Below are 144,179 nucleotides of genomic sequence, written 5' to 3'. Positions count from 1 at the left end.
GTATGATATGTTCGAAGCACAGTTCCTATGCATGTCTACTCAGAACTAAGGCCCACCAAGTTTTATGGGGCTGACTCCCAGGAGAGTCTAGGATTGCAGCCTTAAAATGATTATGGCACGAGTGAGACAGTTTTCAGATCTGCTTCACATGAGACAGCAAGCCAAACGACAGCTCACTGAGACCACACAACTGTGAGAGCTCCCACAGAGGAGCTGGCACTCATTTTGGTCCTCCTCTGAACCAGAACTCTAGTTAGGTTCTCTGCTCACCAGCTTGCTTTGTTCTTAACTAGAACTGGAGAGCTTAACTACAGCTTAACCTTTGGCCTAGTTCAGCACAGTACTGCTGAGAAGAGGGAGGAACAGAATAGTCATGAGCTCCTCTCTAGGAGTCCACACAGACCACATTCATGTCATATGCATAGCTGTCAACTTTTCCCTTTTCTTGCAAGGAATCCTATTCGGAATAAGGGAATTTCCCTTAAAAAGGGGGAGGGAAAGTTGACAGCTATGGTCATATGTTGAAGGCAGAAAAAGAAGAAGAAGAAGAAGAAGAAGAAACCTCCCTTTATCACAAGATCTCAGGGAGGTTCACAGGGTAAAAATACAAAGTAAAAACACAAGTAAACACAGTAGTTAAAACTAAAACAACAAAACAATAACCCCCCCCCTCCTACAAACACATTTAAAAGGCTGTAGAATATTAATCAGCCAAAGGCCTGGTTGAAGAGGAACGTTTTTGCCTGGTACCTAAAGATATATAATGATGGTGCCAGGTGAACCTTCCTAGGAAGAGCATTCCACAAACAGGGAGCCACTGCAGAAAAAAACTGTTCTCTTATGGCCATCCTTCTGACCTCACTTGAAGGGGACACATGAAGAAGGGCCTCAGAGGATGAATGTAAAGTCCAGGTATATGGGGAGAGGTGGTTCCTTCAGGTACTGTGCCAGTGTGGTGTAGTGGTTAGGAGCAGTAGATTTGTAATGTGGTGAACCTGGTTCGTGTCTCCGCTCCTCCACATGCAGCTGCTGGGTGACCTTGGGCTAGTCACACTTCTCTGAGCCCCACTCACCTCACAGAGTGTTTGTTGTGGGAGAGGAAGGGAGAGGAGAATGTTAGCCACGTTGAGACTCCTTCGGGTAGTGATAAAGCGGGATATCAAATCCAAACTCTTATTCTTCTTCTGCGGTCCTGAGCCATTTACGTTGGCTTCCACCCAGATAACTAATGGTTTCCCCTGGGAGGTGTAGTTAAAGGTGATAGAGAATTGATAGGAGGCCCCTGTTCCCCTCCCAAAGCTACAATTCCCAGAGTTCCCTATAAAGAGGGATTTATGGTTAAAGCACTCTGAGAATTGAAGCTGTGTGAAGGGAATAGGGGTCTCTTCGCAACTTTAAAAAGCTATAGCCCCCAGATTTCTTTGGGGGAAGCCATGACTGTGCTTCTCAAACTCATCATCCCTGACGACTGGTCTTGCTAGCTAGGGATGATGGGAGTTGTAGTCCAACAACAGCTTGGGACCCAAGTTTGAGAAACGCTGCACAGTGCAAATGTGACCACAGTATTGATATGCCAAAGTTTGGCTTACCAGGCTGCCTTTACCAGGCCTAGGTCCAGCAACTACATCTCCAGCTGATCTCCATGGGCTCATTTCTGCCTTTGCTGGTGATAAAACTTGAGGTGAAGAAGATAATTTAGGAGTCGTAAGCCAGCTAACAGGCTCTCTTCCTTCCCCCTCTTCTGAGGGAGGCTCTCTCACCCCACCAACTATCTCTGGCTTTCATTCCTCACCTCTCCCTTTTTGGAGGAGAAGCCTCTCCAGGCAAAGAGGAGGCTTCTAACCACAACCTGTTTGAGCAGTTTTCCACCTGACCTGTGTGCCATGTTTTCCTTTTCCGTTTTTAGCACCTAAAGCCTATTCAGATACAAGTGAAGAGGGAAAGCCCATCCTAGACCTGGCAACTCTTGTACCCATGTGAGGGAGACTTTGTCAATGGAAATCTTCAAGTGTGGTCTAGCACAGGATCCCCCTAGAGGATCGCCTCAGACTGGCTCTTCTACCACAGCCTCCTGAAAAACTATAAACAAAGCAAACGTGCCAAATACACCAGTAGACTCCAGTGTACTCTCATCCAAAGGGAGCTAACCACCCCATGACACTGTCCCTAGAATTTCTCACCACTTGGAAGTGGGGGACATGCATATAGTCCTGGGGAAAGCCCTGTTGGGTCCAACATCCTGTTCTCACAGTGGCCAACCAAATACCTGTGGGAATCCCACAAGCAGGATTCAGGCAGAAGAGCATGCTCCCTTCCAGTGGTTTCCAGCAACTGGTACTCAGAAGTATTACTGGCACCAACTGCGGCGGCCGAGTTTAGACATCAGGGCTGACCCTCCAAGTGTCCCTACTTTCCAGTGACATTCCTGGAGCACCACCTCTGGCAACAGAGACAGAACACAGCCAACATAGCTAGTAGCCTTATCCTCCATGAATTTGTTTACCCCTCTTTTAAATGCCACCCAAGTTGGTGGCCATCACGGCCTCCCGTGAGAGCAAATCCCATAGTTTAACTATAGCACATTGTCTGTCCTGAATCTTCCAAGGTTTAGCTTTCCTGGATGCATCAATACTCAACAGTACATTGGTCCATCTACTGTAGCTCAGGGTTGTCTGCAGCAGAGATGGGGAAATTGTGACCCTTCAGTTGTTGCTAGACTACAACACCCATCGACCCTAGTCAGCGTGACCAGTGGTAAGGGATTATGGGAGTTGTAGTTCAACAACACAGCCCCCTTAGTCTGTGTTGAATTGCGGTAGCTCTATGGGGCTTCAGTCAAGGGTTTTTCCCATCCCTACATGGAGATGCCAGTAACTGAACTTATGACCTTTTGAATGCAAAGTATGTGCTCTACGACTAATCCCTAGGTTTTCCCTTAAGCATTTCATAGCATTTCTATATTATGGGTATTGTTTCGGTCGTGCTGGAGAAGTAAAACTCTGATTCTAAACCTCTGCTGCCTTGAGGCTATACTCATTTGTGAGAAAGGTTTTAGGAGTAAACCCTGGTGAAAAACCTGTACCTGCTGCCTTGTGGGACACCTTTGGGAGAAGAAAAGGCTGAGGAGTAAATCCTATAGAAATCCAGAGTGGAGTCGCTAAGGCGGTTGGATAGCGTCTTGTATAACTCCTTCCAGCAATTGCTGCAGTCGGTGCCAAAACAACCGATTTATGCACGGCCATTTGACATGTGACCATGCAAATGTGCATCGCAGCAACCCAGAACTGTGCTGTCAAGTATCCTGTTTTCCCCGGGATTCTCCCTTATTTCAAGCAGTTTCCTGCTGCTCTCCCTTATTTTTTATTTCCCTTAAATTTCCCGTTTTTAATGGAAGCAGCTCCTCCCCTGCTGGCCAGGGACTGGGTGGGAAGACCTCGCCTACTTGGAGAGAAAAGCCTCAGCCCTCAAAGCAAGGTGGAGCCGTTTCCCGTGCTTACAGGGGGGTGGATTCCTCCCCCTGCATCAGCCCCTATCCATTGCCGCCGAGCCCCTCAGCCGCCCAATAGGGTTAGCAGGCGGATGGAGCCTGGCTGCCTTTGAGCAGCTGCTGCTTCCTGTCCTGTTTTGATGGGATCAGACAAGAAGACAATGGGGCTCCGCTCGGAGTTTACATTGCTGCTCCGCCCACTTTTGCTTCTGGCTCCGCCCACCACTGACATGTGACTGTCCCTGGGATAGGTGAGACTGCTGATCCCTTATTTTCAAATCTGAAACTTGACAGCTATGACCCAGAAGTGGCCGGGAAAGAGGGCAGGGCAGGGATGTAATGGGGTGTAAAGGGACAGGCCGGGCTTATGTGCACTCTGCTGTCGCATACAGTGACCCAAAATGCAACCTCCACTCAAATTGAGGGTTTCCTGTATTGTTCTCCTATCCTTTAGACCACATCAGCGAGGCAGTGAGTCTTCTATAATGTGAACAGCCCAGGACCTCCATACACACTGCCCTGGCTTGCATCCCAGAGAAGTCTCTTTGGTGTGCTAACACAGCAAAAACATGAGAGGCAGCAGTTACTGGTTACTGGTTTCTGCAGCCACAGCAGGTGCTGCAATTCTCCAGTGGTTTGACTTCACTTCCGGAGGCGCACTCCAGTGTCTCTCAAGACAGACAGATGCCAACAACAGAATTTCAGCCATCCTTTCAATGGCCCTGCCTAACTGTAGGTGTAAGTTCAGTTGCTGTAAGGCAACTGGAAAAATTATTATCTAGGGAGATTGTGGAATCTCCTTCCTGGGAGCTTTTCAGACATACACACACACACACACACAAAATTTGGACAGATATATGCTGGCGGTTGGTGGTGCTTTAAGGTTCAAGACACTTGGTGTAGTGGTTAAGAGTGGTAGACTCGTAATCTGGTGAACCGGGTTCGCGTCTCCGCTCCTCCACATGCAGCTGCTGGGTGACCTTGGGCTAGTCACACTTCTTTGAAGTCTCTCAGCCCCACTCACCTCACAGAGTGTTTGTTGTGGGGGAGGAAGGGAAAGGAGAATGTTAGCCGCTTTGAGACTCCTTCGGGTAGTGAAAAGCGGGATATCAAATCCAAAAAAAACCAACGCTTTGTTTCGTGATTGAATCCTTTCCAGTTTTATACAGCCAAAATCTAAGATCCAGGCAGAAGAACCAATGTGAAACCCCAACTGCATTATCCAAAGTGTTGGGGTTATCTTCCAGCCAGCTGAAGTAGCCCCGCCAGAAGGTCCATATTTGATCTATATTGTAGCTTGACGGACAACCACATCTTCCTCTGGACCAAGTCCAGGCCCACAGAAGGGGCGGGGTGGGAAGATGAGTGCCGGGTTTGCCAACTGGCATCCAGTTCAATGTGAGCGGTGGGCAGAGAGATACGGCTGGCAAAGAAGAATATGTGCTGGCAGAGAGCCTTCCTTTCACATCTCAGACAACGAGTGAGGAGGCACATTTCCCGCTGAGGTCGCCGTTCGGTCAGGGGGATACCAGTTTCTATAAACATGCTCACAAATAGCTACGCAGCGACTAAATTAGCCTGCTCATCAGTCAGCAGGCCCAACAGCAGCATATCTGCTTACTGAGGGAGAAAGGAGAGGGAGGGATTGCCTACATTCTTTCAGGGAGGTTCCCCTGACAGAATTGCTGTTTTATAGGGTGGGAGGATTCCCCGCCCCCTGTCTTGAGGGTGCATTCCTGTAGGCATAATCTGTGCTTGGTGGCTGTGAGTGGGGCTGGAGCCAGTGGTGGGCAGGGCCAGAGCCAAATGTAGGCGGGGCTACTTATTTTCTCTCCCTTTCTTTTTCTGCCACCTCTTCTCTCTCTCTCTCTCTCTCTCTCTCTCTCTCTCTCTGACATCACATTTCCGTCTCCTTCTCTCTGACACCCACATCCTTTATCACCTACTCTGTCTCCCTCTTTTCTCCTCACACATCGGGATACCATAGGAAGGAATACGGGTTTGTGAGCAGACACTAAACCGTGAGTGATCAGCAGCACCACACCTCGTTCCATCGCTCTCTCTTTTTGCTCCCTAATGTGGGAGGAGAAGACTAGATTAAAATGTAAGAAGAGCCCTGCTCTCCAGTTACTCTGGGACTGATGCCAATCCACCTATCTGAAGAACATAGGGAGTTCCGTATACTCACTCAGACCATTGGACCGTCTAGCTCAGAATTGTCTACAATGAATGGCAGAGGCTCTCCAGGATTTCAGACAAGGTTCTCCTCCAGTCCTACCTGAGATTGAACCTGGGACCGTCTGTTTGCAAAGCACACTTACCTTATGAGTAACTGGTGGTCCCTTCCAACTGGTGGTTGGAAGGGACCACAGGGGTCATCGAGCCCAATCCCCTGCAGTGCAGGAAACTTTTGCCCAACAGGACCCTGAGATCAAGAGCTTCATGCTCTACCAACTGAGCTATGGAGGGTTGCTCTCAAGCCGGAGAGAAGAGGGTCTAATATGCACAAGATCTAAGCCTCCTTTTTCACCGTCTCCAAAAGTTAAACACTATGGCAGGAAAGTCAATCAGGTGGATTTAACTATTCTATAATTGGCAAACGTTTCAAGCACGGTGGAATGGATTCTGAGACGGAAGAAGATGTGCTGTTATGAAAGGGGGGAGCGGAATAAATTCAGCCAGCTCCAACACTGATATTTCATTTAATAGCTTTCCCCCGAACTGGTCTTTCTTGCCTATAGCAGATAATTTCCACAAAGCCATCTCGATTTACCCCACATCCCGAAGAACCGAGCAAACGGGAGATGAATTGTTCAAGCTACCTTTTTCAAAATGTATTAGAAGTCCATCTAGGTTGCTGAGCCGTGAGAGATGTGTGATAAAATTTAATAGCATGAAAATGGATCACATCTGTACCTCATTTTCCACTGCGGTAAATATTATATCTGCAGGTAGCAATTTAATGGCAATGGACATCTTATTTTTCTGCTCAAGGAAAGTGGGGGAAAGAACATCAAAAACTAGCTGGCACCTGCTGTGGTTAAGATAGCAGAAGGGGTGTGTGAAATTCTCCCATGAATATTATTTACCAGGGCTGCAGGCTTTGAAGTGCTAGCCGATGCATATTTATTCAGAAATGAGTCTTGCTGTGTTCAATTGGACTTGCTCCCAGGTATGTGAGCACAGAGCTGCAACTATGGTTAGTTAATAGTTAGATTAAAATTAAAAACCTTTTGGCTGAGCAAAAAAAAAAAAATGCCCCTGATTGGAATATTAGAATTACAGGGCTGGAAAAGGACTTCAGGGATCATCAGATCCTACCCCCTGCTAATGCAGAACTTCCTCCGCTACAACTTCCTTGATAAGTGGCCACCCAGCTTCCGCTTAGACACCTCTAAGAAAGAGAAATGTTTTGTTCAATGGTACAGAAAGGTGAGGCACAAAGGCAAGGTGGGACTGGTTCCTGGGAAGTTGCTCCAGTAAGAACAAGCTGGACAAGTGGGGAGTGCCCAGCTCTGCCTGGGTATTTTTAGAAACCCCAAAATAGAAGCCCTGCACCCAGCTGAGGGGGCGCAAACTAATAATAAGGGCCGTAATGAAGCCTGCATTTAAAGGGGTACCTACTGTGAAGGGACAGAGAGGGCTCATCAACCTGGGAAGGTAGCCTATCTAGGAGAAGGAAAATTCTGATCCTAAACCTCCACTGGAAAGGGCTAAGGAGTAACCCCCACACAAATCCAGAGTGTTGTCCCTCAGACGGTTGGATGTGCCTTCCGGCAACTCCTGCAGCCAAACTGGTGCCAAACATATTGTTCTGCTTTGGACCACATCAGCAAAGCCGAGTGGGGGGGGGGGCTCTTGTTGTCTGGGCAGCCCAGGACCTTCATATACACTGCTCAAGCCCACATCCCAGGGAGGTCACTCTGGTTCTACTAGCACAGTAGTTTGACTTTGCACCCAGAGGAGCCTCTCAAGAAACACAGGTGCCGACAACGGGTGTGATTTGTGAGTTTGGGCTTGTCACACCATAAATTGGGCAGTCACACCAATGTCATGTTTGGGAACCACCATCTTGATTCAAAATGGTACCTGGTGTCCAAACCTCGGCCAGAGTTTGGCTATGGTATCTCAGGGGTGGCTGAACTGATGCCCTCAAAATGGGTGTCATCCCACCAAAGTCACATCTTGGTCTTCCATCTTGATTCAAGTGCCCAGTGCATTCTGGGAATGTGGCAACATCCTCAGGTGGGTTGGGCACAGGCCTCACAGGTATATCTCAGAGCGCATGCCCTCCCTCTTCCGCTTCAGAGTATTCACCCTCACCACCTGAAGATAAAGAATTCAACTCCAGGGTCATGTCAACGAGTCCAGCATGTTCCAAAGCAGTTAGTTCCACAGTTAATGTCATCATTGTTTTAAAAGGATATTGTCAGGTTAGAACGTGTGCAGAGGAGGGCAACCAAGAGGATAAAGGGCCTGGAAACCAAGCGTTATGAGGAGCAGTTAAGGGAGCTGGGTATATTTAGCTTGGAGAAGAGAAGACTTGAGTGGTGATGTGATAGCCATCTTCAAATATCTGAAGGGCTGTTGCATGGAAGATGAAGCAAGCCTGTTTTCTGCTGCTCCAGAGGGTAGAGTCCATACCAACAGGTTCAAATTACAAGAAAGGAGACTCTGAATTACAAGAAAGGAGACTCTGTCTGATGGTTTGACAGTGGGACGGACTCCCTCAGAAGGTGGTGAACTCTCCTTTACTGGAGGTTTCTTACTGGAGGTTCAGTGGCTATCTGCCAGGGATTTACCTGCGAGTCTTGCATTTCAGTAGATGTGGACTAGGTAACCCATGAAGGTCTATTCCAGGCATAGGCAAACTCAGCCCTCCAGATGTTTTGGGGCTACAACTCCCATCATCCCTGACCGCTGGTCCTGTTAGCTAGGGATGATGGGAGTTGTAGTCCCAAAACATCTGGAGGGCCGAGTTTGCCTATGCCTGGTCTGTTCCAACCCTACAATTCTATGATCTTGGTTTCCAAATAGATCAGATCTGTCTTCTCGCACACTCCACAGCATTCCATCAATTACACAACAGCAGCAACTTAAAGAAAAATCAGGTTTCATTGTTTCTCAACTGAGGTGGAGGGAGGCCAGGCACACAGCAGCTGTAGAAAGTGTGGAGTGATTCGTTAAGCATTTGGTTGGTATCAATAGCCATAGAAAAGGCCGTGAAATTAGTGGGGTTTCCATGGCTCCATAGCCAAGCATCAGAGAAGGTAAAGAGCTTGCCATGTGGCTCAGAACAGCATTTCTTGTGTTTACTTGAAGAATGAACTCTCATCTTGAATGCCATTAATGGCCGTAATCCCTGCAGGCTTCATGGTACATATGAGAGCTTGTGTAGCATAGCAGCGAATAGACCAAGATGCAAATTCAGTGGTTAAGTTCAGCCATGTTTTGCATGTAGACAGTCCCCAGGTTCAATCCCCGGCATGTCCAGGTTTAGCTGAGAGGGACCCCCGTCTGAAATCCTGAAGAACTGCTGCCCCTCGATGTGGATGATACTGAGCTAGTTGCACCAATGGTCTCATCAACACAAGGTAGCTACCAAAAATCGCAATGTAAAAACAAAAGGTCTTACAGCTTCCTAGACTGCTGTACCTGCGCTTCTTGACAAGGTAATTAGCTGTCAATATTATAGCTAATTGGTCTGCCACATTTTCCATTCTATAGTAGCTCAGCATCTCTGTGTGGTAATTAGCACGTGTTGCTTTGATCAAACACACCCATTTCTTGGCCCTGAATGAAACTTACCTGTCCAGAGCAGCTAGATTAAAGCAGCTTCCTCTGTCATTAAGTTCTGCCCATTAATTTAAAGATTACCAGCAACTTGAATTGTCAAGGGACTCTGGTTCTGCAGCAGTGTATGTATTTCTGCAGCCTGCAAATTTCTCCAGCCTTCTTTTCACAACCTGTGAACTGCCTGGCAACAGCCCCCTCTGCCAGGGAAGTTAAAGGCTTGGATCTAACAATGAAGTGAAAATTGTGATTGTGTCATTTAAAAACTTAAGTCCTTTAATTCTTCGGCCACTGAAAAAGTTCATGGAATAGCTGCCTTTTTTCCAGACCACTAAGATGTGTTCCTAATTATAGGCATTTTCCACTGCATTACATATCCAGCTATGGATGGAGGAGAAATTTGATTCAGTTCAGGTTTTAACATGAGTCTTCCTAATTTGCACAATCTGAAACAGTACAAGAACTGAAATGCAGCCCTGCTTTGTGTGGGGTAACCAGCCTCGTATCTCCAACATGCTTAAGTCTAATTAATGCATGAAGGGGTTAAGACCATAGAGTAAGCTGTCCAACCAGGCTTAGCTCACCTTGGGAGGAACTAAGTAATCAAGACTTTGTCCCCCATGCCAGTCTACCTGAGAAGCTCAGTGTGTGAAGAAACTAAGCTAGTTGGTCCAGCTTAGCCACGTGGCTCTCACAAGCCACTCTTGAGCTCCTATACCAATAATTTAGGAACTTTCACCACTTTGCAATGAAGCCAAGTTTTACTGCCTGTGAAATTTTTCTGACTGATGTATGGAAGAGCACATGAAGCTGACCTTTGAAGGGTGTGTAAGTAAACCATTTTAAAACTTACCAAATGTGTGGTCTTTTCCTATGCTGGGGGAAGAGGAGGGTTTGGGAACTCTGAAGGGCATATTTTAAAGGTCTAATAGCCTATGTTTCCATGCTTCACTTTGTTACATGTTTTGTGATTTTAGATCTCTGCTGTGGTTTTCTCACCAAAGACCACTTGTTCCAGCCCAGATCTTGGCATCCAGGGAGTTCTCCTTTTCACACCTATTTTTTTTCCTTAAAGCAATATTTTAAAATCATATTTCTACAAATGTTAAAATGCAGCTTTCCAGCCCAGTAATGTGAACAAAAATGCAAATATTAGGGGAATGCATGCATATATTACTGAAAATAATGCAGAAAGATGCATTACATTACAGAGCACTTCCTTGCAAAAAAAATCTCCATATTAAGCAAAATTACATTAAAAATGTGTATATTAGAAGGAATTTGCACTAAAATGATGCTTACAATCCCTACATACAGGTGAAACTCAAAAAAATTAGAATATCATGGAAAGGTTCATTTCTTTCAGTAATTCAACTTAAAAGGTGAAACTAATTTACGAGATAGACTCACGACATGCGAAGCGAGATATGTCAAGCCTTTATTTGTTATAATTGTGATGATTATGGCGTACAGCTGATGAGAACCCCAAATTAACAATTTCAACTTCGGGGTTTTCATCAGCTGCATGCCATAATCATCACAATGATAACAAGCAAAGGCTTGACATATCTGGCTTTGCATGTCCTGAGTCTATCTCATATATTAAACTCCAGTAGCTAATGAAAACAATTGCTTACATAAATTGGCTTTTCCACAATATTCTAATTTTTTGAGTTTCACACGTATCACCCAGTAGTGGCTAGGAATGGAGGAGGCATTTTATTCTGTTCCCATTTAAGGACAAATCTACCTAAATGGCAGGCAGGGCAGAGCCATCCGTTCAAATCCTCACTTTTCTGGATTTTTGGTGAAGGTCTTCATCTAAGCAATGTGTATGAAAACACATTAGTGAAACATATTAGTGAAAATAAAATACATAGATGCATTGTCTTTGAGGTATTTGCTTTGCAAAAATGTGCGTACTGGGGGAAATTGCCTACAAAAACAAAAAACATTAAAATGTCGTTTCCCATCTTTTCACCTGTCTCCTTCATTAGCAACTTACCTGTTGATTCAGTCATTTAATGCCTGAAAGATACTGCCCATGGCAACCATGAAATGAACACCTGTGGGGATGTGTGGTTTCTTTTAACAGTTTTTAGATGTTCTGAAAACGTTTTTAGACAGTTTAAAAAAAATGTTTTTAAATGTGTTGTTTAAATGATTTTAAATCACACTGTTTTAATAGTTTGCTGTTTGTCACCCTGTGCTCCTTGCTGGGGGGGGGAGGAGGGGGAGGAAGAGTGGGACACAAATTTAAGGAATAAAGGTTACCAAGCATTTGAAAACACGAAACTCAAAAGTGCAGTTCAGGAGCTACGTTTACCATCTTTGGCAGAAAAGGAAAACACAGAGGAGAACAATAGTGAGAGCTTTAAAGGCCAGCGAATGTTGGTAAGATTTCCCCCCCCACACACACAAAAAAACACACAGACCTTGGCCCATTGTGTTTAAACCAGAGTTTTGAATGCAGGATGCTGAGTAAATTACACAGGCCTCCAGAAGGCAGGTCAGATTTGGAAATGAACGGTGCCTTTGGCTCCAGTGCCAGGTGGCTCTGCTCATTTGGCAAATGGGAGCGGTTGCATAACACTTCCTAGAAGACTCAGCATTCAGATTTGGCCTGGGAATTATTATTATTTAAATCAGAAGCTAAAATGAGCTGGGAATAAACAATATCCGTACAATAGAGTTGGGCAAGCGGGAGATTGGGATCTACTGGCAGTTCGTACGATTTGCAACAGATCAACATGGGCTTCCTTTGACTCCCAATTGTTTAGCAAGAGCCTCAACGAGAGCAAAGTCGCTTTCTCCCCCACCCGTCCTAGTTTGTCAGAATCTCTGCTCTGTAGTAGCTCCAATGTACATTTCCGCTTGCATAAGGAAGTGGTCTCAGGTAGGACTCCTTTAATGGTAGTCCATTAGAAAGAGTGGAGCCAGGGAGAAGGAGGGGGCATTGCCCAGCCAACCATAGCCTGTCTGTCCTACGCCAACCCCCACCTGGCTGCCTTCCTCCTTCCAACCAGTCCAAGGGATGGCACTGACTGCCAGCTTCCTCCTTCAAAAATCATAGAATTGTAGAGCTGGAGGGGACACTGAGGGCTATCTAGTTCAACCCCCTGCAATGCAGGAATATGCAGGTGGCTCATGTGGGGATCGAACCCGTGACCTTGATGCTATCAACACCATGCTCTAACCAACTGAGCTAACAGAGTCGTTTGTAGAACTGAACAGGGAGGAGGAGCAGGAGGAGGAGAAAAAGTGTTTGGATTTGATATCATGCTTTATCACCACTCTAAGGAGTCTCCCTGATGGGACGCCACCCTAACGGGACCGGGGGGGGCGCTGTGGGTTAAACCACAGAGCCTAGGGCTTGCTGATCAGAAGGTTGACGGTTCGAATCCCCGCGGCAGGGTGAGCTCCCATTGCTCGGTCCCAGCTCCTGCCCAACTAGCAGTTCGAAAGCACGTCAAAGTGCAAGTAGATAAATAGGTACTGCTCCAGCGGGAAGGTAAATGGCATTTCCGTGCGCTGCTGTGGTTCGCCAGAAGTGGCTTAGTCATGCTGGCCACATGACCCGGAAGCTGTACGCCGGCTCCCTCGGCCAGTAATGCAAGATGAGTGCCGCAACCCCAGAGTTGGACACGACTGGACCTAATGGTGAGGGTCCCTTTACCTTTACCTTTAAGGAGTCTCAAAGTGGCTAACATTCTCCTTTCCCTTTCTCCCCCCACAACAAACACTCTGTGAGGTGAGTGGGGCTGAGAGACTTCAGAGAATGTGACTAGCCCAAGGTCACTCAGCAGCTGCATATGGAGGAGCGGGGACATGAACCCGGTTCACCAGATTACGAGTCTACTGCTCTTAACCACTATACCACACTGGCTCCCAGGAGGAGGAGGATGACAAAGCTGTCCTGGCTCCCATCCCAATGCTTCCACAGAGGCTCATGTGTGTGTAAGTAAACTTTATTCAACGCTTGTGTCACTCCAGGTCAGACTACACGTCTAGATTAATAGGGCATAACTGTAGAGTTCACGAATGACATCAGGGGCCTGAGACAGGTCAAAAGCTTCCAAGGTGTCACGACAACTAGTCACAACCACATCCGCCAGCTGTTAAAGGTGAGACAGGCAGGGGCATAGCAAGGGGGCGTAGGGGGTGGTCCGCCCCAAGTTCCATAATCGAGGGGTGACAAATTATCAAGGAACAATTACTGCCCTACTAGGGTGGTTCATAAAAAAAACTTTTTTAAAAAAAATGCCTGCTTCAAAGGTCTTATCTTACTATACTATGGATTATATAGCTATATATGAAATTTCATGCATATCGGTTAATATCTTGACCCTCCTCCACCAAAATAGCTGTTTACTTGGCTGTTTTCCCATGTCGTGAAGGCTGAAATTTCAGTTCAGTGGAGCACTTACTGTTCCCAACCCTAACCCTGTGGAAAGCCATCTAATTAGACTTTAATTTGATTTTGAGACGTTTTTAGGAGGTAATTTAATTATTGTTTGATTTTATACCAATGTTATGTATGTGATGTTAGCCACCCTGAGCCCGACTTCGGCCGGGGAGGGCGGGATATAAATAAAAGTTTTTTTATTATTATTGTTATTATTGTTATTATTGTTATTATTATTTGTTATTATTCCTTTGTAAGAAAATATGAAATAACGTAAAACCATTTCTGCACTGGGCACTACCTGACCTTCCTACCCCTCTTGGGGAGGGGGTGACAATTTTTTTTTTGCCCCCGGGTACCAATTTACCTTGCTACGCCCCTGGAGACAGGTGTACTCATTTGCAATACTCTCTCTTCCTTCACGACTAGTGTGCTTGGAGACATGCGAGTTCCCAAGGGACTTGTGTCTGTTGCCAACAGTGAAGTTTCCTAGTTTGTAGCGTTTTCGTTTATTGCTCCGCTTTCCATCTTGCTAGCATACTGCTGTTGCTGTCCTGTAGGTGCCCATTATAATTCACATGCAGCACCAGTCTTCCAGTCTACGAATACATTTGCCCTCAAGGGGAAATTGCACTTGAAACCATTGGCTGCAGATGCCATTGTACCGAGAATATTTATCAATGGGTAGAATGAAGCTCGGTGCTCATCTAATTTGAACTCCGGAGGCAAACTGAGCTTTTTCCAATTCTCCCTTATATGGCAAAATGTTAGAAAATGGGGAGTTATTTATATCACACTTTTTGGGTTTTGGAGGGGAGGCTGGAATGTTTGCAGTTCAACCGAAGTATCACGAATGACATGGAAATCTTTAAACAGCAGTCGCTTTAGTCTCATAACGTGGTGAATTGCCATCTCCGTGGTAATTAAAATGTTTGTGGTCGTGGCTCTGAATACTTTAAAAGTACAAATCATAGGCTATATAGTTGGGCAGGGAATATGATTTATCTGCATGCTTTTCAAATTTTATGCTTTCTTCTTTTCTTGTAAGAGAGCCTAGATAGGGACATGTTTTGCAAAGGATTCTTGGTTCCATATAGACGTAATACTGGCTCCCTGTAAACCATGGTTTGCAAATCAGGAGGGAACTCTGAAATATGTTTTAGCAACACATCTGCTCTGATGCAAACCACGGTTAGGGGAAGAAATATAGCTCAGAGGTAGAACATCTGCTTTGCATCCAGAAAGTCCCAGTTCAAAATCCTGGAGAGACACTAGCAGTCAGTGTAGACACTACTGAATGAAATGAACCTTTGGTCTCATTCAGTATAAGGCAGCTTCCTATCTTCTTGTGTTCCAAATGCCAACCAGGGTTTCCTGCCTGACCTGAATTTGAAAAAAGAGGGTTTTAATGAGTTTTCAGAGTCCCCACCATCAGTTTCAAGGGAGCTTAAAATAATTCAGTTGTCTGCCAGTAGGGTCCCCCTGCTCCTGTTTATTACAGCCTTTTTGTGAAATCAGTTTCAGGAATAAACTTTATTTTCAGGGGGTGGGGGAATCTCATGGGTTTTATATTTTATTTTATTTTTATTTTATTTAAAAAACTCATCATATTTACTTGAATAGAAACCAGTGACCTTTTCTTTAATAGCAAGAGATTTATCCAAGCTGACTTTGAGGGCATGGTCTCTGAGGGTTCCAGAAACCGCTGCCCACTTACCCTTTCCAAATGTCAGCGACTTTCTGCTTCATGAGAAAATAACTCTGTAGGGTGAGGGAAATGTATTCTCCATAGAGTTTCTACTCAACCTATAGTTTACATGTTTGTCAGAAAGGGCAAGGTGGAAATACATGTATGAAGTGTTAAGTTGCACCCATTGTCTGTTCTCTTCCTGGCACAATTCAAGGTGTTTTGGGCTTCCAGATGTTCTTGGGCTCCCAATTCCCGTCAGCCCCAATTCCCATAAGCAATGATCAAGCAATGATCTGTCAGGAATGCTTTGATGGTGTTTCCTGCTTGGCAGGGGGTTGGACTGGATGGCCCTTGTGGTCTCTTCCAACTCCATGATTCTATGATTCTAAGCATGATGGGAGTTGAGCCACATCTGGAGGGCCACAAGGATTGCCAGCATGCTGCCCTCCAGATGTAGTTGACTCTCATCAGCCCTAACTGATATATAGCTAGTTTTGAGAGTCCCGAGTGCTTTGAATTCATTTTCCCAGTAAGTAGGAAACCCTGAGATGTTTATACTAGCAACCAACCACCTGGGTGCCAGCTGTAGCTTTGCACAACGAAGATTCCAGGTCCAGTTCCTGACATCTCTCAACAGAGCTGGGAAAGCAGTTCCCCGGAAAACTATGCATTTCTGTATGTTATTTTCACTAATGTTTGCCCTTTTATGGGCACAACCCCCAATATATACCTTTTTGTACTGGGGAATTGTACTGCAAAGTTCAGAGAACTGCTGGTTTTGAATGATGGCTGTGTTTGGGTCCATGCATTGTCTTGGAAAAGGTGGGTTCTGTAGGTTCCCTTTTAAATGTGGAATGAGTCAGAATATGGCCCCCCCCCCCACACACACACAGCTTTTATTGGAAGAGCTGCAAACAAGCAAGAAGCCAAGGTGCAGAGTCTCCTCAGTCCCAAGGTGAGCCCTGTGCACTGCAATATATGGCAACATCCTTGTGTCATTCCTGATTTACACTCAGTTCCTCTTGGCATCACGATTCCTGCATCCTGTTTTCCTTTCCCCACCGCAGCTGTGTGTTAAGGTGAGAGCCCAGTGATTATTTTTCAACCCAAGAATAACTCGTGGAGGCATTTTTGGTGTCAGTGTGTTGCAGTCACTCTCTCTCTCTCTCTCTCTCTATATATATATATCCAGCTGGATTAACAGACAGGAAAGGGAACATATCCTTACCAATGACCCAGTACAAATCTAATTCACTGGACCTCTTCAAAACAGGCTAGGGCATTGGCCTTTTAACAGGTGGGTGGGAACACAACTGGCTCATGATCTGATCTAAGTTGGGTCATGATAGCAGCTCCATACAAATGGATGCGGGGGCAATGGGTCCCCCAATGGATGTTTGGGTAAACAGTCCTGCTAGATCTGAAATAGTGGAAACCAATGCATGGGAATCCAGGGGGCAAGGGGACAGGGGCTCCCCCACTCCCAAATTAAGCATAACCCTCAGATTTCCAGCTTGCTTTTGGTTTAAGTACATTTCCAGCGTTTGTAAAACCTGAGAAGTAAGGTAAAATGTGCAGGCACTTTTTTCCTCCTTTTTGGTGAGAAATTAGCCAAGGTGAAATATGGGGGAATAATGTGGGGTGTAACATAAGCAGTCAAATACAACATTTCCTGTTTGCCCAGAGTGGAAATGCAAGGGGGTGTTGGTCCAGCCAGTTGAACTTCCTGTTACACCTGGTCTGGAGCATCCTTCCTTTGCATGTGACCAGGTAGGTGGGCGTGACCCTTGCAGACCCCACAAAAATGGGCCAGTCACGCAGCCATCTCCCTCTCTTGACTCATGCTCTAGTTTTGCCTTTCGCCCTCCACGCCCCGCATCCTTCTGGTGCAAGTGCCTGCCCATCGGCGGCAAGGGCTGGGGGAGGGCAGAAGGTAAAGGGCGCCCTCTGAACACTCCCAGCCCTCGCTTGACAGGCGCTTGTGGGGCACAGTGGCACAGTGAGGGTCTCTGTGGGGAGCACCTGGTTCAGCCACCATCACCCCTATTTTGCACGCAGGGCCACGGCCCCCCTGCCCCCCCCCCCACACTACACTCCTGATCTGGCACGTTAATTATGGTGTTTCTGTCATATGCTGAAGATGTAGCTCTTTCCCCTGGCTTTTGAAATGTTCTGACAATTTTAATGTTTTTGGACCCACCTGGTTCTTCTGAATGTAATTTGCTTTTAAATTGTTGGGACCTACCCTGGGACCTCAGAGTTGAAGGACAGGTAAATCATCGTTTCATACAGGACTCGGCAAAGGCTAAGTTCCTCACACATTTCTACACACGCAGAATCTTGCCATCCGTTGATCCATCTCTGAGATTGTTATGTACTGAGCCGAATCCTAGAACAATAGGATCCAGAATGCAGCAGCCTGATTGGTCCGAGAACAATAGGATCCAGAATGCAGCAGTCTGATTGGTCCGCAGGAGCCACCCAATCCAGCCCCAGGTGGAAGTGAATCAGCGACCTGATTAGCCTGCAAGAGCAGCCAATCAGGCTCCTGGAGGAAGTGAATCCGCAACCTGATTGGCCTACAGGAGTAGCCCGGAATTAGCCAGTCACATGGGGCCCATTGTGTAAATAATGTATATATAGGGGAAAGAATCATTCCTTGCTACTATGAGCTGAATAAAGAGCATGGAATTCACACTTGACTCCGAGTATATTTCAGAGTTGATGGGATCTTTTCATAAAACGGCATACACTGTTAGTGCATTAGGCATATTGACATAGTTCCATGTTCAGAAGGCCCTGAGATAACTTCTATATCTGATTCAAATCAAACTGAGAAATTCATGGGCCTTCCCTGCCCCTCCGAGCTCCCTTCAAACAACAGTAATAAATAAAGTATGTTGCCAGCTAGTCCTCAGGGATGTCTCCATTTTTCCATGAACATAACCTTTGCCATCTTGGGATACACACTGTTTGCCTTGGCAGCCTGAGAAGTCTGCAATTTCACCATGGTAACCATTATTTTATTTTATTTTTAGCTGGGGTCTGGAGATTTGGATTGTTTTGTTTTGGCTGTCTCGTGGCATTGTGATGAATCCAAGCGCACCTCTTCATCTGCATGGACCAATCGATTCGGAAGAATTGAACTCTGGCCTCAGTCTGTAGCTTGGGCTGTGTACAGTGGTACCTCTGGTTACGAACTTAATTCATTCAGGAGGTCAGTTCTTAAGCTGAAATTGTTCTTATCCTGAAGTGAGCTTTCACTAATGGGGCCTCCTGCTGCACGTGCAATTTCCGTTTGCATCCTGGGGCAAAGTTCGCAACCAGGAGCAGCTACTTCCGGGTTAGTGGAGTTCGTAACCCGAAGAGTTTGTAACCAGAATCGTTCGTAACCAGCAAGAAGCTTTGTAAGTTATAGTATAAAAAAATCATTGTACAGTTGGAATTTTAGTGATAAATCTGGATGTTATAATTTTAAGCAGTGATTAAGTAGAGAAAATATAGAAATTAGTAATGAATGTAAGAAAACCATTAGAAAAGTTTGATGGAAGTCGCGGCTTTAATAAGCCAGTATGTATAAGATAAAAGGAAAAAATGGAATTGAAAATATCATGGAATTATTGTAAAATGAATAAAAATGATTTGGTGTAGAAGAAGAAGAAGAAGAAGAAGAAGAAGAAGAAGAAGAAGAAGAAGAAGAAGAAGAAGCAGCGTTCGTAACCAGAGGTACCACTGTACATTTAAATGATGTTACTCCCCCCCCCCAAAAAAAAACAGATTTTGGTCAAGGGCAACCTCCACAAAAAAATGCTCAACAACTCAGGGCGATCTCCCCCCTTTTAATTTTGGGTTCAAAAAAATAGGAGTCATACATGGGGGCGTCTTATATACAGAAAAATACATGTCTAACACACACACACACACACACACACACACACACACACACACACCACATCTCTCCAGCCCACATGGTTGTGGAATTTTAAGAGTTATACCAATACATTTGATTGAACCAATAGCAAAGTGATTTCGAATCTAGTGCTGGGGTCTCAAGCTTGGAGACCTCCAATGATTTTAACACAGCCTTAAGATCCAACAACCACAGCCCTGGGGCAAAATATACACACGAAAGATTAAAGCGTCTAGGAATTTGTTCTGAGCTCCAGAACTGATTGGGGCTCACAGTCTCTCTACAACACAAATGTAAGCACATACAGAACTCCTAGTAAACACCACCACCCCTTCCGTTGCGGAGGGGGGGGGATTGTTTTTGTTGGTCTTCTTATTTTTTTTTTATAAGATTTTATTATTTTCCAATAAAACAAAGAAAAAACAAGGTACAACATCAACACAAAACATAAGCAACAATAAAAAACAAAATCAACATTGAACATAATCAACAATAAACATAATCAACATTCGAAACAATAACAGCAATAAAAACATAAAGATAACATATACAAACCTTAACCAATATCTATCTTTGTATATTTCTTGTTTCTAACTTCTCTGTTTGGGGACTTCCCCCGTTCCCTCCACTGTCTTCAAAAAAACAAATACTTCTTCAAGGTAGCTTTATATATTGTTCGATTCACATTTACCCAAATTTTAATATACTTAGCTTTTACTTAGTCAAATATCTCAATAACTATGTATCTTATCTTGACGACCTATCTTAACATATTTTGACACATACATCTTTCACATAACAACAATTCCTCTTACCATTTAAATCTGACACATATCTAGCAAAGCCGATGTTCTGTCTAATTCTGCTCAAATATTCAGTTTAACTGATTTAACTAAATAGTCTTTAAATTTTTTCCACTCCTGCGACGCCTTCCCCTCCCTCTGGTCCCGGACTCTGACGGTCAGTGTCGCGGGCCCTTCGCCCTGTACAGCCCACCCCCGGACGTTTTACGGTCTATGAGTGCTGCACCAACGACAAACAGTCCCCAGCTGCAGCTCTTCAGACTACTGGCTGGATCCTGCTTACTTCATTCACCACAGACGAGGATATTGTGAACTAAAAAGATGTTTATTGCGTACAAAGCTTGTGGTTGCTGATAAATAAAAGGTTGTTCAATAAGCTTATAACAGTTGTCCTATACCGGCCTAATACCTCTAATAGTAAACTAAATATCAATAACAACGCGTTTCACAATCTCTTTATCCTCTCTGCTAACATCCACCTAAGACTCTAAACTCCCAGCTCTATCTCTTGACTCACACTGCTCAACTCCAACTCTAACTCCCCGCACTTAACTGCCTCACTGCCCACTGGGAGGGGTGTTTTATACCCAGGCTGAGCCCGCCCCTAAGGGTTCTAACTGTCAGAAAAGTTAACCCCTACCTGGCATTGGGCTAGTTCTCCACATACCTCCCTCCTTTTTAGGTTTGTATCAGAGGAGTTACTAGCCAAAGTATCCCTCTGATACAAACAACATTTTAAACATCGCTATAAACAAACATTTACTATGCTTCCTAACCTTAACTCCACATATCATACTGGCATAATATTTGGGTTTCTTACATTATATACAATAGTTCATGCAGCATTAGGTCTTTATTGCAAGAAAAGCCGTAACTGTCCATTAACCTTTGTCTTTGGGTCTTCATTATAAGGCGTCTGCGATGATGTTTAGGATCCTTTCACGCTCCTTATCGTCCTTAACCGTCGCAAGAAGTATCTTTCTCGGGGCACCAGTCTTTTCTCTGCCAAACGTGATGGGATGTAAGCTGTCTTCCCTGGCCAGATGACACAATCCCATGCCGATCCCTGCACTCGAGGCGTCTGTAACGATTGTGGATCCCAAGCTGGGTAGAGTCCTTGTTTCTCAGGATCAAAAGCTCTCTTAGTTCAACCTCTCCCTCCTTCAGGATCTCTGTTAAATGTTTAAGCTCGCAGACTTGTACACACATCTCCAGGTCATCATAAGCTGCATAAACACTGGTTGTCTGGCTTTTAAATGCACTGGGAACTATTTGCAGAAGTTTGTGGATATCTTCTGTTTTAGTCAGCTTGCTGAAGCTTTCTAGGCAAGCGTGATCTCTTAATGAAAGTAGGCTAACAAGCTCTGATTGCTTATTGCTCATAGCAATCTCGCTTGTTGTCAGTTCATTTTTGGTCTGTAGTGATTTATTAGTTCCCACTTCGAGCAATTTTAAGATTACTTTTGTATGCCTTTGACGTGGTAACCCTGTTAATGCTGTGTAACTACATTCATTTTGGACATTTATTTGTGTTGCTTGAGCAGCAGGGTACCCATCCTCCCACCACACAATCTCTAGTGTAGGAAACACGTTCACTTTCATAGAAAGTCGATGGGACCCCATGCCAGCTATAACTTCTAGCACGTCTTTCTTTCTATCTTTCCAACTGATGAATGGTTTATCATAAATTTGACTAGTTGTTCTAACTGATCTCACAGATAGGTCACTGGTCACATTGCAGGTAGACACTCCTTTACCAATATCACAGGTTTTTTCAACAACGTGACTACTGTAGTCTAGATTGGGTTCATGGTTTAGTGACTGGGTTGGGTTTATCATATTCTTATGCATGACCCGCCTCCCTTCACCATGCTGAATTATATTGTTTATATCATTCATTTTTGAAATGATCTTACAAGGACCTTCCCATGTCAGTTGTAACTTGTCACTGTTTACTGGTCTGATTAATAAAATATCTTGTCCTGGCTCAAAAGATCTCTCATGTGCTTTCGTTTTATCTTGCCCATGTCCTTGTAATTGACAACTATGGCACGTTCGACAAAATAACTTTATTTGCTTGCCCATCCCAGGCCAAAAGAAAATTTGGGACACCCTTTGTTTGGTTCTGGTGATTCCCAAGTGACCTCCAAAGATACTGCCATGTGCATGTTGTATTATCTTGGTTCTGAATTCAGTAGGTACTATCAGTTGTCTGTGGATTTCATTACCCCCTCTATTAGGCTTTAAAAGAATCTCTCTGTATAGCAACCCATTGTTGACTATAAACCGCTCCGGGCTTTCAGGGGTTAATACTGTATTCAAGGCTGTGGCTTGAAAATATTTCTGTAAATCTGTATCTAGTTTCTGCTTGGCTGCAAAACTAGCTGCTTGACTATTTGTAACTGGCATTATACTTGTATCTTGTGTCAGTTCAGCAATTGTATCAGGCCTTTCCTCCTGAGGTAACTGTCGCAGTTTTTGTGCCCTAGTTATTACAAATGCACTCTGTACATGGTCAAGTAAATCCCACCCGATTAACATTGGAGCTGGGATTTCTGGTGAAACTGCTACTTGCCATTTTCCAGACCATTGTTTATATGTCAGATTAACTAATGCGACTGGCAAGATTTCTGGCTGTTTTGATATTCCTTTTAAACCGATTGTTTTGCCTTTAATAAAGTCTTCTGGCTTTAATAAATCAGGATGTACGATACTAATCTGAGACCCTGTGTCTTTTAAGCCTTTATATTGTTTACCATTCACCCAAATTTCTTCTCCTGTTTTGTATAATAACATGTCATCTTGTTGAATTATATAGCACCTCACAACTTGGGCCACTGGTAACTCATCAGCCTCTGACTGGGCCTCGGTTGTCGTGGCAACCATGTTGGCAGTTGGCTCTGTCTCCACAGTTTGGACACAATATGTCTGCTTCTGAGGGATAGTATTTGCACTCCTAGTTCTGATTTCAGTTCTACAGTCCAGTTGTCTATGGCCTTTTTTCCCACATTGCCAACAGATTAATTCAGGCCTTTTACCCTCACTATATTTATTTACTTTTCCCTCAGTCCCCCCCGTTGTCATAGGCGTGTTATGGGGAACATTTGCATTGGCGGGAAAAATTTTCTTGGCAGTTTCTGTGGTAAACTTTGTGGGCTGTTGCATTCTCTTAAACTTATTTGTTTCCCACTGTTTGTCCTTATATTTTGGGGCATCATAAGCGTGTTCTCGGATTTCATTTATTTCATCTGCCAGATTAGCAGCTTCCAGGATGGTTTTAGGGCGTCTTTCTTTAATTAAATACTTCAGATGACTATTAATCGTGTCATAAAATTGTTCTAATGCGATCACCTCTTTTATTTTCGCCACAGAATCAGCACCCTCCTGTTCTAGCCACTTGTTTAAATAATTTGTAGTTTTAGCTCCTAGTTGAGCAAATGTTTCCTCACGCACCTTTTTTATTGTTCTAAACTTTTGTCTCAGTTGCTCTGCAGTAATTCCGAATCTAACATAAACCAACTGTTTAAATGCTTCAAAATCTTTAGATTGATCAGATGGCATTTGAGAATAAATCTCTGTTAATGTTCCACTAATACGCGCTCTCAGTATTTGCATTTTCTCCTCATCTTTTACTTCAAAATCTTCGCAAGCCCTCTCAAAAGAAATGATAAATGCTTCAGGGTCGTCTTTATCTCTGAAGTCAGGGAATCTTTTTAAATCCACCCTGCTAGGATTTTGTGTGGAACTATTGTTGTTGTTTCTATTATCTACAGCTGATAATTCAAGTCTTTTCATTTCTAATAAATATTCTCTTTCCTCCCTTTCTCTTTCTCTCTCAATAGCTAAGGTCATTTCTTTCTCTTTCAGTTCTCTCTCTTTTGCTTCAGCTTGTAACTTTAATTCTCTCTCTTTTGCCTCAGCTTGTAACTTTAAGGTCATTTCTTTCTCTTTCAGTGCCATTGCCTCTCTTTCTCTCTCTCTCTCAATATTTAATTCTCTCTCTTTTGCCTCAGCTTGTAACCTTAATTCTCTCTCTTTCAGTGCCATTGCCTCCCTTTCTCTTTCAATATCTAGCTTTGCTAGTTCGATTTTCAAATTAAATTCCTTCTCAAGTTTCCATTTTTCAAATTCCTCTGAGGCTTTAAAACTCGTCCCCTCAGCAGGATTTTTGTTAACTGTTTCAGTACTGGTTTCCTCAATCTGGGAAACCCCATTTTCTTCTTCAGAGCTTTCTACTTGTGAGTCCCTAAGAGCTGTTTTAGTCTTTCTAGGTGGCATTTTCTATTTATTTGGTGGTATTATTTCTGTACTTAAATCAAGGATGTTTCAGTTAAACTATTTCTTCAGGCTCAGTTTCCACAGTTTAGGTCCAAAGTCACGCCTAAAGTTGCCTCAGTGCACTTTGTCCAGCGTACTTTTCCGACCTCTCACTATAAACCTTTCTGCCTGAAATAGTTTCAAACGCAAAGTATCTTTGTAACTCTCTCACAATCTCTCAGTCTTAGGCGCTATCACACCACACCCTAGGGCCAGGTAATTCCTCTCTGAATTCCCCTTCTCCCTTTCCAGGTGTATGCAATCCCCTTCCTGACTAGATTGTAGAGTCTCACAGAAGTTTGCTTAAATCCTCTTTAAGCCTCACACTTCACACAATGCGTCACCCTTAAATCTTTCTTGTACCTTGGCACTGCTTGCCAACACTTTAGATCTTTGATCTCAATGTGACCACCACTTTATGACAATCTTTCGTCCCGACGCTGCCACCACTTTAATGTCGCGGGCCCTTCGCCCTGTACAGCCCACCCCCGGACGTTTTACGGTCTATGAGTGCTGCACCAACGACAAACAGTCCCCAGCTGCAGCTCTTCAGACTACTGGCTGGATCCTGCTTACTTCATTCACCACAGACGAGGATATTGTGAACTAAAAAGATGTTTATTGCGTACAAAGCTTGTGGTTGCTGATAAATAAAAGGTTGTTCAATAAGCTTATAACAGTTGTCCTATACCGGCCTAATACCTCTAATAGTAAACTAAATATCAATAACAACGCGTTTCACAATCTCTTTATCCTCTCTGCTAACATCCACCTAAGACTCTAAACTCCCAGCTCTATCTCTTGACTCACACTGCTCAACTCCAACTCTAACTCCCCGCACTTAACTGCCTCACTGCCCACTGGGAGGGGTGTTTTATACCCAGGCTGAGCCCGCCCCTAAGGGTTCTAACTGTCAGAAAAGTTAACCCCTACCTGGCATTGGGCTAGTTCTCCACAGTCAGTTCTGCGAGTTCCATGTATTCCATCATCTTCATCTGCCATTCCTCCACCGTTGGTATCTCTTCACCTTTCCATGTTCTTGCCAATAAAATTCTGGCTGCTGTTGTGGCATACATAAAAAACACTCTATCCTGACTGGGTATCTCTTCATTGGTTATGCTCAGAAGAAATGCCTCTGGTTTCTTACAAAAGGTAACTTTCATTACCTTCTTAAGCTCATTGTAAATCTTATCCCAGAAAGCACTTACCGCTGGGCACAACCACCACATATGAAAAAAGGTACCTTTCGCATGTTTACATTTCCAACATACATCTGACATTTTGGTATTCATCTTGGCAATCTTAACTGGTGTCAAATACCATCTATAAACCATTTTCATTATGTTTTCTCTTAAACTATGACAAGCAGTAAATTTGATACCTTTTTGCCACAATCTCTCCCAGTCATCCATCATGATATTATGCCCTACATCTTTTGCCCAATCTATCATTGAGGATTTAACCAATTCATCTTTTGTATGCCACTCTAGCAGAAGATTATACATTTTGGAAAGGTTTTTAAAGTTCGATTCTATCAGTTCTGTTTCCAGTTTTGATTTTTCTACTTGAAAACCAACTTTTTTGTCCATTTTAAATATTTCATAAACCTGATGATAGTGCAGCCAGTCGGGGACCTGACTTTTTACTTGATCATAGCTTTTTAGCTTAAAGGAGTCCCCTTCCTGCTGCAATATGTCCATATATCTTAACCAGTTTGCAGACATATTCGGTCTCTTATATGCCTTGGCCTCCACTGGAGAGATCCATCTAGGAGTCTTTCTCTCAAACAAGTCTTTGTATCTAGTCCAAACCTGATATAGGGATTTTCTAACAATATGAGACTTAAAAGTTCTGTGGATTTTAACCTTGTCATACCAAAGGTATGCATGCCAACCAAACATATTATCATGTCCCTCCAAGTCCAACACATCAACGTTCTCTAGTTTAAACCAATCCTTTAACCAGCAAAAGGCCGCAGCTTCAAAATAAAGCCTTAAATCCGGCAGGGCAAAGCCTCCTCTGTCTTTAGAGTCTGTTAAAATCTTGAATTTTATTCTTGGCTTTTTGCCCTGCCATATAAATTTCGATAGGTCCTTTTGCCATTTCTTAAAACAATCTAGTTTGTCCAAAATTGGTATGGCTTGGAATAAAAACAGCATCCTTGGTAGGACATTCATTTTAACCACTGCTATTCTTCCCATTAACGACAATTTAAGTCTTGTCCAGATCTCCATATCTTTTTTTATCTCCATCCACAATTTTTCATAGTTATCCTTATACAGGTTCAAGTTCTTATTTGTGAGATTGATACCTAGATATTTTACAGATTTAACAAAATTGAGGCCTGTGGCTTCTTGAATTCTTTGGATCTGTTCTGCACTCAAATTTTTACCTAATACTTTGGTTTTCTGCTTATTTAATTTGAAGCCAGCTACAAGTCCAAATTGTTCAATTAATTCCAAGGCTCTGGGGACACTGCCTTCTGGTTCTTGCAGGGATAGCATCAAATCGTCCGCGAAGGCACGTAATTTGTATTCCTTCTCTCCCACTTTAATTCCTTTTGTCTGTTTATCTTTCCGAATCATATTTAGAAGGACTTCCAGGACCGTAATAAAAAGTAAAGGGGAGATAGGGCACCCTTGTCTTGTTCCTTTCTCTACTTCGATCTCCTCCGATATCACACTGTTTACAATGACTTTTGCTCTTTGTTCTGTATAAATGGCCTTAATGCCATTTAAGAATTTTTCTCCAACTCCCATCTTTTCCAAATTCTTTTTCATAAATATCCAGGATACTTTGTCAAAAGCTTTCTCTGCATCAACAAACAATAGTGCTGCATCTGTGTTTATGTCTCTCTCCAGTTTTTCTAGAATGTCCACAATAATTCTCGTATTATTACTTATTTGTCTTCCTGGCAAGAAACCTGCTTGGTCTCTATGTATATAGTCTTTCAACACTCTTTTCAACCTTGTAGCCAAAACATTTGCGAAAATTTTATAATCCACATTCAAAAGGGAAATTGGACGATAATTTTTCATTAAAGTCTTATCTGTATCTGGTTTTAGAATCAGTGTGATAAAGGCTTCTTTCCACGTCTCTGGTGCCCTATCTCCTTCTAGTATTTTGTTGCAAACTTCTCTTAACGGCTGCGATAGCCAGTCTTTCAATATCTTATAGTATTTTGCTGTTAATCCATCCGGTCCTGGAGCCTTCCCCAATTGCATGTTGTTTATTGCATCTTCTATTTCTTGTGTCGTTATTGGGTGGTTGAGAGTTATTAATTTTTCCTCTGGGACTTTTTGCAATCCGTTCTTTTCCAGAAATCGGTCTATCTCTACTTCATCTATCTTCTCCTCCTTGTACAGTTGCTTATAAAATCTCTGAAAGCACCATCTGATTTCCTCCGGTTTCTCTACATTTTTTCCATTTACTACCAATTTACTGATGACATTTGCCTTTTGTCTTTTCTTTAATTGCCAAGCTAGTAGTTTTCCACATTTATTTGCAGATTCAAATGTTCTTTGTTTCATCATTTTCACTTTCCATTCGATATCTTGATTCATGATATTCGCATATTGGGATTGCAAGTATTTAATTTCTTTTTGGATTTTGACACATCTGGGATGTCCTCTTAATTCTTTTTCCTTTCCTTTGATTAATTTCAACAGTCTCTCCATTTCTGCACTTTGTTGTTTCTTCTTTTTTGCCTTTTCACTAATGAGGAATCCTCTCATTACCGCTTTACTTGCATCCCAAGCAATCCTTTTCTCCACTTCTGAGTTCCAATTAATTTGAAAATATTCTTTCATCTTTTTCGCCGCTCTTTCTACTAGCTTGGTATCTCTCATCAATGCATCATCCATTCTCCACCTGAAAGAATCCTTGGAAATCATTTTTAGGTTTACCTGCACCGGATTGTGGTCTGAAAGCGTTTTAGGACCGATTTCTGCTTTTTGTAATTTTGGAGCCAATTCATTCGAGATCCAGATATAATCTATCCTCGACCATGACTGCTGAGATTCGCTGAAATACGTTGCCTCTGTTTCTGTGGGATTTTTTAATCTCCAAGAGTCCACCAAGTTCAAATTGTCCACCATTTCAAAAAAAGTCTTTGGGAGTTTCCCATCATTTGTTAGTTTTGTTCTTTGAGATCTATCCATTAGTGTGGAAACTGCCCCATTAAAGTCTCCAAGGCAAACTACCTTATAGTCCAAATAATCCAGCAGCAAATCATGTATTTTTTTGTAAAAAATCGACTTTCCATCATTTGGTGCATAAAGTCCCAGAATCAAAAATTTTTCGCCTTGTACATTAATTTCAATTGCGATGTATCTCCCTTCTTCATCTTTAAATAGCTGTCTTGGGCTATATTTCTCCTTTGCATAAATCACTACTCCTCTCTTCTTGACCTTGTCCGATGATATGAACTCTTGGCCTAATTTTTTGTTCTGTAGCAATCTTCTGTGACGCCGGACTATGTGGGTTTCCTGTAGACATATTATATCCAAATTCTTCTTTTCTATGCTGTAAAACACTCTGCGTCTCTTTGGTCTCTGATTTAATCCCCGAACATTCCAAGTCATTAACTTGAGCGCCATTTCTTTGTTTATTCCTCTCCTCCAGTTGCCTGTCCTTTCTTATCTTGTTCTGGATCTTGGCTTGGTCCTGGTAGTCCCGGCGGTGGTGGGAATACTTCTGGGAACTTGTAGAGCTGTGCTGGGTCCAGTGGAGTTCCTTTGAAGTGTTCCAGATGCTTGTCCAAAAACTTTTGCTTTTCCGCCAAGGACCTTATTCTTATCTTTTTCCCTTCAAACGTAAATGCCAGGCCTTCTGGGAATTCCCAACTGAAGGAGATTTTTCTTCTTCTTAACTCCGTCACCAGGTCGTTATAAGGAGCTCTTTTATCTAAAAAGAATCTGGGGATATCCTTGTAAAAAATTACTTTATTCTGCTGTACCACCAGGTTGTTTCTGTAGTGTAAGTCCAGAAAGTAGTCTCTGTCGTGTCTATCGTGCAGCACAATCAAACAGTCGCTGACTGTTTTAGTGCTTTTCTTTCCTCTGGAGCCTCTTGGTCCAAATCTGAAGGCCTTCACTATGCGTGCTGAGACGTTTACCTCTTCTAACTCCCAAAAAGTTGAGAATAGTTCCACAATATAGGCTTTCAGGTCTTCCCCCTCCAATTCTGGAAGACCCCTCAAACGGATGTTTCCTTCTCTCTGGTGTAGTTGCAGAAAAGCAAGAGACTCTTCCACAGTCCTCTGTCGTGTTCCAATATTTTCTATCTGCTCCAAATCTAAATTGTCCAATTTTTCCTCCACCTTTTTTATTTTTTCTCTGACCACTTTAATTTCCTCAGAGTCCTTTTTTAACGTAGTCACCTCCTGCCCAATTTTATTAATTTCGTCTCTGTTCTTTCTTACATTTTCCTCAATTTGACCAATCGATTTTTCTAATGTCTGGGTGGAGGCTTTAATATCGGCCTTAATATCCACTTGGAGCTTTTCTATTGCAGAGTTAACTGTTGTATTCACTGATGCACCAATAGCATTCACCGATTCTTGTGTTTGCTTCAACCCTTCGGTGACACTTTTCAAACCTGCTGCAATTTCTGCCACACTTGCAGCCAGTTTCTCCATTTGTTCCTGAAGAGTTAAGGAAACAGAGCCTTTCCTTTTTTCAGAGCCAGTTCCTTTAGATCTAGTTTCCATTCCCTGTGGGCTCTGCAACTGTAATCTCAAGGTCACTCCAGTTGCTATAGTAACTATCTCAGACATTCACAGCAGAAGACCAACAGTCCCAAAAGTAAACACCAGGTGGCCTGCAGCTAGCTTTCTGAGAACAAAGAGGCTGCTGAGCCAGGAGTCCACAACAGTCCATTAATCCAACTTTTAGGCAAAGAGTTCAGATTTTTCAATATTGTAAATTCCTTAAAGCCAAGAAGAGTCTATTTTAAATAGCCCAAGCCGGTAACTGTTTCTCACTTGCAGTGTAACCACCAAGTCTTTAAAATAGCTTGTATCTGGCTGTAAAAGAGTCAAAGTATCTCCACTGGTAAACAGTCACTGTAACACTAGAGTCCCAACAAAGAAAAAATGGCAACAATATATTGCAGCCCGCTACTGACCCGGAATCCTAGTCCAGAGGGGGAGCGGTGTCTTCTTTTGCCATATCAACTATTTTTAAGTCTTTAAACAACCTTTAAACAACTTTTAAGTAACTTTTAAAAAGTTTGGCAGAGTTCGCAAAACTTTCCCGTTAGCCGCGGCTTTGATCTTTTAGCGCTACCAAGCTCGCGCAAACAGTTCAAAGGGAACAGGCTTCCTTTTGAAGTTTCCTCTGCAAGCAGTGCTCTTTAAACTTGTAAAATAATCCAGTATTTTAACTTACAGAGTTTCTTTGGAAGTTTCTATGTAGGAAGTGCCGGGTGCTCAGGTCTGGCGGGATCGCTGCTTTGATCCTCCGCAGGCAGTCGCTTCTTCAGTCCCGTGCTGGGGCTCCGCTCGCCCGATTCTCCCCCTTACGAGGGTAAATCAGGAGCGGAGACAGCACGTCTGGGACCCACGAAGCCGTCGGTCCACGGGACGCTCTTCCCGTGGCTTTAAGGGACCCGTGGCGCAGGCACGGAGCTCCCTATCGCCTAACGGAGGACGGAGCCGTCGGACTCCCGTCCGCCATTGACTCGGCACCTAACCGGAAGTCTGTTTTTGTTGGTCTTCTTAAACTATTGCAAATCAGAAATCTTCCCTGAGCAACTTCAGATCACTCGAAGATCTATCAGTAGATCTCATTCTCCTTCCTCCTGCAAAGGACACTGTTATGTACTGAGTTGAATAGGATCCAGAATGCAGCAGCCTGATTGGTCCTAGAACAATAGGATTCAGAATGCAGCAGTCTGATTGGTCTGCAGGAGTCACCCATTCCAGCTCCAGGTGGAAGTGAATCCACAACCTGATTGGCATACAGGAGTATCCCAGAATTAGCCAATCACGTGGGGCCCATTGTGTAAATAATGTATATAAAGCAGACGTTGGGGGGGGGGAACTTCCATTCCTCGCTACTATGAAATCCATAAAGAGCATGAAATCCACACTTGACTCTGAGTATATTTCAGACACCTTAGCCTTAAGGTGCACAGAACGGTTGATCTGTGCAGGAATCAACAGTTGCCTGCGATAAACAACATTCAACTCATTGCTTTGCTGCTCATTAAGTGCACAGCAAAAAAGCAATTTTGTGAAGTGGCGTTGGGAGCACCATGAAATGAGCACATCTTTCCGCCGCATCGGGTGGACTAATTTAACCACTTGTATTTTTAGAACCACCAGCATGCTGGGTCAGGTTGTGCTTGTGTGTTTTAATTGCCTCGGTTCTACCATCACGAGCACATGATTTGTCTGGGCTGATCTATCTTCCTTCCGTTTCAGATTTGCTGCTCGCCGATAAGCAAGTAAATAAATACAGCTGATAAACAGCAAATGCTCCACGCTGCTGTCTATGCTCCCTTTTGTTTGGGGAACTGCAATCCCCAATCTGCAGGCTTCAAAACATGTTGCCATGGGAATGATGATTGTGCTGGTGTAACTTAAAAAAAAGAAAAGAAAGTATTGCAGGATCATTGGGACTGAAGAGTAAACAAGCAGAGAGATTCGGTGCTGGCACCAGGATGTGGGTATGAAACATGGAAATCTTGGAACAGCCAGGATATGATGAAAGACAAACCCAATGTGTGTTTGCATGTGTGTTTTTATAAGTTATCACCAAGGTCTACTGGAAATAAAGGGAGCAGTGGTGCAGTGTGCATAGCAAAAACAAAAAACAAAGACTCTTTTTTAAAAAATGTGAACACATTTTTAAAAAGTATTTTCCTCTTAGAAATGATGAGATAGATTACAAGAAATGATGTCCTGTCTGTGATAACAACAATATCATTGTTTCAGATACTTAAGCCAGAGTAGCTGGAGACGCCTGCTTCTTGGGAGAAAAGCATTGACAAACCTAGACAGCATCTTAAAAAGCAGAGAGATCACCTTGCCGACAAAGGTCCGTATAGTTAAAGCTATGGTTTTCCCAGTAGTGATGAATGGAAGTGTGAGCTGGACCATAAAGAAGGCTGATCGCTGTAGAATTGATGCTTTTGAATTATGGTGCTGGAGGAGACTCTTGAGAGTCCCATGGACTGCAAGAAGATCAAACCTATCCATTCTGAAGGAAATCAGCCCTGAGTGATCACTGGAAGGACAGATCCTGAAGCTGAGGCTCCAATACTTTGGTCACCTCATGAGAAGAGAAGACTCCCTGATGTTTGGAAAGATGGAGGGCACAAGGAGAAGGGGATGACAGAGGACAAGATGGTTGGACAGTGTTCTCAAAGCTACCAACATGAGTCTGACCAAACTGCGGGAGGCAGTGGAAGACAGGAGTTCCTGGTGTGCTCTGGTCCATGGGGTCACGAAGAGTCGGACACGACTAAACGACTACACAAACAAGCTGAATATAAGCCACTATAGCCTGCGGACAGGCAAATCTTTCGATTTCAGTTTCTCTCAGTTTCTGATTATTCCATTCTTGAATTCAGTGCTCCACATTTCCAATCAGCTTTAAAAAAAAAAAAAAAGTCTTCACGAAAATGAAGGAGCCCAGCACAATTTGCTCAGACAGCCTCCCAGACCTGGAACTGGCACTAGTCGCTGGTTTGGACTTTAGCATCCCTGACACACTTCCAGTGCCTGTCTGCTTTTGAGGTAAGGGCAGGTACATTCATGTTTCCCACCCTGCTGTCTGGAGTGTCAGTTGGTGTCAATCAATCATTCAATCAATCTCTTTATTACAGTCAGTGATCAGTATTTAAAAGAAACTTTGTATGAATACATAAAATAATACGCAATAGATCAAAAGAGGGAACCATACCAGTAAAATTGCAAATAACTGCATTGTACTGTATAAAACCAGGCACAAAAAAACCAAAATGATAGCATTACTAAAATTAGACTGTGGAGAATTGACCCTCGTGGTCCCTTCCAACTCTACGATTCTATGATTTTAATTTTACATGCAGCTGCACGGTATTTTGCTTCCTTAGTGTTTTCTGATCTGGAAGGAGTAAAAAGGTATAAAATGCATCTAATCATCTTGGGAATTTCTGTATTTCACAATAAAAAGAGCAATACGATAATACACAAGTTATCAATTTTACCTTTCCAGATTCACATGGGCAATTCTGTTAACCGTGGGGGATTTTTTGAAACCTCCCGTCCAGAACTGGTGATGGGATAATATTTAAATGCGCCGGAGTAAAGTCTCTGCAATGTTTCTGAACAGAGAGCATGTAAAGATAGTTTATAGAGCTGTTGGGTCAGTTGGTGCCATCACCTCGGTGCCTTGATTGTGAGCGAAGGGATGCAAAAACAAAGCTTCAAAGGTTATCCTAACCAAAATGATAGATGTTGTGGGACATTTCCTGACTTCCTTCCTGGGCCAGTGGCAGAGTTAGGCGGAGATGGACAAGGGAAGCCACAAGCTTACAGCCCGTTGCCAAAAATACTTAGTATATAAATCATCCCAATCAATACCAAACAAATGTTATTTAGGAAGCCGCCTCTCCTGCAACCCATTAGCTGGTCGGATGCTGAAGCAACTGCCCTGACAGATGGGCATCTCACATCTCAAAAGAGCATTTAAAGTAACCACCGCGATTCTGCTCCCCTTCAGGCCTTTTCTAGCTGGTGCTATAAATGGACCCTAAACGTTAGGAAGCTGCTCACTCCTGGTCTGTCATTGCAGCAGGTCAAAGTTCTCAAGAGCAGGGTTTTCGATTCACATTCACGAGAAAGGTGTGTGCCCACGAGATGCCATTTGAGAAGCCGTGAATGAGAAATGAATCAGATGCTCAGGTGTGTTTACAAAAGCACCCCTCGTGCATGAGAGGGGGGAGAAAAGGGAGGGAAGGGAAGGGAAGGGAAGGGGGAAAGGGTGTTGTGCAACTACTGAGAAGAAGGAATTGCTGTTATTTGGCGCTTGGAAGGGCAAACAGACCTCTGTGGGTTTAAACAACCTATGCAAGGATTTTAGCCTGTTGCTAAGGAACCGTAAGGCATCTTGCATTTAGGTGAACACTCCTCTGCCTTTACCAAAGCTGACCAATACGAAAGAGGCAGAGAGAGAAAACAGCATCGCTGTGAACAGAGGAGCCCCTGCCTTGATTTATGTTTGCATTTTTTTAAATGGGAGGCATTTCTACTGAAGTTTCATGACGTAGGTTGACCCCCAAAGCAGTGCTAATACTAGAATGGCATGAAAGCAATTATGAAGAATGGTTTAAAATCAATTTAAAAGCATTTATTGCGGGGGGGGGGGGTAGAAAAGCAGCATCATGTAAAATAATAAGAGGGAAAGAGCCTAACTATTTCACAGATCAAATACTTGCCGGAAGAGGAAGACACTGACGGAGCTGCAAGCAGCCATCAGTGAAGGAGCAAGGTGGGCCTCTTTCAAGACAGAGTTCCCAAACCTGGGTGCAGCCACACATAAGGCCCTGTCCTGTATTTCAGCTCAATGATCACCCAACAGTGGCAGGGCATGGTGGCAGAGTATGGGGAAGCTGGTTCATCTGGGAAGGGGTGGACAGCTTCATCTGGACAGCTTCATCTGAGAAGAAATAGCTGCCAATCTGGGTGGCTTTAAAAAAATGACTAGGCAAATTCATGGAGAATCAGTGGCTGCTAACACTAACGACTGTGGTCTCTCTCCGCTGCCAGAGGCAGTATGCTACAGAATACCAGCTGCTGCAAAGAGTGCTATTGACCATATCTAGAGTGCATGCTTTGTATTCAGAAGTTCCCCTGTTCTGGGGTGTGGGGAGTCTGTGGCCTCTGGATATTGCTGGACTCCAACTCCCATCAGCCCTTGGAGAAAACTGCTAATGGCTTCTAGCTACATGGCAGTCAGAGGCATCGTGCTTCTGAAACCCACTTGAAGAAAAAAAATAGGAGTGGGTCTTGTTTGTGGGCATCCCATAGACATCTGGTTGGCCACTGTGAGAACAAGCTGCTGGACTAGATGGGCCATTGGCCTGATCCACCAGGAAGGGGTAAACAAAGGCGCCGTGACACCCGGGGCAGGTGTTGCTAAGTAGGGTGCATGTGCGGCGTCGCTACGTACAACGCATGCGCTGTACGTAGCGACGCCGCACATGCGCTGTACATACCAGTTTATCAGCAGCGCCACTCCAGCGCCATATGGATAGTGCCGGGATCCTCTGCTTGTGGCTGCAGCCGTGAGCTGAGGATCCTCCACATGCGGCTGCGGCAGCACAATGCTTGGGGCGAACTCCCATGGGGTGCCTTCTTGTCACCCCCCCTAGAAATGGCACCCGGGGCCCACTCCCCCCCCCCCTTGTGACGCCAGTGCCTGCAGGCTTTTCTTACATTCTTACATTCCTAAGCCTTTTAGAATTTTCATATCCAGCACTTTGAATCGGGATGAAAAGCAGACCGGAAGTCAATTATATGTGTACATTAGGAAGAACTATGTAAAATTATGTGTACTGAAATGCTGATAAAAGTTTTAAGAGGACTTTTATTTAAGGAAAAGAAATGGGAAACCAATGTCAAAGTGTAAAGAACTGATCTTTCAACTAGATAAATGAGAAAGTAAGAAAAACCTGAAACTGACAGATTTTCTTATTCACACAGGGGACTGGAGCCAGTTTGGACCTCTGATCAGTTTGGACCTTTGATAAAAAGGGACTTACTTAGAATCATAGAGTTGGAAGAGACCACAAGGGCCATCCAGTCCAACCCCCTGCCAAGCAGGAAACACAATCAAAGCATTCCTGACAGATGGCTGTCAAGCCTCCGCTTAAAGACCTCCAAAGAAGGAGACTCCACCACACTCCTTGGTAGCAAATTCCACTGTCGAACAGCTCTTACTGTCAGGAAGTTCTTCCTAATGTTTAGGTGGAATCTTCTTTCTTGTAGTTTAAATCCATTGTCCCGTGTCCGCTTCTTGTCTGTCCTCCTTCAGGTAAAAAGGGAGGGAGGGTGTAAGAGAGAAGAGGGGGAGAAGGAGGAAATTCTTTTGGCTCTGGCCTCACCCATCACTGGCTTATTTCCCACCCTTTGATATCACATGGCCTATGACATCAAATTGCCACACCCACTTCTGGCTCCCCCCCACTCACAGAAATAAAAGGTGGGCTATCCCAGGATAAAAATTATGAATCTACTAATAGGCTCCAACCTCCTCTGTCCTTGATTAATTTCTCAAAGCACCAAGGCACTGTATTCCCCCCCCCCCGTGCTACAATTACCCACCACCAAGCATTTCCTGCCATGGTGCATTTGAAATGCTCTCCTTGTATGTATTAATAGCTGTTCTCTGCTTCAACATCCTACCCTGCCAACTCTGCTGCCATAAGATTCATGTTTGTTTGACAATCATGTAAATGAATCCCTTTCACTCAAATGAAGCAATTAATATCGTTTGCTACTTGAAAGGGAGGCTTTTTGCATTAAAAAAGAAAGAAGTCTGCAGATGAGTTCATTATTCTGACAAGACGAGGTGGCAGCTTTGTGAAAGCAATCTTTGCTTAGCTCATAGTTCTCCCCCCCCTACCCCACCCCCACCCCCGACAGCGAGCAAACATGAAAGATTAAAAACATTTCATGGATTATAATAATAGAACATCGGTTTGCAGAAGATCTGCTTTTGCCCTTCAAAACACTTAATAAACATTACAGAGCAAATTGAGAATCCGAATTATTGACCTCCTAAGAACTGCCCAGTTTTCTTCAGCTCGAGGAGCAGCTAGAGGAGGAGGAAGAGGAGGTGGAGGAGGAGGAGGAGGAGAGGACTGAGGAGGAAGAAACAGCTGTGAGAGGAGGAGGCCCCTTTTCCCATCCTATGGACCCTCCAGGAAACTCAACAAACATGCTGCACCTGGAACTAGGCCTGGAAAGTATACCTGAATGAGACATTGCTGTGGGCTACCTGAGGAAGTGGGGACATGGGTGGTGCTGTGGTCTAAACCACTGAGCCTAGGACTTACCGATCAGAAGGTCAGCGGTTTGAATCCCCGCAATGGGGTGAGCTGTCGTTGTTCGGTCCCAGCTCCTGCCCACCTAGCAGTTCGAAAGCACGTCAAAGTGCAAGTAGATAAATAGATACTGCTCCAGCGGGAAGGTAAACAGCGTTTCCGTGCGCTGCTCTGGTTTTGGTGTTCCGTTGCGCCAGAAGCAGCTTCGGCATGTTGGCCACATGACCCGGAAGCTGTCTGAGGACAAACGCCGGCTCCCTCGGCTTGTAAAGCGAGATGAGTGCTGCAACCCCAGAGTCGTTCGTGACTGGACTTAAATGTCAGGGGTACCTTTACCTTGACCTGAGGAAGTACTGTTCATCTTGCGCCTGTCTTTAAAAAGCAAGTCTAGAGTGAGAGACTAGGGTGATGTCCACTGACTCCACGAACGCTTCTCATTGTGAGGTATTTGTAGGCGAGCTGAGAATTCGTTTGAACCCTGGACATGTAAGGTGAAAGAATATTGGGAAATGATTCATAATGAGTTGGAAAAAATGTTTACATTTACCTTCCCGAAAATCCAGAGTCCTTTTTGTTGGGAATAACCCAGACAGAAATTCCCTTGTGCCAGAAAAGTTTATTTATGTATGCAACAAGAGCGGCCCGTGTTCTGCTAGTCCCAAAATGGAAAGTAAGCGAGGTCCATTGTAAAGAGGACTGGAAACTTAAGATGTTAGAATCTGCAGAACTTGCAGGTTTAGCCCACAGAATAAGAGAGCAAGAAGAACGTATATTTAAAGAAGAGTGGAAAATATTTATTGAATATATGGGAAATAATTGTACTCGGCTGAAAACGCTGGCAGCATTAAGATAAATTAAACAGAGTAAATAATATTTGACCGATGTAAAATTGGAAAATTGATTTGAATGGCTGTAGTAAAATATGCAGGAAACAATGATGGAAGGGAATTTGTTTGTACCCTGGGTGAGAACCCGGAGGCTGAGAGGGAGGGTGTGTCAGAAGGAAAACAAATTGAATAATTGAGAAAATTTTTGTAATAGATAAAGATATAATGCAGAAGAAAACCCTGTGGAAGTGGGGGGTGGGAGGTCAATTTATGAAGCAATGTAACTATTTGATGGGGAGATTATTGTGAAAATGTTTGAAAAATTTAATAAAAAGGGAAGGAAAACGAATTGGTATTAATAACTTTGTATCCAGGTAACATTTTTATATGTAACTGTACATATAAAAATTGTCTGCTGTTGCTTCAGTTTTTTGCACACTGCTTTGACACATTTTTAATATATTAAGTAGTATAGAAGTTTAATAATCAATCAATACCTTGAGAATGTCCACCAGTCTTGCAAGATGGTTCATATCAGTCCTAGTACTGAGAAGAAGAAAAGCTGAAAGCCTCTTAAAATGAGCTGCTTAAATTATTATTGCCGACTGTGATCAAGAAGAATATGAACTAAGTTTCTCCAGCACGATTCCTAGGAGTTCTGCCAACTGGCAGCAAACTGTTTGATTTTTCCATCCATACATAAACATTTTCACCATAAAAGGCTATAATAAAGATAATGAGATGTGTTTAAAGCACGCTATTAGCTCTCTCTTCCACCACCATGCTAACTGCAGTTCCTATCAATCCACTGGTAAAAGATATGTCTACCAGTCGAAGCAGAATCACACACTCACAGAACAGTCTACTCTCACTTGAACTTGCCAAAATGTTAAGTGTGTCCTTTGAAGTCCTTGTCCTGACCCCTCAACCCTCTGAGACTAGACCAGTTCTCCCCAACCTGGTGTGTTCCATCAGCCAGCCAAGTTATAGGAAGGGCTATGGGAGTATCTGCTTTGCGTGCTGAAGATCCTGGGTAAAATCCAGAGCTGCTGCCAGTCAGTGTAGAGTGAATACTGAGTCAGTTGGACTGGTCGTGTTGTGCAGATGCCTGATTATCATCTTCCAAAGCAACTACTCTGTTCCGAACTTAAAAATGGAAACAAGAAGAATCACCAACAAAGGAAGAGTGGACAGTGAAATTAATAGAGTATGCAGAATTGGAGAAGATGACGGGAAGGATCCGAGAACAGCGGGACTTCTGTTCATCAAAGACTAGACTAAATTTGCAGATTATATGAAAGACAATTGCACTCAGTTGAATACGTTGGTAGGATTGCAAGAAGCTTTGTAAGTCAGAATCCAAAAGTCGTTGTAATATGAATTTTAGTGATAAATTTAAGTGTTAGGATTTTTAGCAGTGATAAAATTGTGAAGTATAGAAATTAGTAATGAATGTTAGGAAATCATAAGGAGGGTTTGATGGAAGTCATGGCCTTAAAAAGTCAAAATGTATAAGATAAGAGAAAATGTAATGGAAATTATTATTGTATTATTAGAAAATGAATAAAAAATGATATGGCAAAAAATGGAAAGCGTAATGCTGGTGGTCAACAAAAGAGGTTTAAAGACTGTCTCAAGGCAAATCTAAAAAAAAAAGTAGTATAAACACTGACAATTGGCAAACAATGGCCTGCGGGCGCTCCAATTGGAGAACAGCCTTTACCAAAGGTATTTTTTATTTTGTATGGGCTTTGAAGACACTCGAACTCAGGACGAAAGGGAGAAACGTGCTAAGAGGAAGGCATGTTTCGCAAATCCTCACCGTGATCAACTCCTGCCCGGAAACCAATGTCCCCACTGTGGAAGGACATGTGGATGCAGAATTGGCCTCCACAGCCACTTACGGACTCATTGTTAAAACCATGTTTATGGAAGACCAATCTTACTTGGCTACGAGTGATAGAAGAAGAAGAAGAAGAAGAAGAAGAAGAAGAAGAAGAAGAAGAAGAAGAAGAAGAAGAAGAAGAGACTGACCAATGCTCTGACTTGATACATGGCAGTTTCCTATGTTCCTGGCTGGGACTGATGGGAGTTGTGGTCCAAAAAGATATAGATTGGGAAAGAATGGGTTGAATGACTGGTGACTGTGAAGATGGATTTTTCACTGATGCCTCATTTGTGGAATGTTCTCCTTTGGGAGACTCACCAAGTACTGTATCTTGTGTCATTCTGGCTTCAGTTGAATATATTTTCCTTTAACCAGTCTGTTTTATAATAAGGGGGGATATGAAGCCATGACAGCTAGATCTACTCTCTGATGACAACATGCCCATGAAATGATACACTGCCTTTGGGTCTTCCAAATCACATGGGGTTGTTGTGCGGATAAGAAATAGTTTGAAATCTGTGGAGAAAGAGGTTAAGAAAGAAAGACCCCCTATGGAAATAGTCGTTTTTAAAAGGGGTGGTTGGAGAGAAAGTAATTGTGCTGGGAAATACATTTTGTCCACGTGTAGATCTATTGCCATTTGTAGAAAAGACGTTAATGGCTTTTGGAAGGCTTTCACGTTGGTGAAATAATTTTGGATGCCATCCTAAACCTAATAATAGATTCCAAACTTGACAGGACAGAGCCTGTACCAAAATGTATGCAATGACAAGGGAAGAGACTAAAAATTATGCCCCAGTGGTTTGGTTATAGCTGATGTGTGGTATGCAGTTCTTCCTAGTCAGGGAGTAGGAGAAATCATGTATAGACTAGAACTGATTTATGTCTTAACATCTGATTCGAAGGTTTCCCATCTTAAAACACTTAGAAATAGATCCCATAAAAAATTCTTTAAAAAAAAAAAACCCAACACTTTTATTAAACTTTTTGAAAAATCAAAACAAGAGCAAAACAAGTGCAGAAGGGTGAGTTCCTGTCACTGCTACAGATGGGCGAAAGTGTCAGTTTTTATTTCTTTCACTCTTTCATTCCCCCGGTCTTCAGTTCTCCATGTTAAGTTTGCAATTAAAAGGAGGGAAAAAAACTCATGAGATTTCACCAACATTTTAGTGTGAATTTATCCTAACATGCATATTTCGGCGTGCAATTTTGCCTAAACATTGTGCAAAGCAATTTCCCCTCATATAATGCATTTTGGTAGGCTATTTTCAACATTATATGCATTCTTATGCATGCTTTACCTTGTCATACATCTTACTTGGCTGGAGAATGGCATTGCAAAATTCAAATGATTGTGAATTTTAAAGGATAGCTGTGTTTTGGTTCATGCATTGTTTTAGAAAGTGAGAACTGGGTAGGTTCACCTTTAAAAGCAAACTGAATTGAATTCGCCACTGCCGCCACATCCTTGGTGTGTCTCAGTCCCAGCCACACCCCTCACCAGGATCCTCTGAGGATAGAAAGGTTGTCTTCTGCTGCTCCAGAGAAGCGGACACGGAGCAATGGATTCAAACTACAAGAAAGAAGATTCCACCTAAACATTAGGAAGAACTTCCTGACAGAAAGAGCTGTTCAGCAGTGGAATTTGCTGCCAAGGAGTGTGGTGGAGTCTCCTTCTTTGGAGGTCTTTAAGCGGAGGCTTGACAGCCATCTGTCAGGAATGCTTTGATGGTGTTTCCTGCTTGGCAGGGGGTTGCACTGGATGGCCCTTGTGGTCTCTTCCAACTCTATGATTCTCTTCCTACTCCTTGTCATCCTACCAGTTTATGACACCCATGTGGTATAAGGGTCAAAGTGCTGGACTATGACCTGGGAGACTGGAGTTTGAATCCCCATGCGGTCACAAAGCTTGCTGGGTGACCTTGAACCAGTCTCTGTATCTCAGCTGAACCTACCTCACAGGGTTGTTGGGAAATCACGCACACCAGCTTGAGCTCCTTTGGCAAAAAGGGTGGTATATAAATGTCATTTAAAAAACAAACAAAATAATTGCCATTCTACTGTGTGATCTGGATTGGGTGGCGGTGCAAGGCGAACAAAACTCCATTCCGCCTGCCCCATACTGTGGGTGATGCGGCTTGCTGATCAGAAGGTCAGCAGTTCGAATCCCCACGACGGGGTGAGCTCCCGTTGTTCGGTCCCAGCTCCTGCCAATCTAGCGGTTCGAAAGCACACCAGCGCAGGTAGATAAATAGGTATCACTGCAGCGGGAAGGTAAACAGTGTTTCCGTGCGCTCTGGCATTTGTCACGGTGCTCTGTTGCACCAGAAGAGGTTTAGTCATGCTGGCTACAGGAACTGTCTGTGGACAAACGCTGGCTCCCTTGGCCTGAAAGCAAGATAAGCGCCGCAACCCCATAGTCACCTTTGACTGGACTTAACCATCCAGGGGTCCTTTACCTCTTTTACCTATACTGTGGCCCAGATCTGCCCCAATCAGGACTGTCCAAAGCTGCTTTTACAGAAATAAAAATTACTCTGGGCCGCTCCGAACACGGAGGTCCGATGTAGCAAATCACTTGCCTCTTTTGTTGAGACCTCTGGCATCTGTGTGCATTCAGAATGGTGGCTGGGGAGGGAAAGGAGGCAATGCACACTTTTATTTCCCACGTGGATTTTTTTTTTGTTTTGTTTCCAGAGACAAAACCATAGCATACTAATGGAACACAGTCAACACCAAAGGCATGAAATTCTGATTACATAAAGAGCAGACAGCTGCATGTTCTGATAAAACAGGCCTTCATGGGGATTTCCTCCTCCCCATTTGCTTTCATGTTGTCTCTGCGCGCAAAAGAATATAATTTCTTTTATTGGCAGCAAGCACAACAATAATTTGGCAAGTCGCGTTAGACAAAAGAAAAACTGTCGCAGAAAGAATAACTTGGAGGAAATTAACTCAGTTTTCGTAAGTGCTGGATACCATGCCCATAGGCTAGCTTTGGAACACAGGGACCTGCCTTATACTAAGTCAGACCCTTGATTCCTCTGGCTCAGTGTTGTCTGCACTGATTGGCAGCTGCAGTCTAGGATTTCATTGAAACTGGGAGCTATAGCTTGCTCACTTGCCTGCCATTCTCTCGTTATGCTGGAGTTGGTGTGGCCACCTATAGGTGGTTGTGGGAACTGCAAGATGACAGCCTTACATTTTTATGTACATAGGAAGAAAGAGCAAATCATTTGCTGTCCATTCATAAAATCTGGGGTGGGGGTGGGGGTAGGGAATGTTCCTGCGGCAGCTGCCTCTCTCTGCCTAATGGCATTTATTTATTTGTTTGTTTACTTATCTATCCAGTCACATAGCTTCTCCTCAAGCCACACTTCTCCAGAATGTTTTTTGCCTAGCTGGAATATGTCCTTGAACTCTGATAATGCATCTTGCTTGCCTGGATGAAGGCTAGAGAAGGCTGTGTGAATGTGTGTAGAAACTACAATTTACTTATCTATTCAGAAGGGGGGGGAGAGAAATGAAATACAACGTTGCCTGAAGTAAGGGTGAACACAACCCCTTTTCTCAAAACACCTTCAAGACACATTCTTTCCCTCAAAGAATTTTGACCCTGCAGTTTACCCTTAAGGCCACAGCAACTCTTAACAAACTACAATGCCCAGAATTCTCTGAGAGGGGGGAATAAGCTGTGAATGTGCTTTAAGTGTGCTATAATCCCAAAACTATTAGTTTGAGGAAAGGATGAAAAGGCCATTCTGTCTGTGGCTGTCAAAGGTCTCAGGCGGACAATTCACTCAGCCGCTTTCTCTCTCTGTTTTCCACAAGGGAGTTTTGGCAATCAGCTTGAGGAGAGTTTCCCATTTGTCATGTGGGCAAATAAAGACATGAGTAACGAGGACAGAGAGAAGCCTGACAGCTTGGAAATTGGAAATGCTCTTCTCAGTGGAAGGGGCAACCCAGCGATCCCTCCTTGCTCCAGAAATGTCACAGCAGTACCACATTTCTTGATCCCTCCCCTCCCCCACCCACATCATCTAAGGGATGGTATTCATTATCACAAAGTATACACCTTATATTTAAAGCATACAACTTACTACAAAGGATCCTGGGGTAAAGTGGAAATTGTTCTGGATTAGTTAGCATCTCAGAGTCCTTTAAGGCAAAGGCAAAGGACCCCTGACAGTTAAGTCCAGTTGTGAACGACTCTGGGGTTGCGGCGCTCATCTCGCTTTACAGGCCGAGGGAGCCAGCGTTTGTCCACAGACATTTTTTTCCAGGTCATGTGGCCAGCATGACTGAGCCACTTCTGGTGAAACCAGAGCAGTGCACGGAAACACCGTTCACCTTCCCGCCGGAGCGGTACCTATTTATCTACTTGCACTTTGACGTGCTTTCGAACTGCTAGGTGTGCAGGAGCTGGGACCGAGCAACAGGAGCTCACCCCGTCGCGGGGATTCGAACTGCCGACTTTCTGATCGCCAAGCCCTAGGCTCAGTGGTTTAGACCAAAGTGCCACCCACTCAGGGTCCCTTTAACATGGCATAAAAACCAAGATATGAGCTCACTGGTGATGCCAATACTGTGTAATGCTGCTGCTCCATTAAGCGAGCTCCACCTTGCAAAGTTTGCAAGAGTCTGCTATGACCCTGTGAATTTTGCCCGTAGAACCAGCAAATGCTTAACTCCACATTTAAATGGATTGTTCCATGAAAGGCAAACAAATACTGGAGGAAACAGGAATCAGAGATATCTTGCAAGGCACATCCCCCCACCCCAAGTTATTAGGCAAAGGTCAGGAAAAGTTCACAAGTGTAAAATGCTTCTATGAGATATGAAATTACACCAAGTGGGTAGCCTTCATGTTGTAGCCCTGAAAGCAGATGGTGATTGCAGCGACGGTGACACGGCAACAAGTTATGGCAAGTCTCTCCCTCTCTGGGACCTTCAGGTTTTTTTGCTCTACAACAAGTCAATGATCATTGCAATCCTCTGGGGGCGGCTTCACACACTATTCTTTTCCTACACTGGAAGAAGTAGGAAGTAATGTGTAACTAATTAGTAGACTGGCGCATCTGACAATCCCTGATGGATTTCGCTGGCTTCCCAGATATTGTTGGACTACAACTCCCATTATCCTTGCCCAGTGACTATGCAGCCTGAGTCCGACAACACTGGCAAGGAGCTACGGGTTCCCCACATCTGTGTTTCCCCTGTGCTACCACAATTGGCCACAGCTTCCCTGCATTTAGGGAAGGCAGAGAAGTTCAATCCAGTTCATATTTGAAGCTGAATCTTTCAAATTCTCACTTTCCAATACGAGAGCCGAAGAAACACAGTCATTCTTTGAAATTTGCCCTTTTACGGATTTTACAATGTGGTTCTCCCTCCCCACTGTGTCTACTAAAATGTATGCATTAGCTACAATTTTCAGAGTAGTTTAACAGTAAATCCCTCTTCACAGGGAACTCTGAGAACTGTAGCTCTGCAAAGGCAGTGAGGGCTTTCAGAGACTCTGAGCACCCTTAACAAGCTACAGTTCCCATAATTATTTTGGAGGTGGTTGAGTGATTTTTGGCAGTCCCCCCCAAAAAAAGAAAGCTCAACAACTCTGGGCCATCTCCCCCATTTTATTAAATCGGAGTTCCCCAAAAATAGGGGGCATCTTATACATGGGGGTGTCTTATAGACAGAAGAATACAGTAATTTATACTGTTGAATTTATCTTAATGCTACCGGCGTTTTTTAAATAAATGCATTTTTCACCGATATATTCAGTAAACATTTTCCAGTCTTCTTTAAACGTGCATTCTTCTTGTTCTCTTATTCTATAAGTCTGCAAGCTGCGTGTATTCCATCAGTTCCATCAGTTGCCATTCTTCTTTAGTTTGGACCTCACGCATTTTCCATTTTTGGGCTAACAAAACATGTGCTGTAGTAGTAGCATACATAAATAGCTTTTTTTTTTAAAGACATCTGGGAATTTCTCTGTGAATTATCCCCAACAAAAAGGACTGGGGTTTTGGGGAAATGTACTTTTAAACATTCCCCCCCCCAATTCATTATATATCATGCCCCAATACTCCTTTACCCTTTTACAAGTCCACCACATATGATAAAATGTACCCTCAACCTCATTACACCTCCAACACATATCTGATTCAGACTTATACATTTTAGCAGGTAAAGGGACCCCTGACCATTAGGTCCAGTCACGGACGACTCTGGGGTTGCGGCGCTCATCTTGCTTTACAGGCCGAGGGAGCCGGCGTACAGTTTCTGGGTCATGTGGCCAGCATGACAAAGCCACTTCCGGCGAACCAGAGCAGCGCACGGAAACGCCGTTTACCTTCCCGCCGGAACAGTAACTATTTATCTACTTGCACTTTGACGTGCTTTCGAAATGCTAGGTGGGCAAGAGCTGGGACCGGGCAATGGGAGTTCACCCCGTCGCAGGGATTTGAATCGCCAACCTTCTGATCAGCAAGCCCTAGGCTCAGTGGCGTCCCATAGCGCCACCCGCATCCCATAGCAAGTCTACTCGGAGTTAAATACCATCTACAAATCATTTTCAGGCAGTTCTCCTTCAAAGAATAGCATGCTGTGAAGTTCAAATCACACTTCCACAGTTTCTCCCAGAGGTTCAAATCTATATTATGTCCTATATCTTTTCTCCCTGGAAAAGACCCTGATGTTGGGAAAGATGGAGGGCACAAGGAGAAGGGGACGACAGAGGATGAGATGGTTGGACAGTGTTCTCGAAGCTACTAACATGAGTTTGGCCAAACTGCGAGAGGCAGTGAAGGATAGGCGTGCCTGGCGTGCTCTGGTCCATGGGGTCACGAAGAGTCGGACACGACTGAACGACTGAACAACAACAATATCTATTGCACTCTTGTGGGTTTTCTGGTTTGCTTGTTTTTTTAGGCTGGCGATGGTGGGTTAACTAGCATTGCTCGAAAGGCATGCCTCTTTGCGTACGGAAGGAGCACGAGGCGAAGCTTTCTGAGCTGCAGGCGAACTCCTTGCTACCTCATTAACATCTGCTGATACTTCAGGGGAGCCAATGTCACACAGAGAAACCGCTCGCTGGTGGCTGGTGTTAATGAGCCACTGCTGAAGGCAACTGGCCAGGATCTGAACAAACTTCCCTTTAACTGCTGCTTGCAACCATCTGCCTTTTGGACAGCTATACATCCATCTGAGCTGTGCGCTGCATGGATATTCAATTGGTACTGGGCACAAAATTCAGCGGCACAGTGCAAAAGCCTGTGTTTGTTTCCAGGCAAATCTCTGGTGCTTAAGATTCAGGAGGTGGGCTCGAATTACTTGAATCTCAGAAGTAAAATGGCAGAGTACATTGTGAAGGGTGGTGAGTAGGATTTCCAGTACCGGGTAGAAGGGGGCAGCTTCAGTGCTCTGTGGGGTAGCCTCTTCCTCATCAGTAGGGATGGACGGATCTGTCCATTTTGCAACTCTGTTTCTCAATGTTCCAATCTTAAATTCTCCACATTTCTGCAGCAACTTGTGATTTAAAAATAAAACAGATCCATCATGAAAATCCTTCAGCATTTTAGTGCGAATTTCTTCCAATAAACACATTTATGGGCAGTTTTGGCTAACGTACACATTTTTGCAAGCAACTTCTCATAAAGTAATAGTCTTCTTTATTATTTTCACCAATGTATTCATTTTTGTTCACAATTTCCCCCGATATATGCATTTAGGTAAACCTGGGCTGGAGAACTGCCAAATTTGAAGTAAATGCAGATTTCGAAGAGTGACCATGTTTTGGTTTTCATATTGTTTTGGAAAGTGTGCGTTTGATAGTTTCGGCCTTAAATGTGAACTGAATCAGAACTCTCCCCCCCCCAACCCTACTCATCGCCCAAAAAGAGGACAGAAAAATCACCTGTGCAAATTTAGAAAAAAATAAGGTAATTTCAGTAGAGATGCATCTCACCATAGTAGGCTGACCTGCTGTGATGTGTGCCTTCATCGCTCTACTGTCCAGGTCCTAATGGCTGATGGGCAACTTCAAGACACCTGCTCCCTCTCCTTAGGCTTCTTTATCTTCAAACCATACGTGGGTTGGGCAGCCCTTCGGACAGAGGACTCCTTCAAACAGAGGACATGAGCAGAGCCTGTTGGATCAGGCCAATGGCCCATCAAGCCCATCATCCTGTCCTCACATTGCATTGGCCAACCAGGTGTCTGTGGAAAACCCACAAGCAGGACCAGAGCGTAAGAGCCCTCTCCTCTCCTGTTTTGTTTGTTTGTTTGGAGAGCCAGTGTGGTGTAGTGGTTAGGAGCGGTAGACTCGTTATCTGGGGAACTGGGTTCGCGTCTCCGCTCCTCCACATGCAGCTGCTGGGTGACCTTGGGCTAGTCACACTTCTCTGACGTCTCTCAGCCCCACTCACCTCACAGAGTGTTTGTTGTGGGGGAGGAAGGGAAAGGAGAATGTTAGCCGCTTTGAGACTCCTTCAGGTAGTGAAAAGCGGGATATCAAATCCAAACTCTTCTTCTTCTTCTTCTTCTTCTTCTTCTTCTTCTTCTTCTTCTTCTTCTTCTTTATTTATTCCCAGCAAGTGGTTTTCAGAAGCATTGCTGCCCTCCAACTTAGTGCAGAGACATCATGGCCAGCAGCCATCGACAACCGTCTCCTCCATGAATTTGTCCCATCGTCCTTTAAACCAAAATGGGTTGGTGGAAATCACTGCCTCCTGTGGGCAACAGTTCCACACGGGTGCCAAGGCGCCAAGCCACTGAAGGCAGCAAACAGAGGGACACTGGAAGCTGCCTTATACTGATTCAGTTGGTCCACCATTAATCTACACCGTTTGGCTCTCCAGGGTCTCGGACAGGGAGGGTCTTCCCAGCCCTCCTGGGAGATTCCTGGGATTGAACCTAGGGCCTTCTGCATGCGAGGCAGATGTTCTGAGCTACAGCCCTTCGCTACAACTGGAGCTGCTGGTGAGGCAATGCGTATTTTGTTCTGTTGACAGCAGACTGCAGCACAGTAACGTGGTGGTTGTTTTTTCCGAACATTATCTTTAACCAAATTAAGTTGGCTTTTAAATCCACAGAGGAGAGGGCGGATCAATGCACCATATACCAAGCAATGTAGATCGTGGGGAGCGATCCTTAGTGTGGGAATTGTGAGTGTTAAAAGCACGTTCCTGCTTTCATCTGTTAAATGTGGGAGGTTGTGTGTGAATCTGTAGCTCCTCAGTAGATGGTTGGGGCTGTGAAGGAGAATTCAGCTGGTCAGCCTGAATATTGAGGGGACGTAACAGGGAGCCCTGTAACTTGAGCTCCACAGGCCTGTCTCTGTGGAAATAAATTCTTATTTCACACGGGATACGCGGAGTGTATTTATATTCATTCCGCCCTTTGAAGCAAAACAAACCAATTTTCACGAGTTATTCTACTCGCTAATTGGGACAAATGTCTGATAAGAAATACTTAACATATTTTACAAAGCAAAATACGTCCTGAACCAAAGTAGATGAGCTTTTCATGTTTGTTTATTTGTTGAGTAAAATAGCCACAATTTTCCCCTCCATGTTGGTCTCATGCCATTATATGTACCAGGGCAATTCAGCTTCAAGAAAGCCTTTGTGGGAAGCTGTCTTTTTGGAAGAATTACGCATTGCTGTTTGAACAGGTCCAGGAAATAAATCTATTTTTATAGCACTAATAATATCACAATAATAAAAAGAGGGGATTCTTTTTTAAGCAGATGCCGAAAAAGAATTAAAGGCTTGAGGTTTTATGGTGCAGACTGCATTCCTAAAGAAATGTGATATTTGCGTTCTATCCTTCCTGTAAAAAAAGATTAGGGAGGTATATATATATATGGGGATATCCCATTTTCTTCTCACATCAACCCTGTGAGGCTGGTTAGGGTGAATGATAATAAATGGGCCAAGGCCAGCGAGTAGACCACCTGGGAAAGCAGGGACCTGAACAATGTTCTCCACATCTGGGGTAGTCAACCTGGTGTTTTCCAGATGTTGTTGAACTCCATCAGCCCTGGTCAGCCTGGCCTATGGGAAATGCAGTTCAGCAAATGTCCAGAGAGCCACAGGTTCCCCATTCCTGCACTACATAAAAAAGCAAAGTTGTTGCTTTTAAAAGCCGTTTCTCACACTGACTTCCAATGGTACAGATCAGGTCAGCTTTGGAACATAAAAAAATAATTAAATTAGTTGTGAGAAGAGAGTTGTTAGGAAACCCCTTTAATCCCCTCACAGGCCTACAATTTACAGAATTGTTCAACCATCAATTTCTCTTCAAGGGGAATTCTGAAAACTGTAGCTCTGGGGAGGGAATGGGGGGGGTCTCCTAACAACTTCTCAGTGCCCTTAACAAACTACAGCTCCCAGAAATCTTAGGGGGTTTTTTGCACATCATCTGGGTGGCCTCAGTGAGAACAGGATGCTGGACAAGATGGGCCATGGACCTGATCCAGCAGGCTTTTTTTCTTATGTCTCTACATGCCTTCTAACAGACAACATCTTCAAAGAGAAGGCAAGTCTATATAGTGGTATCATAGTGCTTTCAATGTGTGTTGTGACTGTGGCCTGTGAGACTCTGTTTTAGAGGTGTTCCGTAGTTGATTGCTGGGATTGTATTATGTATTTGACTTTGCTGCTTCGTATGTCTTAATTGGGCCCATGATGGATTGACAACACGGACATAATAAACAGTGTATGTCAATACAGCACATCTCCCTACAATGCAAAGAATCAAAACAGTTATATAGATAAGATTCATAATACCACTATGCCACTATATGGCTGCTCTGACTGGGGCTCATGGAAGTAATAGTTCAAAAGACCAAGATGCACACCAGTTTGAGGAAGGTTGGCATAATGCGCCCAGTGATGAGCTCTTTGCAAGGGACACCCGTTTGGATGAACCATGCACAGATTAATTTCTTGCTAATCCAAATATAACCGCTTTCTTTGCCTTCCGTTTCTCAAGCATGAAGTTGACAGGAGGCAACGCTTGTGGTGTGTGTATGTGTGTTCAATACTGTCTCTGATGAATTTCAGGCACTTCCCAAGAGAAGCGCGAGTCTGAATCTGCCGAATCGGTGCTGCCTCTGCATACTTCACTGCCATGGGAGTCACGGGAGACTGGGTATTTTGATGTGCAGGAAATGACTATCTGATGACAGCATAACAGACTTGTTTCTCCCCGGTGGTATTTATTTGTTATGAGAAATGGGCCAAACTCTGGATTTTCACCAAGACCATCAGGATGATTCGTAGGAATGTTAAGATACCAGTTGGTTTCCGTAGTGGATTATGCATATTCTTGTGGCTGCTCAGAACAGTTTGTTGTTTCAATCTATGCAAATTTGTTTTTAATATCTGTTAAGATACCTGTTTTTATATCTGTTAAGTCCATTGCACATATTTCTACATTTAGGCACCAGGCAAAAATGTTTCTTTTTTAACAGGTTTTGGAGTGTTTCAATATTTGTGGTCTCTTTGCAGAAGAGGGATGTGTTAGACCTCCCTTTCATAGGTATGAAGGGGTTACTTTTTTGTTTTAGCTTTAAACTGGTTTTAAACTTTGTACTGCTTCGTACAGTACTTTGTACTGGACGCGGGTGGCGCTGTGGGTTAAACCACAGAGCCTAGGGCTTGCCAGTCAGAAGGCTGGCGGTTCAAATCCCCACGACGGGGTGAGCTCCCGTTGCTCGGTCCCTGCTCCTGCCAACCTAGCAGTTCGAAAGCACGTCAAAGTGCAAGTAGATAAATAGGTACCGCTCTGGCGGGAAGGTAAATGGAATTTCCGTGCGCTGCTCTGGTTCGCCAGAAGCGGCTTAGTCATGCTGGCCACGTGACCCGGAAGCTGTATGCCAGCTCCCTCAGCCAATAAAGTGAGATGAGCACCGCAACCCCAGTTGTCCACAACTGGACCTAATGGTCAGGGGTTAGTAAATGCTTTGTAAGTTTATTTGAGTTACATTTTTGTAAGAAAAGGGGGGGAGCAACTAATAAATCCAATACAGTGGTACCCTGGTTCTCAAACGCCTTGGAACTCAAACACTGCAAACCCAGAAGTGTTCCAGTTTGCGAACTTTTGTCAGAAGCCGAACCTACTCCATTTTGAGTGTTGCGCTTCCGATTTGAGTGCTGCACTTCCGTTTTGATTATTACGCTGAGGTCTGTCTTGTTTTTGCTGTTTATTTTGCATTCTTGTGGCTCTTTTTTGTTTTGTTTTTATGACTGTGGAACCCAGTTCAGCTACTGATTGATTGACTGTGTGACTGCAGTACATTGCTTATTGCTTTCATTTTATGGATCCGTGGTCTCTTCAGATAGTAAAATTCATGTTAAATTGCCGTTTTAGGAGTTGTTTTTTAAAGTCTGGGACGGATGAATCCACTTTGCATTACTTTCTATGGGAAAGCGCACCTTGGTTTTGGAACGCTTTGGTTTTGGAACGGACTTCCGGAACGGATTAAGTTTGAGAACCAAGGTACCACTGTAAATACATCACTTCTAGAAGCCCTACAGGAAGTGATTCATAAAGAAAATAATAATAATAATCAGTGGCAGGTGATTTGCAGAATCAAGAGGAAAAGAGGAAAGCTTGCAGGATCAGGGGAGGAGGAAGAGATGAAGTCTAGAATGCTATGCCCTGCAATGCCCCAACTGGATGCGTCCAGGAAGCTCACAAGTTTGAGGCATGAAGGCAATAGCCCTTCCCTTTTGACTTCCCCCAAATAGGTGGGATTCACTGACATTCCGCCTCCAAATCTGAGCAGTCCCCCATCTCCAAGCCAGCCTCTCTTTACAAAGGCGCCCAAAGAGTTTCAGAGTTTTTGAAGAGGTGCATCCAAGTCGTGCTTTTCCCAGTTGGTGCTGCAGGGTTAGAAGCCAAAGCTGTTGCTAGGTTTCCTTCCAATATAAAGCACACTGGAGTAGAGCCATTGATGCACCCCCAAGACCCTGGACTTTGGTTGGCTCCACACAGGCAGTGGGATGTTGCGGTAGAATGGACTGGGTCACTTCAAACTACAGTGGGGGGGGGGTGCTGCTGCTTAATGGTCCCAAATATCTAAAACACAAACAAAACCTCCAGACATAGAAAACGAGCAGCACAGGGAGGAAGGGAGTCAGCAGTGTGATGCAACAGCTAAAAAAGCCAATGCAATTCTGGGCTGCATCAATAGGAGTATAGCATCTAGATCAAGGGAAGTAATAGTACCACTGTATTCCGCTCTGGTCAGACCTCACCTCGAATACTGTGTCCAGTTCTGGGCACCACAGTTCAAGAAGGATACTGACAAGCTGGAACGTGTCCAGAGGAGGGCAACCAAAATGGTCAAAGGCCTGGAAACGATGCCTTATGAGGAACAGCTTAGGGAGCTGGGTATGTTTAGCCTGGAGAAGAGAAGGTTAAGGGGTGATATGATAGCCATGTTCAAATATATCAAAGGATGTCATATAGAGGAGGGTGAAAGGTTGTTTTCTGCTGCTCCAGAGAAGCGGACACGGGGCAATGGATTCAAACTACAAGAAAGAAGATTCCACCTAAACATTAGAAAGAACTTCCTGACAGTAAGAGCTGTTCGACAGTGGAATTTGCTGCCAAGGAGTGTGGTGGAGTCTCCTTCTTTGGAGGTCTTTAAGCGGAGGCTTGACAGCCATCTGTCAGGAATGCTTTGATGGTGTTTCCTGCTTGGCAGGGGGTTGGACTGGATGGCCCTTGTGGTCTCTTCCAACTCTATGATTCTAAGGGTCCAGCTCAGACGGTTGCAAGCTTTGCTGGGGAGCAGCCTTCATTTAAAGTGGCGCTATCCATTCTACCAACTCTGAAAATAGAAACAGAGTAGGAACAGTAGACCTTTGGGTCAGGTGCTGAGATTCCTTTGGTTCAGGTGCTGAGATTCCTGCATTGCAGGGGGTTGAACCAGATGAACCTCAGGGTCCCTTCCAACGCTACAATTCTATAACCCCCTGCATATTGCTGAACTAAAGCTCCCTGTCCTTTGGCCATGCTTTCTGGGGCTGATGGGAATTGTAGTTCATCAACATCTGGACTGAGCCAAAGGTTCCCTACACCAGTTTTGGGTGATATTCAAATAAGTTTTACTTAAGAGCAGACCCACTGAAATTATGGAACACAGCTAAGATAGGTCCACTAATTTCAGGTTTCTTCTTAGTAAGTTACTTGAGGGAAACTTAGAAGTTGACTACCACCCTTTCATTCCCCAAAAAGTCCACCTTCAGAATATTGCGTGCAAACTCTTAAGCTTGCAACGTAGGCAACTTTTTTTTTTTAATCAAAGACTAACTTTCATATAACATGGATACACCAGAAACAGAAAACACAAGAGGGACCTGCATCAAAGGGTTGTATCCAATTAAGTTCTGTTCAAGAGTAGACTCATTGGAATGAATGGAACTAAGGCAGTCACATCCATTAAATCTGATGAGTATACTCAGAGTTGGAGTAGCATTTGGAAACAACCCTAAGTGCTGCACAGTGCTCCAGCCATCAGCCACGCCCTGCCCCAGTTTACGGCATTCCATTTCTCCCCTTCCAGCCAGTCATTTCCCTTTCTCCAGCACCTGTCAGGCAGCATTTGGCACCCACCGACGATGCTCTAGCCTCACTGGGCTGGGTTTTTTGGGGGGGTTCCCTCCCCCAAAAGATCATTTCTCTACTTCTACAGAGCTCAGAGTTCCTCCTCTCTTCACCCCCTCTCTTCACAGAATCGCAGACTTGGAAAGGATCCCAAGTGTCACTTAGTCCAACTCCCTACAACAGCAGGGAGAAATCCCAGCTCTTGTGCGCTGATGGTGCCATTTTGGATCCATGAGCAACCTCAGCCCTACCTGAACATGGGGAAGAAGATGCTTGTAACACCTCATTCTATTGCATGGGTAGGTCCCATTTTTCTACCCTTCCGCAGCCACGCTTCCTATCTAAAAGCTTTAGGGTGGCACCCAACACCCTTGTTCTGTTAGCATAAGGAGCTTGTGCAACAAACTCTCCCTGCAGCCTCCTCCAATCTGCTCTGGAGGATTGTGGGGACCCCCGAGAACAGGTTTAGGGGACGTGCAGAGGGAAAGGAAAGCTTTGTTCTGCGAGGGTTCACCCTTGCGCTAACAGAACAACAGATTTAACGCAACTCTGTATACAAACCATAGAATGCAACTAGAGAGCTCTGCCAAGACTTTTAATTCCTTTTCTTTTGATGGTGGCTCAAAAGGACAAATTAGGCCATTCTGGGATGTTGCCCAGGCACAACAATTGCCCTCATTGTCAAGGGACAACATTATGGCCGCCACACAGCGGTGGTTTGAGTAAGCTCCATGGATGACCAGCCTGCAATATTTCTGGGTTGAGACCAGTTGCTTTGCTTATCGGCAAACCAGAGATTGACTTGAAAGGAACCTGCTGGAAGCTTTGCTGTGGACTTCCAAGCGCTCCAGAGGGCTTTAGGCTTCTCTTTAAGATATAGTGGTGCTGAAATTGCCTTCAGGCTGCAAGTCTCAGACGCATAATTACTGAAAAGCTCTTCATCCAGTCTTCAATTTCCCATCCTTTGAAGGCAAAAAAATTTGGACTAGTGCTGATAATGTGCATGTCTCTACTTGTGTGTGCTGGGAAGGAAGGGGGACCTCCTTAAGTCTGCAGTCTGCCATCCACTTTCCTGGGGGTAAGTCCTACTGAACTCAATGGGATTTACTTTTGAGTAGACATGTATGGGAGTGTGCTGCAAATCCGCTAGCATCCACAGCTCTCAGTGACTGGGGACACATTTGGGGAACTTCTTCCACTGGAATATATCCTACCGAACTCCAACAGGAATTCCAGATGCTTCTGCTTTCTGCTTTCGAGTACTGTTACCACACAGTTTATCTCCCCCAAATCAAGGTGTATGGGTTGGTCCAGTTAACACTAGTTTTCCCAGTGATTAACAGTGCTGACAAACACCAGCGGTATTCACTCTGCCTGGTTAAAAGAAATGGGTCTTCCTTTCCAGATCGGTTTCTATCTTGCCCACATAATGCAACGGAATCATGGACAATCTCAGAAATCTGCAAGTCCACAAGCGGCAATGGGATCTCTCCAAACCAGTGTAATTTACAATTGTTACCAGTATATGAAATTTATTAAAATATAGTGGTACCTCGGTTTTCGAATGTAATCCATTCCAGAAGACTGTTTGGCTTCTGAAACATTTGAAAACCGAGGCGGAAAGGGTGGCCTGCAAATTTAATGGAGAAACTCTCAGAGGAAGCTGTTTGACTTCCAAGGCGTGTTCGTAAACAGCATTTACTTCCGGGTTTACGGCTTTCAAAAACTGAAATGTTTGACTTCCAAGACGTTTGAAAACCGAGGTACCACTGTATTTTCTTTTTTAGATGGGAGGGGTGAAGGGAATCAAGATTGAAGCAACATTACTGCCACATCCCACTCAGACATAAATATATAAATTACACTATACACCTTTTTTTTCATGTAGACACATACATTCATATGCATAACACTGTGAGACTGTTACACTCAGTGGTAAACAAGCAGAGGCACTTTAAAGTACAATTCTTCTTATCCACACCACTGGGATGGATGCTTTTCAGCCAGCAAGACTGTGGCTCCAAAGTCTGAACACCCCAAAGCCAGGAATACCTCTCCCATTTTTTTTCATTCAAATGCCTTGGCTTAGGTCATGCTGCGGGACGTGGGTGGTGCTGTGGGTTAAACCACAGAGCCTAGGGCTTGCCAATCAGAAGGTCGGCGGTTCAAATCCCCGCGACGGGGTGAGCTCCCGTTGCTCGGTCCCTGCTCCTGCCAACCTAGCAGTTCAAAAGCACGTCAAAGTGCAAGTAGATAAATAAGTACTGTTCCGGCGGGGAGGTAAACGGGGTTTCCGTGCGCTGCTCTGGTTCGCCAGAAGCGGCTTAGTCATGCTAGCCACATGACCCGGAAGCTGTACGCTGGCTCCCTCTGCCATTAACGCGAGATGAGTGCCACAACCCCTGAGTCGTCCGCGACTGGACCTAATGGTCAGGGGTCCCCTTTACCTTCAGGTCATGTTGCACAAGAGGGATGGAGCAAAAGGAGGAACAACAAATTAAGTGCTACAAAGCAAAAGCAGGAACCATAAGCAGATTCTGGCTACAATGAAGTCGAGAACAAATCACCCCTATTGACATCAATGAGAAAAGTCTTTCCTTTCCCTTTTCTTACATGTAGTTTTTACTTCTGAAAATGATACAGATCAGTCAACACTGCACACACAAAAGCACATCCACATTTGAATGCACAGATTAAAGACAGTTACATTTTCTTCGCCGTACCTCAAGGTCCATACTTATGAGATGTGAGGAATGGGCTCTTTCTTTGGAGACTTGTTTTGCAAATAATTCCAGTTTTATTTTACACGATCAGTATAACAAAAAACAAAGTTGGGCACAGGAGATAGGGAAATAATCATTTTGGGGAGAACTGTACTTCTCCCAAGCTCCTTGTTATCTACATTCGTTGTGGACCACTTACCACATCATCCATTTATGGAGTCCACTTGCCACACTTTATGCACTCCCAAGTGCTCCTATGAAAGCCTACGAGTCTTCTGCAAGTGTGAAGCTACAGAACTTGGGGTCTTGGCACACATGCTGCCAAATGAAAAAAACCTCAACTCTTCTTCTTCGAAGCAAGTTTGCAATTCTTACGGGAAGGGAGACAACCAGAAAAACGGACGAGTTAAGCCAAGGCTTCTTGCGTTCAGGGTATAGGACTAAGTGATTGGCATGCATAGCAAATGCTGTTCCTCCACATTCAGCAGGAGCAGACTAAAAATGATGTCAAACAATATGTTTTCTAAAAGAAGCAAGGTTTTATTCCCATTTCAGAATGTGGTCTGTCCTGATGTAGAGTTTGGGTGATCCTGGTCCAGAATTTGCATTTTGGGTTGAATGTGCACGAAACCCTAGTTGCCTGGAAACGTAACGGGGGAAGTATGAATACAATGTGCTTTCAGTTTAAATTCTGACACACCTCACAGTGCCCAAATCCATAATCAGGAGCCCCTTATGTATCGAGGGTCTCCGTGACCAGTGGTTGGAAAGAATGATGTGCATGGACATTGAGCTGTTTGCTCTTCCACAGCCAACACAGTCTGATCCAAACTGATGGTTCACAGCCTATGAAGACAAGGTGAGGACCAGTGTGTAGGATTACTCCTTTGATATAAATTCATAATGTGTGAAAGGGACCTCTGGGTCCTCGCCGAGTCAGTGTAAGCAGCACTTAGACCTGACAACAAACACTTGAACTTGAAGGGCCTGGGGAAGAGAAGGTGCCGTACCGTAAGCTAAGGCATGAAAGGGAACTTAGTAAGGCAAGTTGGCCAACTAGGCTACCATAAAACAGCTTGCATAGTCCTATATTCTCAAAGGGTCAATTCAGGTGGTCTGAGGCAACATTGAAGGTGGTCCAGTTCTGGAAGTACCTAGACATGGGCCAATCCTGTTCCCATCAAAGGCGGGAAGGAACTCTGTGCATTTCAAAGGAATGATTGCATGGGCATAAGCCCTAGAATGGCAGCAGTTACTGACTGTGTCCTACGGCAAGGGTGGGTAGAGAGTAGATCAGATTACTGGTGGATCTCTGGGGGATTTGGAGTAGATTTCTGACCCTGAGTTGTTGTCATTTTTCCCAGAAGCAGGGTGATGGAAAGAAGAAAGCTTGTGGGGGAACTGGGGGAGACCAGGAATTGATTTTTCTACTATTAGACTAAAAGCTCAGATCTTTGCTCACTCTTCTAAAACACAGTTTTTCACTTGGTAGACTTTGGGGTTCAGAGCAGGGAGATAAATTAGATTTTACAAGCTTGGAGTGCCCTCAGAAATTGCACTGTGCCTATGGAATTATTGAGAGAACGTTGGAACATAAAATGTTGTCTTCTGAGCATACAGGATAGCAGCAGCACCCAAGGGTCTGGTGCCCTCCAGATGTTGTTGGACTACAACTCCCATCATCCCTGACTATTGGCCATGCTGGTTGTGGATGATGGGAGTTGAAGTCCCACAAGGTCCAGAGGATATACCAGGTTGGAGATGGATGCTGCAAGGGGCAAGGCCTAAGTCTTTTCATTTACCTTGCTACAATGAAAATATTAAAAATTATATGGACTGTTAATGGCAGCTAGAAAAACACACCCATAATATGCATTCCCTGACACACACCCCACCGCCCCTGTGCTCTTTTTTTCCTTCTTCAAGAAAACATAGCAGGCTTTCTCGGGTATATAAAACCATTAATTTTAGATTTTAAAAAATACAAACTTCACCTTTACAAAATAAACCACTTATTTTGTTGAATACACTTAAAGCATAACTTTTTTTAATACCAAAAATAAAGAAATTTAGGCTTTTTCGGCAGGGTCACCCCCGTGCCACAGTGACATCATACAATACGGACAACAAGAAGAGTTTGTACATCTCACATAGATTAAACATGTGAAATAGTAAAAGGGGTTTGTCTACGGAGAGGCATGGCAATTGCTACCACAACATCACTGATCAGCAACTGGTGTCTTTCCCCACACACACCCAAAGTCACACACACACACACACACAAACAAACAAACAAACTGCTCGCATATAGCCAACGGTTGCTTATGCACATCAGGGAGTTGTGGCGCTGGGTTATTTTGTCTCTAAAAAACAGAACAAAACAGTGATTTTCAAACTTCTTCCCCTCAGGAAGGTCTGTTAGCCTGTCTTGTCAAGGAAACGGTGGGCATCAGCCACAAAACTCTTGCACGTTGCTGAGGATTCTGGGTATATTCTCGGGCATCCTTTGACACGCACAAGGGCCAATACTATTGGGCCTTGCTGTTGCCTCATCTCAACGAAAATGCATTGAAGAATTCGCCTCACCTCCACCCGATCTCTGCTCTGTGGCTGTACATGGCAGAGGAAGATCAGCAGCACCAAACCTTCCATCATTACAATCCTTTTTGCCAACAAAAACACAAACGGACAAGCCCCGGCAACACTTTTGAAAAGCCACTGTTTTTAAATAAAGTGTGCGGGAACGGAGGAGGTTGGGTTGGGGTGGAGGAGTGGGGAGGGAGGGAGGAGAGTGGAAACGGGACATAAACCAAGAAACATTTAGAAAATTATGCATAGGTATACCATTTTTATTTTAATACATCTCATTAGTTTGCATCCCACTAGGAGAAATTCCATACTTGTCTGTCTGTCCCGCTTCGCCATCGCTACAGCAGTCTTCTATATGGGTTATTGGTAAATGTAGTCCAAAAAGGATAATAAAAAGCTAGGCAAAGAGTAAAAAGAAAGCTTAATAATAACTTTATGGTGTAAAAAAAAGAAAAACAAAAAAAAAAACATCCACTTAAGGCGCCCCAGAAGGATTTTTTTTTGTATAGACGTTAAAATACCGTCAAGCAAAATCGCACTGCTTCTATAAGTGTCTGCTGTGACATTTGATACATTCCTGCTCTTTCTTTTTTTTTTTGTATGTGTGCCTAAACTCCATCAGTGTCCATCCATCAATGTCCATCCACCTTTATCAAGAATGCAGACACATTTCTTGACAAAAACAAACAGAAAAGAAAGCACCATTGACTGCTCTTCCCAGAGGAAATCTGTTCTTCACTTAATTTAGCATTGTCTTTTGTCGTGTTGCCAGGGTACTTTTGGTATTCCTCTACCAATGCCATTTTTTTCTTGAGTTGTCTTCTTGGGTTGTTGTTGTTGTTGTTTGGACAGGGAAACTTTCGTATTGTTTCGTAGAGTGCTACAATACTTGCTTTGATGTCGTATTAAACAAATGTACATTGTCTCTTTGTTCTCGTGAAGTCTCTCTCTCTCTCTCTTTCTCTCTCTTTCTTTAAGACAATTTCCCCCCCAACGTAGGAGAATGAATGAAGTATACAGTCATTAAAGCACCATACATAGTAGGTTCAGGAATGTAACAAACAATGTACATCCATGTCCCAGAGAGAAATGTTTTCTAGCTTATTTTCACCTTACATCTGCAAAAAGAGAAAGAGAAAAGGGATGGGGGGCACAAGGCAATTCGACGGTTAAAAGACTGAACTTCCCTCTTAAGATCATTTTTTGGGGGACCCCCCCTCCTCATTCCTGACTGAGCCTTTATATGATATAACAGGGGTATTGGGAGCGCCCTTCTCACACTTTAATTCAGGGGTTGCAAACTTGCGGCCTTACGGAGGTGGTCAGCCTCCAACCGCAAACCAGCAAGGCCAGTGGTCAGGAATGGTGAGAGATGGAGGCAAAATGGGGTGGGGGGGAGCAGGGAGCAGGAGGAGGCAACTTGACACCCTTGCTTTTTTTAAAAAAAATAGGCATTAAAGTGCTAGCACCACCGGAGTTTTCCACACTCCATTCCCTGAATGGATATGGGAAGGACCTTTGGGACTGGCCCCATCACAAATGGAGCTGAACCTTTCAACATCTCGGCAGTGCCATGAGATGAGTCGTATTTATGTAGAATCATAGAGTCCCGTAACCTTGACACTCTCAGCACCACACTCTAACCGACTGAGCCGTCCAGTGGTCACAGAAAAGTGGGGCCCATGCCCCTTCTGGATGATGATGATGATGATGATCAGGGTTCAGCAAACTTTTTCAGCAGGGGGCCAGTCCACCATCCCTCAGACCTTGTGGGGGGCCGGACTATATTTTGGAAAAAAAATATGAACGAATTCCTATGCCCCACAAATAACCCAGAGATGCATTTTAAATAAAAGGACACATTCTACTCTTGTAAAAAACATGCTGATTCCTGCACCGTCCGCGGGCCGGATTGGGAAGGCAATTGGGCCGCATCCGGTCCCCAGGCCTTAGTTTGGGGACCCCTGATGATGGTCATCATCATCATCATCAAGTTTATATACTGCCCCTCACCAGAGGATCTCAGGGCTGTGCACAACATAAAAATACAGGATAAAACCACAAATGTGCAGGGTTCCTAACGACAGCCAAGAAAGCACTCGTCGTTGTTATCTTTTGACTGTGTTGCATGCTTAGATTTAAACCTTTCCTTATATAATACAGTTCCCACAAGTTCTGGGCTCACCTGGAAGACAGGACTTGAAACAGACCAGAGTACTACCCTTAACGGTTCTCTCTCCCCACCCCCACCCCCCAGTAGTTCATAAAGACTATCCAGTTGACATAGAATACATTCAGTTCCTTTACACATATCATTTGCGCATTGCGCAGTGCGTTAAATTCAGCTTTTTCAGTGCAACACCCAGGAACCTTTGCCTTCATCTCTACTACCTCAAGGGAGATTTCTTCTATGGGGCGTGCCTGATGATACAGATCTTCTTACAGCAAAACTCTACACCCTTGGTTCCTAATATATATATCCCTGAAGACTAGGGCCATGTTCAAATCTGGTACAAGCCTGCTGGAATAGGAACAGAAGCGGCAGGCCATATTTTATTAATGGTGCGTGTTTGAGGACCAGTGTGGTGTGGTGATTGGAGTGCCAGACTTAAACCTGAGAGACCAGGGTTCAAATCCCCTCTTGGCCATGAAGGCTTACCTTGGGCCATTCATTGCCTCTCGGCCTAACCTACCTCACAGGGCTGTTGTGGGGATTAGGTGAGGAGAGGGAGAACTGTGTCCCCCACCCCCTCGAGCTCCTTGGAGAGAAGGGTGTTATGTAAATGCAACAAATATCAAGCAAATATTAATCCTTGATCAACAGCATTTCAGTATTATCACAGAACACCTGAACCACCCTTGGAAATCAACGGCAATTCAAAAACAACAGGGACCTGCAGATTGCAAGAGTTTAATATTAATCCCTCCAAAATTAAATTATGGAAAGGGAAGGGAAGAAAGGATGTGAGGGGAAAGAAACTCGTGAAAAGAATTATCTGAGCCAATCATTCTCTGATTTCTTGGCTGCTCCGAAACAGCCACGTGTAAAGATTTTTGAACAGTGATTAGATGGGAGAGTGAGAATAGCTGATTATATTTTTCAGTTGCTTGTGGTGTTAAGGGTAGTTTCAGCAGACAGGTCCTACCTGGTCATCGGCAGTATTTTTTTATGAGGGTTTTAACTTTTTTCTTTTCCGTTTTTTACCTTTCCCCCCAGGCCTTCCTGTTGACACAAGGGCAGGGATGGAGTAAAAAGAAGAAGAAGAAGAAGAAGAAAACACCCAAAGGCAATGCATTTATTGATTTTTTTTTTAAAAAAAGATCAATCGTTTCCATTATCCCTTTTCCAAAAAATAAAATAAAAGAACAGTAATTTGTTCCACCTGGTTAGGGTGTTTAGTTCCACCTCTCCAAGATTATTACGTGCCAGGTGCAGAAATTGCATAGCATTTGGGACAGAACCATTCAGATACCAAATGAAACTGATGTAAAAAGAAGAGTGGGATCAAGACCACTCATATCTCTTGCCCCTGTACCATTTATGTACAAACCTATGCACTCCCAACTCCATCAACCCCAGCCAGCACGTCTGGTGGGGGGAGAAGGAACCATAACTGGACACAGTATGGGTTAACCCTGGGGTACAGGCTCTGCAACCGCAACTGGGTATATCCTGGGGTACAGGTTCTTTCAAGCTCTATGCTTATCTTGCACGTGAGAGTAGAGCAAGTACCACAGCCCCACTCCCTCCTCAATAAGTGTGTTCAGAATTATAACTGAATGGCCAAAGGAACACAGGAAGCTGTCTTAAATTGTATGAGTCAGGCCATTGGGTCTGTTTAGTTCAATAGGTGTCTACATTGGCAGGCAGATACTCTCCATGGTATCTGGCAGGGGGTGATTCCCAAACCTACCTGGAGATGCCGGGAATGGAATGAAAAGGATGCATGTACTCCATGACTGAACAAATGCCCCTTTCCCATTAATCCTTAAAAAGGTAAAGGGACCCCTGACCATCAGGTCCAGTCGTGTCCGACTCTGGGGTTGCGGCGCTCATCTTGCTCTATAGGCCGAGGGAGCCGGCGTTTGTCCGCAGACAGCTTCCGGGTCACGTGGCCAGCATGACTAAGCCGCTTCTGGCGAACCAGAGCAGCGCACGGAAACGCCGTTTACCTTCCCACTGGAGCGGTACCTATTTATCTACTCACACTCTGACGTGCTTTCGAACTGCTAGGTGGGCAGGAGCTGGGACCGAGCAACGGGAGCTCATTTGCCAGCCAAACAACAGCAACAAGCGTAAAGCCAAATCTAAAACAGTGCTTGGTTTTTAGAGATTTCTTTCGTAATCTGCCTGTTGCCCTTTCACCTCTGCTTATGCTATACAGTCGTACCTCGGAAGTTGAATGGAATCCGTTCCGGAAGTCCGTTCGACTTCCAAAACGTTTGAACACTAAGGCGCGGCTTCCGATTGGCTACAGGAAGCACCTGTAGCCAATCAGAAGCCCTGTCAGACATTCCAAAGAACGTTCACAAACCAGAACAATCACTTTGTGACGTTCGGGAGCCAAAATGTTTGTCTCGCAAGGTGTTAGACTTCCGAGGTACGACAGTACTCTGTTTTGCCCTTTATACAACTCACCTAGTGATTGATTACAATTTTTACAAGGGAGTTATTTAAAAACTAGATGGTCATTGCCCGATGTCAACAAGTTTGTTACCTGTAATAGGGTAGCTCTGCATCTGCTAGCAGTGAGAAATCTACAGATTGCCCTTTTGATCTGAAACAGCACTGACTGCCAAGGGAATTTTTAATTTGTTTAATTGGTAAGAGGAACTTGACCAGGTAAAAAAAAACCAACAACCCACATTTCTGAACATTTGTGTGTTACCTTCCTCCAGGTGTTTTGTGAATTATATTGTAGTGGCCATTAGCTATAAACAATGCAAATCTCCATCTCCTGATATAAAGCCAGAAAGGCATGGGTTCCAGGCCACTACACCTGGCTGAGATGCCACCAGGGGAAACCCTCATGTGCTGCTCTGAGTTGCCTAGAGGAAGGGGATGACGTCAAAGTTAACTAAGGAGACTCTCCACGCTCCCTCTCCAAAGGCCTTTCGTCACTTTACGAAGAGCTTAGGCATTTGGTCTGCCTAGATGATAATTTTAGCTCTCCTAGCATGTGAATCCTCGGTTTTAAGTTACAGCGTTGTAGCCCGCTAAGTAACACACACACACACAGTGGCCTTAAATTTAAATCCACTGATTTCAGTGGGTCTACTCTTAAGTAAGATTTAATTGGCCGCAACCCACAATCTGCCACCTATCGCTGCTTTTTAATTGCCAAATTTGTGTTTTATTGTATTGTATCCCGATACTGTGTTGCAAGACGCCTTGAACGTTTTATCAGAAAGGAGTGATATAAGAATATTTAAGTAAATGAGTAAAGCACGGTTGCAAATGCTGTGGCTGGAACTTCTCACCACCACCTGTTCTCCTCTCCTGGTTTTAAGTGCTTGAGACCCCTTCCCTGCTCCCTAGAGAACATCATACCCAGATGCTTCAGCTTAAATTAAAGCCCATCCCCACCCGTATGTCAACATACCCGTTTCTTCTTCTCGAAAATCTGAATTAGAATTTGACGACGTACAGGTGCATTCCATATGCTCTTCTAGCTTCACCAGGACTTCTTTTAATTTTGGCTTTTTTCTAACATATTCCACTTTTGCCACCTGCATTAAAAACATAGAGGCGTTAAAGGCTTGTTAATGCATTAGGTCAACAAAGAACAGAGTTTCAAGTGTCCAGTTACGCAAGACCGTCCCAATCCTGCTGGAGGAGGGGGCCATTTGCATGCGCGCACGCAGAAGCAAGTGTCTTAATAAGACATCCTTTTAGCTGGATGAGGAATAGGACAAACCTCACCGGCAGTGACTCCTCTGCTCGAGTTGAGAGCTACTGCAGAGCTTCAAGGGCATGGTTTGAAAAAGCAGGGACAAGCAAAATGCAAATCAGGGTATATTGGTTTGCTAGAGGGTTTGTAGAAGACCAGTAAGGATTTCTGGCTGCTAATTTTTAAACAATTAGCGGCAACTAAAAGACCTCTCCACACACACACACACAAGCGAAGAAAAAATACTGGGCTGTTAGAATCTCTGTTCTGCAGCATCTCAGGTGTAGATTTGCATGGGCAAGCAAGTTCTGTGCCTGACACCCGGTGTTGGGAGAAGCAACTGGCTCTGCCCCATAAGCCAGCATGTTGGATCTGGCTCCTTGAACCACTGTTTTGCCTCTGGCTCCTGCTGCTGGTGAGCCTTGGGTGTTCTAGCGCAAACCTATGAAAACCCTGCAAGTCTGACGTCTGCACACACCTGGCTTAAAGGCACATGGCTCAGCAACCTTCCTGAAGCTAAGGAAGTCCGGATGCGGTCGCTGCCTGCTAAAGCGACCACCTGGGAACCCTACAAATACTGCCTTGGGCTCAAATTATAGAAGGCAGGCCGGATGTAAATTTAATAAATAAAATTGGCAACGGTACAGGGGAGCTGTTCAGGAACCGGATTTGGGCTCCGTCGTCACTCGGCTCTCCCTGCTAAATTGGCACTGCGGCCGATTTTCTGACAGGGTGTGTACGCAGCTGGACTGAGCATGTGGGTTTTTTGTGTTATCCCGTTCTGCAGCAGAAAAGCATTGTTACTTCCAAGAGGTGAGGAGTTCGAGGTGTAGTGCTGCCGAATGGGTTTTGCTTCCTTTGAAAAGGGGCCAAAAGCTTATGGGGGTCTTTGTAATAGCTGCTTTCTTTACAAATATACGGGACGCCTGTGACGCTGTGGGTTAAACCACTGAGCCTAGGGCTTGCCGATCAGAAGGTCAGCGGTTCAAATCCCCGCGACGGGGTGAGCTCCCGTTGCTCGGTCCCTGCTCCTGCCAACCTAACAGTTCGAAAGCACGTCAAAGTGCAAGTAGATAAATAGGTACCGCTCCAGCGGGAAGGTAAACGCCGTTTCCGTACGCTGCTCTGGTTCGCCAGAAGCAGCTTAGTCATGCTGGCCACATGACCCGGAAGCTGTACGCCGGCTCCCTCGGCCAATAAAGCGAGATGAGCGCAACAACCCCAGAGTCGTCTGCGACTGCACCTAATGGTCAGGGGTCCGTTTTGAGTGTTACGCTGAGGTCTGTCTGTTTTTGCTATTTATTTTGTGTTTGTGTTTTTGCGACTCTTTTTGTGACAGTGTGAAACCCAGTTCAGCTACCGATTGATTGACTGAATGATTGTGTGACTGCAGTACATTGTTTATTGCTTTCATTTTATGGATCAATAGTCTCATTAGGTAGTAAAATTCACGTTTAATTTCTGTTTTAGGGGTTGTTTTTAAAAGTCTGGAACAGATTAATCCATTCTGCATTACTTTCTATGGGAAAGTGTACCTTGGTTTTGGAACGGACTTCAGGAACGGATTAAGTTTGAGAACTAATGTACCACTGTACATGGAATTGGGGGTCCCCATCTCTGGCCCCATCTACACTATCAAAGCACTATGATGCCACTTTTAGCAGACATAGCTTCCCACGAAGAATCTCGGGAAATGGAGTTGGTAAGGGTGCTGAGAGTTGCTAGGAGACCCCCTATTTCCCTCATAGGGGCACAGTTCCCATAATTCCATGGGAAGAGAAGTAGATTGTTACACAACTCTGAAAAATTTGAGGGGAATAGAGGTATCCTAGCAACTCTCAGCATCCTTAAACTCCATTTCCCAGGATTCTTTGGGGGAAGCCATTGCTCTTTAAAGTGGTACCACAGTGTTTTAAATGCATAGTGCAGATGGGGCCTTTCTCTCAGGCAGCAAAAGGCCTTGAGATGACTCTGCAGTCAGGAAACATCCACAGATATTGAATAAATATTAAGGAGCGGGTGTTCCCGCCCCCCAACACCCCAGACTCCAATCCAGGGTCACTTTAGTTTATTCATTCATTGATTTATTTTGCACGTTTAGACATTCTTTCATCCTGAAGGGTCTCGGAGCATCGAACGGTTCAGATGAAACCATGGCAATAGCCTCATTCACAGTAATCAGATCGTAAACACCCAACGGTATTTACATTCCTATTTTATTGCTTAAGGTTTTTTTTTAAAAAAAGAATTGCTAAAGGTCTTATTCTCTGGGCCTCAGTGGTTTACATTTCTGCTGTCTTTCCAAGAGGTAAGAATAAAATATTGTTGGCTTCCCATCTACCAATTTCCAAGCGAATCTACATTTCGGGACCTTTCGTTATAAGGACCGGTGGTGCCTTCTTCGTTTCTTTCCAGAAAAAAAAGTATAAAACACATTACAGCTGCCCAAATACCCCAGATGCAAAAAGCAGGACGTTTTAAAACAAGCAAGCCCACAAGGGAAGTCATGCTATGCTGGGAACCCAGGTCTGAGTAGTATTTGGCCAGGAGCCACTCATATTATAAATGCTTGTCCGACTATCTTGGATAACTTCCGGCTGCTGAAAGATGCTGCCTTTCTTTTCGAGAAGAATTTCACCTACTCCCTTGGCAGGAGGGAAGCCAGAGTCCATTGCTCTCACGCAGGCAGGGGCTCCTCCTCTAGCTATTAGAGCTCGAGAGCCCTTCCCCTCTGGCTTGTTCCCCTTCCTTTGCCAACAAAAGCCCTGCTGGTATGCAAACCCCCTTTGATCATTTCCTGCCAACCCGTATTACAAAGCAGCAAAAATCGTCAACAAATGTCTCCAAAACCCCTGTTTCGGTTTGAAAGATCTTTGTGTCTCGGGCAGCTATTACTATAATGTTGTCATCACAGACTGCAGCTACTACCACAATTATTAATATTTAACACAGATAAAGCACCCGATTTATTTAATTTTTTTAAGCACTGTGGTATTAAAAGACAAGACAGCCCACAGGATCACTAAACAGATGCAATGAAAAAGGAATGGGGGTGGGGGGAGAGGAGAGCCAACACTAGCACACCTGCTCCTTCATGGCCAAGTTGGTCTCCCCTATCCCATGATATTTTGCTCTGGGGTGCAGTCTTGGCACCCTGGCTGATGGCAGAGGCCAGTGTGTGTCTCCCTGTAGTCCTGCAACCCTCTGATAACTGGCAGAGAGGGGGGTTAATTTAAAAAATGTTGCCTCTACGCCTCTGGATTCAAATTCTCTCCACTTAGCACTGAACTATCTAATCCTAGGCTTGCTGTGACATCAGAGCAGGCAAGCCAATGGCACAGAGAGGCATTGCTTTTGCCTGCAAAGCCTCACTGTGGCCTCAGAGTATCCAGCAGCACCCAAAAAAGTGGGGCAAAGAGAAACCAGCAAAGAACACTGTATGAAAGGGCAAAAATACAGCCCGTCATGTTAACAGGGCTTCCCCAAAAGAGCTGGAAGGACCTTAAAGGCCATCTCACCCAAACCTCCTACCCGAAAGACAAGACTGTAAGCCAGCAGGTGTCCAAAGATCAGCCAATCTGGCATATCCAAAGTAGAAGCTGAAATGATCAGATTACTCAAGGAAACAAGCTATGCGGCACACCTCTGAGGAAAATATAAAAACAACAAAACCATCATAAACCGTGTGATTCTCGAACATATCATTCAGTCAGATGCTAAGCAAGATGCAACCAGGAAGTCCCTCCCCAAATGAACTTGGAGACGGGGTGTGTATGGAGAGTGGAAGACAACGAAGTCCCAGGGTGAGTTATGAGCCTATCAAGCTAATTCTTGGCATCTGTGGACTACAAGGCACCAAAAATAAGAACAAGAGTCCTGCTGAATCAGACCAAAAGTTTATCTAGTCCAACATCCTGCTTCCCACAGTGGATAATCAGATACCCCTGGGAAGCCCAAGGGCAGGACTCCTCTGCTGTTGTTCCCCAGCGACTGCTACTCAAGAGGAACACTGCCATCCATCGTACCCATCAAGATTTGTAATCAGACAAAGTCACAAGACAATTCGTAGGTTTTTCAGGCACTCTCATTTTTGCCCCAAGGCCTAAGGACAATGTCAACCCAAATCTAGTCCTTTGGCTGTCAAGAGACTTAGGTCACATGGATTAACTGTGCACCAAGAGACTTAGGTCACATGGATTAACTGTGCACCTTACAGTCAATAGTTTTTTGAAGTTCATTTGTTCCATATTTTAAAGCGAACAACAGGTAAATAAGCAGGCTGTGGAAGTGATTTATGCTCTGAATATTCTGAATTTTCTGTTTATATTTTGTGCACTGACACGACAGAAAAACTCTTCCAAGGAACAGAAAACAGGACTGTCCTGTAAGAAGGGGGGTTGTCAGAGCACCTAGAAGAGCAGCGTCTGGCGAAGTGTGCAGCTGCACACACGCTCAACAGCTGGAACATGCTATTCATCCAAGCTGAGAAGCACATTGCATTATTGCTTTGAGAGCACATGATGAGTCCAGCTTCCTACAGCCCAGTTTTCCATCTAGCCACCACCCCCCAGTATTATCTTCACTGCCTCGGACCAGATGTCCAAGATCTCAGGTGGAGTCTTTTCCAGCCTGGCTACCAGAAATCCTTTGGTGCTCTGGGGACGGTTGGGATTAAGCCTGGGGTGTTCTACATCAAGGGTGGGTAACCTATGGCTCTGCAGGTGTTCCTGGACTACAGCTACCCTCATCCCCAACCACTGGTAATGCTGGCTGAGTCTAACTGGTGTTGAAGCCCAACAGCATCTGCAAAAGCCATAAATCCCATATCCCTGTTCTACATGCAAGGCATGAGCCCTGCTGAACCCTTCTACTTCCTGTACCAAAGCATGATATTTCCACTAATCCAAAATCTCTATGGAATTAATTCATAGTACCCAACAGATTTTTTTTTTCATTAGTACGTAAGAGGCACCATGTCAAGGCATCTGAAGGACAGGGAGGAACGCTCCCTAAACTTATTTCTTAGAGGTTCAAACAAGTTATCACAGATGCTTTGGGAGGCGAAGAGATATCCACCGATCTTTCTAGGGTTAGCACTGGCCACAGTTGTTTTGTCGACAGACGTCATGTCTGAAACGTTCGCATTTGCAACATTTTCCAAGGCTGACAGTTTTCCACCAAGATAGATTTACAGCAGGCTACGACTCGTAAGAATGCTTTGCTCGAAAGGTCACCCATGGGTTGAAGCAATACGCTCCGAGCCGCCTCTGGCATGGTCTAAATTCTAACCAAGTGCGAAGTTTGAAGGAAAACGTATGGCAAATCTGAGTCACCCGGCATCAAAGGATGACTAAGCCGGTCGCATTCACAACAACAAAACACAGATTAAGACCTTTGTAATCAAAGATACAGACAAGAACACCAGCAATAATGGAACAACTTTCATATTGGCTGCACTTATTTCAGACATTGGAATGAATCAGCAATGGGGAAAATTACATGTGTCAGAAATAAACTGTAATCAAAAATCAAAAATATAAAAATTCTCCCAGTGCAGATAAACTATAAAGAGCACACATACTCCTTAAGCTAAGCATACTATACACGTATGATAACAAAGTGTTTGGAGATTCCATAATGATAGTACTGAGCCAATTAGCAGGTACAGTCAGCTCTATAAATGTTTGACCCAAGTAATGTCTCACAACAACTGTAGAAAACACAACCTGAAAAAGACAATGCATGTGCTTTTGTAAACTAAGAAAACCTTTACCAAAAAAATATTTTAAAAGCTAACAAACAAGGGGCACAGGAACACAGCTGTCTTGCATGTAGTCAGTCCATCGTTCCACCTAGCTCAGTACTGTCTACACTGGCTGGCAGCAGCTTTCCAGGATTTCATGCAAGTTATCTCTCCCAGCCCCACCTGGAGATGACAGGGGTTGAACCCGGGGACCTTCTGCATGCAAAGCAGATGCTCTGACACTGAGCGACACACACATGCTCAGCTTTCAGGTATCCCACTTAAGATGGCAGCCTTCTTAAGATGTTCCTTAGCTGCAAGCCACAATGTGGGGAGCCTACACTGATTGCAATAGATGACGCCAGTGTTAGAAAGTCAGATATACAAACTACCGGTAGGTGGCCAAATGGCTCCTTCAGCCGGTGTTACACTCGCCAAAACGGAATACCCAGTAGCCATTTGGAGGGCCAAGCAGCTTGAAAGTTGTGTTGTGTTTTTCAATAAGACTTTTCGGTTCCTGAAATTCGTTCTGGTTGCGCAGATAAATGGATACAATTCTACAGGGTTTGTTGCTAATGCGTTAAAACAGTCAAGATCCATGGATCCCCAGGCACGCACCTCCAGATGGTGGAGACATCAGACGCCATCCTGGCGCCCGGGCATCTTCCCTTGGTCACAAACGCTGCACAAAAACCTTTCTATTTTTATCTCTAGATAGATTTTTTTAAAAATATTTCAAATCCGTCAAAAAGAATCCATGTTATATATTGGCAGATCTTGTTTAATAATGTAAAAATTAATTTAGGGGAGAACTTTCTGCATAAACTTTTCAGTAGCCATTAAAAAGAAAAAAAATCTTGAAGAGCTCCCCCATGATGGAATGCCTTTTGGAACGGGAGTCACGTTTCTCAAAGGACGTTTATTTGCCGCAGCTCTCAAGTGGATTAGCAACAGTGCGATGGAATGACGGCCGATGGAAGTGGTCCATATCCCCAAAGGGCCGCAAGGGTCAGGCTAGAGCGCTGGGATACAGGTCTGGCATTCTGTTGGGGTTTAAATAGACAACACAAAAGCCAGCAGGACAGAAAAGTGACAGCTGAGAGACCAAGAATGTTTGCACAAAGTGGCTCAAGAAGCGATAGCTGGATTATGCTTCAGGGGGAAAGGAATTAATGGATGGGGCTTTTTGGAAGGCAAAGTGGATTTACAACATTCATCCATCCTACTGGAAACGCGCAACAGAAGACAGCATCTTCTTAACTACATGACAAGGGAGAAAGGCTGTCCGGGTAGACAGAGAAGATATGTGGAGATCAAATTACGAAAGGGCAATTTGGTAAATGGAAGGCATTCATTTGTTTAGTCACCAGCAGCCTATTGCCAAGATGGGTTTAACGCTACTACATTTCACACAAGGCTCAGCAACGGCTACACCATGCCCTTAATTCAGTAGAAATTAACATTTAAAGGCTACTGGACTCCATACGAATACGGGGGGGGGGGGAGAGAAGATTGCTGGAATGTGTGAGTAAAGGTGCAGATTGATAGCATGATGCATGATTTAGAAGTTTCAGTTTGGCGATTCCTTGGTGTGGCAGAAGTCCAGGAAGCAAACTGAATGTTGCTGGTGTGTAACTAAATCTCTCTTTTTTTTTTCGTTCAGAGACATGCTCAAACTTACTTGTTGTAAGTTTTAAGTTAAGTCTGCTGCAACTGGATTTCTTGTGGACTGTGCCAATCCTGACTGTATTGGATTTGTGACCATTATACTCATTTGCCTTCACTAGCAGTAAAACTCTGCTGGATGAAATATAATTGCCTCTGGTCTATTTTTTTTGGGGGGGGGGAATCCTGCAACGTGTTTAAATTTTTACTCTGCTAACGATACACTGGAGTTCTGCTCTGGATCAATATTGAGTAGAATTCCATGACATTAGAATCATTGTGAAATATGGGAAGTCAAGGTGGGAATCAATGTGACTGACTTTTTAATATTAGGCTATACTGTTTCATTTAAAATAGTTTTTAAAAATGCAACGACGAGTACAACGGCGTGAAACCAGATTAATATTCCAGAAAAGGTAACACTCCAGAACAGGCAATCACTCAGGCAGACTATATAAGGAACCAGGAAATCAAGATTTTTGAAACTCAAAAAATTAGAATATCATGGAAAGGTTCATTTCTTTCAGTAATTCAACTTAAAAGGTGAAACTAATATGTGAGATAGATTCATGACATGCAAATTGAGATATGTCAAGCCTTTGCTTGTTATAATTGTGATGATTATGGCGTACAGCTGATGAGAACCCCAAATGAACAATTTCAACTTTGGGGTTTTCATCAGCTGTACGCCATAATCATCACAATTATAACAAAGGCTTGACATAGCTCGCTTTGCATGTCATGAGTCTATCTCATATATTAAACTCCAGTAGCTAATGAAAACAATTGCTTACATAAATGGACTTTTCCACGATATTCTAATTTTCCGAGTTTCACCTGTAGATTTGGCTAAAGCTAATTGCGCTTCCTGGTGTGGTGTGATGAACCTTAAGAATAGCCAATTAAAAAAAGAAATGTCTAATTATTACCACTCACTCTATCGGCTGTGCTGTGAGAGCATCAGACTGCCTCAGTGGGAGAGATAGGAAGCAGGGCTCATTTCACCAGCTTTGCTGGAAGCCCAGCTCCATCAGGCCCCATCTGCCCCTGAAAGTGTGCCAGCTGGTCTTTATGGAAACAACTGTTTGGAAAGCGGCGCCCGAGTTTGAATTTCATCTTCCTCTTCCCTCCCTGTCCCTCTTCCCTTGCGTGCCATGCTTTCTTTTTTGTTCTTCTGAAGACTGTAAGCCTGTAGGCAGCGGATGTCTTGTGAAAAGCAAGGAACAGATGCTCTTAAAAAAATAATTTTGTTGGACGCTAACATTGGGAAAGGACTGGAACAGAGCAAGGTATGGAATGGGCAGCTGCGATTTTGACTGCTACACAGAAAAGGCCCATCAGAACATCACCATCAGTGGAACGCCGTGACATCAACATGGGGCCACCTTAATAATAATAATAATAATAATAATAATAATAAAGCAGCATTCACAATTGGGGTATTAAGTAAGGAATGCAAAGAACTATTCTTCCCCCTCCACTAGCTCCAGCTGCACGGCCTGGCCCATTCACCATGCATGTACCATCTGAGATGAATACAGTGGTACCTTGGGTTAACGTGGTCCTCCTTTATTACATATGCATCCAAGAAAGAACATGCATTTAAACCACCTATAACACATGGGAACATGTGGAATTATATTTATTAAACCAGCAACTGTAGAAATATTTTTTTTTTTGTTGATTATAGTACTAATGTAATTACCTGGACGTAGTTGGGGCTGTTTGGGGGGTAGGGGAACACTGTATTTGATTGCTTGTATTTGATTATATGTTTTTCTTACATTCAACAAATAAAATATTTTTTTTTAAAAAAAGTACTTAATTCGTTCCGGAGGTCCATTCTTAACCTGAAACTGTTCTTAACCTGAAGCACCACTTTAGCTAATGGGGCCTCCCGCTGCCGCTGCGCCACCAGAGCACGATTTCTGTTCTTATCCTGAAGCAAAGTTCTTAACCTGCAGCATTATTTCTGGGTTAGTGGAGTCTGTAACCTGAAGCGTATGTAACCCGAGGTACCGCTGTATTATGATACTGAAGCAATACAATCCAGCTTCCTTGGGCAGTTGATCCTGTTCATTTGGCAGCATTCTCCAGCAACCAGCCTAGGGAGGAGAGGCTAGCTTTATGGCACCGCGTCCCTGGCTCAAGACAGGCAGTGCATTTGACTTCCCAGTGCTCTCGTCAGTCTCTTGGCCTTTGCAGTCCTTGCATCCTACACAGTGACCTCTCCACTAACTGGATAAACTTGCAGTCAGAGGGGGCTTATTAAGGAAGGCGCGATGATCTCACCATCTTGTCAATAAAGCACGGGTGAGAAATGGAGGTCTTTTTTCACTGTCAACCCCAAAAGGGGGGCCTTTTACATAAGCTTGACATCATAGGAACAGAACAAGGGAGCCTCTCAACTCCGTTCTGGGAAGAAGCAAAACAGATCCCATCATCCTCCAGCCCTCGCCACCTTCCGTGTGACCCCAAAAGAGGATCTTCTGGATTATGATACACTCAAGCCATTCATCTCCGCAACATGGGAATTCCCAAGAGCTTGAGAAACAATTAGTTATATCAAAGAGAGAAAGAGAGTACATCTGACGCAGGAGGAAATAAATATGGATTTTCTTGTTTGGAGAGAGTACTGGTGTGGTGGCGGGGGGGGGGGGTCAGGCAGCCCCTCTCTACAAAGGACACACTGCTCCGAAGTGACTCCTCGTTTTTAATTAACGTTTTGAAGGGGGAGGATTTTCTCAAGACCTCTGGAGCACAACATCTAAAAAACAGTGGGCATGGGTCACAACGTGATGTCGCTTGTTAATCTAAGCGGCTAAACACCAGCAGATAAGAATTATCCAGTTTCTCAAGAGTAGCGATGATCCAAATCCAAAGAACTGTACAAACAAAAGGGGGATTTAAGATTTTTACAGGCAACTCCCCACGTGCTTGTGTTCGAGTCACGGGCGAACACGCACATGCGCACTGCCACAAAATAAATTAAACCTCGAAGTGGCCCGTAAACAGTGTCGAAGCAGCTTCAAGCAATCCCATGAGCCTTTTCCATTGCAATCCCACAAGCCTTTGCACCAACCTTTGAGGCCTGTGGAGAGTTGGAGTTTGGAGGACGTTTGGTGGGAGTCTGGTAAGTGCTGATGGTTTTTGAAAGTGTGTTTCCAAGGTGTGCTTCCAGAGCTGGACCTCAGTGTCCGGACTGAACAATGGGGGTTCCAGACACTCCTTCAGGTACAAAAGGGCTGAAGCCATTTAGGGTTTTAAAGGACAGCACCAACACTTTGAATTGTGCTCAGAAATGTACCAAGAGCCAATGTAGACCTTTTAGGACCAGCTTTTTGCATGCTCCCCTGCCCTTTTTCTACTACTGGGGAAATTCATGCTGTGCCATCATGACCCAGAGCAAGTTGTATGTTAATGATGACCCATGCGTCATGTAACAGATGCTCACCTATGACTAACCGGGAAGATGCTTCTAAGGAATGCTTCTATCGCTTCCCAGAAACATATTTTCCCAGGGCCCCCAGCAGATTCTTGGCTATAGCACTCGAGTGATCTGGTTCCAAGTGCCTGCGTTTCTGTTCTCAAGCCCAGGGGTCACCAACCTTTTTGGCCCAATGGGCACATTTCAAAAATTAGCTGCAAAAAAATGGATGGGTGTGGCAGAACACAAACCTTACCATGGGAAGTCAGCTTTGCCCTGCTGATCCTGATTGTGGAGACCACTCTTTATTGATTTTACACACACACACACACACACACACACACTTGCTGTCTAATAGCAGCAGGGAGCATTCCTCAGTACAGTGGTACCTCAGGTTACAGACGCTTCAGGTTACAGACTCCGCTAACCCAGAAATAACGCTTCAGGTTAAGAACTTTGCTTCAGGATAAGAACAGAAATCGTGCTCTGGCGGCGCAGCAGCAGCGGGAGGTCCCATTAGCTAAAGTGGTGCTTCAGATTAAGAACAGTTTCAGGTTAAGAACGGACCTCCAGAACGAATTAAGTACGTAGCCAGAGGTACCACTGTACCTGGAAAAATATACAAGGTGGATGCAACACACTCTCCTTTCACAGAAATTGCTTTGAAGGCACCAGCACAATTCACCCCGTAACTTTCTTTCTAGGACAGCTAGAGACTTACATTTTAAGAAAAGAAAGAAAGAAAGCTCAAAGTCCAGGACACCAGTGAAACTCTCCCAAGCATCATGGCACCCTCTGACTCCTAGCTGGCACCCCCTGCTCTAAGCAGTAGCCAGCATTTTCATGGCACACCGCAACTTCAGCAAGCACCTCCGGCCTCCCCCACCCTGAGCAAGGAGGCCCAAGTTAAATGATGCTCAGAGCTAACCAGTCAACTCTGGCAAGTCAAAACCGCTTACAGGCTTAACTGCAGTGCAGATAGGACCCCAATCATCTCTCCGCATCAAAAGGAGCAACACAATCTCCATCCACCATAAATGCTGCAGCAGCAAGCAGCTCATGTTTGCTAAACAGCTGTGTTTGTTCTTGAGACTGCAGGTTAATTAAATTGTCTCCGATCCTCCTTTGCTTTTAAAATTAATGTTTGCCAAGCGTATTGAGGAGATATATGTGTGTTTAAGAACTCGCTTGAAAATAGAATTGGTTCCGGGAAGCCTGATGAAGGTTGTGTGTGGCAACAAACACCTGAATATCAAAACAGTACTGCGCCCTTTCCCAAAGTGGATTATTTTCAATTTAAGATTAATACAAGTGGGTGAGAGAGAATTGCAGAATTGGTGAGTTGGAAGATGCATTTGGATCGATGTGGTGCTGTGCTACCCTAGTTGCAAAGTAGCTTTACTTTCTCCCAGACACACCTGTCCAGGTATTTCAGATCTTCTCTGGAAGCCTTTCTATAGGTTCTTCCACTTACTTAACAGCCAATGCTGCTTATCAACACAAGTTATAGGTCAGGACAGGATAGGGTCTCCTGAATACAACAACCCCCCCCCCCCCCCCAGCCTATGGAATTTTGTCATGCGGGAGATGCATATGGCCTCTTCAGCAAAGGCAAGTAAATACATATCTTTTCACCTAGACTTTCAGAGAGAAATGATGATTTCGGACAGGGTTATTATTAAACACCACTGCAGTATTTATATGATGAATGAACAACAACAAAACTGGATTGTTACTTTTTAATGTTTGCTTGCTGCATCCAGAATTCTAATTTGAATGTTATTGTTTTAATATTTATTTGCTTTCTTTTGGTGTCATTATCACAAATTGTATTTGGGTGGTAATTTTTTTAATGGAAATCACCCGAAGAACTTATACAAACGTAACAAAGCAAGTAGAAGATAAATGAAAGTAATCAGATGATAGCAATCTGCAGGCTATTAGGAAAGGAAACGCAAGTACGTGTGGGCAGGTGAGATAGCTATATTTTATGAGTTATTAACCAGGGAAGTTCAATCCCAGGCATCTCCAGCTAAGAAAACGATCTCGTGGAGCATGGCTCCCAGGACCATGGACAGCTGCTGCTGCTGCTGCTAGCCAGAGGTTTAGATGCTCATGTAGACGGGCCAATGGTGTGACTCTGCACAAAGGCAGTTCACACTTCCAATAAGAAAACAGAGCAACCTGGTCTCCTTGGCTTTCTATGTGCAGGGAACGTTACTGTGCGGACGTTTATTCTATCAAATTGAAATCTTGGTACCAATTTTAAATAAAAGAGTTATCAGTGACAGCTGAAAGCCTACCTATTTGCACAGCAAAAAAAGAAAAAGAAAAAAAAGAAAAAAAGAAAAAAAACAACCCGGACAGGCAGTATCTTATCAATAACATTTGCTCCAACAAAATTTTATCTTGATATTTTTACAGGAGCTTCTCATGTTAAAAAAAACTTCCTTTCCCCCACTGATAAAACTCTTTCACAGGAACTTACTATTATACAAAATTTGCTTATCTGATATATAATACAGATTTCCGGTACTTATCTATTTCTCATTATTCGCTTCTTCAGCTATACGTCTGCACAAAACAGATACATAATAGGTTTCCTCATTGATAAACCCAAAGAACCTAGTCTTGTTGCTGACTCAACGAGGTGCACTAAGTATACATGTGCTGATACTTAAAATGTGCAGATTAAATTAATTAAAGTTGATACAAACCTCTTCCTATTCTCTTTCATACAAAACAACACCGGTATTCAAAATATATTTGAATGAATACTTTCTTTTCATAGCTTTTGCATACAGTTAACAGGGGGACCAAGCCCAAGCTAATGAACAAATACCACTCATTTTCCAAAATGTCTGTTTGATAGATTGTGGCAAGCAGAAAAAATGGATTTCGCCTAATGAGTAAATGTGGAATCAAGCCATAAGGAATCTCAAATCCCAGGAGATGAGAATACCGTATATGAAACACATTTCCCTCCCACCAGCAGATCAAAAGCACTGTATTTCCACAAATAAAAGCCCAATTTAGCCTACATAATATTTAATTAAGGAAACATGACTGTACAAGGATTTTTACATTCAAAATGTCCCCTGAGTCATTTTATCATTTTCAAATCAAGAACCAGGCTGTGGGAGTTTGTGGGAAAGGCATAATCAGGCCTGTTTGCTTGTTAATGCTATTTAGCATTCCTACACATTTGGGGTCATAACTGACCCCAGAGGGGGATAAAACAAAACAAAAAAATATATTTTATTTTTAAAACAAAACACCACCCCTAATCTGCGGCACTTCATTCTTTACATACTTCTCTGCAAAAAGGGGGAGGGTTGTCTAGTGTGTTCCAGGCCACACTACCATTGTGAACATGGATGTTTTAATTTTCAGGGTTTCTCTAAAAGCTAGTCACTTCGGCTGGAACACAATGTTTGAATGCAAAATGTCCTCAGGAAGAGCTGGGAGAGCTTTGTCTGAAAACCTGGAGAACCACTAAGCCAGAAAGACAAATGGCCTGATGACTAAGGGCTAGACATTTGTCCCATGTCTAGAAAGCTGGGTCTGGAAGCTTTTTTTGATTCTCCCAGCGCTTTCTCTAGGAAAACCCACCGTTGGCCACTGAATTGGAACCAATGTCCACCAGACAGAAAACCCAATTGATGTTTGCTCCGATTCAGTGGTAAGCAGTGTATTTTCCCGGGGGGAAATGGCAGGACAAACAGAATTGCAGAGTTGGAAGGGACCACGAGGGCCATCCAGATTAAGATCCTGATGCTCTACTGACTGAGCTATCCCAACTCAAACGTGGATGAGCCCTCAGCATAAAGCAGCATCATATGTGGTAAACGGCTAAATGGGCCAGTTTGCCCTTGCTTATAATGGGAGAGAAACTAAAGTATTGCACACCGAAACTCACTACTCTCAGAGCTCGTCCACACTTTGTTTGTCCCCCCCCACCTAGGAAGCACGGGTTCGAGTGGTTTTCTGCTCGTTCCGTACTTTCTAGGCATGTTTCTAAGTGGTTTTCCATTTGCTCCACCACTTTACCCTGGAAATTCCACTCTTTTAACACTGAATTGGAGCAAATTGTCTAGTGGAAGTGCCCTCATTTATCACCACCACAGCTAATTCGCTTAGCTATTCTTTAAAGTGTTTACCATCAGCACTGCTTGCGGTGCACCTCCGGCGGGGTTTGTGTGTGTGTGTGTGTGTGTGTGAGAGAGACACTAAAAGGCAGCTTTGCCCAACTTAGGTGTCCTCCAGTCATTTTGGACCAGGGGTCAGTCGTGGGCCAGTCAACCGTCCCTCAGACCATGTGGTGGGCCGGGACTATATTTTGAAGGGGGGAAATGAACGAATTCTTATGCCCCACAAATAACCCAGAGATGCATTTTAAATAAAAGAACACATTCTACTCATGTAAAAACACGCTGGTTCCCGGACCGTCCGTGGGCCGAATTGAGAAGGCGATTGGGCCGCATCCAGCCCACGGGCCTTAGGTGGCCTACCCCTGTTTTGGACCATCATCCATGGTCACTGGCCATACCAACAATGCGTGATGAGACTTGCCGTCTAAAATCATCTGCCAGTACCCAGGTTGGGGAAGGCCGAGCAAAGGTGAAACCAAGTGAGAACCAATAGGAATTCACACTGGATGATGATGATTTATTCACCAAAATGAAAACAAACAACTGAATAACCTCCCTTGGCTGCCAAGGCAAGGAAAATGTAAACAACAGGATGCATAGAAAATGCTGAATCACCTCTTCCCTCAAAACACCCACCCCGCTGCACCCGAGTTCCATTTCTCCTCACCTTGACGCTTCTGTGGTGTATCCGCGACGGCTGGCATTTCACACTGCTGGTGTTGCAACAGCCCGTGCAACGCTTCACCTCCACGCACGGCGGCCATATCAGAAAATTAGCAGACGTCGGGTCGATCTGACTCCGAGGTATCTCGTAAATTACGGTTCGCGTTTTGCAGACGGCAGGAATGGCTTCCTCTGCAGAGGGGGGAAATGGGTGTGCCCAGATAAGCGACGGCCTCTGCTTCGAAACAAGTCCGCCAGCTGTGTGCCGGACCCCGCGGTCTGCGTGTGGCAATGGTAGGGGGAACCCCTCTCCCTGCTCTTGCAATATATAATAAACAATAACCGTTGCAAGCATAGAATCATAGAGTTGGAAGAGACCACAAGGGCCATCCAGTCCAACCCCCTGCCAAGCAGGATACACCATCAAAGCATTTCTGACAGATGGCTGTCAAGCCTCCGCTTAAAGACCTCCAAAGAAGGAGACTCCACCACACTCCTTGGCAGCAAATTCCACTGTCAAACAGCTCTTACTGTCAGGAAGTTCTTCCTAATGTTTAGGTGGAATCTTCTTTCTTGTAGTTTGAATCCATTGCCCCGTGTCCGCTTCTCTGGAGCAGCAGAAAACAACCTTTCTCCCTCCTCTATATGACATCCTTTGATATACTTGAATATTGAGATCTCCTTGCAATATTCACCCATAAGGGCATTCAGGACACCACGAACGAAAGGATATATTGGCACACTGTACAGATAGCTTGCAAGAATATCCTCTAACTAAGGAGATCTCTCCAAAGTCCACCATGGGACTGTAGGGGAGTCTATTCTTCCTGTCCTGCGTGTGATATAAACGATTGTCATCGTATTTGTGCCTTCTGATAACACCCGAAATAACACACCAGCCTAGCTGTGATGAAGCTCTGCGTTTTGGCTTTAAAGGGGGGTGGTGGTATTTTAAATAAATAAATAAATAAATAAGCAAGCAGCTAGGCTGGTGTGTTATTTCGGGTGTTTTCAGAAGGCACAATGCAGTGCAGCTTTCAGTGGGCAGTCCTAGGTAGCAATCTAGGTCCCCCTGATAGCAAAACAGCCTCCAGACGACAGCAATTCTGCTCCGTTTTAAAAGCAGCCTTCTGTTCCGATAGTTCCGATATTATATTTGATCTGGCAGAGGGTATCTTCGGAGCAAGCAGGTTGCTGAACCAGTTGTAACAATGCATGTTCATAAAGCACCACTGTTTAAGGTCAATTAGTACCCATTTAATTCTAACGCCCTTGCTTCTGCCAGAACATTACTGTTAACAGTACTGTTTATTAGGGTGAAGATAGATGTAATATTTTAAAATAAATTGCAGCGACTTCCTCCCAGCTCCGCAGTTTGTATGATGTAAGGCACAGTTTGTGAAGGTTGAAGGCTGCGTTGGGTATCAGCTTAGCCCTAACCCAACGTGCTGGGTAAACTGTTTGTCTTTTTGCATACATTTAGTCCCATATATCAGTTTAAATAATAACCCATTATCTTCTTTTCGTTCTTTTTTTTCTGAAAGGAAACATTTAAAAAACAAGTTGCAGCAGTGTTTCGGGAATTAGGGGGAGGTATAACTGGGAAACTAGCCAATCAGGGATATTCAGAGATGACTTTTGCTGCAAACTCACTGTACTGTTTTTGGTACTTCTGTCTGGTGCCTGACTGTGGAAAGCAAATGGTATTTTTGTGGCAATGGTTCTCTCTCCAAAACAGCCCCATACCTTTATAAACGTTGAGAGGAATTCAGTATAGTGCTACAGCGCCATTCACATGCTTTTCCGTAGCTGCTAAGTTTTGCATTCTGTTTGGGCTTTTTACACAACCCAAAAGCCACTTCTGAAATGATAGTGGAATATGGTGGAACTTTAGCGCTCATTTCTGTTTTAATTACTTTAAAAAAAAAAACCATTTGCAGATAATACAGAAATGAGTGCTAAACTTGCAGTACGCTTAGTTGCAGTAGCGGAATGTCATGTGCAAGAGAAGCTTCCTATGGTTGGATGTGCAACAATTTGCTGTAGCCCCAATACCTGCCATTGCACCAACGTCCACAACGTCCTGACACTAGTGCCAACAGCCCTTGCAGCAGTCAGAGGCGTAGGAGGGGTGTGTGGTGGGGGGGCGGACCGCCCCGGGTGCCCTCACTGAGGGGAGTGACATTCGACGCTCAGCCCGCCCATGACTCCCAAGCCTACCCCGAGCCGTTGGGGTAAGGGGGGGAGCTGTGCCACTTTGCCGGCAGCATTCCCCCCTTTCCCCTTTGTTTTGACAGCTTGGAGGAGGCTTGGGAGTCACGGGCAGGCGACGCACCAAATGTCCGCCATGGGCGGCTCACTCCACCCCCAGCTGCAGGGCACCCAAGCGCTATCCTGCGCCTGGGAGGGCAACCTCCGCGTCACGCCCCCCCCCCTCGGGAGCGCACCCACCCTGGGCAGAGGAGGCATATTCTCTGCCATTGGCAGCAGTACAAAAGGAAGTCCAGAGGGGGAGGGTCAGATGCTCTTCCACTTGCTTTCTCCAGCCTAACAACTATTTCTACTACCGGCATTCTCAGAACAGCAACTCGTGCAGCGATGCAACGGGCAGGCTCCTCTAAGGTTGAGCCGCTTGGTATGTTATTTGCTTTGTAAAAAGACCTGTCACACCCAACACAGAGATGCCGGTCCAGCCTCCTCTTCCCCGCTGTCCCCTCAGAGGCTGATGATTGAGAATGAAGCCGGAAATGGGTCGCACAGAGATGCAGCAAGCGGACTCTTCTCTGGAAGGGTGATCTGGGCTCCCTTAGGCTTTCCATTATTTAATTTACTCTTCCCAACGTGATCTCAGGGTTGCACCGGTCTGTGGCCGGCGGCTAATCTGAAAACGACTGAAAGGAACAGACACTGCTCTGCATTTCCTAACTCACATTTCCATATGAGCGTGCTGCAGCAAAAGAAATAATTTTCTGGATGAGCTACCCCACTAGAAGTTGACTGACTTGTGCAAAAGAACTAATAATAATAATAATAATAATAATAATAATAATAATAATAATAAAGCGTATGGGGAGTGTCCTCCTTGGGTTTTAACAGGCATAGGCAAATTCGGCCCTCCAGAGGTTTCGGGACTACAACTCCCATCATCCCTAGCTAACAGGACCAGTGGTCAGGGATGATGGGAATTGTAGTCTCAAAACATCTGGAGGTCCGAGTTTGCCTATGCCTGGTTTATAAGGTCATTTTTCTTTCCACCCTTAAAAAAAAGACTCATTTTTCAGGACCAGTCCTTCCATCCCTGCCTCATGGCATATTTTTTTAAAAAAATATATGTTTGGTTTTCCCATTCCTTACCAACACTTCTTTTCCTGCGAATAGGTCTGGGACGATTTTCTTGCCCGTGTTTGACAGAGTGAATGCTATGCGGTATCAAGTTTGTCTCTGACGGATCATCATATCCTAAAAACGAGACAACAAAACAGTCAGCCCTGTTTGTTATTATTTATTTGGTTTTTATTTATTTATTTAAAGAGCCTACTTCATTTGAATATATATATTCCAATTACAAAGGAGCAATACATTAACCAACATTAGATTAAGCCTTCATTAAGTCTCTTACACACATCTACTTTGAGTCATTCTATGCCAGAAACAAGAACCACTTTCCTAGGAAATCATCCTTGAAATTATCTGTTTTGTATAAATCATTTATAGCTCTCCCTTCCAGCTCTACCATTCGGGAAGTGGCTTAGCAGCAATAAACTCCATTATGTAAAAAATAATAATTATCTAACACATACCTTACCAAGAAATATCAGGAAACCTATTTTATGTCTACAGGCAAGAAACAGATTATTTGCAAAGTACTTGGGAGTCAAATTCCAAACTAAGGAAAGCAAAATTAACTGCTCTAACCACAAAACTTCAAGGTGCAATTCAGGCCTGGAGGCCAGAGATTATTTCCATAATGAATAAACTCTCAAGCTCCTATCGGAATCATCTTTTTCTTTCCTTTCTAGAATGGTTGGATATTGGGCTCTGTATCTGTTTCGCTACGAGAAGGATTCATACTCACCTGTAGTAATGTATGGCAAGTTTCACTAAAAACAATAAAAATTAAAACATAGAAGTCCAAAATGAACACATGAAAACATAAAACAAGACCACAGGGCATGCAATTTTGTGTGGGTTCAAGTACCCTCTGAAAAAGCCATATATTAACCTACTAGCTGGGATGCTACCACTGAAAAGGTGCCACAATGGAAAGAAGCACATATTATTAATATTATTATTATTATTAATTCTTACTATTATTCATTAAATTTGCATGCCGCCCTTCACCCACAGATCTCAGGGAGGTTCGCGGCATAATAATACAACTATTGTATCGTATTGTATTGTAATAATAATACAATATAAAAACACAAAATGCAGAATAAAAACAAAAACAAAACAATAACCCTCCTTCCCACAACCACATTTTGAATAAAATAGGATATTAATCAGCCAAAGGCCTGGCTGAAGAGGAACCTTTTCACCTGGCACCTAAAGGTGTATAACAGGCATGTCCAACAGGCAGATCGTGATGTCTGCAGTAGATCACTGGTAGATCATTGCCCCCCCCCAAAGATGCTGAACAACTGTGGCTCCCCTAAAAAAGGCTCAACATTTTACCTCATCCCTGAAAAAACTCAACAACTTTGCCCCGAACACAAAAAGGGCCTTCCTCCTTCCTAAAAAAGCTCAACAACTCTGACCTGAACCCCAAAAAAGGGGGTAGATCACTTCCAGTTTATAACTCTGTGAGTAGATCGCAGTCTCTTGGGTGTTGGCCACCCCTGGTGTATAAGGAAGGCACCAGGCAGGCCTCCCTGGGGCGAGCATTCCACTGGCAATGGAAGGAAAGGCCTGGGCCATATGTCACACTAAGACAAGCCTTGGCTTAGCGCAAATGCGTGAGCTCCCAGAAATGTGCTTGCAGCTGCTTTGATCCTCCCCAGGTCTTCTTTGCTGCTGTACCTACCGTATCTATTTCCCGTTTTTCAGCTTGCGGTTAGTCTGGTAAGACCTAAACCGCGAGCCTGGATTCCTACAGCATGCGATGCCAAACCTTGTCCTAGCGGACCAGCAAAGCATTTGCAAAGTGCTCTCCAGGAACCTGCGCACTGGCTCATCACAGCGGAGCATCACTCCTTTGCTTTCCTTGTGAATTACCCCAGCGGCTTTGCATTCGTGGGACGAAAGCACTGGAAGGTGGGAGTAGGTTTGCTTCTTCCTAATGGCTAATTGTGAAGAAGATGCTCTAAACCAGGGGTCGGCAAACTTTTCCGCCGGTGGGCTGGATTGCGCGCGCGGGGGAGCATGCACGCGCCCGCCGCTCTTTCCCCTCTGGCTTTCGGAGTCATGGCAGGGGAGGAGACGGCGTCTGCGGCTTCCTGCAGCCAATAGGAAGCCGTGGCTGCATCCCAAAAGTCAGTCCCTGCGCAGAGCTAAACTGGCGCTCCACGCAGGGACTGGCCAAGCAGGCGACAAGGGCCGGTTTAATGACCCCCTCGGGCTGTATCTGGCTCGCGGACCGTAGTTTGCTGACCCCTGCTCTAAACATTTTCCTTTATCTTGTGGGATGTAACATCACAAGAAAGCAGTCAAAAAGTGGACACACAGGGAGATGTTACTCCAGCCAGGAGGACTTCCTGTGACACTGGTCTGGTCCTCCCCCTCTGTGTGACCAGGTAGATGGGTGTGACCCTGTGAGACCCCATAAAAGGGCTGGTCACACATCCATCTTCCTCTCTTGATACTTTTGCTGTCTGCTGGCTCTTAGCCAGCAGCACGTGGGCTCAATCTCTACGTGGGATTAACCCGCACTTTCTTCTGTAGCTACAAACTAAAGCCTGCCTTCAGGGAACCTACTGTGAGCTGAATGTAAGTAAACTTCTCATTACTTTTAAGAGAAGACTGTTGTGTCTTTATTCTTTTTAAGAGGGATAAAAGGGGAATTTACCAGGAACAAATCCAGTCTGGACAAGCTAGCCTGGATTCCTTAACTCAAGGGATTCAAACAAATCTACCAACTAGCTTCCTGCAATATACAAGGGAATGTACTCTGCTACAAGCTCACTAGCGTGAGTGAGGAACGATAATATTTAATCAATATAGCCTCTCCTGCTATCCACAACATTCCCACACATCTCATTATTTAAAAGGCCCAAAGACTTTCTTTTTCACCTTGCAGCTATTGTCCGGTACCCCTGACCCCTCCACCCCATTAAAAAGATGTCATCACAGAGAGACAAATACACAACAGAGAGAACATTCTATCCACAGCCCATGTTTGGGGGGGGGGTATGAGATTGTAGCTGTTTGGGGATATTCTGTGCACCTCTAATGCAACTGCAGCATGGATATGGTGCATCTAAACCTTCTGGCCCTGTCAGTGCTCTCATGTGCTCTCACAGCCGCCGCCCCACCCCCGGGGGGGGGGAGAGAGAAAATCATGGAGTGAGCCTATGAACATGCAACAGGGTCTAATTTATATAGACACTTCCCCAAATATGCAACAAAAAAAGGTGAGGCCAGGAAGCACAACTTCTCCCTCTCCACAGAGTCGCAATCATACGAATAAGAATAAGAATAATTTATTATTATTTTTTATAAGAATTTATTGACCTTTTTCTTATAACAACATATACCCACACCCACACCTACAATTAAACAAATACAAAACGAATACATTGGTAAAACAAATACAAACAGTGTCAAGTTTTCTTGTTGCATCTTTTCTTTAAAAAGAAAATTTCTATTTCCATATCTTGACCATTGACTTCCCCTGCCCTTTCTCCTTCGAGTTCATATCCTTAATCTATTTTATAACCATTTCTCCTGAAATTCAAATTCAATTATATAGTTACACACAATTATATATTCAACATTTAACTAACAATGCATCCTCGTAGTAATATCTCATCATAATTCTTCTTCCATTGAAATCTTCACCAATCATTTATATCATATCTATCTCTTCTATCCTTTAAACTGCTGCTAATAACATAGTAACTCAAAATATCTCCTTTCATATTCAAACAAAAAATAAAACAGAAAGATTGTTGACAGTATTCACCCTCCGATTTCAAAATTCCATGACAGGCTACTTCAAATTTTACTTAGTGTTTCACCCCACACCCCCTCTGTCCATTATTCTTCTCCTGGTGGCATCAACACTGAATTTCCCTGTGGCTTCCCTCTCCAAGCGTCCACAGATCCAGGCACAGTCCAAAACTCTCCTTGCCACGAGCTCCAGGATGTCCATCTCGTCGTCTCTCAGCTTCTCCGGTTCTTTGTAGCATTCCTTTTCTTCTTGTAAAAACCATAATTCTCTGTCCCTGGCCCCCGAGCTCACACCTCGGGGACTGGATATAACAAATCTTACCGTCGCCTTGGGACTGCCACCCCCAAAAGGCGAGTTTCTTCTCCGAAGTAGCTCACTCATTTCTCTCCATCTTCCCAGACATCCTCTCAGCTCTTTGGCAAGACTTTCTTCCAAAGTGTTAAAAGTTTTAAAAGCCTCCTCTGTGGGCAATTGGTTCTCTTTCAGACCCCCACACAAGACTTTGACTTTCCTGTACAGCAGTTCCACCTTCAAAGCAGTGAGCCTCTGTTCGTCCGTTAGTCCAGAGTTCAGTACCAGTTCAAGGACGAAGCCCAGCATACTGGTAGAGGGGGAGGAAGTGGGTATCAAATTTCTACTCCTGCCTCTCTGTTCATCGCCATTTTCCTAAACTGGAGCGCAGATACCGCAACTTTAAATGGAGATATTTTCCACTAATTTACTTCCCAAGAAAAAAGTTTGCCAGTCTCATGTATCAATTTTAAGCACATTGTAGCAGTCCTGTAGCAGCAGTTGCTCAAATTGGTTAGCTTCTTTAACTCGAAGGGAAGAAGGCAGGCTGCCTTTCTCCTTCCCCCCGGATCGTTTCCAAAACTCGATTTCTGGTCAAATTAGTTACTCACGACCACCGGGTTCCTTTGGCTCCATTCTTCAAAGGTAGAACTAAGACGCTCACCGCGGGCTTTGTCGCCGCATTTGCATCCCGGTTGGGGCATATCCCCGTAAGCCCGGCTCCGTTGTCCCTTCACCCCCACTCCCCCTTTACAGGGGGGGCAAGGGAAGGGTTCGGAGCCTCCGTGGGCGCAGCCGGGGAGCCCAGGGTGCGGGACGCTCTTCCCGCACCCCAACCGGAGCCCCGCTTTGCGGTTGCGGGGCTCCTAACCCCCGGGATGGATCGGGCGCCTCGCAGCCGAAGCAGCCCCGACCACCCGCTATGGCGTCGCCAGCCGGAAGTCCCAGAATAAGAATAATTTATTATTTAGACCCCGCCCATCTGGCTGGGTTTCCCCAGCCACTATGGGCGGCTCCCAACAGAATATTAAAAACACGGTCAAACATCCAACATTAAAAACTTCCCTAAACAGGGTTGCCCTCAGATGTCTTCTAGAAGTCAGATAGTTGTTTATTTCCTTGACATCTGATGGGAGGGCGTTCCACAGGGCGGGCACCACTACCAAAAAGGCCCTCTGAACCGGAATGTGTGAAAAAGCTTGTCTATCTGTTATTGTATGGCCTTTTGCCTGCACAATATACTCTCTCACCCATACGCACACTCATGATCATTGATACCAGTCAACTGATCGGAATACTTTACGCTCCTGAGGTTACCCCCAATGCCCTGCAATTCAGGAATCTCAGCTAAAGCATCAGCTAAAGTAACAGATGACCATTCAACATCTGCTTAAAAACCTATGAAAGAGATGTCTTGGACTACTAGGTCACTGATGTGCCACAGATATGCTAAGACAGGCTGGCTAGTAAACATTTCTATGGGCAACTAACTTTTGCAGGCTTATTTGCAAGGCTCTTATGCAACGTAGGAAATGCCAGCTTCCATATGAAAGCACACAGAGCCCATGAAAGCCCTACAGATTCGGCCTTGTTCCTGCTTCCATCAGCAGCATAAGGTAAACTTCACAGAAGAACAGGGTGTTCGTGGCAATCCCTCCCAAGAGATGCCAGCCTGCAAATTTACTTGTTTAAAAATGCACTTGTTTAGACAGGTATTTGCATACAACTCTCCATAAAAGCTGGGTTTTATGGAACTTAGTGGCACGATTACAGCATGTTACGCTGTTTTACATGAGATTCTTATTTTTTATTGTTCTGTGAAAACCACTTTGGTCTTCCTTTTGGATGGGCAAGTCAGAAATACTGCTTTAAACACAGGAGTGTGAATCTTTTTTCTTGCATCTTTAATGTAATTGGATGGGTAAGACCATATTTCTTATAGAGAAGGCTCATCGACATCTAGCCAGACATTCTGTTCACACAGAGGATAACCAGATGCTTGTGAGAACCCCATGAAGCAGGACATGACTGCAACAGCACTCTCCTACTGTTGCCCCCCAGTGACTGGTATCTTGGGGAAATAATACACAAGCCATTGTGTTTAGTAACCATAATGACTAATGGCCATTGGTAAAGGTAAAAAGGTAAAGGACCCCTGGACGGTTAAGTCCAGTCAAAGGCGACTATAGAGCTGCAGTGCTCATCTCACTTTTCAGGCCGAGGGAGCCGGCATTTGTCCACAGACAGCTTTCTGGGTCATGGGGCCAGCATGACTAAACCACTTCTGGCACAACAGGGCACTGTGACGGAAACCAGAGCGCAAGGAAACACTGTTTACCTTCCCGCCGCAGTGGTACCTATTTATCTACTTGCACTGGCGTGCTTTCATGACTTACCCACTTACGCATTTCGGGGCACTGTGCAAGATCACAGCCCTGAAAAGCACTTTTCAGGGGGGGGGGCAAAATTGCGTACGATCATGGGTGGAGTGGAGTAGACAGGACCTCAGTTGTCGAACAGGAGGTGGGCACACACTAGAAAGCCAGTATGGTATAATAGTTACAACATGAACAGGTGAGACCCAGTTTCAAATCCTCATAAAGCTCATTGGAATACCACGGTCCCACTATGATCTCTCAGCCTAATCCACCTCAGAGAATTCTTGAGAGGATGAAGAACTACTGTATATTCTGGCGTACAAGACTGCTTTTTAATCCAGGAAAATCTTCTCAAGTCGAGGGTCGTTTTATACATCGGGTGGAGAATCTGCAGTCGGGTATATCTCAAACTCTATATTTTAACTGGAAAAGTTGGGGGTCGTCTTATACGCCGGAAAATACGGTATTTACATGGCCTTCAGATCCTTGGAAGAAGGAAAAAAATTATATAAATGTGAGAAATATATAAGAAGATGGACTTTAGGTAAAAATAAAATCTGGCAGATTTTGAGAATGAAAGCCTGGAGGGCAGTGCCTTGTGATGTTTACCGGTAATTATCATTTCACAGCACCTAGCATAAGTTTGATGATTGCAGCTCCCCTTCTGCACAGTAACAATGCTGCCTGTATAAACTATAAACTCTTCTGACTTTTTTATATATAGAAAAAAAAAAACCCTCAAATAATTTGAGAACAAGAAGCAACTCGTTGGGTTTTCCTTTTCAGCCTCTCTGTTGCAGAACAAATCTTTTGCAGAGAGCCTTAACCTTTCAGAGTGGCATCTGAAACAACTGCAGGCTCTGGGACAGCATCCAGACATGTCCTGTTCCTTAAATAATCCAACCACATGGTTCAAGGGCCATGAGAAAAAGCAAAGATAGAAAACTTGGCATTTTGCTTATCGGAAGACAATGAAACAGTTGAGGAGACTGGGCAGGCAACCGAAAGCTAAAATGCGGGGAAGAGAGTTGGGAGTGAAATTAGCAAGATGCCAGCGCATTAAGAGCTCTTATTATCAATGTTGCGGTTTGCAAAAAATGCCATTTCCAAGAAAATGGGGAATTTCAACATGACAATGCTCAGGCAACGAGATTGGCTGTGGGCTCAAATCCCATTATCTTGATGCACAGAAGTTTCGTAGGGAAAGTTGAGACAACTTGTGCGACGGAACCCCTCTCAAATCCCCCCCCCCGTTACTATTTATTTCTCTGTGGTGGCGTGCCGTGTACTCTTACACACCCACCCCACCTGTACTTCAAGGTCCGTCTAAACTGCCAACATTTCCCCCCTCCACTTGGGGTCCTGTAGTAACAAGGGACCCAGGTGGCACTGTGGGTTAAACCACAGAGTCTAGGGCTTGCCGATCAGAAGGCTGGCGATTCGAATCCCTGCCACAGGGTGAGCTCCCGTTGCTCGGTCCAGCTCCTGCCCACCTTGCAGTTCGAAAGCACGTCAAAGTGCAAGTAGATAGGGACCGCTCCAGCGGGAAGGTAAACGGCATTTCCGTGCGCTGCTCTGGTTCGCCAGAAGTGGTTTTGTCATGCTGGCCACATGACCAGGAAGCTGTCTGCGGACAAACGCCGGCTCCATTGGCCTATAGAGCGAGATGAGCGCCGCAACCCCAGAGTCGGACACGACTGGACCTAATGGTCAGGGGGCCCTTTACCCTTTACCTTTTAGTAACAAGGGTACTCCAATCCAGCTACCGTGGCCGGTTATAGGTTTGGCTCTGGGCTACTGGGATGTAAAGTCCTTTTGGCCTATAGTCCAGGGCTTCACTCACGTTTGATCCCTCCCTGCTACTGTTACGTCAGCTCACAGGGCAACCAGGTGGCACTTTTAGGCTTTTAGTCCCTGCACCCCTCCTTAGTGTAACTCCAGGACCTAACTTATCACCCTGTAAGTCTTTTGGTCCATTCTCCGAGTTCACCCTCTTTAGAGCCCTCCTAACTTGCTGGATCAAATAATCGACGATATTATCTTGGCACAACAAGAACAAGGCTTTTATTTTTCACCAAACATAACAGTCTTAATATTTCTTTTGTTTTACCAGCTTAGTTGCGATACAGCATATCTTCCTTCAGTTGAACATCATTATTTCAAACCTAACCGCCACTATACTGGCCCCCACACCCTCTCCCTTCCGGTCACCACTTTCTAGGGTTGCCAGGTCTGCTTCCAAAAAATAGCGGACAAGCGGGGGGGGGGGTTAAATTAAATTAAATTATATATTTTCTTACAAACATTTTAACACGTATTAAAATACCATTTCATCATAAAGATTTTGAATAAAAAAATGTCCACTATTTTGTGGGGGGGAAATAGTGAACATAATGTGAAAAAAGTGGACTGTCCACTCAAATAGTGGACACCTGGCAACCCTACCACTCTCCCTCTGCCCACTTCTCTCTCTCTCAACGGCTGCTCCCTCCTTTTAAAGTGCGGAATGTCCCGCCTCCCAACAGCGAACTGTCACTCAAACGGAGTGCAACTTAACTCTTCAACTCCCTGGGGATACCCCGAAGCCCTTAACCTAGGACCAATCCGTTACAACTTGGTAGCAGTTCATAAGTAAAATGAGAAACTAACAAGAAGCCTGAATGCATATATCTTGGGGGGGGGGGAACCAAACCCTTGTGATTTCTCAAACGTATCTTGTGATTTTGGGGAGCTGATTCATAATGTTGAACGCTTTCAGCACCTGATCACCCTCAAGTGGGTGGAAGGCTGACTCATCGTGAGATATGTTTGTAACATGTTAACGGGATCGTTTATATCTGGGCGCAATAAAGCAGCCAGAATAAAAATCATGCATGATGCAGCAAAAAAATTTTTATTGAGAAGTGAAGCAGGAGCCAATGGAGAGAATAAAAAAAAAATTCTATTGTCATTTATACGCTGGCCATTAACCACACATATCCTCTGGGCAGTTCACCAAAAAAAAGGAAGAAACAGAATAAGGCAATAATGCTGATACGAATATCCACATGAAACAGCATCAACAAGGGGAAAAAGCCTTCTAAAAATCATTAAAACACAGCTAAAAATAGTATGGATTAAAGCACAGTTGCACTGGAGCATAATTTAAAAGGATCAAAGGGTGTGAATCTGGACGGACTATTGAACAATTGAGAAAGCTGGTATGTGGTGAGAGAGAGAGAGAGAGAGATTAGGGCTGGAATAAGCTTGTGTTCAAATCCCTGCTCAACCATGAAGCTACTAGCTGCATAATTTACTTATATGGTTGCTGCTTTTGCCAAGGCACCTCAACGAGGCCTGCCATTATTTTAAACAAATAAACACAGGCAGACATTAAAACCAGCATTCAAACAAAAAAACAAAAAAACATTGACCTGATCCTGTGGGATCTGCTAATGTTCTTAACAGCCTCTGTCGGCCAGTGTACTCGATACTAAGCAAGATGGACCAGTGTTGTGAGGCAGTTACCTAAGGTGACAGTGAGAACAGGATGCTAAGACTAGATGGGGCCGTTGGTCTGATCCAGGAGGGCTGTTCTTATTATCTTTCTGTTCATTCATTCCCCCACCTTTCCCTCCAAGGAACTCAACGTGGCATGCATCACTTCCCCTCCCTCCTAATCTAATCTCAACAACAACAACCCTGTGAGGTAGGTTACGCTGAGAGGCAGTGACCGGGCCCAAGGTCACTCGGTGAGTTTCATGGCCAAGTGAGGACTCGAGGCCTAGTCTCCCAGGTCCTAATCTAACAAGCTAACCACTCTCCCCCGCCAGCTCTCAACAAATTAATTGCACGTAATTAGAACTGCAGAGGGCAGAGTGCTTCCTGATATAGTCGGTTTAGGTTTAAGTTTATTCTCTGGCTGACATTAGTTCTCCACGGTCTTTCCCCAAACCTGCTACCTGAACTTTTCCCCATCAGGAGACAGCAGAATTGGGAGTTTTCTGCATGAAAAGCAATATTAAAAGGGTGCCTTCCAGCTCTACGAAAAGAGACACAATAACTCGAGCAAAAAGACAAAAGAAGCTGTAAGGTCCTCGGTTAGTTGCTCATGAGTAAGCAGGCCAAGCTCCGAGTTTTCCTTTTAAAGTTTTATTGTGCAAACTACGTACAGTGCAGAGCTAAGAAGTTCGTGTCTGTATCAAGCGTCGGCAGAATCCGGGAATGGCCCCTTCCGGTTCTGACCCCAACAAAAGAGTTTCGGTATACGAAAACCCCCGCCTCCCATCCTTTCGTTTCACACCTCGACGCCTTTGGGGCGACAGAAATTGCATGCCTCCTTCATCACCACTTGGGCTAGGGGAGTGCAGGGTCTCTCCAGCCTCCTCAGAGCCACGACACTCCATCCCTTGAGACCCATGCGCCTCCCCACTGGAGGCCTTGCTGCTCCCTCCGCTACCAGAGGAGGTGCTGCTGGTCAGGTGGGGCTGGGGCTCTCTCTAACATCCCAAGAGCCCTTCCACCACCTTGCGCTGCGCCGGGGACAGTTCCCTGACAGAAGCCATGCTGGGTCAAGGATGGGGGGGGCACATCTGCGGAGGGCATCCGAAAACCCACGGGCAGCCAACACCTTTTAGGAGCAACCCAAATGTCACAATGGGTAGCGGGCTTTAAAGTTCTCCAGAACTCTTAATCAGTCCAGATGCTGAACAAAGCTGAACAGAAGGGGAGGCCACAGAGTCCCAGTCTTACATTAAGATGGGAATAGGGTGGGAAGACAGATCTATTTCTATGAGTTGCTGCTAAGCAGGATTCAGACTGCACCTAGGCCTGTCCCAGGACTGCTGGGACTAATGCAGACAACAGGGGCAGATCCCCCACTTCTGAAATATAAATCCACCCGTTAGTAACACACATAGGCTAAGGCGGTGCCTTACACCGAGTAAGACCCTTAGGCCCATCTCACTACTGTGTACACTAACAGGCAGGAGCTCTCCAAAATTTCAGCCAGCAGGTCTTCCCCAGTTTGGGACTTGTGGAATGAAAAACAGTTTATCTACCACAGAGCTATGACCTCTGAGTCAACAGGGGAGATAAGCTTCCCTGAAAGACCCACGACTCCTGATCTTTACCTGCAAACCACCGCTGTAGGCCAGCATGCGAAATGCTCTAGGCCAGGGGTGGCCAACTCTGAAGAGACTGCAGTGATCTACCCCCTTTTTTTGGTGTTCAGGTCAAAGTTGCTGAGATTTTTTGAGGTGGGAGGAAAGCCCCGTTTTTTGGGGAGGGTGAAGGGCTAAAATGTTGAGCTTTTTTTTAGTGGAGCCAAAGTTGTTGAGATTCTTTGGGGGGGGCAGTGATCTACCACAGACATCCAGTGATCTACCGGTAGATCTACCTGTTGGACGGTAGATCTACCTGTTGGACGGGCCTGCTCTAGGCTATTATGCTCAAGTTGGATCTCTACGTGCAGCAGAATTTGATGGGAACCAGGTAGCAGAATGTGCTGTGATACTTCAGAATCACATTATTTGGAACACCAGTTGATATTTGAGACTAAAATTGAAAATCTCTCCCTAGCTGGCTTCTTGAAAGGATTTTATTTTTATTTTATTTTTTATTTTTCGATAATGTGAAGTAGCATTTTTAAAAATAATAATAATAATGTATTCAGTTTCAATACCTCAGGATTCTGCCACCTCATTTGAAGATCAGGTTTCAGTTAAAGCAGGGCAACTGTGATGCCCAAGGGGTATTGCCGTTATCAGTTATTTAATTTATTGCCCACCCTTAGGCCCCAGGGCAGGTGACAATGATGTAAAGCTCAACACTGAAAACAGATTAAAAGGAACGGGTCACAAAAGTAGGGTGGGTCCTAAAAATATACAATTCAGGTATCAGAGGCCAAGACAAACAACATTCGCCGAAAACTGTACTGTGAAGGTGCCAGACCCACCTCTGTACTGAGGGAATTTCATAACTGAGAGAATGCCAGAGAATGGCCTCTCCTGGGCCGCCAACACACAAATTTCTGAGGGCAGTGGAAATACCAAGAGGGTCCCCTCTGCTAATTTTAACACCCAAGAGGGTCTGTAGGGAACACAGCGGTCAACTTTTCCCTTTTCTTGCGAGGAATCCTATTCGGAATAAGGGAATTTCCCTTTAAAAAAAGGAAAAAGTTGACAGCTATGGTAGGGAAGGAGGTGTTATTTCCAGTATCTGGGGCCAAAGTCACTTGGGGCTTTAAACACTAATGTGAGCATCTGGAACTGGTCCTGGAAACGAACATACAACCAATGCAGCTCTTTTAAAAGAGGGGTAGACTTGCACCACACCTCCTAATGCGGCATTTTTCATGGTTGAACTGCTCTTACAATCGCCAAGTTCCTCCCAGTGTTTAGCCTCCATCCATCTCCCGGTAGACAAAAACCCACAGCTTCCTGTCCTGCCCCTCTGAGTAGGTGGATGGACGTTTGCGTGCCTTATTTTTATTCGTGATGAACAGATAGGAGAGTCGGCTGCAGCTACGCTACATTCCCACGGCCCATTTTTCTTTCAGAGCTTCTGCAAACACATTCAAGGAGGATGGGTAGCACACATTAAAAATTGCCAAGTGGGTGGGCCATCAAGAAAATGAAGAGAAAAAAGGAAAACAAAATCAATTACACTCTCCTGCTTAAGAGAGCATGTAATGATCTCCCTGTTTCTGCGCCTTTTTGCTGTCCTAAAACTTGGCACCTCCAGCCCTTCTTACTTTTAACCCATCCGCATGCAGATTTCACAAGGCCTTTGTATTAGGTCATGCCCTGTTTGGCGTCTGACTTGTGTTAACAGCAGAGCTCACACCCAACAGCTCGGTAAACAAACCAACCCCTTTCCTTTTACTTTCTCGAGGAATCACACCCAACCAGAGCCTGCGGTCATGAAATCATTTCATGCCTCAGGTGTACAGTAAGATGAATAGACACAAGCCAGGTGCCTCCAGTACCTTTAAAACGAACCACGTGACTCTCCAGGGGTGGAATGCATCATTGTGTTGTCGTTCTTGTTTCAAAACAAGTTGTGGTTTTGCTGTCAACATGCAGGCAAAGTTAAATGCCCCTCCAGTCCTTAGGAAGCCATGACTTGTACGCCTTTTCTGAGCAAGTCTTATTATTTTAAGACTTTACCTAATTGAATGTTTGCTTTCTTTAAATGCTCATCTGCATTGAAACATTTTATATATATATATATATAAAGCAGCGTGGTGGCACTGACCTCATGTAGCTCCCATAAACCTGATGTGCTTACAAATGCATGGCTTCCATTTCTCACATTTATAAATTCCTCACCTGTAGCCATACAGGTAGATTTCTAGAGCAATCCAATAAATAAATGCGATGCCATCTTTATTTTCCTCATTTCTGTAGCAAGAGACCTGTATTTGTTTTGTTGTTATTGTTACTCTGTTGTAAGATTTAGACTGTACAAAACTTGATGAACACATTTTTTTATATTAAAAAAAAATGCAGGGGTTTTTTTTGGGGACAGCGTCTCTTTATCATTGCTAACTGGGGTTGAGGGAGCTGGACTCTGAACTGGACTCCAAGGTAGGATTTGAAAGGTGGAAGGGGGGAAAATATGGGCCATCGCGCCTGTGGTTTGGAATGTACTTGACCAGGAAAGGGGGGTGGGACTTGCAAGCAATACAAAACAATAAAAGTTAAAACACTTCAAAAGCTAGCACCATGTGGATTTGAATTTACAACATCATACAGGAGCAATTTAAAACAACAGTTAAGATTTATAGGAAGGGTTACTGGTTTTAAACCAAGTCAACATAAATAAATGCCCTTTTTGAGATGCTAAAGGAAGCATGACTTAAACATACAGCTTAATAATAAACACCTTCTCAGAGGGTCATTTTTAGCATTTCATAGAATCATAAAATTGTAGATCATGCAGTCCAGGCACGTCCAACAGGCAGATCGTGATCTATCGGTAGATCACTAGACATCTGTGGTAGATCACTGGCTCCCCTCAAAGAAGCTCAACAACTTTGACTCCCCTAAAAAAGCTCAACAACTTTGACCTGAACCCCTAAAAAACGCGGCTTTCCTCCCTAAAAAAAGCTCAACAACCTGAACCCCCCCCCCCAAAATTGGGTAGATCACTGCCTGTTTTTAACTCTGTGAGTAGATCGCAGTCTCTTGGGAGTTGGACACCCCTGATCCAATGCAAGAATCTCAACTAGATTGTACAAGACAGATGTCCATCCAACCTCTGCTTTAAAAACCTCCAAGGAAGTAGAGTCTACCACCTTCTGAGGGAGACCATTCCACGGTCAAACAGCTCTTACTGGGAGAAAGTTCTTCTTGATGTTTAGCCACAATCTCCTGTCTTTTAGCTTGAATCCACTGGTTCAGGTCCTATTCTCTAGAGCAGGTGAAAACAAGCTTGTTCCCTCTTCCATGTGACAGCCCTTGAGATATTTGAAGATAGCTATCATATCTTCTCTCCATCCTCTCTTCTCCAGGCTAAACATTCCCAATTCCCTCAACCGTTTGGTTTCCAGACTCTTGATCATCTTGGTCACCCTCCTCTGCACACGTTCCTGCTTGCCAATCTCCTTCTTAAATTGTGGTGCCCAGAACTGGATGCAGTATTCCAGCTGTGGTATTACTACGTAACTTCAATAGGCATGGCAAAACAAAACCAAAAACCCAGGTGCTGCCCCAATGAGCTTACAATCCGTATCAAGCCAGCCTCAAAAAGAATCAAATGACCTTATCTTCAGCCCTATCAGTTAACTAACTAGAGTGTCCATGAACTTGTCTTGTGATTAACGCTCACAGCCCTAATTAATAGATATCCACACACTGTTAATTATATCATCTGCATGTGTTTCACATGCAGAATTAAATTTTTGAGTTTCAAAAGTAATATATGATGCAATCCTCACTTGGCCATCACTCTTACTTTCTTCCCAAACCCCAGAACTCAGAGCAAGATGGGCCTTTGGGCCTGATCCAGTGACTAATGTTCAGTTGGGAATCTAGCCCAGTGGTTTTTAAATTACAGTTCTGGAGTCTCCTTTGAAGTAAATGGGACTAGAAAGTGGTTTTGATCTTAAATAGCCTTTAATGATCCACTGCAACATGGGATATTTTTCTCCTCCGGATTTGTGGCTACTTTCTTTGCCTCAGCATACTCAATCATTCTCCAAAGAAAGATGCATTGATTTTTCTCACATAAGATCCTAGCTCAGCATATGAGCCTTTCTTTCTTAGGGTTTTAAAAATAAACTTCAAAACAATCTGTTTTAAAAAAAAAAAGCCCACATGAACAACCTGATTCTTGAATCTCATCGTATTTTAACAACCTTCGTATTTAAAACTGGAACAAATAATGGTCAAAATGTGTATCATCCATAGGTTCTAAACGTTTCCTACATACAATATCCGAACCCTAAAATCCCAGCTCAATCCCCAAGATTATGCAGATTGAGTCCTACTAGTTGTCCCCCATGATACAAGAGGTCCAGCCAACCTCCACCGGGAGTCAGGCATCTAGCGTCATTGACTCCATGCTGTCAAATGCAATTCCTGCAGAGATGCGACAGGCATCCTCACTTTCCAAGAATCTCTTGGAAGAACATTTTTGCTAACTAGCCAGCCATCTTAATGATTATCTTGTGCAGTTTTTAACGGTGCTTTATGTTTAAATGCATACATATTGTGGTACATTGCCCAGATGGAAGCTTTGGACTGGACTGGTTTTGCTTTACATCTTATGCTAATAAGGCAGGCTATTCCACCATCAACCCACAGTTCATTATTACAAGACTTTGCTGGGTTAAAAATTGTAGACTCCATGATGCACATATCTAAAATTGGAAGGTACCACTGCTAGCACCTGCTTTGTTTGTTATCTGCATTTTGCTCTATTTATTATTTGCGTTTTTTGAACATCTGAATTAAGGTATTTGGAGAGGAGGAAACTCTTATTCAGGTTGGATAGTAAACAAAGAACAGGGCATGATTGGATTCAAATTTAGTCTTACTTAAAGTCCCATTTATGCCAATGGGTGTACTCTTTAAGATAGAACTCGGGAGATATTAACATACACTTGTGGTGTAATAAAGGTAAAAGGTAAAGGACCCCTGGAAGGTAAAATCCAGTCAAAGACGACTATGGGGTTGTGGCGCTCATCTGGCTTTCAGGCTGAGGGAGCCGGCATTTGTCCATAGACAGCTTTCCGGGTCATGTGGCCAGCATGACTAAACTGCTTCTGGCGCAATGGAACAACGTGACGAAAACAAGAGCACATGGAAACGCTGTTTACCTTCCTGCCACAGTGGTACCTATTTATCTACTTGCACTGGCGTGCTTTTGAACTGCTAGGTTGGCAGGAGCTGGGACAGAGCAATGGGAGCTCACCCAGTCGTGGGGATTCAAACCGCCGACCTTCTGACCGGCAAGCCCAAGAGGCACAGTGCTTTAGACCACAGCATTTGGGTTACTCCAATGTAAGTCACGCTGTCTTCAATGGGCTTACACTCTAAGAAGTATATATAGTTCTTTATCACTACAATATCAACTGATGACATGAACAAAATGGGCCATCACAGACTTAATACCGAAGACCAGAGTTCCACCTAGTTCAGCATCCTGTTCCCCCACAATGGCCTGTCAGATGTCTCCAAGGAAGACCATGGGCAAAGCACCGTTGCTACTCCACAGCAAGAAGCTATGCCCTGCAGATGTTGTTGCACAACAACTCCCATCATCACCCTGACCACCAGCCATGTTGGCTGCAGCTGATGGAAGTAAAACATCAGTGGGGGGGGGGGTCACAGAGACGCCTGCCCGTTTCACTAGGGAAAGATCCCAACTACTGCCGCCTTGAAAAAAGAAACATTTGACTCGGCAGTAGACCAGGGTGTCTTCAACTCTGCCGTAGCAAATGAAATTCCACCGAAACTCCAATATGCTCTCAATCTTCTGTTGATGCTGTTCATAAGAAGAATGAAAACAGAGATGCCATCTATATGAGCAGAAACGCACGGATGCAGACAGCAATCGCCTTTGACAGTCATTTTATTCCTTTAAGCAGCTGAAGCCTGGAGTGAGCCTGGCTAAAATCAATAAAGGTTTATGCTGTGCTCCTGAGATTACAACCATAAAATCATGAATAATCGTTTTGGAGTCAGGTCTGCAAACATGAGAGCTGTGTCATGCCAACCAGTTTGCAACCAACTTTACATTCCGGAATAAACACTACAAAGATTTTCATTTTTGCCCTTTTACAGTTCAAACAAAAAATGGTATTTGAAGGGCTCTCACAGATTCAGCAGATCTGCTTTCTGTGGGATCCAAACAAATGAGTTCAAGCTACAATAGGGAGGATTTTGATCTAATATTAGGAAGACCTTCTCAACAGCAACAGCTGTTCAACAGTAGGAAAGACTGAAGTTGGTGGAATCTCCCACATTAGAGGATTTAACCTGAGGCTGGGTTGCTACCTCTCCAGGATGCTATAGTACAGGATTTCCTACACCGTCAGAAAGTTGACAAGATGAGCTTTTAAGAGTTCAACTCCGGCCCCATAAGCACCACACATTTAAAGCAGTATCATGCAACTTTCAACAGCCAAGGCTTCACCCACGGAATCCTGGCAACTGTAGTTTATCAAGGGTGCTGAGAGTTGTTAAGAGACCCTCTCAGAGCTACAACTGCCAGAGTGGTTTGACAGTCAATCCCTCATAGGGGGAGAAAAACCCAAGAAAAATTGAAGTGGGGTGGGGTGGAGTTTTTTTTCCCTAGGCCTTCACATCACCAAGCGTGCCATCCAAAACCAGAAAGTCAGAATCCAAAATCCAGTAACAAACGTTGATTTAAGTCTGGGTAGCAAGCCTGGCATGTCAGGGGAACAAACTACCAATCTCACATCATTCCCGTTTGGATGTCACATTAAACTAGTTTGTTTACCTGCTTGAACCACAGTTCTTGGCTTACTGTTACATCTAAACACAGGTCATGATTCCCAGTATTAAGAACTTAAGAACTGCCTTGCTAAATCAGACAAGGGTTCATTCCCACCTGCATTCTAGTCTCCAAAGCAGCTGCTCAATTGTCCCCAGACACTCACAAAAATAGGGCACCTCTACTGTTTATGTCCAGCACCATGATATGCTGCCTCTGTATGGGGAAGTTCCATTCAGCTATCATGATTAACAGCCCATGACAGACCGATCCATGAACATCCTCCATGAATTAAAAATCCGAATAATCCCTTTTTAACACCATGAACATCCTCCATGAATTAAAAATCCGAATAATCCCCTTTTAACACCATTGTTCCATCCCGTGCAAGCCGGTTCCACAACTTAATTCGGGTGCAATTGAAAAAGTGCTAACTTTGTCCATCCTCAGCACACAGCCACAGTTTCTCAACATGGCACCAATCGAATGTGGTCTGTACAAACAACTAGCCTCCTCTACATATGATTCCCTGGGGTGACTAGCAACTGCCTCAAGGGGAGCAAACACTCAAGAGGCAAAACTGACCTAACCTCTTATCACAGGGGTGGGGGACCTTTTCTTTCTCAAGAACCATAGCCTCAGTATCTCCTGTAAGTTTTTCATTTTTTGAGTGCTGGTGTATTTCCCCCCTGAAATCCTCATCATGTTATTGAGCTCTGTGTAAAATTTTAAAGAGATCTGATCATTGGTTATGGGGGGGGGGGGGGATAAAATTACACAAGGCTGAGGATCTCAAGAGGGACAGAAACGCAGAGTTCACGAAACTTTGAAGTGCTATAATATTAAAACCGTTTGAGATAGAAGGGAAAAATTTAAGGGGGTTTCTTTCAACCATAAGGGAAGGGTGTACACCAAGTTTCATCAAAATCCGAGACGGTGGGTGACGAAACCCTTGTTTTTTGCGTTGATTTGATGTGGAACGACCCCTTTATAGTAGTTAACATTCCAGCCATGCAAAAACTGGAAAACTCAGTTGGTTACAATGCGGTGCTGATAACGCCAAGGTTGCAGGTTCGATCCCTGCATGGGACAGTTGCATATTCCTGCACTGCAGGGGGTTGGACTAAATGATCCTCTGGGTCCCTTCCAACTCTACAGTCTATGATTCTATGGCACATTGCAGTCAGGGGAAAGCAAAAAACAACAACAACCAGGGGTGACCATGGAGCAGGGCCAGTGAGGGTGGATGGTTTAGTGAGAGTCCCAGATAGAAAGACTTGGGAGTGGCACATTTGTCCCCTAGGTCAGAGGTTCTTCACCCCACCTCCGTTGTAACAGAGGGATCTGAGCAAGTATCTCTTTCTTCCTCCCATTCAAAACAACATGGTCTGCTTCCACCTTTCTGGGATTGCTGTGACACTTCAGAAGGGGGGAAATCACATCCCCCCACTTGAAAAAAACCACACATAGGAAGCTTGCAACAAAGCAGGGAGAAGTCAAGACTACCACTGTTCTTCCCTGCCTAAATTCCTGGAGAGCCACTGCCCATCAAGATAATGCTGAGAGCAGTGTTAGAAACTGGGATATGAAAGCTAGGAGCTAAACGGCCCCTTATACCTAGGTTACGGGCGCAACAACGGAATGTCGAGGTGCGCTTTTTTAATAACAAGAATACAAAGCTGAAAATGAATGAACTGCAGATAAAATATTATGTTCGTTTTTCACATGGTCTAGTCCTTCCGCTGCCCACCCCTACCCCCTAATATTCTTAAGAGGGTCTCTTCTCCAGTCTTCAAAGAGTAGCTGGAAGTGGGGAGGCAGAAAAAGGTCCTCCTTTCCTTCCACTCTGCACTTTTAAACTGAAATCTTCGGTGCACTATTGTGCCCAGAGCTCACAAACTGCTTGCCCTAATGAAATGGGAGTTTTGAACACTGGCTGAGAGCTAGAGGGAACAAGGATCTCTATCATTATAAAGCGACTTTCTATGTTCCTATGATCACTTGACTCTCCACCTGCACTTGTATCTGTATTTGTATTTGTAATCTGTGTTTGTGGATTAGCGACGTGTCAGCTTATTTGCTGGGCTGCTGAACCTCTTCATTCCCACATTAAAACAAAATCTCTCTCACACACATATGCCTTCCCCCACCCCATAGGTCAGACTTGTGGGGAGGGTTCAGGCTCACACTCCTCATAGCTTCAGATCCCTGCCCCCAGTGGAGTCATGTCCATTCCTTTCTGGTGCAGAATACCCCTTGCAGCAGGCACAGGCAAATTCGGCCCTCCAGATGTTTTGAGACTACAATTCCCATCATCCCTGACCACTGGTCCTGTTAGCTAGGGATGATGGGAGTTGTAGTCCCAAAACATCTGGAGGGCCGAGTTTGCCTATGCCTGGTCTTGCAGCATCTAAGCAAAGTCATCGCCACATCATTGCGCCCAAACAATCAACAAATAGCCCACGCATCCACTGTTCTTATCAAAGCTTTGAAAGGGACAGGGGGTGGGGTGGAGAGTTTCAGTTTGGAGAGGAATAAGCAGGAAAGATGTCTAGCAAGTCAGATTTCGATCAGGCGAGTCCAAGCAGGGAACATTAATATAGTAGGAACTAGGTTTGGAATGAGAGAAATACTTCGAAAAAAAGCTTGCAAGCGGGAATTCGGGTTCTTAGAAGCGTGTATCAAATACAGGCAACTCCTCATTTACACACATTCAAGGCACGTGTCAGCGCAAACCCGGAAGTGGCATGACAAGGGGTAAAAACAGCCCTAAAAGAGTTTGAAAACGGCAAAAATAGCACTGAAACAGCATCTAGCAATTCCAGGAGCCTTTGCAAATGCAATCCCAGGAGCCCTTGCACCAACCTTTGAGGCTTGTAGAGAGTTTGAGTCTGAGCGAGGAAGTTTGGAGGGAGTTGTTGAGGTGTTTGAACGTTTTTCCCAATGGTGTTCCCAATGTACGCGATTTCACTTAAATGTGTGTTGTCTCAGAAAGTACTTGAAGGCTAGCCCTCTGCAGATGAGTAGCAAATGCCTTAAAGGAGAAATTCTGTCTTAAAAGTAAATGCATCTTCCAATATGCTGCTTCCCATCTGCCATTTTTTAAATAAATAATTTGCATTAAAAAAATTATGAGTCTTTTCTAATCCGCTGCTACCTGATGAAGCACGTGACTTTCCTTTCTTTACTATTTTTTCTAAAGTAAATCAACCATTTTTAACAGCTGCAATCCTAAACACACATATCAGGGAGGTAAATCCTATTGAACTACTTGTGAGTAGAACACATATAGGAGAGGTGCTGCCAGTCAGTGTAGGGAATACTGTGCTAGAAGGCAGCTCCCTATCTTCCAAGAGTAGATCTCCTGGTACATCTTGGAAGGAAGCAGAGAAGTGGGGCCTCCTGGGTATGGGATGCTTTTCTTAGAAAAGCCCACCTGGTACCCAAACTGCTGCCTTTTGAGCACCAGGTAGAGACTTTTAACTTCTCCATGGCCTTTTAAGATCTGGTTTTAAGTTCCTGTGGTTTTAAAGCTTGTATTTTATGGCTGTTTTAGTTCTGGGCTGCAAATATTTTCAATGTGATGGTTTTGTATTTGGAGTTTTATGTTGGTAGCCTGTTAATCTTATTGTGGCTTCATTATAATGTGGTTTTATACTTTATCTTTATATATATATATATGGATGCGGGTGGCGCTGTGGTCTAAACCACCGAGCCTCGGGCTTGCCGATCAGAAAGTCGGCGGTTCAAATCCCTGCAACGGGGTGAGCTCCCGTTGCTTGGTCCCTGCTCCTGCCAACCTAGCAGTTCGAAAGCACATCAAAGTGCAAGTAGATAAATAGGTACCGCTCCGGCGGGAAGGTAAACGGCGTTTCCGTGCATTGCTCTGGTTCGCCAGAAGCAACTTAATCAGGCTGGCCACATGACCCGGAAGCTGTACGCCGGCTCCCTCAGCCAGTAAAGCAAGATGAGCGCCGCAACCCCAGAGTCGTCCACGACTGGACCTAATGGTAAGGGGTCCCTTTACCTTTACATATATATATCTTTATATATATATATACACACACACACACACACACACACACATATATATATATATAGTACGCCTAGAGAATTTATTTTATGAGGAGGCTAACAGATATAATATATAAATAATAAATTGTCTTTTCTTTTCTTTTTTTAATGCATTTTCCCCAGCAGCTAGCTAACAAAACAAGTTTTCCTTTTCATCTCTTAGGTTTTGCTTTGCTGACATTTTTGTTATGAAAGATCTCAAATCTCAAGCAATTTGTCCTACTTTGTCCATTAATGTAGCTAAATTTGATTTTCGTTTTGCTTTCTTCTTCTGCCAGGCTCGAGTTGTTGTTGTTTTTGTTGCTCCTCCATCATGTCATTGACTCGCTAATACATAAATAGATGAAGAGGCTTTCTCGGATACAGTGCCAATGAGAAATTGCTCCTCAGCCTAATGGAAAGGGCCCAGAGAGCAGGCCTCGCGTTGAATAAACAGGTCAATTTCTGAAGTATGCCATCATTACCTCTCCATTTCTCTCTCTGCGGCAATTTGACACAGGAAAATGAGACAGACTGGCTGTATGACAAGTCAACAAAAGGCATTCGAATTATGACAATGCACAGGGGCTAAGGGCCACAAAAGGCAGACAAAAGACCCACTGTTAACTCCAACCAGGAAAAACAGGGCCCATTATTTTGTACCAACCTCCTCCTCCTCTCTCTAGGGTGGCCAGATAGCAAGGAGGTCAAGGGCCATCTAACTAATGCAAGGATGGGGAACCTGTGGCTCTACAAACACTGTTGTACTACAATTCCCATTGCCCTTGACTGCTGGCCTTGCTAGCTAGGGCTAATAGGAGTTTGAGAGTCAAATAATCTATGGAGGACCACAGTTCCCCCACATATGGCTTTCATCATCTGCCAGGTTCAGACACAACACAGCTAAACCACAGTTCCACAAATGCGGAGCAACTGCAGAGCAGGTTATTCTTCTATTAATCCCAAAAATCTTTCACTAGCAGCTGCATGGAATGGACGGATTCTACAGTATTCAATGAGTTTTGTATTAGAACCTCCTGCAGGATCTCCTATAAACAGGAGAGCTAAGGGGGGGGGGAATCTCTGCCTGCAACTTTTTTTTTTTTTTACAGAACAAGCCAAACACATCATCACGCACTTTCGCAGCTTCAGAGTAAACTGTATTGGACCACACAGACCAATGGTTTGGCTCAGGGAGGGGAAGAGAGGGTGGTAGCTCAATTGTGACGTTTCAAACGCAGAAAATCTCAGGTTTGAGCCCCAGCATCTCTAGGTAGGGCTGGGAAAGGCAGCCACCCAAAATCCTGGCAAGCTTGTGGGACCCCTGAGCCAAGGAGATAATTAACTATACAACCTTTAGAAGACATCTGTAGGCAGCCCTGTACAGGGTAGTTAAAAATTTTTTTTAATGTTTTATTATGAAACTGCTCAGAGTGACTGGGGCAATCAAGTCAGATGGGTGGGGTATTATTATTATTATTATTATTATTATTATTATTATTATTGAATAGGGCACCCCTATTTTTATTGGAGAAATGTTGGAGGGTATGCTACTGCCAGTTTTACTGAGCTGGGCAGATCAACAGCTTTCAGTATACCCCATATTCCTACATCTCACTACAAGACAGCTCCTTCATATTCTCCAAAGCTAACCAGGTCATCCACTTCCGCGAAGGCTGATGACTAATCCAAAAAACGTTTTAAGTGCAGCGTTCAAAACAGACACTAAATAAACGTTTACACTCAAAATGTCACGAGTGTGTATATTTTCATGGGCAACAAAACTGTATCTTCACTCCTCAGATACAAATGTGGTTCAGAGAAACTGCCATTAGGAAGATGCCATAATAAAGCGCTGCTGTGGGAAATTATAATGGCAACTAGACCTAGTCTCCTGTCATTGATTTTTTTTTTAATTAAAAAAAAAGTTCAGGAGGGGCTGTAAGGCAGGCATTAGTGGTGGGCCCTGCCAGGCAGCTAGGGTCTTAACACGTAGCAATATATTGCCAAGTGATACCCACATCCTTGATCTGGCCACCTCACATGCACCTAATTCTCTTGATTCTACATCTAGCACCTTCACCATTCAAATTTTGGTGAATACTGAAAACACACCTCTTTACCCTGGTTCTTCGACATATGACATGTGTGTTTTGAGAACCCAGCCTATTCCTGCGCCTGTCACTTGTTTTAACTTTTTGAATACTGGACTTTAAATTGTTGTAACCCACCCTGGGACCTGCTGGTGAAAGGCAGGCAATAAATTTATTACGAAGAGTAATAACAACACTTGAGGCCTGTACTTAGGCCTAGCCTTTATAACTAGGCCTCTAGGCTTACAACAGGGGCAGCGGGCATAGCCCCAAACACAAAGGCCAATGGTCAGAAACAATCCAACCAGTTCAGTCCCTCATCATTTCCTTGGTCAACAAACGCATACCACTTTCAGCTTCCCCCAAAGGATTCTGGGAGCTGCTGTTTTAGGGTGCTGAGAGTTGTTAGCAGACCCCTATTTCCCCTCCCAAAACTACAGTTTCCAAACAATCCCTCTGCATGGGACCTCTGGGAATTGTAGCTCTGTGGAATCGGGGTCTCCTAACAACTCTCAGCAGCCTTAACTAACTACAGCTCCCAGAATCCTTTGGGGGAAGCCATGTCAAGTCCCCTTGAAGTTGAGCATGGCTCATAACAGGAACCTCGGTCAAAAAAAGAAAATTGTGCCCAGGAAAAGGGGGCACTCATACAATGTCATTTGGATTCCAGAGCTCTGGAAGCAGAGTTGCCATGCTGCTTGAAGGCAAACACCAATACTGTAAAGGGTGCTGCTAACATCTGGAAGTAACCCAACTGCCAAGGAAGCTTCATTTAGGCAGAAATTCAGCAGACAAGAGACAATAGGTGCTGTACCTACTCAAAGCAAACAATTGGAAGGCTTGCAAGGTAGAGGGCTTGTGTGCAAAAACAAAGCCTCAAGGGTCCTTTGATGTCATGCTCATGTTATGAAATTCTTGGCTTTTGCCTTCAAAGAATTCAGCCAAACAGAGCCCAGTGGATTTCCCACAAGTACCCTCAACAAAGCCTTGGGTAAGAGCAGTCTGTTTTATCCGAACGTCACTCTGAGTTGGCGTTGTAGATTTTTAAAGAAATGCACCCAACCCGCCCCTAACTCAGTGATCCATTACATTGAACCTATAATCTAATAATAATAATAATAATAATAATAATAATAATAACACAATAGCAAAAGTACACTGCATCTATCTAGTGTTATTCAGTCAATGACTTAACCAGAAAGAATACCATGATAGCATGTAAGCATTGCTAACTATGCCTGGAGGCAGGGAGTAAAAATACAGGTTTGCTCTAAAAACTGACAGTTTCCAGGTGGGTCACAAGAAGATGCTATCATACCATTCTTACACATTACCTCTTTGAGGAATTATCCAATCTACTACCCCTCTATCCAGGTTTAAATCAACAAAGGACTACAATGGATTAGATTTCCAAAATACTAGGCACGCTCTTTGATTTTTGTGGGTGAGCAAGATGCCCAAGAGTGGCCATGAAGGATAAACAAGCTTAAGTCAGAGGGCAGAACTGAAAATGTTTCAAACCTCTCCCGGGGGCGGGGGCGGGGGGGCTCTCTCTATCAACATGCACACATACTGCACATGAAAATCTCTTGTGAGAGCAATAATCATGCAGCTGGGGTCCAAGAAAGCCAGGTTCCAAATTACAATTGCAAACTTCGTTTCCAAAAACCTATTACTATTTCCACAAGCCATGTACAGAGTGCCCCCTAGGAAAGCAGCCAAAATTGTTGGGTTTCTGTTTTCGTTGGAGAGGTTTAAGCCTCCACCATCGGAGTACAATCAAGTCGTCATTATTTTTAAAACAACTGTTTCTTTTTCCAGAAAACAGGGAACTGCTGAGAATGCCAAGCAAACCAATTAATTGTGCTTTTACATCTCCTGTGGCGGCAAACAGCCAGGAGGATGGAATTCTGGACTGCCTCCGTAAGTCACCTTGACAAAGCTTTTTCCTTCCCTTTCTTTTAATTAATTAAATAAACAACGTTAGCAGAAACAGCAGAAACTACTCCACCAAAGGGGTGGGTGCTGCTGTAGCTTCAGGGTCAGATCAGGATTGTGCCTGGCTGAGGGAAACTTGGGAATACTGTCCGCTATCCTCTGAACAGTAGGCACACTGTTTTTGAAGATTAAAAGAGCTCATAGTAATAGCATACAATCTTCATTTTGGTGGGCCAGAGGTGTGTTTGTTACTAACAGACCACATGAAAAGTAGACCATACAGAACCACCACACATGCCTGCAAGTACCCATGCAACATTTGCAGTTCAATAGCTGTGCCTTTATCTTGCAAATATCCCTTCACACAAGGCTGGTAACCCTCAGGTGACAACAGAGAAATATCTGAGAGAAGGGCCCCTGATGAGCCGAGACGCTGAGCCGTCTAGTCCAACTCTCTGCAATGCAGGAAAAACAAAAGGAGCAAGTGAAAAACATGGAGGCAGCAAGAAAGACGATCCAATTCATGGCATTTTCATATTCTTCTTTTGAAGTCATTCTCAATGATTTCTTTGAAGAATTGGCCCACACAATGGACGTAAAGATGTCCATTATCTGTTCATCACTTTGTGTACCACATTGATCAATGCAGTAGGTCCACTGGTTGCTGTCTGGCAACAAGAGTCCCAGATGTGTAGAAGAAGACTTTGGATTTGATATCCCGCTTTATCACTACCCGAAGGAGTCTCAAAGCGGCTAACATTCTCCTTTCCCTTCCTCCCCCACAACAAACACTCTGTGAGGTGAGTGGGGCTGGGAGACTTCAGAGAAGTGTGACTAGCCCAAGGTCACCCAAGCAGCTGCATGTGGAGGAGCGGGGAAGCGAACCCGGTTCACCAGATTACGAGTCCACCGCTCTTAACCACTACACCACACTGGTAGAGCCGTTACATTAATTTCTTGCTACTTATTTGATTCTACTTGCTACCCTGCAAGGAAGCTGTAATGTAATTTCTGTACGCAGCCTTGCAATGGTCACAAACGAAAGGCAGTATAGTTTGAATGAGTAATGAGAGTTGGCAAGGATTCATAGTGGCGATCAGAGCTAAAGAGTTTGCCCACTCCTGAAATGCAGGTGAATCCTGTGCAACAAGTTGTTCTTATCAATCAGCTGTAACCCATCAAGCAGTGATTCTGTAATGCTACTTTCTGCACAACTTTCTTGCCTCTTCCCTTCTCTTCCTCTGTCCATTGCTATTGTGAATGCCCAGGATGCAGTCACCATATGAGACAGCTTACTGTAAAGAGATATATTTACTTTCTCCAGCTGCCCTCTCCCCACCTCTTCTCACCTCTTCACTCTGCCAAACTCCTCCTTGACCTTTTAGTTCTCTTATCTATCGCCCTGCCTCTCTTGATGATGTGACTGGCTAATCAGCTCTTATGTCACAGTGAGCCTGGGCAGGTGTCATTGGCTTAGCTGCTCTTATGTCACAGAAAGGAGGTGGTGAAAACCAAACCAGCGTTGGGCAGCGGCGTGCTCAGAAGTTGGGAGGAACACTTGTTGAATCTGAACTCCTAATTCCCTAGACATGATGGGATTTCAGACGGTAAGAAAAAACTCTGCTGAATCAGGCTAAATGCCCAAGAAATCCAGCATCCTGTTTCACACAGCGACCAACCAGAAGCTATGGCGATGAACAGAACCCTGAAAAAATGATTGTGAGTGACCGGTATACAATAATCATTCTAAGCAAACAGAACACTACCCACATAATGCTCTGCTGGATCAGACAGTAGCTAACACACCAGCCGGGTCTGCCCAAAACCCAAATCTTCCTGTTAAAACTCCAACGAGAGTTTCCATTATTTTACAAGACCAGACCGTAAAAGGACAATCTGGCCTTTTTGCATTAAAAAAAAGTCAGAAAGATTGATTAAAGCGCTGTGTTGCTGAATGCTGATTATTCTTAACATGATGGCAGATGATCTGGGGGTGTGGTTTCTAATTTTATGAGAAGGCATTATCAGCCGTTCATCCGCTAAAATGCAGCATCATAATCTGTTGCAAAGCAAAAGAAAACTCTTTCACCCAACGAAATGCAAAAGAGAAAGGGGCTGTTTTTAATCACAATTCTCCCTCCTGAATTCCATAAAGCGAGACACTTTGAAGAACAGGAGACTCCTTGGAACAGTCGGGGAATGAGAGGGCACCAAAAAATCAACAACAATAATTTTATTATTTATACCCCGCCCACCTGGCTGGGTTTCCCCAGCCACTCTGGGCGGCTCCCAACAGAGGACTAAAAACAGAATAAAATTTCAAACATTAAGGACTTCCCTGTACAGGGCTGCCTTCAGATGTCTTTTAAAAGTCAGATAGTTGTTTATTTCCTTGACATCAGATGGGAGGGCGCTCCACAGGGCGGGCACCACTACGAGAAAGCCCTCTGCCTGGTTCCCTGTAGCTTCTCGCAGTGAGGGAACCTGCCAGAAGGCCTTCAGCGCTGGACCTCAGTGTCTGGGCTGAACAATGGGGGTGGAGACGCTCCTTCAGGTATACTGGGCCGAGACCGTTTAGGGTCAGCACCAACACTCTGAATTGTGCTCGGAAACGTACTGGGAGCCAATGTAGGTCTTTAAGGACTGGTGTAATATGGTCTCGGCGGCCACTCCCAGTCACCAATTTAGCTGTCACATTCTGGATTAGTTGCAGTTTCCGGTTCACCTTCAAAGGTAGCCCCATGTAGAGCCCGTTGCAGTAGTCCAAGTGGGAAATAACTAGAGCATGCACCAGTCTGGCGAGACAGTCTGCAGGCAGGTAGGGTCTCAGCCTGCCTACCAGATAGACCAAAATGACTCCCAGGCTGCGCACCTGGTCTTTCAGGGGGACAGTTACCCCATTCAGGACCATCATCATCATCATCTATTACCCATCCTTCATGCTATGGTCCCAGGGGCAGGTAACAACAATTAAAACACAATATTAAACCCTTCCTTAAGAAACCAGTGTTTCCCCGCATGAGTACCTCCAATAAACCAAAGGGACCATTCAGTTGACAAGAGTCGAGTCGTGCTGAAAATTAAACAAAGAAGATTGTGGTGGGGATGTGCATTCATCAAGGTCTGGAGCCTATAGAATCTGAGACTACCACTAGGTTCAGTAGCCCAAACCCAATAGAACAAAACATAATTGACAAGACTAGGTTCTTTGCCATTTAAGTGGGTTTTTTATTTTTTAAAAAAATTGTACACACACTTGAGTCTGCGTGGATAATTTGTGATATGCAGTTTTAAAAGGGAGATGTAAAAAAATCGAAACTCTCTGGACATTTCCAGGCTTCTGAGCTTGCTCCTCAGATCGCAAGCAAAAGCTACAGCAATGTCACAGGGGGCAGAAACAGATCGTGGCAACTCCAGAAGACACCGGGGGCCTTCTCATGCTGATCTACAGCTGCACAATAAAATACTCCTGCCTTCTCACAAATTATGAATCAAAGCTGTCCGCTTGCAAAGCATCCTTTGTTCCAAAATACCATCCCCAGTCCAAGGAATGCCTTATGCCTTCCATAAACACGCGGAACCTACACAAGAATTCCTTCAAAGCAGCCCACACAATATTTTCAGCGCCAACTCCTACCAATCCTGACAGTAGGATGGTGCCACAGGATAGCAGTCAGGCTAAGGCCCCACAAGCATGATGATATCACAGCCCTGCCAGATCAGGAAGGCTCGACAAAGACGTAAACAACTCGACTTGAGTACGTATGGAAACAGGTAAAATAAAAATACTTCCTTCGCACAGAGCACGGTTAACTATGGAACTCGTTCCCATGGGAAGCAGTGATGGTCATCAACTTGGATAGCTTAAAGTAGGATTGGGCAAATTCATGGAGAAGAATATCAAGGGCTACTAGTCTCAAAGGCTATGTTCTGCTTCCAGCTGCAGGCAGCAATGCTACAAAATGCCAGTTGCTGAAAACTACAGGAGGGGAGAGTGCTCTTGTGCTCAGGGTCTGCTCGCGGGTTTCCCACAGGCATCCCACAGGATGCTGGACTCGATGGGCCACTGGCCGGATCCAGCAAGTTCTCTTTATGTTCTTATGCATGCAAAAGTTGAGGGCTGTTACCTTCACACCCTGCTTGTCGACTTCCAAAAATATTTTGTCAGATGCAGTGGTCAAGCGGCTGAGCCCCCCATGAGGAAAGTTTGCAACATTTGGGGCTTCTTGGTTAACAACAAAATAAAAGAGGCAAATAGGAGAGGACATAGAATCATGGAATCGTAGAGCTGGAAGGGACCCTGAGGGTCATCCAATCCAACCCTCTGCAATGCAGGAACATGCAGCTGTCTTGAACCTGCAACCTTGGTCTTATCAGCACCATGCTCTAACAGAGCTATTTGGGACATGATGGGGGCAGGTAAAAATATGCATGAAGCGAGTGGAGATCACTCAGTTTTCCCCATGACTGAGTGGAGATTTGAATCCTGGCCTCCCAGGTCCTAATCCATCACTCCAACCACAAAGGTAAAAGTTAAAGGACCCCTGGACAGTTAAGTCCAGTCAAAGGTGACAATGGGGTTGCGGCATTTTCAGGCCAAGGGAGTCAGCGTTTGTCCACAGGCAGCTTTTCCAAGTCATGTGGCCAGCATGACTAAACCGCTTCTGGCACAATGGAACACCATGATGGAAACCAGAGCACACAGAAATGCTGTTTACCTTCCCGCCGCAGTGGTACCTATTTATCTACTGACACTAGCGTGCTTTCGAACTGCTTGATTGGAAGGAGCTAGGGTGGAGCAACAGGAGCCCACCCTGTCACGCGGATTCGAACCACTGACTTTCTGATCAGCAAGCCCAAGAGGCTCCGTATTTTGTTCTTACATTTGCACCCTAAATACAAGGAACCCAAAGCCGCGTACATGTAGTTCCTAGGCAGTGACCCATCCAGACACTGACCAGACCCAGACCTGCTTAGCTTCAGCAAGGTGGTGGTTTCATGTTCCTTCAGACAATACCTTCAGTGTCAGAGACAATAAGTCCCTAATACCGGGTGCTGGGGAACATGAGCAGGAAAGGACTTTGTGCTCATGCTCTACTTTTGGGCTTCCCACATGCCTCTGACTGATCGCTGGGAGAACGGGATACTGGACTGAACGGGTCTTTGGTCCTGTTCCAGTTGGGTTCTTCTCGTGCGCTTCAGGAGACCCTGCTAAGGACACTCAGTGAATTCAAGGACAAGGTGAGATGTGCAATCTAAGCGCACTTTCCATTATGAGACTTACTTCCACACCAACATACATAACACTGTGGTGTTAAGGCAGAGACAGCACTACCTTCACTACTGGGTAGAGTATGTCTCTCAAAACCATAGAATCATCGGGAACCTGAGTGGGAACAGTGTTTATGCTGTGCTTGTAGACTGCCCATCAGCATCTGACTGGTCACTTTAAGAACAGGATCACTGGACAAGATGACCTCTGGACTGAGCCAGCCAGGCTCTTCTGGCATTCTTATGACAATTCTAAGAAACAGGCTGCTGGGCTAGACAGATCTCTTACGGTCTTAACATAGGATTCTAAAGGCCCACCTAATCCTGCTTCCTAACCCGACATGTCTAGGAAATCCAGAGGAGGCTATGAAGGCAACGAAGACTGTTGCCCATCTCTCACCTCCCAGTGGTATACTGCCCTTGAACATGGAGGTTCTATGAAGCTATTAGCGTTCTTCCTTGGACTAGATCCAAGGTTACTCGCGCTCCAAGCAGAACCATTAAAATTAATGACCTTAACTTGCTTAGGCCCGTTCATTTCAATGGGCCTACTCTTGAGTATGACTAACATTGGAATACAACCCTATATAGCAAGCCTGGGGGACTTTTAGCCCTTCCAAGTGCTGTGGAACTACAACTCCCATCATCCTCGGCCAACAAAACAACCACGCTTGCCGAGGTTGATGTGAACTGTAGTTCAGCAACATCTAGAGACCCCCCCCCCAAAGTTCCCTACATCTGCAATGCAGTTATCATGGCTAGCAGCCAGTCACAGACCTCTTTCACCCCAAATTTGTCTGATCTCCTGTTAAAGACCTGAAGACGGTGGTTTCGATACGTTCATTAGATGTTAGGTAAAGACTTGCTTTGCTTTAACCGGCACAAACTTTCTAACAATCAGATTCATTAAGTTTTCCGTATCACAACCAGCGTGGAGCAGGTGTTACAGCAAGGAAGGAAGCCTCCTTTATGTTGCCGGGACTACATCTCCCATCATCCTTGACAACTGGCCATGCTGACTCTGGCTGATGGGAGCTGCAATCCAACAACATCCTGAGACCACAGGTGGGCCAATCCTGCTCGCTGGGCTTCACACTTAGTAAAGGGACCCCTGACCGTTAGGTCCAGTCGCGGACGACTCTGGACTTCTGGCGTTCATCTCGCTTTACTGGCCGAGGGAGCCGGCGTACAGCTTCCGGTCATGCGGCCAGCATGACTAAGCCACTTCTGGCAAACCAGAGCAGCGCACGGAAACGCCGCTTACCTTCCCGCCAGAGCGGTACCTATTTATCTACTTGCACTTTGATACGCTTTCAAACTGCTGGGTTGGCAGGAGGGCTTCACACTTAGCTGGGACTAACTCCCACTGAACTCAGCAGGGCTGACCTCAGAGCAGATATTGCAACACAACTGTGCTATTAGTGGTCTCCCCCCCCCACACACACACACTCCCCCAAATGCCCTGAACTGCCCTTGCAGGGAAAGACATGATCCATTTGGTTGCAACTTCTGCAGCTCTATGGAGGTAAGACTTGCCAAGGAAAACGTTCCCAGTGGATCCTGCCTTTTGCATGCAAACTTAATGCTATGTCCCCTAGAGTAGGCCCACTGAAATCAGAGTACTCCTCCTGGGGGGGGGGGTGTATCTGTGCAGTAACTCGGGAGGAACTTTCAAAGGGCCCCTGCAATTTTATTTTTTTGGAAGAAAAAAAGCATAGCAACTATGCAGTCTTTGTTTAAATGGAGCAGCTCCACTATTAACAACGCAAGCAGCGACATGCCAGATTCCTGACTCAGGATACAAGATTGGTAGAGACTTCCCTTGCCTGTAAAAGAATAAATAAATAAATATGCATTTTTTTTCCTCCCCTTTCATATTTTTTCCCCAAAATAAACCGAGCAATCACTCCAGGCATAGTACATAATCGTGAAATCTGCTTGGACTCGACAATGACAACTGTGAGAGATCAAGATTTAATAGCAGGATGGGTCTGTTGCAGTACGGAAATATTAGCAAATTGCACGTTTGCCCTTCGAAGCATTTGTAGATCTAATGATGCAGAAAATAACCTTGGGCTATTTAATAAAAAATTAAAAATGTGAATGCTGATTGTTTGGAAACTCAATGGAGCAGGCTTTCTGTTTAAAGTCAAAAGGAAGGAGTTTATTTTTCCTTTCACTTGAGGAGAAGAAAAAAATAGCCACCACCATCTTGCAGAGACATGACTTCATTCATAAACACGACTTGGAATATATATATATATTTATATAAATGAACCCAAGGCAATAGATCTTGAAGATAACAACACAGTGGCATGAATTAGAGGCAATCTGATGGGAGTTCTTCCTGGCTAGAGGAATTATCCTGAACATATAAAAGTCACAGCCACCTCTGTTTAAATTATGAGGCTATATTGAAGCTGCATTGCTGATTGTGCAAAGCGTAGAGATCTGACACACAGGTATAATATCTTGCAAGAGAAGGCCAGTTAGGAACCCTACACACAAATAAATATCCCATTTTTATATTAGGAAAGAACCACCACGTGCACAGGATCCCCTATCAATGTTTGGCTGTGGCACCTGAAATTCCATGGTTCACCCAGACACATTCATCACTTGATGACCGCAACATCAGCTAACACTGCAGACAGAATTTCCTCAATCCACACAATACTTTTGGGTGGAACTTCACACATTAAGCCAGCAGCCCTCAGGTTGCCTACTCACAGGTAAGCCTCCCCGAGTCCAGTGTGGGGCTTACTCCCAGGAAAGGATTGCCAGCTGAATGGAGGAAAATCACGTGATGGTAAAAGCATGGGTGAACCAACACTAAATCTGTCCAATCAAAAGTAGGGAAAGATTTTGATTTTATGGATGGGCAGAATGCTTGCATCCAACTAAGTCCTACTCTTGAGTTGCACCACTGACATCAGTGGGCCAACGAGATCCGTGTCGATTAATTTTAACAGGTCTACTCTGAGTGGGACAAACATTGGGTGCAACCCTGTGAGTTCAAAGTCCAACTTAGTTTGGCCTTAGCTGTCATCCTCAGTTCCCTGCTGTAAAACTGGAATATTAACAACACCCCGCACAATACAAACTAAGATTACTGCACACGTAAACTCAATGAAGAATATAAAGCATATTTTCCACATTTTGTGCCATATAAATGAAAAGCTGTAGTAGAATTTCGCAATTCATGCTTTACAGAAAGGCAAGGCACAAATGTCAAAAAATAAAATAAAATAAAATAAAAACAGCAGCAGCAGAAGTTCCCTGCTCGTGTAGACCACCGAAAGCAGGAGTTCCGTCACTGGATGTCGAACACAATCACAGCCACACAACCAACAGTTCAAAAGCATGAGCACCACTAATCTGGTCCGACACGCAAGCGCTGCTAGCCATAACGGCAAAACAGAGGAGGCCAAGATCCAAAGGCTCTGTACTGCAGAATTCAGGTTGCCTGGGGGGGGGGGAGCAACCTTCCGGGGAAGGCAATTGCTTCAAACCCTGCTTTGCAGAAGCACCCAGGAAAAGACAATAAAGCAAGCCAGACCACTCCCTTCCTTCAATCCAGCGAGGTTGCCATGTTTTTTTAAGATGCATCCCCTATACACAGAGACGTGCAGGAACTCAAAATACAACGCTGGGCCGGGCTGGAAGCTGTGACTCTCTGTCCCGAGGCCGAAATGTTCCCGCGGCTTGGGAAAAATGCCTGACTCAGCCTGCATCCCTGAAAGCTGACCTTTGGGTTCCATCCGCCTGCCAAAAGCAGGAGCGAATTTAAGAGTGGACGGAAGACATTCGGAGAGCATCGGTCCCATGTGCAGAGCCGCCGGCGACTCCCCACATGGGTTTTTAAGGAAAACGCATCACTCCCCAAAGCAGTAACTCTTTTTTTCTTTTTCGACCGTTTCATAAGATGACATGGATTTAATTTGCAATTCGTCTTATCGTCTCAAAAAAGCAGAAAGTAAAGGGTGAAAGCATGGAAATAATTTACCTACGGAGTCAATCTCCAGGAGGCGCTGCAGGTCACGGATGCTGTGGATCTCGCTGTGAGCCAGCCTTTCGATCACCTCTTGCGGGATCTCAGCTTCCTTAAAAAAAATAAAAAAAGACAGACAGACAGACACAGGCTGATCGCTCTCTCTTCTCTCACTCCAAAAACACTTTCTGAGTACAGCCTGTAGGGTTGCGGAAACCTCTTCGCCTGCTCTCTAATCTACTCCCCCCCCCACCTTCCTCCAACTGCTAGAGGGCAAATTTAAATAATCATCCTCATCGTTTTTGAAGCCGCATCCAGCATTGCACCAAGCAACACAAATCGTTGCAATGAAAAACTCTGCTGCTATCTATCTGGCAGGTGTCTGCATTTGCCAGGAGGTTGGAAATTGTTTGGGGCCCCACCTGATTGTGAGGAGGGGGGGGGGAGTCAGAAAGACTTGTATTTCTCACCCAGGAAATTTCTCGTCCTTGATTTGGAAGAAGTCCAGCAAGTTTGAAAGGCAAAAATAAAAAAATGGGGGGGGGCCACACCGGTTGATTGGTTTTTGAATCACATCCCACGCATGCTTCATTGAATTCCTATTGAATTCAGCGGGATTTAGTAACCGTATACAGGTATAGGCTGCTCAGCTGCCATTTCATGCACACTTACTTGGGAGTAAGTCCCGTGCAAAATGAGCAGTACTGATTCCTGAGTAACCCCGTTTAGGATTGGGCTGTTGGGGCGGGGAGAAGAGTGTCCCTGGGCACCATCGTTACCACAGCATGAAGATAGATCAAGTTTAAAGGCAGCACAGCTCAGTAGCCCAGCCAACTCCTGGGAGCCTTTCCAAGAAGGCAATCCTATGAGCTCTCCCTGGGGAGTTAAGTCCTCTTGAACTCAGACATGGCTTTGCAAACATGCATTGGATCAGACCAGGAAGGACTCTCCTCCTCCTCGTACGTATGTACTTGAAAATTGCCTCTTTCTTAATTACACACACTTGGTTCTCAGCGTAAGAGATATTTATCCATGCATTTCTCTTTAGCAGCAGGAAAGTTAGCACGGTAATAAAGTTTTAGGTTGGCAATGGTGTCAGCTTCGTACTTAACTCCCCCTCACTCCAAAAAAAAAAAAAAATCTGTCTGGTTGGGAATGCAAAGGAAGGGGGAGACAGAGAGAGACAGAGGGAGGGGGAGATTATAGATCCAGAACTAATACAATCCTACAGGTTTCCCAAGTCGGAAGACTGCAAAAAAAGCTGCTTTCGGAGCCATAATTTTACACATCACAGTGTTTACAAGCAAGGTCAATCCACTGTGCCTTTTAAAAGAGATGCCCTTCCTTATAAGTCATTTAATTCCCCACATCTCTTTCTCCCAGAAATGGCCACCTGTAATAATCCTCAAAATTGGAAGAGAAGGAGAGGGAGAGATTTTTATCAAATCCAAAACTATGCCCGTGAAAATCCAAAATATGCCCATAAAGTGCAATAAGCAGGCTTAGAGGGAACTCGTCCTTAAAACACAGTTTTTCCCCCAAATAAGGCCGGAATCCTAAACAGTACACCTACTTTGGTCAGGGCAGGTGGACCCACTGAACTCAGTGGGATAAACACGCTAGATCGTAAAGACTACGATTTTATCTCTTCTGACCTTATAAAGTGAATTCCTAAGGTGGATGGAGGTAACGCGCCGCTCCCTCTGGAATGCCAAAGCAAGGCTCTGCATCAATTAGAAACCCACTAGCCTAATTGCTTCATTATTATTCTATTTTAGCAGATTCATGCTAGGCTTCTCATTAACAGGAAACCGCGCTATTAAAATCCCTCTTCCCAACTCGCTCCCCACCCCGCTCGCCAGGCGGCACTCGCGCCGACCCGGGGCGCCGTTTGCAAACCGTTCCAGGGGGCTTGCAACGCGCGTTCGAACGCTCGCACGTTTTTACACGCGTGCAAGAGCACACACAGCAATCTCCATGCCAGCCCCGGGGAAACCAGCGTGCTGCACGATCTTAATTCGGATCGCAGCCATGCATCTTAACGTGACAAGCCGCTCTCCACCACCACCACCCCTCCCTCACTACTTGATCTTTTGCAAGATTTTAGAAGCGAATCTCTCCCTCTCTCTTTTCCTCCTCCTCCCTCCTTCATCCAGGGCGAAGCTAAAGCCATCCATGGTATTGCAAACATAGTAGATCTTCCGACTTGGGCTGGAGGGGGGGGGGCGGTTGGAGAGATCAGCCTCTCTCATCCAAAACATGAAGAAGGAAAGGGGAAGAAGGAAGAATTACACTTGTCATGCAAAACTATAGAAATAGTTCAGGCTTAAGAAAAATAAAATAAAGACAGGGATGTTGAGCCAGCTACTGCCGCCGCCACCGCCGCCCGGATCTCCCCCCACCCCAAACCCCCGGTTTCCAACGGCGAAGCACCTACCTCCGCCAGCACGAGGGCCAGGTAGCACAAGCCTATGAGCCAAAATCCTGCCCAGGTCCTCATCGCGGTCTCAAGCACTGTAGCCAGGAATACAATTCAACGGGGCTGCGAAGGAGGAGCACCAGCCCGCCTCCCTGGGCTGGGAAAATAACAACCATCCCTCAGAGGGATCGCCACACCGGTGTGGAGTTCTCTCCGGGTTGGGCGCTGATCGGGGTGGCGGCGGGGAGGATAGGGAGGGGGGGCTCTCTTTGGATTTATTGATTTCACAGAGGATCGATCGGTGTCTCCTTTTGCGCGCGGGGTTTCTCTTCTCGGGTAAAGAGCGCCACGGGGAGAAGGAAGGAGGAAGGAGGCTTCCAGGGGGTGGCGGTTGTTGGTTCCCCCACCACCACCACCACCCCACCCCGCTTCGCTCTCCAAAAAATAAAATAAAATAAAAATAAACGCGGGTGGCGGTGGGTTGAAGAGGGGGCTTTGCAGCTGATCGCTGTCGCTCCTCTCGCTCGCTCGCTTCTCCTGCGCGTTGCCTCCCTTGGCTTTCGCAGGACTAAACCAGCCGGTACTTCTGCATATTTGCTTAGATCGCAGCGAAGTGAAACCCTAGCAGGCCGCCGAAACGCCCATCACCTGTGTCTGGAGACAGCTCGCCCCCTTCCAGACATGCAGAGAGTTACCAGTCCCTCCTTCTCAATCGCTCTTCCTCTCTCTCTCTCTCCGCCACCCCCCTCCCTGCTCACCCCAACCCGCTTTCTAAATACCCACCCACCCCGCAGAGAGATGGGAAAAGGAGAGAGGGAAAAGATCGCTAGCTGATCTTTTGCAAATGCACCCTTCTCTGCAAGGCACACATCCACGCCCTTTTGATAATATTAGATTCGCATGTATATACTGTACTCTGTTGGAGCGGGAGGAAAGGGGGGGGGATAATAAAGGATCAACGTCCTTTCTCCCAAGTGTGCACCCTTCTTCCGCAAGGGAAACAGGAATCTTCTTGCTCGTTTGCTTTTTCGGGGGGGGGGGGGAGACCAAAATATTACAAGGACTGGAAGATTTGCTAGAGGAAACGGAGCCACTTTGGGCACGGATTATTTGCAAAAAAAAAAAAAATAGTCACTATGGTTTTTAATTTAAAAAGCAAAAAATCGAGCAAGGTTGATCAGGCGGAGACATGAGGACGCACGGACGCCGAGGGAAGGGACGGCTCTTTGCAGCCGGCGTGCCTTTTTGGAGTCTCCAAAATGTTCCCCAGGCGGCGCGGCGCGGCGCGGGGTCCCCTCCCTGTGTCCCTGCCCAGGCACCAGCTCCTCCTTCCCCCCCCCCCCCAACCTCCGCCCTACACCGTGGTCGGCTCCCGGCAGGCGGCCCTAGACTCGTGTAGGTCCGCCGCTTCCGAGCGGAGAGGGAGAGTCTAGGGCGCCCGGCGTACCGCACCGCCAGCGCTGAGCTGCACCACGCCGCACCGACGTCCGCGCCACCTCGCGCACCCCCCCACCCCCAAATATATATATATAAATAAAAGAGGCGGAGGTGGAAGGAGCAAAGGGATTGGAGATCGGAGCCCGAGGGCTGGGCGGGAAGAGGGCGATCTTTTGGCAAGCGCCCCGCAACTCTCCGGCATTGCTTTATATCAATGATTTGGGAGGAGGGGGTCCCTTTTTTTTCTCCTCCTGCCGCCGCCTCCAGCGCTGCCTTGTCACCTCGCCCCGGGTTTCTCTGCGGCACTGGGGAGGGAGGAGGGAGGGAAGGAGAGAGGGGGAAGGAGGGATCAACAGCCGGCGAGGCTTCTGCGCAGATTCCCCGTTGTAACCTTAAGGAATCCACCTTGTACTTTATTTATAAGGCGAAGGGGAATCGCCATGATTAAGCAGAAGCACGCCCTCTCCGTACCAGCAGCCGGCTTCAGAGCTGGGTACACACACACACACTTACATTACATATAATTATGTACTCAAACATAGCTGCAAAGGAGAGGAAAGGGTTGCTCTCCTTGTAGTTTTGACCATAAAACTAAAAAGAGGATCCCACTGAGCTCAATGGGACTTACTGCCAAATAAACAGGGGGGAGGAGCTCAGCCTTTTTAAAGGTCGCATTTCCACACTGGTATCACCAAGTCAGAAGTTCGCATCATTATCATTCTTATTATTACACATTAATATTCTGCCTTTCTCCCAAGGCGCTCAATGTGGCGAACATGGCTCTCCCCCACCCACTCTGTTTTTATCCTCACAACAACCCTGTGAGGTAGGTCGGGCTGAGAGTCCGGCTGGCCCAAGTTCACCCGGCGAGTTTGGGTGAGGATTTGAGCCCTGGTGTCCCCAGGCCTAGCTAAGAATCGTAGAACTGTATAAAGGGACCCTGAGGGTCACCCAGTCCAACCCTCCTCCAATGCAGGGATCTTTTGCCCAACATGGAGCTCGAACCCATGGCCCTGAGATTTAAGAATCCCATGCTTTACCGACAGAGCTACAGTATTCAGCTATGCCTCGGATTAGGTGTCTTGTTTTGATTACCTGCAACGTTCGCCAGCTTGGTGCCCTCCAACTCGAAGTGACTTACAGAAACAATCCTGTCTTAGCAAAATCAAAAAATACATATATTTAAAGCATTTCTATCTCACCTTTACCTCCAGGAAGCGTGGATGGCTCCTCTTGTTTCACTGGCAGTCTTACAAATGGCTCCCTTTAGGCCCATTTTGCTGCCTGAGGGGAAGGAAAAGATGGCTCTCCCCCCTTGGGCTGGCAGGTGGAGTTTTTGCCTCGGGACCAAAAGGTCATCCGATTCAGAGGATTGTTCTGGTTGCAAAGTACACCCCATACATCGAAAGCCCATTCTCCCCACCCCGTTGTCAGAATCCCGGGAACTGTAGTTTGCGAAGGGTGCTAGGAACTTTGGCTCTGTGGGGGATAAACTACAGTTCCCAAGTTATTGGAAGTGGGTGGTTTAATTGTATGGTTGTGTACATAACCACTTTTTAATCAACCCTTCTTGGTATTAAGGACACACGGTTTGGGGTTAAAGGCCTGTTATGTCCTGCTCCCCAGTGGCAAAGTATGGGGCCAAGCCTTGCAATCTATGAGTGGACTGCTTACAAACATGGACTCTGCTTGGATAAATACGACAATATTGGGAACAAATTTATACAAAACGTAGTAGGCTATTAATATTCCTATTCGTATTAGGATAATGATATCAAATTTATGAAAGAATGTATGGGTTAGGGTATTTTTTTGTATATATTCTTAAAATGTTTCCTCTCTCCTCGCCCGCCCCCCCGGCTTTACACAGTTCTGTGTTTTGTTCTTTTCCCCTTTTTCTTCCTTTTGTATCACTTTACTGCTTTATATTTGATTCCCCCCCCAATAAAATATCAATTAATAAATGGGGGAGAAAAGTATGGGCCAAGCCATGCGTAGACCTGGATTAGTTGTATCTATTGATCTCCTTCCGCAGGGCCTGTAAGACAGAACTATTTCGCCTAGCCTTCCATTTGAATTAGCTTTTCACCTGTTGTTGGACTGTTTGTTGGTTGGGGACCATTTGACTGTTTTATGGGAGTGAGGTTGGACTGCATCCTCTATTCCCCTTTCCTCTTCTATGAAGAAACCCCCCCCCCCCAAAAAAAATGACCCCTGAATTTTTGAAACCAGGGTTCAAATCCTCACTTGGTGACCTTCAGCAGGTCATCATCTTGGCCTAGCCTCCCTGGAGGAAAAAGTGGTATATAAATGCAACAAATAAACAAAACAATCATAATAAATAAACACCTCATTTTATGTAACATAATTAAACAATCCACTTCTCAAAACAATGTACATAAAATAAAGGAAAAAACTAAAGTGAATCATTTTTTAAAAAAATGCATGAAGGTACAACATCAGAATACAACACCATTTAAAAAATGTATCTTTAAAAAGAAGAAAAAGAAGAGTCTCACATGTAATAATGCAAATCAGGAATTCAGGAACAGTGGTGCTGTTATAACCATTTTGCTCTCCTTGTAGCTTCCTGGTCACTCCATGCAGTCCAACCTCACTTCCATAAAACAGTCAAATGGTCCCCAACCAACAAACAGTCCAACAACAGGTGAAAAGCCAAATGAAACCAGCCATTTCCATCCTATGAATGAGATTTAATGAGTACTATTGAATTACTCCTCAGAGTAATTGGTTAGAAAGTTTACAGTCAATGCGTGGATTAAGCAAGCAAATGATTCCCCTGACCCAGTAATAATAATAATTTATATACCGCTCAGCACCAAAATAGATTCCTCCTTTGCATTTTTCACACAAGTGTTTATGCACACAGGAGATAGCAAGTGCCATTTTATGGCTGCATTCAGACATGGGGTTTATTGCGTTAGTTTTCCTGGTTATAATCCTCGTGCATCTGTCCCAATTTAAAACATTCCCTTTTGCACTGGAACAGTGTCTTTTTAAACAGTGGGAAATAACTACATGCCAAGATACCGCCCCAAATTTCTCCCATGAAAACACAGGGCAACATTCCTGCGATTTGTAAGTGAACAGGATTGCAAATAGTTAAAAAAAGAAGAAGAAGAATCAGATGGAAATGACAGCTCTTAAAGTTGTGTGAAAGATCCATTAAAAGGCAGAAATTATCCGGTCAGGAAATGTCGGGAGAATGGAATAAAGTGCTGTCTGAATACAGTCTAAATCAGGGGTAGGCAACCTAAGGCCCATGGGCCGGATGTGGCCCAATCGCCTTCTCAATCTGGCCCGCGAACGGTCCAGGAATCACCGTGTTTTTACATGAGTAGAATGTGTCCTTTTATTTAAAATGCATCTCTGGGTCATTTGTGGGGCATAGGAATTCGTTCATTTCCCCCCCCCCTAAAATATAGTCCGGCCCACCACATGGTCTGAGGGCCGGTCTACTGTCCCTCAGACCATGTGGTGGGCTGGACTATAATTTTTTTTGGGGGGGGGGGTAAATGAATGAAAAAATGAACAAAATAACCCAGAGATGCATTTTAAATGGATTGAGAAGGCGATTGGGCTGGATCCGGCCCCCGGGCCTTAGTTTGCCTACCCATGGTCTAAAACAGGTATGTCCAAAGTCCATTCCAGGGGCATAATCCGTAAACCCTAAAAAAAGGTCAACAACTTTGGTCGGACCTTAGGTCAGCCCCCATGGCCCTTCACTTCATCAAATCTGTCCCTCCTTGAAAAAAGTTTGGACACCACTGGTCTAAAAGAAGTGTTTGCCCTTACCACGTGCCCTACTCTATGCATATACACACCTGGCAAATTTTGTACAAATCTCTGCCCTCTTGCCCTCTCTTTTGGGGATGCGTTTTCTCTTTTCCCAGGGTCGCTTCAGTTTCCACCCTGCCTCTCCTGCACTGGGCAAATGCTTCTTTCAAGTTGGTGCCTGCCTCAAGGCGTGTGTGTGCCCCTCCTAGAAACAAAGGAAATGTCGCTTCCCAGTTCAGAAGCAATGCATTTGCACAGCTGAGATAAAGTCAGGTGATTAAATTGTTTGACATTTCTTTACTTAAGTTGCGGCCATGGAAGGAGGGTGGAGTTTCGCGGACAAGGAGACTTTGCATGGCACTGCTAGAGCTGCCTGGGTTTCTGTCTTCCTGGGTATATTTGAGGCAGGGCCAGGAGAAGTTCAAAGTCAACAATACAGCCTTTGAGTTACACATTAAACCCATCTCCTATTGATTCAGCCCCTCCTTGGCCTTCTGGAAGCCAAGAACCCAGTCGGAGTTTACGCAACCGAACTGGTGCAGCTGTCCCATTGACTTCCGTGCAACCATGTTAAAGATTAACATTTGCTCACTTTCTCTAGAAGCAAGAGGTGCTTTCGATGCCCCGGTTCCTTCCAGGGATGGGATATACATTACCGATTCCTCTGTCTCATGCACAAGCGCTAACTCACACATCGGCGATACAGTGGTACCTCGGGTTAAGAACTTAATTCGTTCCGGAGGTCCGTTCTTAACCTGAAACTGTTCTTAACCTGAAGCACCACTTTAGTTAATGGGACCTCCCGCTCCCGCTGCGCCGCCAGACCACATTTTCTGTTCTTATCCTGAAGCAAAGTTCTTAACCTGAAGCGTTATTTCTGGGTTAGCGGAGTTTGTAACCTGAAGCATATGTAACCTGAAGTACCGCTGTACTGATGAATAACCATAGGAATAAATATATCATGTCGCGACATGAAAATCGGTACATGCATCTTATTGTTAGTAAAGCTATATTACCTGATTAATGGCTGATTAATAAAATCCAATGAGTTTTAATCCGTTTAAATCTGACTAAATTATTTCTTCGCTGAATATAGTAGGTCTTGGGTTGGTATCCAACTAGAATAGTCCATCACTACAAGGATTTCCACTTTCATGGGGGAATTCTCGCTTTGCCTCTCCTCTCCTGTACACACCTCCCCTATTCTCTGGAGGGTTGGGGAAAAGCATTGGGGAGCACACAGGGTGAGAAGAGGGGAGTTCCATTGCACAAGCAGAAATCCTTGCACTGATGGGATGAGTTACTTGGGGATTGCCGTGTGTTACAATTAAACATGTATAGGATTGGGCTGTAAATCTGCATAATAGAAGAAGAAGAAGAAGAAGAAGAAGAAGAAGAGGAGGAGGAGGAGGAGGAGGAGGAGGAGGAGGAGGAGTTTGGATTTGATATCCCGCTTTATCACTACCCTAAGGAGTCTCAAAGCAGCCAACAACCTCCTTTCCCTTTCTCCCCCACAACAAACACTCTGTGAGGTGAGTGGGGCTGAGAGACTTCAGAGAATTGTGACTAGCCCAAGGTCAGCCAGAAGCTGCATGTGGAGGAGCGGAGACGCGAACCCGGTTCACCAGATTACAAGTCTACCACTCTTAACCACTACACCACACTGGTATATGACAAAAGGTTTTGGAAGGGGGTGCCTGCTTAAAGAAACAATGTTCCAAATACATGTTGGAGCAGAAGGCACCATCTTAGAAGACCACTACCTCCTGCGTGGGGAACATGGAAAGCTGCCTTACCCTGCCTGAGTCAAAACACTGGTCCATCTAGCTTCGCAAAACGGACCAGCAGCAATTCTCACAGTTTGAGGAAGGTCTCTCCAGCACCCACAGTATGTGGAGATTGAAACTGGGACCTTCAGCATGCAAAGCAGATACTCTGCCACACTCAGCCGCAGCCCTCCAGCAAATGAAGGGCAGTGTTGTACCGAGGGTACCTTGTGCCCCCAGTAAGGAACTATATCGGAGAGCCCACACCACCAGGGAAACCATTTTACCGCAATAGCCACATTAGAAATTATTACATTTACTCAAGTACTCAGTGTCCAGAGTGAGGGCGAGGCAAAGAGGAAGGGCAAAAAAGAAAAAGAAACTGCACACTTTTGTGCCACAATGTGAGAAGGGTGGGAAGCTTCTCCTGCATTTGATCTTGTGTCTCCACCCCCATCGTTCAGCGTGGACACTAAGATCCGGCTCCGAGGGCCTTCTGGCGGTTCCCTCACTGCGGGACGTGAAGCTGCAGGGAACCAGGCCGAGGGCCTTCTCGGTAGTGGTGCCCGCCCTGTGGAACACCCTCCCATCAGATGTCAAAGAGATAAACAACTATTTGATTTTTAGAAGACACCTGAAGGCCAGTTTTTAATGTTTGAGGTTTTATTGTGTTTTTATATTTTCCTGGAAGACACCCAGAGTGGTTGGGCATATTATTATTATTATTATTATTATTATTATTATTATTATTATTACACTTAGTTGCCAGCACAGCATTCTTGGTCTCCTATGGCAACCAGCCCAGCACTGAAAACCTAAAAATAACAAGCCTGACCTAACCGATTAATCAGTGCAGATTTGCAACCCTGATCTTTAATGGTATGCTGTTGTCATCTGGTATTTTGCTCTGCTTTTCCATCGAGGCAACGCACATTCCCGCCCCCCGCCCCCCGCCTCTGGATTCCCCAAAAGTCCATGCATTTTTCAATATGTGGTATCCGCCTGCATTTCAGATCACGAAATGTCAAAGCGGTGCGAATGCACAGGCAAAGTCTTTAGGTCCAGAGCAAAGATTGCATAGGGCGATATAAATAGCTTGACGGTAACATATACGTTTGGCATGTGTCAATCTCGGGTGTCGGGGTGGGGTAAGATCTCTGCACAACATGACCCTGCAGAGCAGCTGAGAAAAAGCTGGATTCTGCAGTCGGCATAAATTATGCAACGCAAGCCAAGCAGCATCTCATACATTTGCTTGATTGAGCATCCTTTCTCCTGCATCTGCTAAGCCCATGGACAGCAGGAAAGTCTGAACCGGTGAAAAGCCTGCTCTCTGCTTCCCACTGCCCCACTTCCTGCTCTCCTGAGATTTTGCTATTTATCACACACGTTTAAGCCAGTTTCTCCACAGGCTTGAGGACTAGAGACTTGTTGGGGAGTGTTTAATGAAAACCGGCTTGCGAGGGGAGGGAGGTTTCTTAGGAGCAGCTGCACCAAAATGGTTAAAAGAACTGCGCTGGGAGCATCTCTGGTTAGGTAAAAGGTAAAGGACCCCTGGATGGTTAAGTCCAGTCAAAGGCAACTATGGGGTTGCGGCGCTCATCTACAGACAGCTTTCCGTGTCATGTGGCCAGCATGGCTACGCTGCTTCTGGTGCAAGGGAACACTGTGACGGAAACCAGAGTGCATGGAAACGGCATTTACCTTTCCGCTGCAGTGGTACCTGTTTGTCTGCTTGCACTGGCGTGCTTTCGTACTGCTAGGTTGGCAGAAGCTGGGACAGAGCAACAGGAGCTCACCCCCGTGGGGATTCGAACCGCCGACCTTCTGATCGGCAAGCCCAACAGACTCAGTGGTTTAGACCACAGCGCCACCCACGTCTCTGGTTAATAGTCCAGTGCATTACGCTTGCTCACTTGGAAGTTGTTGTTGTTCAGTCGTTCAGTCGTGTCCGACTCTTCGTGACCCCATGGACCAGAGCACGCCAGGCACGCCTATCCTTCACTGCCTCTCGCAGTTTGGCCAAACTCATGCTAGTAGCTTCGAGAACACTGTCCAACCATCTCATCCTCTGTCGTCCCCTTCTCCTTGTGCCCTCCATCTTTCCCAACATCAGGGTCTTTTCCAGGGAGTCTTCTCTTCTCATGAGGTGGCCAAAGTACTGGAGCCTCAACTCCAGTACACTTGGAAGTAATTCCCACTAAGTTCAATGGGATGACATTGTACATCTCACCCCAGAACTGAACTCAGTGTACATCCTTAGCAAACTCCTTTCTCAGTCCTCAGTGCCCAACTGCAATATACTATGGTCCTACCTTATGGTGCTGGAGGAGACTCTTGAGAGTCCCATGGACTGCAAGAAGATCAAACCTATCCATTCTCAAGGAAATCGGCCCTGAGTGCTCACTAGAAGGACAGATCCTGAAGTTGAGGCTCCAGTACTTTGGCCACCTCATGAGAAGAGAAGACTCCCTGGAAAAGACCCTGATGCTGGGAAAGATGGAGGGCACAAGGAGAAGGGGACGACAGAGGATGAGATGGTTGGACAGTGTTCTCGAAGCTACTAACATGAGTTTGGCCAGACTGCGGGAGGCAGTGGAGGATAGGGGTGCCTGGCGTGCTCTGGTCCATGGGGTCACGAAGAGTCGGACACGACTGAACGACTGAACAACAACATGGTCCTACCTTAAAGGGATGTTGTACAGGTGATGCAATAACCTATGTGGAAGTGACTTTGAGCCTTTAAGCACTGCATGAATACATACAGAATGGTAATCCTGGGGAGGCCAAAGAGTATCTCAGGCCAGGCAGACATACGGTAAACCCCCGGCACCTCTCTTTTACTGTAGAAATTAAGCACCGCAGCTATGTACCCTCCCCACCCACGCCGCCGTCTAGCTGAGCTCCCAGTGGGTTTTTTTAAACAACAGGCCTTTTCTCTTTCTAAACAAAGCATGTTAATAGAAGGAGCAAGGAATTCAGCTGCGGGTCTGACAATCCCAAAGGCATTTAACTGGATTAACTGCAATAACACAACCAGGGAGTGATAACTAGCCTTTGGGCGAGACAATTGACTGTAAAATGCACAACCCAGAGCTTTCATCTACAGCAGCTTTACACCAGTATGTTAGAAAAAGAGGGGGGTGGGGGAGTTCTCAAATGGGGCTCGCCAGTTTGAAAGCTTGCAATGCTTGGGCATGTTCTCCCTTGCTCTCCCCCCCCCCCTTTAAAAAAAAGTGTGCTTTTAATGGGCCACTTTGCAAATTCCCACCAAAACACAAGTGGTCTTTTCAAGTGCCCAGTGATGTCATTCAGCCTTACAGGGTGGTCTTGGGGAAGAAGAAGAAGCAAGGAGGGTGCTGAAGCCTCGGGTCTTAAAAGGACAAGTCGCCGGCCTTCAAGTGTTTCTGTACAAGCGGGGTTTTACGTTTGGGATGGGAGAAGGCCTTGCAGAGAGCTGTTGCCTCTTGCAATTTTGACAGTGAAATCCTTGAGGTTCCGGGGCGCAACCTGAAGCTGTGACGAAGCTCAGCAGGGCCGCATTCGCACAACGCGTTCCATACCCTCCGACATTTCTCCGATGGAAATAGGGGCATCCCATTCCATAACGATAAGTTTACTATTTATACCCCCCACACGTCTTACTGGGTTGCCCCAGCCACTCTGGGCAGCTTCCAACATATATAAAAACATAATAAAACATTAAACTTACAAAATAAAATTTCCTTCCCTATACAGGATTGCCTTCAGACAGCTTGGGAGTCGAATAATTCTACAGTGGTACCTCGGGTTAAGAACTTAATTCGTTCTGGAGGTCCGTTCTTAACCTGAACCGCACGATTTCTGTTCACATCCTGAGGTAAAGTTCTTAACCCGAGGTACTATTTCTGGAAACAAAATAGAAAATTCTTTCCAGTAGCACCTTAGAGACCAACTGAGTTTGTTCTTGGTATGAGCTTTCGTGTGCATGCACACTTCTTCAGATACACTGAAACAGAAGTCACCAGATCCTTAAATATAGTGAGGGAGTGGGGAGGGGTATTACTCAGAAGGGTGGTGGGAATGGGAGATCAGCTGATAGGTGTGGAAAACCTGTTGACGACTCTTAACGGCTGCAATTAGTCTTGCAGGGAAAGGCAAGGGGTGAGATGGCTAAAGATAGCTTTGTTATGTATAATGAGATAAGAATCCAATGTCTTTGTTCAGACCTGGTTTCTCCATGGTTTTAAGTTTGATGATTAGTTGCAATTCAGCCACTTCTCTTTCCAGTCTATTTCTGAAATTTCTTTGTATTAAGACAGCTACTTTGAGATCTTTTATAGAATGTCCTGGGAGATTGAAGTGTTCTCTACTGGTTTCTCTGTCTTGTGATTCCTGATATCAAATTTATGTCCATTTATCCTTTGGCGTAGGGTTTGGCCTGTTTGTCCAATTTCTGGGTTAGCGGAGTCTGTAACCCGAGGTACCACTGTATACCCTCCAACATTTCTCCAATGAAAATAGGGATGTCCTAAGGAAAAGCAGGACATTCTGGGATCAAATCAGAAACCGGGAGGACGTCTCTAAATCAAGGATGTCCCTGGAAAACAGGGGCACTTGGAGGGGCTGGCATTCAAAGCACTGCCACACCACTTCATAGAATTGGGAGGGACCACAAGAGTCATCTAGCCCAGCCCCCTGCAACGCGGGGATTGAACCCACAACCCTGACCTATGCAGCCACTTCAAATAGCCATGGCTTCCTCCCAAGAGCTGGGAGCTGTAGTTTGTTAAGTGCACAGAGAGTTGCCAGGAGGAGACCCCCCCTCTTCCCTTTCCCGCAGCTACAATTCCCAGAGATCCCCCAAGAAGAGAGATTGATGGTTAAACCACTCTGGGAATTGTAGCTCCGGGAGAGAGGGGGGTGGGTTCTACCTATCTCTTGGCACACCCTTAACAAACGGCAGCTCCCAAAATTCTTTGGAGGAAGCTGTCCAAAGTGGAATCGGAAAATTGTAAATATATGGTGTGAATGTGGCCAAGGTCTGGGTTGGTCAGTGCCTCAGTGTGGGGCCCTCTGAATATACCACAGCTGTTAATTAAATTTTTATTAATTATTTTTTTTATGTCTCCCTATATTTGTAGATCACAGGGTGGTTCACAGCATAAAATCACAATATAAAAAAGTAGTAAATGAGCAGAAAGCATATGGGGAGGGCTGTTGTACCTTGCTGAAAAATAAAATAAGAATGCAGCTTAGCTCGGTTGGTTAGAGCATGGTGTTGACGACACCAAGGTCACAGGTTCGATCCCCATATGGGGCAGCTGCGCATTCCTGCATTGCAGGGGGTTGGACTAGATGATCCTCAGGGTCCCTCCCAACTCTACAATTCTGTGATTCTAAGAGCAAAAAATCTGCACCCTGCATAAATTGAGGAAATGGGCTTTGTAACTAGTTACGGGGGGGGAGGTGCAAACAGGAGCATCAGGGCACTGGAGCTTTGACCTCTGGCACATAATGAGAAGCATTTTTTTAGGAAACATGGTATTGTGTGTGGGGAAGGGTCCTGGTTCACTGGCGGAGTATCTGGTTTGTGTGCAGAGGGTCCCAGTTTCAATCCCTGGCAGAGCAAGGAAAGACTCCATTGAATCCGACCACTGAAACTGATGAACATGACTAAGTTCAGCCAATTGATTTCAGCAGGTCTACTCCGAGTATAACTTACCGTATTTGACCCAGTATCGAGGCTGCTTCCTGCGTTCCCATATGAAGTTTTGCCGTTCGTATCAATTAAGTTTGATAACTGTTGCAGGCAGAAGAGGAACACTTAGATGGAGCAATGCCAAGCAGACGGGCAGTTATCACCTTTCTCTCCCACCAAAAGGAAACAGATGACATCACCCAGCTAGCAAAAAAATGATTAATGCTTAAGATGTCTGACCAACTGCAATAGTTCTCCAGGGTTAAATGGTCCCTCCCCCCCACCCCCCCAAAAATATATGATTAGGGTTGTCATAGCAATAACAACAACAGGCACTCCTTCAAACAAGACCTTGACCATTTTCATAATAGGAATCTCATGGAACAATAATTCTTCCCCCACGTTAGTTCATTGGCAGGGGCTTATCTATAAATGAAGTTTGCTGGAAACCAAACAAGAAGGTGGTAGTTGCGAGGGGAAAGTGGTGGTTTCTATTAAAATAACATGTAAAAAAAAAGAGTGGTTGCAGCTGAAAACAACTTTGCTTTTTTAATCCCAGTTTTCAATTTAAAGAAGTAGGGGGGGGGAGGTTTCTAACCCTCATGACTGCAGAGAGAACCTCAAACGTCTGATGAACTCCGAGGAGCCAAAGAGATGCTCAGTAAAGAATTCCTAATTTCCAGAATGCAAGGTTTTTCATGCACCTTGTCCCTCCCTGTAGCTAGCAGAATAGATTATGCAAAGTGGCAAGGGTTCGTATTTGTATACCTTAATCCAGAGTGTAGATTTTGGGTTTCCATGGTACAGAATGGATGGGGGCGGCAGTCACAAAGCACACGCAGTTCTGTTGAAGTGTCACCCAGATAACATTTCACTTTGTGGTGTCGTGTTTTATAATGCTTTTCTCTTTTGCAGCGCAAAAGAAAAAGGGGGAAAGAACTGGCTGTAAATCACATTTACTTCAAAATTACAGTCTGCAGAGAGTTTTGTGCCTTGAGATGCTAATGCAAAATAATAACAGTAATAGGGTTATTTATTTGTTGCATTTATATTGTTGCATGCCACCCCTATCTCCGAGAGGTGCGAGATTCCAGGAGTTTGAGGTGTTCAACCAGGGTTCGTTTTTCCCTTTGGGAATGAGGCACAGTGGAGAATGTGGTGTCTTTAGGATATATGGTTTATTTTCACATACAGTGGTACCTCGGTTTACGAACTTAATCCGTTCCGGAAGTCTGTTCTTAAACCAAAACCGTTCTTAAACCGAGGTGCGCTTTCCCTAATGAGGTCCCCCACCACTGGTGCCCTTCCACCGTTCGGATTCCGTTCTTAGACCGAGGTAAAGTTCTCAAACCAAGACACTATTTCTGGTTTTGCAGAGTTTGTAAACCAAATCGTTCTTAAGCCGGACTGTTCTTAAACCGAGGTACCACTGTATATACCACCTGAGCCTACAATGGAGGGGCTCCCAGCATTAACATCCCAAAAAAGGCTGGTTTCTCCTATAGCCATAGCCTTAGATTCAAGCATAAATCAGCCATGGTGCGCTCTCTCTCTCTCTCTCTCTCTCTCTCTCTCGCTCTCTCTGCCTTGGTCACATCACAGCAAACTCCTGCTCTCAAACTCTGGCTTTGCCCTTCCAAGTATCTAAGAGGGGCCCCACCCATTTTTATCTGGCACAGAGTCCCCTTTCCTTTGTTATCTTAATGGCCCATCACCCAGGAAGCTAGCCTAGCTTATTTAGCTTTTAACACTTAAAAGGATTATAGAGCTCTGGCACCCACAAACTCATAACAATATACACTTTCCTCCAAGGAGCTCTGGGTCGTTCTTCTCTCCCCCTTTTTATCCTCATAACAACCTTGTAAGGTAGACTAGGCAGTGAGAGGCAGTGACTGGCCCAAGCTCAACCAAGTGAGGTTCATAGTGTTGTTGATTATGGTTGTCTCTAACTCCCATTATACTCAAGAGTAGACCCATTGAAATTACTGGACCTAACATGCCCATGGCCATTAATTTCAATAAGTTTACTTTGAGTAGGGATAATATTGACTACAATACAATAATATTATCAACAATGCAGAATTTGGTTATATTTGAGATCAGATGGGCTCCATCCCTACAAGTTTGCAAGTGGACTTAAAAAAATATGTATTACTCTGTGTTGCTGGCACAAAATGTTCTTTATTGGGCTGCAGAAATTTGTGGTGCTGGTTTAATTTTGATCCTGCTGTAATGTGTGGTCTTTCTGGGTTTTTAGCTGAGATCCCTGCATTGCAGGGGGCTGGACTAAATGGCCCTTGGAGCCCCTTCCAACTCCACAATTCTATGATTATATAATGTTATTGGTTATTTTTTACCCAAGTTTTAAAACTATGTGTTTATATACCGTTATTTTTATATGTTGTTTTACTTCATATCTTTTCACTTGCAGGTTGTGAGGGTCTCCGCTCTGCCCCACAAAAGCAGGATATAAATTTATTCAATAAATAGATTGAATGATCATGGTTGAAATAGCCAACTAGGAAGCTGGGGAAACAATTACACCAGGGTCTCCCAAAGTGGTTGATGATGCAGAGCTTCCTGGGGTTGATGGAGCTCCGGGGGTGGGGGATGAAGTCCTTAGGGGTAAAAAAGTAGTACAGTGCAAAAAATGTAATTAGGAACTCCGAGCCTCAGAAATAAGAGTGCAAGGTACGGGTGGTGCTGTGGTCTAAACCACAGAGCCTAGGGCGGCAAGATCAGAAGGTTGGCAGTTCAAATCCCCGCGACAGGGTGAGCTCCCATTGTTCGGTCCCAGCTCCTGCTCACCTAGCAGTTCAAAAGCACGTCAAAGTGCAAGTAGATAAATAGGTACCGCTCCGGCGGGAAGGTAAACGGCGTTTCCGTGCACTGCTCTGGTTCGCCAGAAGCGGCCTAGTCATGCTGGACACATGACCCGGAAAAACATCGGCTCCCTCGGCCAGTAAAGCGAGATGAGCGCCGCAACCCCAGAGTCATCCACGACTGGACTTAACTGTGAGGGGTCCCTTTGTTGTTGTTCTTTAGTCGTGTCCGACTCTTCGTGACCCCATGGACCAGAGCACGCCAGGCACTCCTGTCTTCCACTGCCTCCCACAGTTTGGTCAGGCTCATGTTGGTAGCTTCGAGAACACCGTCCAACCATCTCGTCCTCTGTCATCCCCTTCTCCTTGTGCCCTCCATCTTTCCCAACATCAGGGTCTTTTCCAGGGAGTCTTCTCTTCTCATGAGGTGGCCAAAGTATTGGATCTGTCCTTCCAGTGAGCACTCAGGCCTGATTTCCTTCAGAATGGATAGGTTTGATCTTCTTGCAGTCCATGGGACTCTCAAGAGTCTCCTCCCTTTACCTTTACCTTTACCTTTACCTTTTACAGAGTGCACTGCGCTTGCCAGTGAGGAACCCCTTTATTTCACAAGATGATTCCACAACACAACAGTATTCCCCATTTTATTTTGATGGATGATTAATCAATGTAGATTATGCATAGAAATTTTATTTACTTTGCTAAGGGGCCACTTTATAACGGCATAAATTCCTGCGTTTGGGGCGCCCTGGATTCGGCAGCGCAGGATCTTCCCCTGGTCTCTGCTTCAGACTCTTTTGGTCCCTTTTTGGAGTGCACACTTGTTGATGATACCGGGGGGGGGGGGTTGGTCCCCTGCTGCCACCACACTTGCTTTGACAGCGAAAACGAAGGGAAGAAAAGAAACAGGAGCAGCCGAAATGTCTATATGGAGCAGCAGGAGGTCTTCCCAGATTGACGCTGTGGATGAAGAAGTTCAGCAGGGCCTGCGGTTGAGCACACCCCCAGGGTGAGAGAATTTGCTCTGCTGTGCAGCCGCTGCCACCCTGGCCAGCTTCCACGGGGAATATTTTGTCTGTGCATAATTCAGCTTTTCAGCTGGGAATAGAAGAAGCTGCCTTTCGCTCACCTCTAGCCCTGTATTGTCTGTTTTGACTGGGAGTAGCTGTCCAAAACTCCAGCCATTTCTAAGCACATGGCTTCCATGCAAGAATCCTAGGAACTTTAGTTTACACCCCCCACAGAACTACAATTCCCAACACCCTTCACAAACTACAGTTCCCATTGTTCTTTTTGGGGGGGGGGCGACACATGCATTAACTGCGCTTTAAATGGATGGTGTGTACTCGGTTCTCAGTTTTCCTACTGGTGCATGTGTTTTCTCTCACTGGACCGTGGGGTCGGGTTGTGGACATGTTTCAAAAAGCCACAGTCAGATCAAAGAGAGACTGCGACCATTCCTCATCCTGTCCCTTTAGAGAACCCTCTGGGCAAAGCCACCACAAACATTCGTAAAGTACTGGATGTGCTCTTCTGTTATTTCTTTTCACTTTCTGAAGGAAAAAAAAGAGGAGGAGGAGAAGCAGAAAAGATTTTTCATTCTTTCCAAGTATTGTGAGAACAGGAATTTCCCCGTTTTCGCCAATTCCACATACTTTTTGTCATCAGAGAGGACGCGGACTGAAAGGTTTAGCAGAGGCTAAAACAGGGGAACTGCAGGGTATATTCTGGTAGCAGATCAAGCAAACAAAGTAATTGAAAAGGCCAGAAAGAAGGGAGAAAAAGTAGTTTCACGCCAGCTCCAGGCAGCGTTGGAGTAAAGGCCATGAAGGGATCTATTATGAGGAATAGCAGGCTAGTAGAGCAGGCGATCCCAAGCTACACCATGAGAAATAATTTCATTAAGGGCTCCAATGAGCCAGAAACACCATCCATGGTGGAGGAGGGTATCCGTTGCCCCTCTGCATGAGCTGCTGTTCTAGATTTTGCCTCCCTTCTCATCAGCCTTGGCTGTGGAGTAGGCGATTCCTCTGCATCAGATCGTTCACCATTCTCCTGATGAATAGCGTATTCACTCTCTCTCAGGGGATGCTGCCTGTTGCTTCTCTGCTGATGCTCCAAGACCAGCCTCTTGTCCGGAGCTGCCGGGAGAGCGTGGAAAAGAATGACTCATCATAAAAGGGAGCGCAAGTCCTGACTCCTAGCTCAACTTGCTTCCAAGCTATCAGAAATTTGCGGAACGCCGTGATAAGAGAACAAACAAAACTGCAGGAGTCAGTAGGAAATCCTTGTTCCAGTCCTGTTCACACAGCACAGGCCATCGTTGCTGACTCCCCCCCCCCCCAATGTCCCACCTTCTGGCCTAGAAAGTGATGGGTGCTACTACAGCTTCGTGCTGTAGTAACCTCCCAGTACATTTTCTCTGGCTATATCTTCCCCTCTGAAAAAAAAAAATCATATAAAAGACGCCATGGAACACTCCAAGAATATTGATATTATATTATTCAATAATTCCAGCTTAAATGGCCTTGTAATATTATTGCCATCATTTTACCTGTAAAATTGAGAAGACTGGGTGTATTAGTCTTTTAATTGCTGTGTCGATGTTCATAATGTGTTTGCTTTTGTAATCTGAATTTATTTTATTTTATTTTATTTTACTCCTGTTGTGGGCTTATAGCCGAATAAAGATATCTTCTTCTTCTTCTTCTTTTCTCTGGCTACACAAGAGAGAAGTTTGCGTTGCTGCAACTGTGCAAAGTTTCCTAGCAAGCGCTGGCAGTCTGCCCTCCTGACCTCTTCATGTTCTCCCTCGCTAATTGGTTGGTTCAACAGCAATCTGGCACCCATGCAAATTAAGGAGACCAACCTGGGCCCATCCATTGACCAACAGAAGAGCAGCTTCAGGAAGCTCCTCCTTCCTCCACCCCTCTGTGTCAGAAAGAGCAATCAGCTGCAAATTGCAGAAGCAGGCATGGGGAAAGGACACTCTGTCTGGACCCATCCACCAACCCAAAAAATAGGAGCAACCCACCACAACTCAAGCAAGGGAAAAGCAACCCAGCCTGCCCTGGGTAGAACTGCCTCCTTACAACTCACCACTTTGGTCTGGGCTTCAAGAACTGATCTGCCTTTTCCCTCCTCTCCCCCAAACATTGTGTGCCTTGTTTTCATAGTTTTTTAAGCAGCACCTGCCACACATTTTTAAAATAAAATATATGGATGCGTTAAATCACGCTGGGAATTGTAGCTTTCTGAGGGGAACAGTGGAGGGGTGTGTGTCTCCTACCAACTCTGAGCACCCTTACCAAACTACAGTTCCCAAGATGCTTTAGGGCAAAACTGCGACTATTTAAAGTGGTATGTTACTGTTTTAAATGTGTGGTGCAAATGGACCATGATGAGCATGTAATAGACCTATTCCCCATGAATTTGTTCTAATCCCCTCTTTCAAACTATAAACCCCATCTTGTGGCAGTGGATTCCAGAAGTTGAATGCTGGGGAGTTGCTGAAATATTTGCAGAACTCTAACCACTATCAGCTGAGCTGATGGGGTTGGTAAGCAGAGAGGGGGGGTACGTTTGGGATAAGAGGCTACAGCGGGTAACAGCTCCAGGCTCCCAGCTGCTAACTATCCTATCTTAGGTGAACAGATGATAGATAGATAGATATTTATTATTACGGCCATTGGCCCATCGCGCACGATTTTTCAAACAACATATATATACTTAGCCTTTCTACTTAGAACTTCGAAAGGACTTTAAAATAACAGACTAAGCTATAAATTTACAACATAAAACATCACCCCCTATTTATAAAATTATAAAAACATCAAATTAAGGTAACACATAATTACATCCTGAGTTATGATTTAAAAGGAATGTCCAAACCGCCCAGAAGTCCGTTTTTCTTCTTTTGGGATAGGACGGTGATCAGAAATCTGGCAACCGCAAGTGATCTTGGAGGGTCTTCATCATTCAGTAGGTATCTCAGTTTGGCTTCGTTCGAGTCATCGGCAATTCCCTTTAAATATGGAGCAAGAAACTTACTCCTGGACGATGAGTGAAGAGCACAATCAAAGATTATGTGATACAACGATTCTGGTGCTCCGCAATTACAGTCACATAAGAGCGATATTTGTCCATTGGGTGAACAGATGAATAATTCTCTCTTTCTCTCTGAGTCTGTGCACCTTGAACAACAGATGCCTGGCCTAGCCCAGAGAAAAGTTCACCGTAAAGAGTCATCAGGGACAGCGTGAAGAATTTAACGCCACAGGCCCTAAAGATTTATCACCTCCAGTCCCTTTTTACAGCCAACCTGAATCCTCCAATTATCTCTTTATGTCTGCCCGTTCCCCCTAATGGGGAGGAAGGTTGCCGGCACTTCTGGGTCAGCAGAAAGAGCCTCGTGGCTCAGCTGCGACAGGCCAGATGGAAGACAAGCAGCTGGGGGAAGGTTGCAACGCACATGGTGCGGCCAAAGGCGGGCTGCCTCTGGATGGTTGCAAAGGTTGCTTATCAGCTTCCTTCTCATTTCGCCACCTTTGCCCACCCCCCAAAAAAATCGAGGCAATGGCTTTACCCACCGTTTTTAAAATATATATATATATTATTATTTGGCTCAGTGTACATCATTTAAAAGCACATTTCACGCCCTCCCAGGATTCAGTGCTGTCAAGTATCCCGTTTCCCCCGGGATTCTCCCTTATTTTAAGCAGTTTCCTGCTGCTCTCCCTTATTTTTTATTTCCCTTAAATTTCCCGTTTTTAATGGAAGCAGCTCCTCCCCTGCTGGCCAGGGACTAGGTGGGAAGACCTCGCCTACTTGGAGAGAAAAGCCTCAGCCCTCAAAGCAAGTGGGAGCTGTTTCCCATGCTTACAGGGGGGTGTATTCCTCCCCCTGCATCAGCCCCTATCTGTTGCTGCCGAGCCCCTCAGCCTGTCAATAGGGTTAGCTGGCAGGCGGAGCCTGGGTGCCTTTGAGCAGCTGCTGCTTCCTGTCCTGTTTTGATGGGATCAGACAAGAAGACGATGGGGCTCTGTCGGAATACGTTTCACGGATCCGCCATGGATTCATATTTATTTGGTTATTTTATGAGGTTTTCGAGATCTACTTTTGGTATAACTGCGCGCAAAAGCGAAAGTGAAAGCATGAATGAATAGTGTGGTTCACTTATGAGATTAATCCGCCTTTATTTTATAGTTCCGGTCATGTTCAAAGTTGTTAATGAGCGTTAAACTTGCTTCCCGCCTTTTTGGAGGGCAGCAACAGTGATTTTATTGGTTGAGGCATTGATGATGATGTCACGTTTGTTCCCTAATAAAAGGCAGAGGCACCCCGCTTAGGCACGTTCTTTTTTGGTTAGTCGACGTTCTTTTTTGGTTAGTCGACGTTCAGTTTTGGGTTAGACACGTTCAGTTTTGGGTTAGGCACGTTCGTGCATTCTTTCCATTTTGCTTTAGTTGGGTTTTAGTTGAAGTCAAGTTTAGTTTAAGGGATTAGGAGCGGGCTGGATGGGTTGGATGGGTTTTTCTTTTAGTTAGAGTTAGATCGCGGAAGATC

The 144,179-nt window shown here is 44.8% G+C and overlaps 1 protein-coding gene across 3 annotated transcripts; it reads right to left on the bottom strand.

Annotated features, from left to right (window-relative positions):
* Positions 1 to 60,325: 60,325 nt before the first annotated feature.
* PDGFA (platelet derived growth factor subunit A) lies at positions 60,326 to 123,497 on the bottom strand. Of its 3 annotated transcripts, none has more exons than XM_033166893.1 (7): positions 123,130 to 123,497; positions 120,708 to 120,804; positions 84,981 to 85,085; positions 81,631 to 81,818; positions 65,690 to 65,816; positions 63,233 to 63,309; positions 60,326 to 61,204 (listed from the first exon to the last, which is right to left on the bottom strand). In XM_033166893.1, the coding sequence occupies exons 1-6, from the start codon at positions 123,190 to 123,192 to the stop codon at positions 63,254 to 63,256; spliced, it is 636 nt and encodes a 211-aa protein (XP_033022784.1). In that variant the 5' UTR covers positions 123,193 to 123,497; the 3' UTR covers positions 60,326 to 61,204; positions 63,233 to 63,253. The 3 variants fall into 3 exon arrangements, with proteins under 3 accessions (XP_033022784.1, XP_033022783.1, XP_033022785.1); XM_033166892.1 differs by lacking the exon at positions 123,130 to 123,497 and adding an exon at positions 122,348 to 122,627; XM_033166894.1 differs by lacking the exons at positions 63,233 to 63,309; positions 123,130 to 123,497 and adding an exon at positions 122,348 to 122,619.
* Between the last annotated feature and the right edge of the window lie 20,682 nt (positions 123,498 to 144,179).

The sequence above is a fragment of the Lacerta agilis genome, chromosome 13 (assembly GCF_009819535.1).
Source record: "Lacerta agilis isolate rLacAgi1 chromosome 13, rLacAgi1.pri, whole genome shotgun sequence".
In the NCBI taxonomy this organism is placed as follows: domain Eukaryota; kingdom Metazoa; phylum Chordata; class Lepidosauria; order Squamata; family Lacertidae; genus Lacerta; species Lacerta agilis.
The sequence above is the reverse complement of the archived record's forward strand: the minus strand, read 5'-3'. Positions and strand labels throughout refer to the sequence as shown.

Bases quoted from the DNA above. Each gene is read 5' to 3' on its own strand.
- PDGFA (XM_033166892.1), bottom strand. From the start codon at position 122,422: ATGCAGAGCCTTGCTTTGGCATTCCAGAGGGAGCGGCGCGTTACCTCC. The intron at 120,805-122,347 runs GTCAGAAGAGAT...ATTTTTTTTAAG, and splicing joins TTAGGAATTCACTTTATAAG to GAAGCTGAGATCCCGCAAGA. The intron at 65,817-81,630 runs GTGAGGAGAAAT...TTTTTAATGCAG, and splicing joins TACACCACAGAAGCGTCAAG to GTGGCAAAAGTGGAATATGT.